Raw genomic sequence first — 121896 nt, forward strand, 5'->3', positions numbered from 1 at the left:
TAGCATCTCCCTCCTTTTTTCCTCAACCCTCTTCCCTGAGTGTCAGTGGCGTAGCCACAGGTGGGCTTGGGTGGGCCAGGGCCCACCCATTTATGGCTCAGGCCCACCCAACAGTAGCACATGTTTAGTGGTAATTGGTGGGGATCCCAAGCTCCGCCAGCTGAAGATTTCCCCCTGATGGTAACGAAAATGCTACTCTCCACAACACTGGCACCTGCGCATGCTCAGTTTTCAGTGCATGCCTGCTGCCAAGGTGGAAAGAAGCGTTTTCCTACCAGCTGAGAAAATGTTTTTTTGGAGGGGGGGGGGGGGGAGAACACTTGGTGCCCACCCAATTCTTGCCTAGGCCCACCCAAAATCTGTTGTCTGGCTACGCCCCTGCTAAGTGTACCTTCTTTTTTGGGGTTTTCCAAAAGTTAGCGGCAGCAGCGATTCCCATTCGCTGCCCTGCCACCGGCACCAGTTTCTTTTACTGCGGCCTGCCTCTCTGACGCAAATTCCTGTTTCCTCAGATGCAGGCCTCAGTACAAAGAGGAAGCCACTGCCTTTTAGAAAAGAAAAAAAAAAAGAAGGTACACTCAGTGAAGGGGGTTGAGAAAGGAAGGGGGTGGGGGGTAGAAAGGAGCGAGATGCCGCTCCAGGAAGGGTGCCACCTGAGGGTCCTGCATCAGTTGGCCTACTGGTAGGGTCGGCCACTGCATGTTCCTTTCTCTGGCCTGGCTCTCATACAGTGGCGTACCAAGGGCGGTGGGGGTGGTCCGCCCCGGGTGCACACTGCAAGGGGGGTGCAGGGAGCAGCTGCATGGCTGTCAGCTCCGCCGGTTCCCTGCTCCCTCTGAGTTACTTCCTGTTCCGGGACAGGGAACCGGCAGAGCCGACAGCCGCACGACTGCTCCCTGCACCCCCAGGAGATGATGCCCCAGGGTGGGGGTTGCGCAGTGGTGATCTGCCCCGGGTGGCAGCTGACTTAGGAATGCCACTGCTCTCATATTCTCCTGCAGGCATGCCTGGAACTGGACACCAACCCTCTTCTCTCTCCTTCCTCTCAACTTCTCTTCCGGATGGGAGAATGGGACGACTTCTGCTCAGGGGAGATATAATAGACGTGTATAAAATAATGAGTGGAGTGGAACGGGTAGATGTGAAGCGTATGCTTTCCAAAAATACTAGGACTAGGAGGCATGCAATGAAGCTACATAGTAGTAAATTTAAAACGAATTGGAGAAAATATTTCTTCACTCAACGTGTAATTAGACTCTGGAATGTGTTGCCGGAGAATGTGGTAACGGTGCTTAGCTTAGCAGGGTTTTAAAAAGGTTTGGACGGCTTCCTAAAGGAAAAGTCCATAGTCCATTATTAAAATGGACTTGGGGAATATCCACTGCTTATTTCTGGGATAAGCAGCATAAAATGTTTTGTACTTTTTGGGGATCTTGCCAGGTATTTGTGACCTGGATTGGCCACTGTTGGAAACAGGATCCTGGACTTGATGGACCTTTGGTCTGTCCTAGTACGGCAATACTTAAGTACTTATGTACACTCTCTGTCTCTGCACATGTGAGCTTACTGTGTGATGGTGGTCAAAAGAAAGCAAACAGAATGCTAGAAATTATTAGGAAAGAAATAGAGAATAAATATAAATGCATTCATTAAATTATGCTTTGGAACAGCTGGGAGTTCATCTCTATAGTTATGCAGATGGTATTACAGCTATGGTTCTTATCACGTCTTCAGTTTCATCTCATCTAGAGCTGCTTCAAAGCGCTCTCAGTACGTTAGAATTTTGTATGAAAAAGCACAAGCTTAAATTAAATTCAGAAAAAAAAGGAAATTTCTGTTAATTAGCCGTTTCACAGATATGGATGAAAAGAGTATTATGATAAATAAGACATTATATCAGTTTTCTTTATCTACAAGGGAATCAGGGGTTTGGTTAGATAATAAACTAGAGGGTAAAATTAAGGGCCATTTTTACTAAGCCACGCTAGCTAAATGCTATGGGCAACTTAGCGTTTAGTGCGTGCTAATTATTAGCTTACGCACCCTTAGCACTGCTTAGTGTTCTGGAATATTCTGGCCTTTTCTTTTGGGTCTGCTTATTTCTGTTTGTGTTTCTGTGAGTTTCCACTGATAGTGGCAAGACAGGAATTTCTGGCTGACCACAAACTGACAAGACCATTGTCATGACAACCCAACCAACTGTCTTATTACAAACAAACTGACCAGACCCCCCCCCCCGCCCCCCGTTGTCATGATATAGTAACATAGTAGATGACGGCAGAAAAAGACCTGCATGGTCCATCCAGTCTGCCCAAGACAAACTCATATGTGTATACCTTACCTTGAATTTGTACCTGTCCTTTTCAGGGCACAGACCATATAAGTCTGCCCAGCAGTATTTCCCGCTTCCCATCACCGGGTCTGGTACAGACCGTATAAATCTGCCCTCCCCTATCCTCGCCTCCCAACCACCACCCCCTCTTCCCCCCACCTGCTCCGCCACCCAATTTCAGCTAAGCTTCTGAGGATCCATTCCTTCTGCACAGGATTCCTCTATGCATATCCCACGCATGTTTGAACTCCGTTACCGTTTTCATCTCCACCACCTCCCGCGGGAGGGCATTCCAAGTGTCCACCACCCTCTCCGTGAAAAAAATACTTCCTGACATCTTTCCTGAGTCTGCCCCCCTTCAATCTCATTTCATGTCCTCTCGTTCTACCGCCTTCCCATCTCCGGAAAAGATTCGTTTGCGGATTAATACCTTTCAAATATTTGAACGTCTGTATCATATCACCCTGTTCCTCCTTTCCTCCAGGGTGTACATGTTCAGGTCAGCAAGCCTCTCTTCATACGTCTTGGAACGTAAATCCCATACCATCCTCGTAGCTTTTCTTTGCACCGCTTCCATTTTTTTAACATCCTTCGCAAGGTACGGCCTCCAAAACTGAACACAATACTCCAGGTGGGGCCTCACCAACGACTTGTACAGGGGCATCAACACTTCCTTTCTTCTGCTGATCACACCTCTCTCTATACAGCCTAGCAATCTTCTAGCTACTGCCACCGCCTTGTCGCACTGTTTCATCGCCTTCTGGTCCTCAGATAGTATCACCCCAAAATCCCTCTCTCCCTGACATCCCAACTGTTTGTTACTGAGCAGAGGTGTGGCAAGGGCACTAAGGCCCTATCACAGGTCTCCTATGTACTTACAGGATTGCTGATTGGGTGATATATGAGGTGGTCCTTTGTGAGGGGAAGGGTATATAAGTAACTGCTCATCTAAGACAATGTTGCCAGGTGGGCAGTTTTACCGCCCAATTGGGCGGGTTTTCGCCAGTGGCGGCGGGAAAATTTCGCCGGCCGTGGGATGCAGTTTTTTGGGCGGTTTTCCCGTCGCCGCTGTGCGAGTTCGGCGGTTTTTTCCGGGGCTTCTGTTGGTCCAATTTGGTCCAATAGAAGCTTTTCCGGGGCTTCTATTGGTCCAAATTGGACCAATAGAAGCCTTTCAGGGGCGGGGTTGATGTCAGGGATGATGTAAGGGGCGGGGCTAATGACATGAGAGGCGGGGTTAGTAACGTGGGAGGCGGGGTTAGTGATGCAGGGGCGGGGTTCGGTGACGCGGGAGACGGGGATTGGCTACGGGCGGTTTTTGGGCGGGTTTACGGCTTGTTAGGGGCTGGGAAAATTTTTCCCAGCTGGCAACCCTGATCTAAGAGTCTCTGAAATAGTCTGGATGGCAGGAGAGTTTCATTCCTTGTCACAGTCTATTTCCAGGGGGGGTACTCTTCCCCCCCTTGATAGAAACTAATTCTCTATAGCTATGAATCTTTCTTTCATTCATTCATTCTTTCTTTCTTTCTCTGCCTTCTCTCTGTTTTGTGACCTTTGTATGAGGAACAAACTTTCTTCTTCCTTTCTCTCTTCTTTATATAATTAGTCTAATTACTTATAATTACCAGAGATACTGATGTTAGATTGTTGAAACTTGAAACTGATGTCTGATGCTCTGCTGGTGGCTCTGAAATAGTCCGGATGGCAGGAGAGTTTCATATCCTTGTCACAGCCTATTTCCGGGGGGGGGGGGGGGGGGGGGTAGGGTTACCATTCGTCCGGATTTCCCCGGACATGTCCTCTTTTTGAGGGAATGTCCGGGGCGTCCGGCGGATTTTGCCCGCGCCCACGTTTGTCCGGATTTCTGGACAAACGTGGGTGCGGGCAGGCGCGTGCGTGCGGTGGGCGTGTGGGCGGGCGATCGGTGCCGTGGGTCTGGTCTCCCGTCCCCTCCCCTTCCTTACCATGTTCCCTGGTGGTCTAGTGACGTCTTCGGGTGGTAAATTTCCAGCATTAAGGGCCGCACAGGGCAGCCATGAGACAGAGCCGGGCCCGGGGCAGGGCCGCAGCAGCCCCCCCTCAATTGAAGTGCCGCCTCCCCTCCTCTTATCCTGTGTCTGCTCCTCCCTCGGTCTGTCACTCTTCTGCTCCTGTGTGCCAGGACCCGGGTTATCACGTTAACGCAATCACCCGGGTCCTGTTTATAATTCGCGTGTTCCCCCACCTATTCTGACCTCATCCTCTCCCAGACTGCTCTTACACAGTCCAGGAATTAACAGACTCCATAATCAGAAGGACTCGCTGGGATAAAAGAAGATAGTTTATTTCAATCTTACCAATGGCAATACAGGCAAATCAGGTATTCGTATGGTTTGAACAGCAGTTCACGACACGTCCTCTCTCTGTCTGACCTTCTGGAGTCTTCTGATCTAATACCCTTCTGACTCCATTTTTATACTATTTTCACCCTATTCATTTCAATGGACCCTAGCTTTGTCACCAGGGTTCTTGGACCTTATCAGTTGATCAGAATGACTTCACATACTTTCAAGCTCTAAGTATAAACAAGATATGCTCAGAGCGCATCTTATTAGATGACTTTGCATTTTCCCCAAACTCTCCCTTAGCCCCCTCCTTTGGATGTTCTCACCCGGGGTGCAGCTGACCCAGTACTATCTCTATATAACTATAGCAACTCTTGCTCATGAGGTCTTGTAGGTGCCAGTCTCAGGATTGTTTATAGAGTAGATTGCCCCCACCCTCTGTCAGTTCTCAATTACCTAATTTCAGCACTTGCCACAGTAAAATGTAACTGTGTCAAAGGTGATCTCTGATTTTTACAGGCTAGCTCTCTTTTGTATCAGAGATGATTCTGATTTTAAGAAGCCTAGCTCTTATTATGAGTCATTGGCCTGTATTTTACTGAGAGCAAGGGGTAGCATAACTCTTCATTCCCGAGACAGACCCCGGCGCCGGACCCCCCTTGGAGCAATGGCGTAGCTATGGGTGGGCCTGGGTGGGCACAGGACCACCCATTCTTGCCTCAGGCCCACCCAGTCTAGTGTCCCCCAAAACACCTCACTGGCAATACCTCACTCCTCTCTCTCTGTCTTTCTCTTCTCTACTGGTGGCATGACATCTGCTTGTCTCTCTCTGCCCCCCCCCCCCCCACCATCCTCCCCAGTCTACCTTCATGCTGTTCCTTGCAGCAACAACCTGTGCCGGCCCTGCAGGCTTCCCTCTACCACGCTGTGCCCACGATTACATCACTTCCTGTTTCTTCACTGGCGGGGACATGGTAAAGGGAAGCCTGCTAGGCTGGCGCATGTTGCCTACAGGAATCGCTGTAGGCGACGGCTTGGAGGTAGCCCAGGGAGAGGGGTTCTCATAGAGAGACGGACAGATGCTGGGTGGGGGTGGGGGGGGGGGCAGGAGCAGATACCGGGCTGCGGATGGAGGGAGAGAAAGATGATGATATGTGAGTAGGGGGGATGGATGGGAAGAAAGAGGGAGAGATGGGGCAGGAGCAGAGGAAAAGGTTAAAGAAAAACTATATGTAACCTAACATAGTAAGTGACGGCAGATAAAGACCTGAACGGTCCATCCAGTCTGCCCAACAAGGTGGACTCATTTTACATTGTATGTGATACTTTATATGTATACCCGAGTTTGATTTGTCCTTGCCATGTATGTACGGGGTTGGGAAGGGCCCACCCAGGTTAACTTTGGGCCCATCCGAAATAGCAGGTCTGGCTATGCTCCTGCCTTGGAGGCCGGGGGAATCTTGCCCCCCACCCCCCTCTCGGCAGCCCTGGGGCAGCATTTGCTTCTGCGTTGTTCTCTGAGCATTGCGCGGGAATATGAAATGTCCTCGTTAACATTCTGCGCACATTAATGTAATTGCCTCTACCGGTGGCATTAGGTTTTGAGCATCACCCCTCCTTGCCTGGGGAGAGGATCCTGAGTGGCAGACGATAGCACTGTCTGGGACAGTCTCAGTCAAAGGATAAATGGCTGATTTACAGAGAAAGGATGGAAAAACACAGCCCAATTAAGGACAGCACGTAAAGTACAGCGAGATGGAAGACCAGCTCCCAAAAGCGCCTGAGAAAGCAGAAATGTCACAAGCTGAAAGGGATGGAGAGATGGATGGGGCGGGAGGGACGGGGGACTGCTGCTGAACACAGTTAGGATAGATTTGTGTGATGAACAAGAAAGACAGGAAAATAGAGGAAGCAGCAAATGGGCAGGAGCTACGTTAAAGGAGGATCTCAGTCCTGGAATAGCAGACGGTGCTGCAGGACCGGAGTCAGGTGCATTGACAGGAACGTGTGCGCATGTGTATGTGTTGTGGGTGGTCTCAATCCTGGAATAGCAATTGGCACTGCAGGACAGGAATGAGGTACATTGCAAGGATCTGTGTCAGTAGAAAGCATCTCAGTCCTGCAATAGCAGGGTGTGCTGCAAGGCAGAAATGAGGTGCATTCACAGAAATTTGTGTGTATGTGTTTTGGGTGGTCTCAGCCCAGGAATAGCAGGCGGTGCTGCAGGACCGGAGTCAGGTGCATTGACAGGAACATGTGCGCATGTGTATGTGTTGTGGGTGGTCTCAATCCTGGAATAGAATTGCCACTGCAGGACAGGAATGAGGTACATTGCAAGGATCTGTGTCAGTAGGAAGCATCTCAGTCCTGCAATAGCAGGGTGTACTGCAAGGCAGAAACGAGGTGCATTGTCAGGGTTGTGTGTGTAGTGGGGGGGGAGGGTTTGGGATCTCAACCTTAGAATAACAGTGACACTGCATGGCAGGAATGAGGTACATTGCAAGGATCTGTGTCAGTAGGAAGCATCTCAGTCCTGCAATAGCAGGGTGTACTGCAAGGCAGAAACGAGGTGCATTGTCAGGGTTGTGTGTGTAGTGGGGGGGGGGGGGGGAGTTGGGATCTCAACCTTAGAATAACAGTGACACTGCATGGCAGGAAAGAAGTGCATTGCAAGGTTCTGTGCTGGTGGCAGGGCCCCAATCCTGGAATAGCAGGGTATGCTGCAGGGCAGGAATGAAGTTCATTAGAAGGATTGATGTTGGGGGGGTGGGGGGGGAGTTCAGTCCAGGAATAGCAAATTGTGCTGCAGAGCAGGAGTGAGGTCCATCTATGTCAGTTTTCTCAGTAGTAGAAGATCGAGTAATACTGTAGGGCAGGATCGAGGTGTGTTGTCAGGGTTGTGTCTGGGTCTGTGGAGGGTCTCATTACTGGAATAGCAGGCGTGAAATGCACAGCCAGAGCTATGTGTGTTGGTGGGGGAGGGGTCCCAATCATGGAATAGGAGGATGTGTTACAGGGCAGGAATGAGGTGTAGAGGCAAAACTGTGTTTTGGTGGGTGTTTCACTATAGGAGAGGAATAGGGTGCATTGGTAGGGTCACGGCACCCCCCCCCCCCCAGTCACAGGGGGTCTCCCTTTCCCCGCACCCCCTCCTCTCACACCAGCACACCTCTGCCTGCCCTAAATCCAGCATCGCTCGCTACCTTCCTTCCTGCAGGTCCAGGATCGCTGCCACTTCCTTCTCCTTCCCCTGCTGTCGCTGCAGTGCTTGCAGCTTCCATTTTCGGGCCATCCGCAATTCACACAGGCACTCCAGGGCCTTCCCAGTCTGCCGTGTCCGGCCCTCTCTGATACAACTTCCTGTTGCGAGGACCGAACACTGCAGAGGGAAGTCCCCACAGTGCCTGTGTGAATTGCGGACGGCCCGAAAATGGAAGCTGCAAGCAGGAAGTGGCAGATGCTGGACCTGCAGGAGGGGAAAATAAGGGGTGATGCGCTACGGCACCCCTGAGAGTTCACTGCAGCGCAGGGCCGCCGAGAGGGGGGGCAGGGGGGGACAAAATTCCCCGGGCCCAGGCCTCCAAGGGGGGCCCGATGCCGGGGTCTCTCTCCTTATCCTACTCCCAGGCCGCCGGCGCTGCAGTCCCCGGTCTCACCTGCCTGCCCTCAGCTCCATCGACAGCCCCCCTCTGTCCACCACCGGGCCCCCTGCATTCAAATCGGCAGCGCCTCACCTCCATGTGAAAGTAGCAAATGGCCTCCCTTCAGGCCTTCTCTCACTGTGTCCCGCCCTCGTCTGATGTAACTTCCTGTTTCCGCGAGGGTGGGACACAGGCAGGGAGGGCCTGAAGGGAGGCGATCTGCTGCTTTCACTCGGTGGTGAGGCGCTGCCGATTTGAATGCAGGGGGCCCGGTGGCGGACGGAGGGGGGCTTAGTCTCTCGGCGGCCCTGGGAACCACTGGCTTAGAGGCTTGCACAGGCTTCCTCCCGCTTCAAAACAAAACTGGCAGTTTAAAGTGAAACATCCAGAATAAATTGTCTTTTCAAAACCTTCAACGCCACCTCCAAGCTGGTGGTAAGTTTCCCTTCCTCTGCCCCCCCAGGGGTCCAGCAAGTGTTCCTCTCTCTTCCCTCGACATCCACCATCCATCTTCTCTCTGCCTCCCTATCTATCTGATCCAGCATCACCCCCCTCTCTTTCTCTTCCTTCCCTCCTATCTTCCTCTCTCCAGGCTAGCTTCTCTTCCTCTCTCTTACTACTACTACTACTTAGCATTTCTATAGCGCTGCCAGGGTTACGCAGCACTGTACAAGTTTAAACATGGGGAAGGACAGTCCCTTCTCAAGAGAGCTTACAATCTAAAGGTAAAAACTATGTAGTCAGTGTAGGTATCAGGAATGGGAAGGTGGTTAGGCACCAAAAGCAAGGGAGATGGGCCTTGAGTAAGGTCTTGAAAATGGGCAGGGAGGGCGCATGGCTTATGGGCTCAGGAAGTCTGTTCCAGGCATAAGGTGATGCGAGGCAGAAGGGGCGGAGTCTGGAGTTAGCGGTGGTGGAGAAGGGTACAGAAAGGAGTGATTTGTCCTGAGAGCAGAGGTTACAGGTGGGAACATATGGGGAGAGGAGGGTAGAGAGGTAATGGGGGGCTGCAGATTGTGTGCACTTGAAGGTCAATAGGAGAAGCTTGAACTGTATACGGTAGCGGATCGGGAGCCAGTGAAGCGACTTGAGGAGAGGGGTGATATGAGAGTATTGGTTCACGCGGTAGATAAGATGTGCGGCGGAATTTTGGACAGATTGAAGGGGGGATAGGTGGCTAAGCGGGAGGCCAGCGAGGAGAAGGTTGCAATAGTCAAGACGAGAGGTAACGAGCGAGTGGACGAGGGTTCAGGTGGTCTGTTCAGAGAGGAATGGGCGAATTTTGCTAATATTATAGAGGAAGAAGCGACAGGTCTTAGCTGTCTGCTGGATATGGGCAGAGAAGGAGAGGGAGGAGTCAAAAATGACTCCGAGATTGCGGGCTGAAGAGACGGGGAGGATGAGGGCATTGTCAACAGAGACAGAAAGTGGGGGAAGAGGAGAAGAGGGTTTGGGTGGAAAGACAAGGAGCTCAGTCTTTGCCATGTTCAGTTTCAGATGCCGGTTGGACATCCAGGCAGCGATGTCTGAAAGGCAGGCCGAAACTTTGACCTGGGTTTCAACTGTGATGTCGGGAGTGGAGAGGTAAAGCTGGGTATCATCAGCATAGAGATGGTACTGGAAACCATGTGATGAGATCAACGAGCCTAGGGAAGAGGTGTATATTGAGAAAAAAAGCGGTCCAAGGACAGATCCTTGAGGGACCCCAACAGAGTGTGGGGGGGGGGGGGTGGAAGAAGAGCCATTAGAAAATACTCTGAAGGTGCGTTGGGAAAGATACGAAGAGAACCAGGAGAGGACGGAGCCCTGGAGCCCGAATGAGGACAGTGTGTCAAGAAGTAAATTATGATTGACGGTGTCAAAGGCGGCAGATAGGTCGAGGAGGATGAGGATGGAATAGTGACCTTTGGATTTGGCAAGGAACAGGTCATTGCAGATTTTAGAGAGTGCTGTTTCTGTTGAGTGTAGTGGGCGAAAGCCGGATTGAAGCGGGTCGAGGACGGCCTGAGAGGAGAGGAAGTCAAGGCAGCGGCTGTGGACAGCACGTTCAAGTAATTTGCCCCCCGCAAGTGTTCCTCTCTCTTCCCTCGCCATCCACTATCCATCTTCTCTCTGCCTCCCTATCTATCTGATCCAGCATCACCCCCCCCCCCTCTCTCTTTCTCTTCCTTCCCTCCTATCTTCCTCTCTCCAGGCCAGCTTCTCTCCCTCTCTCTTCCCTTCCTCTGCCCCCCCAGGGGTCCAGCAAGTGTTCCTCTCTCTTCCCTCGCCATCCACCATCCATCTTCTCTCTGCCTCCCTATCTATCTGATCCAGCATCACCCCCCTCTCTCTCTCTCTCTCTCTTCCTTCCCTCCTATCTTCCTCTCTCCAGGCTAGCTTCTCTCCCTCTCTCTTCCCTTCCTCTGTCCCCCCCAGGGGTCCAGCAAGTGTTCCTCTCTCTTCCCTCGCCATCCACCATCCATCTTCTCTCTGCCTCCCTATCTATCTGATCCAGCATCACCCCCCCCCCTCTCTCTTTCTCTTCCTTCCCTCCTATCTTCCTCTCTCCAGGCCAGCTTCTCTCCCTCTCTCTTCCCTTCCTCTGCCCCCCCAGGGGTCCAGCAAGTGTTCCTCTCTCTTCCCTCGCCATCCACTATCCATCTTCTCTCTGCCTCCCTAGCTATCTGATCCAGCATCACCCCCCCCTCTCTCTTTCTCTTCCTTCCCTCCTATCTTCCTCTCTCCAGGCCAGCTTCTCTCCCTCTCTCTTCCCTTCCTCTGCCCCCCCAGGGGTCCAGCAAGTGTTCCTCTCTCTTCCCTCGCCATCCACCATCCATCTTCTCTCTGCCTCCCTATCTATCTGATCCAGCATCACCCCCCCCTCTCTCTCTCTCTCTCTCTCTTCCTTCCCTCCTATCTTCCTCTCTCCAGGCCAGCTTCTCTCCCTCTCTCTTCCCTTCCTCTGCCCCCCCAGGGGTCCAGCAAGTGTTCCTCTCTCTTCCCTCGCCATCCACCATCCATCTTCTCTCTGCCTCCCTATCTATCTGATCCAGCATCACCCCCCTCTCTCTCTCTCTCTCTCTTCCTTCCCTCCTATCTTCCTCTCTCCAGGCTAGCTTCTCTCCCTCTCTCTTCCCTTCCTCTGTCCCCCCCAGGGGTCCAGCAAGTGTTCCTCTCTCTTCCCTCGCTCCTGTTCTGTCTCCCCTGTGCAGGACCAGCACCTCTCCCTCTTTCTTCTTTCCCCACAGGTCCTGGCACCTTTCTCTTTCCTTGTTCTTTACCCTCCCCCAAAGTCCAGCACCTCTTGCCCTCTTTCTTCCTCACCCCCCTCTCTCTCTCTCTCTCTCTCTCTCTCTTCCTTCCCTCCTATCTTCCTCTCTCCAGGCCAGCTTCTCTCCCTCTCTCTTCCCTTCCTCTGCCCCCCCAGGGGTCCAGCAAGTGTTCCTCTCTCTTCCCTCGCCATCCACCATCCATCTTCTCTCTGCCTCCCTATCTATCTGATCCAGCATCACCCCCCTCTCTCTCTCTCTCTCTCTTCCTTCCCTCCTATCTTCCTCTCTCCAGGCTAGCTTCTCTCCCTCTCTCTTCCCTTCCTCTGCCCCCCCAGGGGTCCAGCAAGTGTTCCTCTCTCTTCCCTCGCCATCCACTATCCATCTTCTCTCTGCCTCCCTATCTATCTGATCCAGCATCACCCCCCCCCCCCTCTCTCTTTCTCTTCCTTCCCTCCTATCTTCCTCTCTCCAGGCCAGCTTCTCTCCCTCTCTCTTCCCTTCCTCTGTCCCCCCCAGGGGTCCAGCAAGTGTTCCTCTCTCTTCCCTCGCCATCCACCATCCATCTTCTCTCTGCCTCCCTATCTATCTGATCCAGCATCACCCCCCTCTCTCTCTCTCTCTCTCTCTCTTCCTTCCCTCCTATCTTCCTCTCTCCAGGCTAGCTTCTCTCCCTCTCTCTTCTCTTCCTCTGTCCCCCCCCAGGGGTCCAGCAAGTGTTCCTCTCTCTTCCCTCGCTCCTGTTCTGTCTCCCCTGTGCAGGACCAGCACCTCTCCCTCTTTCTTCTTTCCCCACAGGTCCTGGCACCTTTCTCTTTCCTTGTTCTTTACCCTCCCCCAAAGTCCAGCACCTCTTGCCCTCTTTCTTCCTCACCCCCCTCTCTCTCTCTCTCTCTCTTCCTTCCCTCCTATCTTCCTCTCTCCAGGCCAGCTTCTCTCCCTCTCTCTTCCCTTCCTCTGCCCCCCCAGGGGTCCAGCAAGTGTTCCTCTCTCTTCCCTCGTCATCCACCATCCATCTTCTCTCTGCCTCCCTATCTATCTGATCCAGCATCACCCCCCTCTCTCTCTCTCTCTCTCTTCCTTCCCTCCTATCTTCCTCTCTCCAGGCTAGCTTCTCTCCCTCTCTCTTCCCTTCCTCTGTCCCCCCCAGGGGTCCAGCAAGTGTTCCTCTCTCTTCCCTCGCTCCTGTTCTGTCTCCCCTGTGCAGGACCAGCACCTCTCCCTCTTTCTTCTTTCCCCACAGGTCCTGGCACCTTTCTCTTTCCTTGTTCTTTACCCTCCCCCAAAGTCCAGCACCTCTTGCCCTCTTTCTTCCTCACCCCCTCACTGAATCTCTCTCTTCCATACCTGACCTCCTGTCCAGCACCTTTATTTATTTTTATTTATTTATTGCATTTGTATCCCACATTTCCCCACTTATTTGCGGGCTCAGTGTGGCTTACAATACATTGTGAATGATGGAAATATAGTTTGTTACAGTATGATTATGGGTTACATTGTGAAGAGTTATGGGAAGACAAAGTCAAAGTCAAAATATCATTAGGGGAATAGAACAATGGAATGTAACAATGGGGAAATGATAAGGTGATAGAACATTCGGGTATAACAATTTTATCTGTGGGTAGAGTTTTAAGTGTGGTGAAAATACGGGGGAAGAGAATTCAGAAGAGAGTGTATTGATGCATTTCTATTAGTGTGTATGGACTTCATGTGTTTTGATCCTTGCGATAAGTTTTCTCAAAGAGATGAGTCTTCAATAGTTTGCGGAAGTCTCTTCCTCCTTGTCCCCCACTTTCCAATGCAGCACCACTCTTCCTACATAAGTAAATAAGTATTGCCACACTGGGACAGACCAAAGGTCCATCAAGCCCAGCATCCTGTTTCCAACAGTGGACAATCCAGGTCACAAATACCTGGCAAGATCCCAAAAAAGTACAAAACATTTTATACTGTTTCCCAGAAATGGTGGATTTTCCCCAAGTCCATTTAATAATGGTCTATGGACTTTTCCTTTAGGAAGCCGTCCAAACCTTTTTTTAAACTCCGCTAAGCTAATCGCATTTACCACATTCTCTGGCAATGAATTCCAGAGTTTAATTACACGTTGAGTGAAGAAAACTTTTATCCAATTCGTTTTAAATTTACTACTTGTCCCCTCTTCCCAATGCAGCACCTCTCTTCCTCCTTGTCCCCCCCCCTTCCCGATGCAGCATCTCTCTTCCTCCTTGCTCACGTCGATGCAGCACCTCTTCTCTTCCTCCTTGCCCCCCATGCAGCACCTCTCTTCCTCCTTGTCCCCCCCCTACCCGAGCAGCACTTCTCTTCCTCCTTGCCCACTGTAATGCATTACCTCTCTCCCTCCTTGCCCCCCTCAATGCATCTTTCTTGCTGAGTTTGATTCCCACTGCAGCTCCTTGTGACTCTGGGCAAGTCACTTAACCCTCCATTGCCCCAGGTACAAATAAGTATCTGTATATACTATGTAAACCACAGAAAGGCGGTATATCAAGTCCCATTTCCCTTTCCCCTTGCTCCCGCCTGATGCAGTACCTCTCTCCCTCCTTGCCTCCCCCCTTTGATGCAGCACCTCTGTACTTCTTTGACCTCCCTCCCCCGACCTCCCGCAATTCTGTACCTCTCTTTCTGCTGCAACCAATCCCGGAGGCCTTCCTTCAGCGACGTCCCACTCTTTCTGAATTAACTGTTTCCTTTGAGAGCTTACGCTGGTTCTGGAGAGAGCCAATGCGTGAGTTCGGACCCCTTAAGCGTGGAGCTGGAGAAGGGGCCTGAATGCGTGTGTCTTGGCATGTCTATGTTAGTCCAATACTTAGAATCCTGAAAAAAATCCAGTTTGCAACAGGGGCGTAGCCAGACACCCAGTTTTGGGTGGGCCTAGGCCCACGATGGGTGGGCAGAAGCACTCCGCTTTGTCCCACAAGTGATTTGGTCTCTCCCTCTCTTGCCTGCATGCCATATGGTCTCTCAAACATCCCCCCTCCCCTGCATACCTTTTAAATAGCTGATTTTCACTGGAAGCGAGCAGTAACTAATACACACTGCTCATGTTGGCCCCACAGCCTTCCCTCTGATGCAAATTCCTGTTTCCGCATAGGCAGGAATACATCAGAGGGAAGGCTGTGGGGTCGGTGCAAGCAGTATGTATCAGTCACTGCTCGCTGCAGGCGAAGATCTACTATTTACAAGGTATACAGAAGGGACAGTTTTGGGGGGTTTTTGGCTGGTGGGGCTTGGTGATCCCTGTCAGTCACATCATAGGTGTGCTGCTACTGGGTGGGCCTGAGCCCAAGGTGGGTGGGCCTGGGCCCATCCAAGCCCACCCTTGGCTACGCCACTGGTTTGCTCCAAGACTAAAACAGAAATTATAAAGAGAGTGGCTTAATACCCTATGGCCTACTGGGATCAGAACTTTGTGGTCCTGGTCTTGGGTGAATGACCTGAGAGCTTATCCAGTGCCCAGAACTTGTGCGGGAGACCAGGGTTACACAAGCAAAGTGCGTACAAATTTAAAGTATATCACTCTCCCTCCCCAAAACATACATGTACATCCAAACTGCTGGACAGCAATCCCCCCCCCCCCCCCCCCCGCCCTCCCCGTTAATTCTCTGTTACCTTACAATCAATGAAAATGAACCAGGAACCAGTCATGTGTTGGTTCATCTCCACGACTACGTCCTTGCTTTCAATTCCCTGCCCCCCCCCATCCCCACTTCCACCCCCTCAGTCTACTTCCCAACCCTCCCACTCCTTTGGCTCATTGCAAACTACACATTTAATCACAGGCTTCTTGCTCGCGTTGTGGCATTTGTTGCCATAGCAACGCCCAAACTTGTTGAAAGTTCCTCCAAACTGTAATGAGCTTCGTAAAGCATCCAGTTAAGTTTCAGAAGCTTATATATTTCATTCTTCCACTGATGGGCCAATTCTCTCAGAACCAAACGCTGGCCCTAGAGATCGTTAGCGCCAGACTAGCACCCGCTCAGAGGCTCTAGTGTGGGAGATAACTTGCCCCAAACAGTAGCAGGGTGGGCCTGGGGGAGGACTGGGTGGGCATGACCCATGTATTTCCTCTCTGTCCACTCCCCCCCCCCCCAAAATAACTTGGCTGGTGGGGATGTCTGGGCCCCGACAGCTGAAGAATCTTCTGGAGTCCCCCAAGGCCCAAGAAGTCTCATCCCTACGCCAGTCACCAGCGCCAACACCAGCACTGCCCCTTCCGCATATGCTCAGTTCAACCAGCATTCCCATGCATGCATGCGAGGTGGTGCCAATTGAACTGAGCATGCACAAGGGGGGAGGGGGCAGTGTCGGCTGGAAATATGCTGCTGACCGCGTGAGGTGGTGGAGATGAAAACGGTAATGGAATTCAAATATGCATGTGATAAACACCAAGGAATCCTGTTGAGAAGGAATGGTTCCACTTCTTCCCCCTTTCTCTATCTCTGTTAATGGCTCTCACATCCTCCCTATCTCCTCGGCTCATAACCTTGGAGTCATCTTTGATTCCTCTCTTTCCTTCTCTGCCCATATTCAACAGATCGCCAAAACCTGTCGCTTCTTTATCTACAATATTAGCAAAATTTGCCCCTTCCTTTCTGGGAAAAGACCAAGGGTCCATCGAGCCCAGCATCCTGTCCACGACAGCAGCCAATCCAGGCCAAGGGCACCTGGCGAGCTTCCCAAACGTACAAACATTCTATACATGTTATTCCTGGAATTGTGGATTTTTCCCAAGTCCATTTAGTAGTGGTTTATGGACTTGTCCTTTAGGAAACTGTCTAACCCCTTTTTAAACTCTGCTAAGCTAACCGCCTTCACCACATTCTCCGGCAACGAATTCCAGAGTTTAATTACGCGTTGAAGAAATATTTTCTCTGATTTCTTTTAAATTTACTACACTGTAGTTTCATCGCATGCCCCCTAGTCCTAGTATTTTTGGAAAGCGTGAACAGACGCTTCACATCCACCTGTTCCACTCCACTCATTATTTTATATACCTCTATCATGTCTCCCCTCAGCCGTCTCTTCTCCAAGCTGAAAAGCCCTAGCCTCCTTAGTCTTTCTTCATAGGGAAGTCGTCGCATCCCCGCTATCATTTTGACTGCCAGACCCTCGACCATTCTTCTAACGTTTGGAGATCCCTTCTCATAGTTTCTACTTCCTCCAGGGTATCCACTCTATTAGCTATTTTCGTGTCATCTATTTATTTATTTATTTATTTATTTATTGCATTTGTATCCCACATTTTCCCACCTATTTGCGGGCTCAGTGTGGCTTACAATACATTGTAATTAATGGAAATACAATTTGTTACAGATCAGTTATGGATTACATTGTAAGAAGTTAAGCGAAGACAAAGTCAAAGTATCGTTAGGGAATAGGACAAGGAAAAGAACAATGGGACAGTGGAAAGAGACAACGGGAAATTGATTGGGTAATAGAACATTAGCAAAAGAACATTCGGTATAACATTTTCCGTAAGTTAAGGTATAAATGTGATAAAATTACAGGGGATGGGAGTTCAGAAGAAAGTGTATTGGTGTATTTCTGAAATAGTGAGTGTGGACTTCATGTGTATTAATCCTTACAATAAATTTTCTTAAAGAGATGAGTTTTCAGTAGTTTGCAGAAGTTGGTTAGTTCGTGGATCGTTTTCAAGTTGCGTGGTAGTATATTCCAGAATTGCATGCTTATGTATGAAAAGGTTGATGCGTGCAGTGCCTTGTATTTTATGCCTTTGCAATTAGGGAAGTGGAGGTTAAGGAAAGTTCGAGATGATCTTTTAGCGTTTCTGGGTGGTAGGTCTATTATGTCAGACATGTAAGCTGGAGCTTCACCGTGGATAATTTTGTGGACTAATGTGCATACTTTAAAAGTAATACGTTCCTTAAGTGGGAGCCAGTGTAGTTTCTCTCGTAAGGGTTTTGCACTTTCGTATTTTGGTTTTCCGAAGATGAGTCTGGCTGCTGTGTTCTGGGCTGTTTGAAGTTTCCTCAGTATTTGCTCTTTACAACCTGCGTATAGTGAATTGCAGTAATCCAGATGGCTGAGTACGAGGGATTGTACTAGGTTGCGGAAGACGGATCTTGGGAAAAATGGTCTTATTCTTTTCAGTTTCCACATGCAGTAGAACATCTTCTTGGTTGTGTTGTTTGCATGGGTTTCAAGTGTTAGATGGCGATCAATAGTGACTCCAAGGATTTTTAAAGTTTCTGAGATTGGAAGATTTAGTTTTGGTGTGTTTAAGGCGGTAAATTCATTCATGTTGTATTGGGAGGTGAGTATTAGGCATTGAGTTTTTTCCGCGTTTAGTTTCAATCGAAATGCATCTGCCCAGGTGTTCATGATGTGTAGACTTTGGTTAATTTCATTGGATATTTCTTTGATGTCTTGTTTGAAAGGGATGTATATTGTTACATCGTCGGCGTATATATATGGGTTGAGGTTATGATTTGATAGGAGTTTTGCCAATGGGATCATCATTATGTTGCAATTGGTTGGTGAGAGGGGTGACCCTTGCGGTACTCCACATTCAGGTGTCCATGAAGCGGACGTAGTTGAGTTTGATGTGACTTGATATGAACGCAGGGTTAGGAACCCCTTGAACCAGTTTAGGACATTTCCTCCGATGCCGAAATATTCAAGTATGTGCAATAGAATTCCGTGGTCAACCATATCAAAAAGGCATCTGCAAAAAGGCACACCTTTCCTCCAACCCTTCAGCAATATCTCCCACAAATATATTAAACAGAATAGGCCCTAGCACTGACCCCTTGGGAACTCCACTGCTCACCTTCCTTTCCTCCGAGCGGATTCCATTTACCACCTCCCTCTGCCACTTGTCGGTCAACCAGTTTCTTATCCAGTTCACCACTTTTGGTCCTAAGTTCAACCCTTTCAGCTTATTCACGAGTCTTCTGTGGGGGATCGTATCAAAGGCTTTGCTGAAGTATCAAAACTCCCCTCTCTGTCACCCCCTCCCCCACTCTAGCATCTCCCCTGTCTCTGATAGTCCCCCCACCCCCCTCAAAAGTTCCTTTCTCCGTACAGGTGTACTGGCATAGAGTGTCTGTCGCTGACCGGATCCTTCTCTCTGCCATGTCCCACTTTTGCGGAAGCAGGAAGTTACATCAGAAAGAGGCAGGCCAAGGCAGACAGGAACTGTCCTTGGGCCTGGCACTCCCCCTCTCTCTCACCCCCTCCCCCGCTCCAGCATCTCCCCTTCTTTTGAGGCAGTGGGCAAAGAATAATTCTGAGAAATCATATGAAGGGTTAATTCTGTTAAAAGCTTGGTATTTGAATTGAATTCTTATTTCAAATTTCAACTCTTTACTCTGCAAGTAGTGAAGGAATGCAGGCTGGAGTTAATTACTAGAACTCTAGCTGTCGAGCAAAAGGGTTAAAAAGGTCAGAGACAGGAATTTCTTTCACCCTGGTGAATGATGAAAGCTGGCTCAACATCTGTACATTATTAGGCATACTGAATAGTTTTGTAAGCAGGCAGTTTGTTTAGGATTAAATAGAAAAATGCTTAGATAGAAAATACTATTTAGAGAGAGAGGCAATAGATTAGAATTTAGAAGTTCTTGCTTATAAGGAATACTGATTCTGTGTATTTTAGAATATGTTTTATTCTCTGTAATTTCTATGTAGGATGTTTGTTCAACTCTGTGTTACTTTTAAAATGATCCTTTGTCTGCTGTTTAAGACTGCAGTTGAGGAGATCAGCATATGGTTTGACTTAGCCATAGTTCTGGCTGGTTCAATGTATAAGCTGATAGGTGAAGAGGTCCGGACTAGTCAGCTCTCTTCTCCTTGATTAATTATAGGTAAAATGTAGAAATGGTCTTGAAAGTGATAACCTGATATGTATGCTATTAAGTAAGACTGGCCTTTGACCCCTTTAATGAATGCCAGAGTTTAGTTAGCAGTTAGTACTAGGAATATGAGAAATCAATCATAATAACATGTAAGAGACTGGAGTCCAAATGTCTGGTGTAAGGGGCCCCAGGTCACAGGTCAGTTTAGGATGTCTGGAACCTATGTAACTGATATTTCAAAAGTAATGATTGGTTGAGGCAAAGTGACCAATCTATTCCTTAACCAATTGGAGAGTAAGGGGGGGCAAGGCTAGGAGGGGGATAGAACAGTATTTAAGTGGGAGAAGAAGCAGTTTACGTCAGAAGGAGCTCAGAAGGAAGAGAAGGACAGAAGGAACAGACAGAAGAAGGAGAAGACAGCATAAGAAGAGAGCTGAGACAGAGAGCTGAGAGAAAGACCCAGAGAGCTGAGAGAGAGAGAAGAGAGCTAGAACTGATGTCCTGCTTTGTTTGCTGGCAAATAAAGAAGATTACTCTCTCATTCTGGTGTGTGCTGTCTGACTCCTGAAGTATCACAAATTCCTATCTCAATTCCTGCAACAATTCTTGGTGGCAGCGGTGGGATGAATCCTGCATTAATCCCAGCACCCAACTGACTGGAGAACATTCGCCGGGTATGTATTCTGTATTTTGTATTGTAATTCTAGCTAGAAAATTGTAAACCAGCCCCTCAAAGAAAATTGAGGAAGGAGAGCCTGATCAACTCTCAGCGAAGGCCCTAGTACCTTCTAGTCGCGGGGACTAGAAGCGAAAACGCTTGAGCTTATCTGTATTTGAGAAATCTGAAATTGTTGGGTGGGATTTTCTGTATGGAATGTGTGATGCGTGAATGATTATTGAGTGCGGACTTCTTATAGCTGCATTTCCAATTAACGCGAGTTCAATTGGTCAGCAACGGAAGGAAGCGATTGCTGTCTGTCTACCTAGTGTCTCGAGAGTGCAGACCCCTTACTGCACTTTCAAAAAAAAAAAAATTCCCTCCCTTTTTGTGTGTTGTAACTGTAAGCATTATGGGTGGGACATCATCTAGACAAATTGCTACCCCCCTAGATTGTATGCTTAAGAACTTTAAAAAAGGATTTTTAATTAATGACTATGGACAGACTTTAAGCTCAAGTACTTAAGAACCTTGTGTGAAGTTGAGTGGCCATCTATGGGAGTGGGGTGGCCCCCTAGTGGCAGCTTAGATATTGAAGTAATCCGGAAGGTCTACAGCATAGTTGTAGGAGAACCAGAATATTCTGAACAACTCCCTTATATAGATTCCTGGGATAGCCTTGTGACTGACCCTCCCTCTTGGTTGAAAACTTATATGGGATCCCCAGTAAAATTCATGTTAGGCCGTGTTCAAAGAAAGATTAGAAAATCTAAACTAGAAGAGGGAAAGAGCCCTAGGAAGCCTACCACCCAATCGGTGGCTTCCGCCCCTACCCTGTCCGAGAAACCCATACTCTCTGATGACCCCTCAGACCTTGAGCCACCACCTTATGGCCCATTGTTGGGGTTCCGTGCCACCCCCAGAGATCCACGCCGCCCAGCCCAAGCTTCTCCAGCACAGGCTTCTCCGGATAGTTCTTCCCCTCCTGTGCCAAACCTGCCACACCCTAGGTTGGACTTTTCACCCGGCCTCTACCCTTCTGTGCCACATCCTCTCCTGTTAACCTCTGAAGACCCGTTTTGGGTTCCACTCCCTGACTCCTCAACTCCCGACAGCCCAGCCTCTCCTTCTAATACCCCTACCCACTCATCAGGGGCCCGGCATCCCTTTCAATGGACTGACTCACCTGTGACCACCTCTCAGTCTATGAGTACCCCTCCCCATCCCTCAGGGGTTCAACACACCTCCACTGAATGGGTTAGACCTGCTGCAATCACCTTTGAGCATGATAGGAGGGTAGCTCCTAGCTCTACCTCAGGTTCCATTCCCACCTCCTCGAGAGTTCTGCCACTCCGACAGGTAACCATCACTCGACCGGATCCTAATAATGAGGGTCAGGTTATACAGGCACAGGCCTATCAGTATGTACCCTTCACAACCACTGATCTCCTGAATTGGAAGACGCATTACCCCTCTTATACTGAAAAGCCTCAGGCAGTGGTGGACCTAGTGACTAGCATTATGGCCACCCATAACCCAACCTGGACTGATTGTCAACAACTTCTCCTGACCCTCTTCACAACTGAGGAGAGGCGGAAGATTTTGCAAAATGCTGAGGCCATCACGCGAGAGCGTGTCCCCGGGGGGACACAGGATCCAGAGGGATGGGTTAGAGCTTGGTTTCCTCGCGCAGCTCCAGCTTGGGATCCAAATGATGGGCAGCACTATGAACTGTTGTCTGGCTATTGCCGGGACTTACTGGAAGGTATGAGGAAAGGCATAAAGAGGCCCATTAATCTAGCAAAGGTCTCTGAAATTCTCCAAGGGGCAACTGAATCCCCTGGGGCCTTTCTAGAGCGACTAATTGAAGCCTACAGAACATACACCCCATTTGACCCTGAAGCCCAAGAAAACCAGAGAATGGTGAATAGCGCATTGGTGGCCCAGAGTATGCCAGATATCCGGAAGAAGTTGCAGCGTCAGGAGGGATTCGCAGGGATGAATACCACCCAGCTAATTGAGATCGCAACCAAGGTTTTCATTAATAGAGATCAGGAGGTGCGCCGAGAGGCTGACCGGAAGATGCAGAAGAAGGCCGACCTTTTAGCGGCAGCCATTACTAATTCCACCCTTAACCGAGGTCGACCTCTAGCTAATGGGAAGCCAAAGTGGGATCCCGGACCACCAGCCAGGCCCCGAGATTCCTTCAATCAATCCCGGCCAAGGGGGGAGAATCCCAGACCAAGATTGGAGAGGGACCAGTGTGCCTACTGTAAGGAAAGAGGGCACTGGAAAGATGAATGCCCCCAGAGGCGCCAGGGACTGAGAAGGGGACCAGGAGATCGAGGAAGCCGAGGCCGAGTTCGAGAGGGAAGATATGAGCCTCCTGAATCTGACATCATCGGGATAGCCGAGATGGCAGAATGGGACGAATAGGACAGACCGGGTTCCTACAAACTGGGCTCCCAGGAACCTATGGTCAAGCTAACTATAGGGAGCCGCTCAATTCCATTCATGATTGATACAGGAGCTGAACATTCTGTTGTAACGGAGCGATTAGCGCCTGTGTCTGGAAAAACTGTCCGAGTGGTGGGAGCCACGGGGGTGCAGAACCGGAGGCCCTTCCTGACGACCCGTAGATGCCAATTAGGCTCACACATAGTCACTCATGAATTCCTGTATATGCCAGACTGTCCAATCCCTTTGTTAGGTCGAGACCTGCTGTCCAAGCTTAGGGCCCAAATTTCCTTTGACTCTGATGGCCAGACTTCAGTCTCCTTTCGGCCCCCGACATCCAGCCCTAAGGGTATATTGAGTTTCTGCTGCCCTCTTGAAGAAGAATGGCGGCTGCATCAGTCGCAGGGCCAAGTTGACCTACCCCTGGCAGACAGCTTTCAGGTCAGTGGGGTATGGGCAGAAGATAATCCCCCAGGGTTGGCCCGAAATATTCCTCCTGTACATGTAGATTTACTTCCAAGTGCCCGGCCAATCCATCTTCGCCAATACCCAATTCCCAGAAAGGCTCTGGAAGGGATTCAAGCACATCTGAATCGTTTGTTATCCCATGGAATTATTCGTCCTTGCCAGTCTCCATGGAATACGCCACTATTGCCAGTTCAGAAGCCAGGGACTGAGGACTACCGGCCAGTCCAAGACTTACGAGTGGTTAACAAATCCACTATTTCATTACACCCTGTAGTGCCTAATCCATATGTCCTGCTAGGATTGATACCTTCTGGAGCTACCCATTTCACGACACTAGACCTAAAAGATGCCTTCTTTTGTATTCGGGTGGCCCCCGCCAGTCAATTGCTTTTTGCCTTTCAATGGGAAAACCCAGTAACAGGAAGGAAGCTTCAGTATACATGGACCCGCCTGCCACAGGGGTTCAAGAACTCCCCCACTATTTTTGGGACAGCCCTAGGGCAAGACCTTAAGACTTTTAAATCTGAGCCTTCCAGGCGAGTTTTACTCCAGTATGTAGATGACCTCCTGATTGCAGCAGTGACTCAGGAAGAGTGTTTTGAGGCTACTAGAGAATTGCTGGAGCTACTCTTGGATGCAGGCTATAAGGTCTCACGCTCAAAGGCCCAACTTTGTCAGTCAGAAGTGAAGTATCTGGGCTTTTGTATTTCCCAGGGAAGTCGGAGACTGGATGCTAGTAGGAAGCAAGCAGTTGCTGCAATTCCCCAACCCAAGTCCAGAAGGGAAGTTAGGGAATTCCTGGGAGCAGCCGGATTCTGCAGAATTTGGATTCCAAATTTTGCATTGATGGCGAAACCCCTTTACCAGGCCACAAAGGGGGGTGAAAAGGAACCATTTGAATGGGGACCTACTGCTCAACAATCCTTCATTGCCATAAAGAAAGCCCTACTCCAAGCCCCTGCGTTAGGCCTTCCTGATGTGGAGAAACCTTTCTCATTGTATGTCCACGAGCGACAGGGGGTTGCTCTGGGTGTGCTGACCCAGATGATGGGATCCTGGCAGAGGCCTGTTGCATACCTGTCTAAACAGCTGGATGGAGTGGCTAAAGGATGGCCAGCCTGCATGAGGGCCATTGCAGCAACAGCCTTACTGGTCCAGGAAGCTGATAAGTTGACCTTGGGGCAAGAACTGGTTGTTAAAGTCCCCCATGCAGTTCTCACCCTCATGGAGTATAAGGGCAACCACTGGTTTACAAATAACCGCATGGTTAAGTACCAAGCTAGTTTGTGTGAGAATCCACGGATACACCTGGAAACAGTGGCTACATTTAATCCTGCCACTCTTTTGCCAGCATCTGAGGGACCACCGGATCATGACTGTATCCAAACCATGGATGAAGTGTATTCCAGTCGACCAGATCTTAAAGATGTTCCGTGGAGGGACCCAGATGTAATTTATTTTACAGATGGAAGCAGTTATGTGGAGAACTCCAAGCGATTGGCAGGCTATGCTGTGGTGACAGAGGACAAGGTGATAGAAGCAAGAGCCCTGCCCCAAGGAACTTCAGCCCAGAAAGCAGAACTTGTGGCCCTCATACGAGCTCTGGAGTTAGCAGCAGGACTGGTGACCAACATTTATACTGATTCCAAGTATGCTTTTACAACTCTACATGCTCATGGAGCTTTGTATAAGGAAAAGGGACTCATAAATGCTGCAGGCCAACCTGTTAAGTATGGACCTGAAATACTTCAGCTGCTAGAGGCTGTGTGGGCCCCTAAGAAGGTAGCTGTCATTCACTGCAGGGGACACCAAAGGGTAGATACTCCAGTGGCCCGAGGGAACCGCCATGCTGATCGGGTGGCCAAGGAAGCTGCTCGAGGACCCCCAGCAAGTACTGTGACCCCCCTGTTCCAAATCCGATTGCAAGAATGGACGCCTATGTATACCCAAATGGAAGAGAAATGGGCTCAAGAGGAAGGTGCAGTAAGGAGACCTGATGGCTGGTTACATCTCCCTGATACCAGAGTTCTGGTGCCACGCCACCTAGCTTGGCCTGTAGTGTCTCAAGCTCATGACCTATCACACTTAGGGAAAACAGCACTAGCCCGCCTACTCAATCGAGTAGTGGTGCTGGAAGGATTGGATAGTCTGGTTGCCACTGCCTCTGCCCGATGTACTCTCTGTGCCCAGAATAATGTTCGTCAGGGACCCCGTATTCCACCAGGAGTTCAGTCTAGAGGACTAACACCCTTTGAGTCCCTAGTTATAGACTTCACAGAAATGCCCAGGAGCGGTAGGCTCTGATATCTCTTAGTTATGGTCTGTACCTTTTCTGGGTGGGTGGAAGCATATCCTACAGTCACTGAGAAAGCCACAGAAGTAGCTCGAGCCCTCCTTAGGGATGTCATCCCCAGGTATGGACTGCCCCTTGCCATAGGTTCAGATAATGGTCCCGCCTTTGTTGAAGCTACACTTCAGGCCCTGTCCCGCGCATTGCGCATTACCTGGAAATTGCATTGTGCCTACCGTCCCCAGAGTTCAGGGCAGGTTGAGCGGGCAAACAGAACCTTGAAAAATAGCCTAGCAAAGATTTGTCAGGAAACCCAATTGAAATGGCCACAGGCATTGCCACTAGCCCTCTTTCGCCTCCGATGCACCCCAACTAAAGGAACAGCCCTCTCTCCCTTTGAAATTGTGTATGGGAAGCCCCCAGCCATTTTACAGGGAATTAAGGGAGACATAGGGATTTTAGGGTCTGCCCAGGTGCAGGAGCAGGTAGCCCTCCTGGGTAAGATAATTTCTGAGCTTCAGTCTTATGTGAGAGAAATAAACCCTGTCCCCTTCCAGGCTCAGGTACATTCCTTCCTGCCAGGGGATAGAGTTTGGGTGAAAGATTGGAGGCTTCAGCCTTTGGGGCCCCGATGGAAAGGACCTTTTACTGTTTTGCTTTCTACTCCTGCAGCTGTGAAGGTCGCAGGGATTACTCCATGGGTCCATTGGTCTCGAATTAAGTCTGCTGACCAGACTGAGCCCAGCACGGATCAGACGGAGCCTAGACAGTGGAGAGCAGAAAGAGATCCAGCGGAGCCATTGAAGTTGCGCCTGACCCGAACCAAAGAATCTACTAGCTGAAAAGAAGGGTCAACTGTATACTGCAGGAGCGGCTGAACTTCGGCTTCACACTGAGACTCTTTCTTGCCTGATTCTGGCTTTCTTGGAATTTGAAAGCTTGATCCTTGTCAGTTGAGGGTCTATCCCAACTGGTATAAGAACTCAAAGACTGAGAACATTATATGAGAGTAATCTGTGATTAGCACAGACTGTTGAAATATTATTGCTTAATTAGTTTGCTGTATTTGTTTTAGATTAGGAAGAAAGAAAATGTTAGTAGTTTGGATGCTTTTGTTGTTTTCTACTCCTTGCCTCCTTGTTCCTAAAACCCCAACTCGCTCCAACCTTTGGTTACACTCAGTCCAGGAACTAATTAGCCAGGCAAAGATTACTTCTCCTTGTATTGTGTGTTCCCGATTTTCTCCTTATACCACAGATGTCCCAGCTGTTCCTGTTCCTGTGCAACTCCCAGCTCTTATACCTCCCTATTTTTCGAGTTCAGGCCCTTGGAGCCAGGATTATACTTGGTGGTCCTTTTATAATGCTACCTCCCCCTCTGAATCTTCTCTAAGGCCAGTTTTTACGTCTCCCTATCCAGCCTCTGGAGTGTTTTGTTTAACAAGAAACATCTCAACTGTTCTTCCCATTCCCTGTAACTATACTAATGTTCTCCCAGAAAAAGGAGAATCTGTGTGGGTAGTTTCTCCAGGTACTCCTATGTGCCCTACTACCGTACCTGCAGATTATGACCCAGGTGATTATCTGGCTCCTAAGCGTACCACTGAGAAGACTATAGTGTCCAAGCTTATTTTCTATTTTCATAAGTCCCCGGGGTATGAAGAGTTACTAATAAATGAGCAGCCTGTCACAATTGGGGATTGGCGCCTATGGTGTGCAAAGTCTCCATTTCGTCTTCGTTCCCCCTGGGATAGGGGCTCGCATTATGGGCACCCTAAGTACCCTGTCCAGCCTGAGCCAACATTTATTGGGAACTTTCCTCACCCTCTCCTTGGTCATTACTGGCTCTGTGATAATGTCCTCCACATGGTTCTTCCCTCCACATATGATTTTTGTGTATTGGTAACCTTGAATTATTTTCCTAAAGTTATTCCTCTCAAGCCACTATCCCCGCACCGCTCTAAGCGAGAGGCTTTGTCCTTACCCTCCTCCGTTGCCACAGAGGATGAGGCGATTGAATTAGCCCTCCAGTATATCAACTCTACTTATCCTCTGACTAAAAAGAGACTTGTAGCCCTTTCTGCCACGGCCTGGATTCCAATTGGAGGCCCGGTAGCGGGTATTACTGAACTAGGTATGGCTACCCGGAGACTTCAGTCCCTACTCCATGTTTTAGTTCATGAGCTGAATGTGGTAGTCAATGCATTGCAGGATCAAATTAATGAATTAAGTATAGTTTCTCGGTATAACCGTATGGGTCTTGATTATCTCTTTGCAGCCCAGGGTGGCCTCTGCACAGTGTTAAATTCTTCAGAGTGCTGTACTATTGTCATAAATAGGACGCATGTAGTTAGGCATGCCATGGATAAAGTCCTACAGTTGGCTAGCCTTAATGTGGAGGATTACCGAGGAGGATTAGACCTTACCTCCTGGTGGTGGTCATTGACCTCCTGGATACGTCCCTTGTTTATTTCCCTAATAGTCTTAGTTTTAGCAGGGTTTTTGTTTTGTTTCCTGGCCTCATGTGCTTCGGCAGTATGCCGTCGGACCTTAACAAGTAGGGTAATGGTGATTCACAAGTCTATTCCTAGTTAGGATCACTATAATCTCCAGAGTTTGAGATGTGAGACTTATCTCTGCATAAGCTGATTTTAGTCTCAAAGGGGGGAATGAGGCAGTGGGCAAAGAATAATTCTGAGAAATCATATGAAGGGTTAATTCTGTTAAAAGCTTGGTATTTGAATTGAATTCTTATTTCAAATTTCAACTCTTTACTCTGCAAGTAGTGAAGGAATGCAGGCTGGAGTTAATTACTAGAACTCTAGCTGTCGAGCAAAAGGGTTAAAAAGGTCAGAGACAGGAATTTCTTTCACCCTGGTGAATGATGAAAGCTGGCTCAACATCTGTACATTATTAGGCATACTGAATAGTTTTGTAAGCAGGCAGTTTGTTTAGGATTAAATAGAAAAATGCTTAGATAGAAAATACTATTTAGAGAGAGAGGCAATAGATTAGAATTTAGAAGTTCTTGCTTATAAGGAATACTGATTCTGTGTATTTTAGAATATGTTTTATTCTCTGTAATTTCTATGTAGGATGTTTGTTCAACTCTGTGTTACTTTTAAAATGATCCTTTGTCTGCTGTTTAAGACTGCAGTTGAGGAGATCAGCATATGGTTTGACTTAGCCATAGTTCTGGCTGGTTCAATGTATAAGCTGATAGGTGAAGAGGTCAGGACTAGTCAGCTCTCTTCTCCTTGATTAATTATAGGTAAAATGTAGAAATGGTCTTGAAAGTGATAACCTGATATGTATGCTATTAAGTAAGACTGGCCTTTGACCCCTTTAATGAATGCCAGAGTTTAGTTAGCAGTTAGTACTAGGAATATGAGAAATCAATCATAATAACATGTAAGAGACTGGAGCCCAAATGTCTGGTGTAAGGGGCCCCAGGTCACAGGTCAGTTTAGGATGTCTGGAACCTATGTAACTGATATTTCAAAAGTAATGATTGGTTGAGGCAAAGTGACCAATCTATTCCTTAACCAATTGGAGAGTAAGGGGGGGCAAGGCTAGGAGGGGGATAGAACAGTATTTAAGTGGGAGAAGAAGCAGTTTACGTCAGAAGGAGCTCAGAAGGAAGAGAAGGACAGAAGGAACAGACAGAAGAAGGAGAAGACAGCATAAGAAGAGAGCTGAGACAGAGAGCTGAGAGAAAGACCCAGAGAGCTGAGAGAGAAGAGAGCTAGAACTGATGTCCTGCTTTGTTTGCTGGCAAATAAAGAAGATTACTCTCTCATTCTGGTGTGTGCTGTCTGACTCCTGAAGTATCACAAATTCCTATCTCAATTCCTGCAACAATTCGACACCTCCCACCCCCTCAAAAGTTCTTTTCTCCATACAGGGTCCCAGCATACTGTCTGCTGCTGACCGGATCTTTCTCTCTGCCACAGCCTACCTCTTTCTGATGTAACTTCCTGCTTCCGCAAAGGTGAACCACGGCAGAGAGAAGGCTCCTGTCAGCGGCAGACAGCCTATGCTGGTACCCTGTATAGAGAAAGGAACTTCTGTGGTAAACGTGGAGGGGGGGGGAAGAGGAGAGAGGAGGAGATGTTGGCCCGGGAGGCAGAGAGATTTTGGACATGGGGAAGGGAGGGAGGGAAGGAGGAAGGCAAAGATGTTGGACCCGGCAGAGATGTGGGGGGACAGGCAGAGATAGTGGAGCTGAAGAGGGAGGGGCAGAGACAGTGGTGTGCTGGTAAATGTTTAACAACAGGCTCTCTCCCCGGTCCCCCTCTGCGCCCCCCCCACCCCCAATTGCAGAGCTGGCTATAGCCGGGGAGAGAGCCTGGGGGGGGGGGGGGCAATGCATTACTCCAGGAAAAAAAAATTTAAATGATCCCAGGTTCCAATCTAATTCATGTTTAATGTGCGATAAAATGCCATAAATAAGTAAAAAAATATAAACTTTTCCTGAAAAAAATCCAGTTTGCAACAGGGGTGTAGCCAGACACCCAGTTTTGGGTGGACCTGGGCCCACGATGGGTGGGCAGAAGCAATCCGCCTTGTCCCACAAGTTATGATTTTTTTCTACCTTTGTTGTCTGGTGACTGTTTTTCTGTCATGCTGGCCCAGTATCCGATTCTGCTGCTATCTGTCCTCTTAACTCCGTTTCCAGGGCTTCCTTTCCATTTATTTCTATTCTTTCCTTTCCTCCTTTCTTCTTCATTTCTGGTCCTCTGCAGACTTGACTGTCCAGTGGATCCAGCTTCTGCCTATTTTCTTCATCCATGTGCAGTTTTTCTCCTCTCTTTCTTTTCCCTCATCTCATCTCCTTCCTCACTCTTCCCTCCCCTCCATCCATGTCCAGCATTTCTTCTCTCTCCCCTGCCCTCCATTCACCCATGTCCAGCGACCCTTCTCTCCTCCTGCCCTCCATCCACCTATGTCCAGTGACCCTCCTCTCCCCTGCCCTGCATGCACCCATACCCAGTGACCCTCCTCTCCCCTGCCCTTCATGCACCCATACCCAGCGACCCTCCTCTCCCCTGCCCTGCATGCACCCATACCCAGTGACCCTCCTCTCCCCTGCCCTGCATGCACCCATACCCAGCGACCCTCCTCTCCCCTGCCTTGCCCTCCATGCACCCATACCCAGCGACCCTCCTCTCCCCTGTCCTCCCCATCCACCTATGTCCAGCGACCCTCCTCTCCCCTGCCCTGCATGCACCCATACCCAGCGACCCTTCTCTTCCCTCCATCCACCCATGCCCAGCAACTCCCTTCTCTCCCCTGCCACCCCCTCCCAAGTTGTTCCGTGAATTCTCCTCCCTCCCTCCCTCTGGATCCGGTCTCTCCCCGACCTGACTCTGAGTCACCCTGCCTTGTCCTTCGAATTCTTCGGGGCAGGCAATCTTGCCTGCCAGCTGCCAGCGCTGACTCTCCCCCACTGCCGGATCGTGCTTCAAAATGGCTGCCGAGACTTAACAAGGGCGGCCTCCAAGACTTCAGCAGAAGTCTCGCGAGGCCGCCTCTGGAAGTCTCGGCGGACATTTTTAAAGTGCGAACCGGCAGCGGGGGAGAGTCAGTGCTGGCAGCGGGCAGGCAAGACTACCTGCCCCAAAGAATTAGAAGGACAAGGAGTCGGTGAGGAACCGGATCCGGAGGGAGGGAGGAGGGAGGGAGCGAGCCGGCTCGCGCTTATTAACAACCGGCTTGCAAGTCGGAAGAAAATTTAACAACCGGCTCTTGCGAGCTGGTGCGAGCCGGCTCCAGCACACCACTGGGCAGAGATGTTACATCTGGGGGGGAAGAGAGAGGGGAAGAAAGATGTTCAATCTGGAGAGGGGGAGGGGAGATGTAGGACCCGGAGGGAGGGGAGCCAATGACCCTTATTGCCCAGGGGCCCAGATCCCTGTCAGTCTGTCCCTGCCGGTACCACTATCAGGGGGATGAGAGGGGATCAACCACTGAGGAATAAAGGGCGTGACCTCCTCTAATCCCTCCAGTGACGCTCTGGTTGATAGGAGCACTTTTCTGAAACACAGAAGGTGTAAATCCCGAGGTCAATCTTTTTGGACACAGACGTGCATTTCCCTTCTGAAATGGGGAATACATGTTTTTTTTTGTTTTTCAGACCCAACCAAAATATGCTTGGATCGTGTCTCCTTGCCACATTCACGTTTCTGTATTTTAGACCGGTAGATCCCGACTTTGTATGTAAAATCGGGATTTAATCGTACATGCAATTCTAAATACTGATTTATGAAGGTCTAAAATTCAAATGACGCTTCTAGAAGAAGCACCTTAGTTGACAGCAGTGACTGACACATACTTAATAGTCAGCGCCTGCATTTTCAAATGACCAGCCTTCCGCGGCCCTATGTGTCCACTCTGTCCCTTTACATACCCCGAGGCTTCTCCAAGAGCTCACTTTATTGTGTAAAATTGCTCTTCTGCTGCCCAGGCCCTTTTTTTAATTGAGTTTAATGTGGCATTTAAAATTCCCCCTTTGATGTTTCAAATGTATATTGCATTGTTAGTTAACCTTGAACCTGCTATCTGTGACCACTCCTCCATCTCTGGCTCGAAAAAGCTGGTCTCTAATTTGATTTCCAGCCAATATGATCAACATTACGGCTCCCTCGTTGTTCCCTGGCGAACTTCCAGAGGCTCCTTCCAGCTTAAACAAATCAGAGGCAAAGAGCAGATTAATTTCGCCTTCCAACTGTGAGCAAAATTAATACAGGGTTTATTACTCTGTCATAGTCCTTTTTCAAACTCCATACCAAGGGTGCCCTTCCCCCCCCCCCCCCCCCCCTTCCATTTGCTCCCTCGAGAAAATTCTCTTTAGCCTCCCTTCTCTTATCAGCAATGTTTTAGGCTGGTCGCTTTTTTTGTCTATTCCTCTTGCTCCCTTTGCGTTACAAGACGTACGAGAATGGTAAGGGATTTGCATTACAAGACGTATGAGGAGAGACTTGATGACCTGAACATGTATACTCTGGAAGAAAGGAGAAACAGGGGTGATATGATACAGACGTTCAAATATTTGAAAAGTATTAATCCGCAAACGAACCTTTTCCGGAGGTGCGAAGGCAGTAGAACGAGAGGACATGAAATGAGATTGAAGGGGGGCAGACTCAAGAAAAATGTCAGGAAGTATTTTTTCACGGAGAGAGTAGTGGATGCTTGGAATGCCCTCCCGCGGGAGGTGGTGGAAATGAAAACGGTAACAGAATTCAAACACGCGTGGGATAAACATAAAGGAATCCTATTCAGAAGAAATGGATCCTAAGGAGCTTAGCCGAGATTGGGTGGGAGAGCCAGCCGGTGGTGGGAGGCGAGGATAGTGCTGGGCAGACTTATATGGTCTGTGCCAGAGCCAGTGGTGGGAGGCGGGGCTGGTGGTTGGGAGGCGGGGATAGTGCTGGACAGACTTATACGGTCTGTGCCCTGAAGAGGACAGGTACAAATCAAAGTAGGGTATACACAAAAAGTAGCACATATAGTTTGTCTTGTTGGGCAGACTGGATGGACCATACAGGTCTTTTTCTGCCGTCATTTACTATGTTACTATGTTACTTCTAATCAAGCCTCTCATCTGTCAATCTTTAAGGGGCCCGATGAACAAAGCTTACCGTGCTTACATTTAGCAGCACACCACTGGGTAGCCAGGGGCGTAGCCAGACCTCGAGGTGTGAGAGGGCCAGAGCCCAAGGTGGGGGGGGGGGCACATTTTGGTCTGCCTCCCCGCCGCCACCCCCACCACTGCCGCTGCTCTCCACCCACCTCCACCGCCGCACATACCTTGGTCCCCAACCCCCCACCAGCTGAAGCAAAATGTCACATATGCTCAGGGGAAGAGAAAGCAGGGCAGGCAATGCGGCGGAGACCAGTGCTAGGCAAACGCTTCAGCTGGTGGGGGTTGGGGACCCCTGCCAGCCAAACCAGGGGCCCAGATCCAATTTGGAGGGGGGGGCAGGCCCCCATGGTCCCCCGTAGCTACACCACTGGGGTAGACGTGAAGATTTCATAGCATGGAGGCAAGATATTACACCTTGGTCATCTAACAGTTTACGAGATTGGGGATGTTACTTATAAAGAAAGGAAGAGTGTGGGTAGCTGAAAAATGTTCCTGTACACCCCATCCCCATTCATGCCATGGTAACAATTACTCAGGGTCAGCCCTAACACTAGATGAACTAGGCATCTGCCCAGGGTAGCAATATTGTGGGGGCAGCAGTTCGGCTGTAGAGCAGTATCTCATTCCCCCCTCCTTTGCTTTCCCCTGCTGCTCTTGTCACCCTATCTCTTCAGGGCTTCTTCAAAGGTATGCAGCATCCCTCCCTCTCCCCAGTAGGAAATGTATTAGGAGAGGGCGGTCAAAGTCAAGGAGTAGGGGTGGACCAAGGAATCTCGTCAGCCGGTGGTTGATTGAAGTAACTGTGAACAGCAGAAGAAAAAAGGTTTTAATACCCCTGTATAAGACGTTGGTGAGGCCCCACCTGGAGTACTGTGTTCAGTTTTGGAGGCTGTATCTTGCGAAGGATGTTAAAAAAATAGAAGCGGTGCAAAGAATAGCTACGAGGATGGTATGGGATTTGCGTTGCAAGACGTATGAGGAGAGACTTGTTGACCTGAACATGTATACCCTGGAGGAAAGGAGAAACAGGGGTGATATGATACAGACGTTCAAATATTTGAAAGGTATGAATCCACAAACGAACCTTTTCCGGAGATGGGAAGGCGGTAGAATGAGAGGACATGAAATGAGATTGAAGGGGGGCAGACTCAAGAAAAATGTCAGGAAGTATTTTTTCACGGAGAGAGTGGTGGATGCTTGGAATGCCCTCCCGCGGAGGTGGTGGAGAGGAAAACGGTAACGGAATTCAAACATGCATGGGATAAACATAAAGGAATCCTGCTCAGAAGGAAGGGATCCCCAGAAGCTTAGCCGGTGGTGGAAGGCGAGGCTGGTTGTTGGGAGGCGGGGATAGTGCTGGGCAGACTTATACAGTCTGTGCCCTGAAAAAGACAGTTACAAATCAAGGTAAGGTATACACAAAAAATGGCACATGTGAGTTTATCTTGTTGGGCAGACTGGGTGGACCGTGCAGGTCTTTTTCTGCCGTCATCTACTATGTTACTATGTTAACTGATGAGATTCCTTGGTCCACCCCTGTCAAGCCTCTTAAAACTTGTTAACTGTAAAGTCTCAATATCTTGAAGTATAACCTTGGCACACCAGCACACACCTGAAGTCTCTTTATTTTCTGAAGTTTCCTTTATTGAATAAACGCAGATAATGTACTCACAGTCAGATGTTCAGAAGTGTTGCCCCAGGGCACAGAGACTCCGTAATTCTGAGAGCTGTATCAGTGGTTGGAGGTAGAAATCTAAAGAGAAGCAGCTTTATTGCAGAGGTGAGAAAATAGTTGAACAGGTAGAAGTAGCTCAGAGCTGGGTGACTGGAGAATGCAATATCTCATTAGGAAGATATAGTCAAGGTAAAAAACCAAGTTCATTCCAGGGAAGTTAGCAGGAGAAGTGCTGTCTGAAGTAAGATGGAGAATGCCTCATGGAGAGAGAGGCCAAGAAGGGCTCACACAGGCCCAGGGAGGAGGGGGTAAAGAGACCAATGGAGACAGAGCCTGCCATCAGGTAGCAAGGGATGGTCCTAGAGGACGGCTCTTGATTGGAGGGAAAGGTCATGCCTGGTTGACCTCTCAGGACAGAGATAGTAAGAATGACCAGGAAATGATAGCAGGTAGACAAAGGAGCCAAGCTTGGCTGAGAAAAAGAAGAGGTCCAGGCAGCAGCACAAACCAATAGTAACAGTTCTTATACAAACAGGCAAGTGTGGCTGCATTACCTGTGAACTACATTACACACAATGCATTGCTCACATATCTTTGCAGTGAGAACTGCAGCAGTGAAAATCCTTAGAAGTGAGAATAACAGTAAAGGCATTAAACACATTTTAGGGTCACACTATAAACTAGTGCAAGGCTGTCAAAGGACAGAACAACCCCTACTCCTTGGCTTTGACTGTTGATATATATGAGGGGGTTTCTTTACCCTGACCTGTTGGTTGCTGTTCTGATGTACTTAGGAGAGAGTGGGACATGGCAACACAAACACAGGCCTCTACTGAAAGGTCTCACAGTGACGGAGCGGATGGAAAGAGTAGAACAAAAGTACTGGTTGGGAAAAGGGTAGGGTTACCATATGACCGGGTTTCCCCAGACACGTCTTCCTTTTGAGGGCACTGTCAAGAGTCTGGGCGGTTTTCTTAATTTTTATTGTTCTTCTGGGTTTCTAGCAAACCAACGTGCAGTTGCAGACACACATGTACACAGCAGTAGAGGTCACGGTCACCCGATCTACTGACACGTGCACATGAATGAGTCGGCTCATGCAGCAAAGATCCTCCTGCAGCCGCAGTCAAGGACCCAGAGAGGAGGTCGTCATTGTGTTGGACTCCAACCGGGACTCGTTGGGACACAGGAGGGTCAGTTATCAGAAGTCTTCCTGCTGCTCTGTCGCTCATCACTTCCTGCAACTGTCACTGGACTGGATCTGCCCCCCCCCCCCCCCCAGTGACACACACAGCAAAGGTACCAACCATTTTGTATTCTTTTGTCCTCTTTTTTTGTCTCTGCAAATATGGTAACTCTAGGAAATGGAAGAGGGGGAGATGCTGGACAAAGAGTCAGGGTAGGGAAGAGGAGATGAGATTCTAAACCCGGAGGGGAGGGATAAAGAAGGAAAAAAGGATGATGGTAGGGGAAAGGGATATGCTGGCCACCTGGGGTTTAGAGAGGGAAAGGGGGTGTCATGAAATGCCTAGCCACCTGCCTGGGTGTCCCCAGCACAGCTCAGGTCTGCCTGCACCTGCCACTTGTGCTGTACACTAGCACCCTTCTCCCATTGACTAAGTCCCAACCACCTCTGGGTGAGTCTCCTGATCTCAAATTATCCTAGTGACTTCCAGTGGTCCCACATTTCCTAGATAGCACCCACAGACCCAACACACAAACCACCAGGATTCTTAGTCAGTCCAGACAAGCAGAGACAATAAACTAAAAATGTTTATTGTCATGAAAAATTAGAACAATGAACAGAAAAAATGCAATCAGCAAACAATAACAGGTAACTGAAATATGGATCAATCAGAGCCGTAGCGAGGGGAGCTGACACCCGGGGCAGGTCGCCGCTGCGCACCCCCCCCCCCCCCGGGTGCAGCACAGCGCACCCTCCTCCCGCTGGAGCGCACCCCCCCCAGAGCGCATACCCCCCCGGATTACATACCTGCGGCGAGGGACGGGCAGGAGGGCCGATCCGCCCCGACTGCACGTTGCTGGGGTGTGTCGGCTCCGCGCTGGTTCACTGCTCTCTCTGTCCCGGAACAGGAAGTAACCGCCCCCCTTCCTACGCCACTGGGATCAATTATAACACTAAACATTTGTTTACTATCTAAATAGTACCTAGGGAGTTCAGGAGATATACCTGCTCACAGGTTATCAAATATAACTGTTCACGGGGCCTCAACAAAAAGATCTTTCTCTCTTTTCTCCCTGGCTAAGACTGGAGAAAAAGCCAGATCATCCTAGCTGAGTTTGAGCTCCTGGGCCAATCAGAGCCCAGAACAAAATTTTTTAAAAGTTGTTGGCCACATCACTGCAACATCTGTCCAATCATATACTCTTTGCTATTTAAAGAGCTAAGTTATCAATTAGGCTAGAGAAAACTGGAAAAACTAGAAAAAAACTTTCCAGTCTACTCTTGTATTGAGCCCCACAGGACTCAAAGTTTGCAATCTATGTATCCATCTTTGTTCTTTGCGGATCAGTGTCTTGTCCCTATCTCCGCCTCGGCTAGACATAGGGACATGATCTATCGCTATGCATTTGTAGTCCTCAAATTTATGGGTCTTATCTATACTGTGTCTAACTAAAGGGGCTTCCATACGTGACACCTTTAGATTATGTTTATGATCAGTTAACCGCTGTTTAAGTTGGCGGGTAGTTTTTCCTACGTACAATTTAGGACAAGTGCCCCTCTTTCCTGCCCTGAGCGCTGCCCTGCATGCATCCTTCCTGTTGCTGATCTTGGCGCCCATTCAAAATGGCCGCCGAGAGTTGAAATGACTTCACGAGACTTCAACTCTCAGCGACCATTTTGAATCGGCGCCGAGATCAGCAACAGGAAGGATGCATGCAGGGCGAATAGAATGTTGGGTGTTATTAGGAAGGGTATGGAGTCCAGGTGTGCGGATGTTATAATGCCGTTGTATCGCTCCATGGTGCGACCGCACCTGGAGTATTGTGTTCAGTACTGGTCTCCGTATCTCAAAAAAGATATAGTAGAATTGGAAAAGGTACAGCGAAGGGCGACGAAAATGATAGTGGGGATGGGACGACTTTCCTATGAAGAGAGGCTGAGAAGGCTAGGGCTTTTCAGCTTGGAGAAGAGACGGCTGAGGGGAGATATGATAGAAGTGTATAAATAATGAGTGGAATGGATCGGGTGGATGTGAAGCGACTGTTCACGCTATCCAAAAATACTAGGACTAGAGGGCATGAGTTGAAGCTACAGTGTGGTAAATTTAAAACGAATCGGAGAAAATTTTTCTTCACCCAACGTGTAATTAGACTCTGGAATTCGTTGCCGGAGAACGTGGTACGGGCGGTTAGCTTGACGGAGTTTAAAAAGGGGTTAGATAGATTCCTAAAGGACAAGTCCATAGACCGCTATTAAATGGACTTGGAAAAATTCCGCATTTTAGGTATAACTTGTCTGGAATGTTTTTACGTTTGGGGAGCGTGCCAGGTGCCCTTGACCTGGATTGGCCACTGTCGGTGACAGGATGCTGGGCTAGATGGACCTTTGGTCTTTCCCAGTATGGCACTACTTATGTACTTATGTACTTATGTACTTATGCATGCAGGGCAGTGCTCAGGGCAGGAAAGAGGGGCTGACGGGAAGGGGGGGTGACGGGGTGTGTGACAGGGAGGAGGGGAAATGTGACAGGGGGCGGAGCGAGGGCATGAAAGGGGGCAGGGCAGGGTGTATGGATGACAGGGAAGGGCTAGAGAGGTGTGTATCGGGTGGGGGGGGGGGGGTGATATTACACAGTAACCTGATACATTAGCATTAGGATGTTTTTTCTATAAAGTTGAAATGTCCGCTTGGGTATATAAGAGGATAAATTCTTATACAGACCATCTGCTCCCCACCCTTCGCCTCGGCTCTTTTGCTTTTCAATCAAATGCTTTATTATTTTAGTGTTCAGGACAGAAGCGTTCAGCAGACGGAAAGGAAAGAGTCGACAGCATGACAGTGACAGACTGCAGTGCTCACTTTCTTCTGCAGGGTTGTATATCCTTGCTGTCTTCCACCGAGCTTTGTCTAATCCACTTGGCTCGTTGAAGCACTGGCTCCCTTCTCTTTCTGCTGATTGTATACAAAACAGGCCTTTAACAAGGCCCAAGTGTACTATAAAAGCAGAAAATGAGAAATAAAGACGCACACACACATAAAAAAAACTAGCCAGACATTAGCTCTGATGCAAAGTCATGGAGCATGGTTTGTAGTTTCAGCCAGTTTCCTCCTCTCCTTCCCCTCCAAGTTTCCTTTAGCTGTTTTGGGACCCTCTGGTACTGCATCAGAGCAATATTCACTCTCCTGTTCCATGTGCCCAGCTTTTAATATACAGTAAGCGCAGAGCCGGAATCTTCAGCCATGTGTCCCATCCCACCCCCAGGGGTGACTCAAAGCTCTATTCTTCCCCCCCCCCCTCCCCCCCCCCGTCCAGCATCTCCTCTCCCCTCCAAGTGGCCAGTAAACCCCTGTGGCGAAATGATGAATTTTCCAGCATATGAATTACAAGAATATTTCATGAAGTGTATTTCTCTAGTTTGGTCAGCAGGTGGTGCATGCTTATGTTTAAAGCTGTTATAGAGAAATGACTGTTTCTTCTTTAGTTTAACACAGAGAACAATTTAACCTGCAGTGATGTGGCCAACAACTTTTAAAAAATGTTGTTCTGGGCTCTGATTGGCCCAGGAGCTCAAACTCAGCTAGGATGATCTGGCTTTTTCTCCAGTCTTAGCCAGGGAGAAAAGAGAGAAAGATCTTTTTGTTGAGGCCCCGTGAACAGTTATATTTGATAACCTGTGAGCAGGTATATCTCCTGAACTCCCTAGGTACTATTTAGATAGTAAACAAATGTTTAGTGTTATAATTGATCCCAGTGGCGTAGGAAGGGGGGCGGGGGGGGCGGTCCGCCCCGGGTGCACGCCGCTGGGGGGGTGTCGGCTCCGTGCTGGTGCACTGCCCTCTCTGCCCTGGAACAGGTTACTTCCTGTTCCGGGACAGAGAGAGCAGTGAACCAGCGCGGAGCCGACACACCCCAGCAACGTGCAGTCGGGACGGATCGGCCCTCCTGCCCATCCCTCGCCGCAGGTATGTGCTCCGGGGGGGGGGTAAGCGCTCTGGGGGGGGGTGCGCTCCAGCGGGAGGAGGGTGCGCTGTGCTGCACCCGGGGGGGGTGCGCAGCGGCGACCTGCCCCGGGTGTCAGCTCCCCTCGCTACGGCTCTGATTGATCCATATTTCAGTTACCTGTTATTGTTTGCATTTTTTCTGTTCATTGTTCTAATTTTTCATGACAATAAACATTTTTAGTTTATTGTCTCTGCTTGTCTGGACTGACTAAGAATCCTGGTGGTTTGTGTGTTGGGTCTGTGGGTGCTATCTAGGAAATGTGGGACCACTGGAAGTCACTAGGATAATTTGAGATCAGGAGACTCACCCACAGGCGGTTGGGACTTAGTCAATGGGAGAAGGGTGCTTGTGTACAGCACAAGTGGCAGGTGCAGGCAGACCTGAGCTGTGCTGGGGACACCCAGGCAGGTGGCTAGGCATTTCATGACACCCCCTTTCCCTCTCTAAACCCCAGGTGGCCAGCATATCCCTTTCCCCTACCATCATCCTTTTTTCCTTCTTTATCCCTCCCCTCCGGGTTTAGAATCTCATCTCCTCTTCCCTACCCTGACTCTTTGTCCAGCATCTTCCCCTCTTCCATTTCCTAGAGTTACCATATTTGCGGAGACAAAAAAAGAGGACAAAAGAATACAAAATGGTTGGTACCTTTGCTGTGTGTGTCACTGGGGGGGGGGGGGCTAAAATGTGCCCCCTCACCTCGGGCTCTGGACCCCCCTCCCGCCGAAGTCAGTGTGCACTAATTTTTAGCCTTTGTAAACAGGGCCCTAAGGGGGTCAAGCATTTGATATATACTGCCTTTCTGTAGGACAAGTGGTTTCCATATTACATTCAAGTACTTTCTCTGTCCTTTACCTTAAATTTCAGCAGCATATTTTAGCCTCAAATGAACAAATGCTGAATAAATTGTTGATTTGTTACTGTGTGCTCTTGATAAAAATGAAATACACACACACACTACTACTACTACTAATAATAGCATTTATATAGCGCTACCAGATGCATGCAGCGTTGAACATTTGACATAGACAGTCTCTGCTCAAAGAGCTTACAATCTAGGTAAAACAGACAGACAAGACATTACGGGCAAGGGAAATACAGGGTAAAGAGGAACAGGGGAGGAAGAGGGCAAATGAGTAGCGGTTAGGAGCCAAAGCCAGTAGTGAAAAGGTGAGCTTTCAGCGTAGATTTAAAAATAGGTAGAGATGGAGCTAGACGTATGCGTTCGGGAAGACGGTTCCAGGCATAAGGTGCCGCGAGAGAAAAGGAACGAAGTCTGGAGTTAGCGGTGGAGGAGAAGGGGGACGACAAGAGAGATTTGTCCAGTGAGCGGAGGGTTTTCAGCATAGATTTGAAGACAGGTAGAGATGGAGCTAGACGTATAGGTCCAGGAAGTCTATTCCAGGCATAAGGTGCCGCGAGAGAAAAGGAACAAAGTCTGGAGTTAGCACTGGAGGAGAAGGGGGACGACAAGAGAGATTTGTCCAGTGAGCGGAGTTCACAGGGAGGAATGTAGGGAGAAATGAGAGAGGAGAGGTAGTGAGGGGTCAAAGAGTGGATGCATTTAAAGGTCAGTAAGAGGAGTTTGAACTGTATATGGAAGCGGACAGGGAGCCAGTGAAGTGACTTGAGGAGTGGGCTAGTGTGGGCATAACGATTCGGGCAGAAAATAAGTCGAGCTGCAGAATTCTGGACAGATTGGACAGGAGAAAGATGATTGAGTGGAAGACCTGTAAATTGCAATAGTCCAAGCGAGAAGTAACAAGGGTATGAATAAGGGTTTTGGTGGCGTGTTCAGAAAGGAAGGGGCGAATTTTACTAATGTTGAAGATAAAGAAGCGACAGGTTTTGGCGATTTGTTGAATATGAGCAGAGAATGAGAGAGAGGAGTCGAAGATGACTCCAAGGTTACTAGCCGAGGAGACAGGGAGGATATGAGAGCCATTAACAGAGATAGTGAAAGGGGGAAGAGGGGAGGAGGGTTTAGGGGGAAAAATTAGAAGTTCAGTTTTAGCCATGTTTAATTTGAGATGGCGATGAGACATGCAGGCAGCAATGTCAGACAAGCAGGCAGAGATTTTGTCTAACATGAAATCAACATCAATGGCAAAATGATGATTTGCCTGATAATTTTCTTTCCTTTAATCCTACCAGACCAATGGAGAGGTGCCAGCAGTATAGAAGACGTGACATTGAAGGAGGGGCTGGCTGTGTTCACATCAGGCACCTGCAACTCTGATTGAATAATACACTTTTTGTTTATTTACAACTCAAACTTTTACAGGTTTCTGCTCAGCCTCATTTTTACTTCGAACTTCTTTCATTAATTTTTTTCTGGAGAAAGGAAACTTTTATCTTCCCTTCATATTACAAACAACTCTCCTCGATTGGACCATCCAAGGATATCAGAACCAGAAAATAGAAAGTCAATAACAACAAATCTGTGAGTTGAAGTTTTATTTTAACTACGTAACTAGTTCTGAGATTCTGAATCCGTCGCATCCTGTTAAAACTGAAGTCCACCATCATCCTCTGCATTAAGTCTCCAAAGAATTTCTCTTATTACTGGGATCCTTTGATCTCCCAGGCCTGGTCTGGATTTACAACTTTAAAAATGTCTGTTCTCTTAGATTTCGTAAAGCCTTTAATCCTGCTTTGCCAACTGGTAAGACTGCTGATTCACCCAGTGGACTGCAGTATTTCAGGAAGCAGGTGAAAGCTTGGCTCTTCAACCAGGCCTTTAAAGGAAGAAGTAAATGTTTATCCCAGTGGCGTAGCTACGTGGGCCCACGGGGGTCTGGCCCCCCCTCCAAATTTCCTCCGGGCCCCTGGTTTTGCTGGCGGGGGTCCCCAACCCCTGGCAGCTGAAGCCTTGACAAGTGCCGGTCTGCGGCTCCGCCGAGCTGCCTGCGCTACTGTCTCTGCCCCCCTCACGTCCTGCACGCTCCTTTTAGTGAAATTGAGCGAGGCAGGCAGTGCTGGAGAAGCCTTCAGCTGGAACCCCCGACAGACAAGGTATTTGCTGCAGCTTGCAGTAAGCAATTGGGGGAGCGGCAAGGCGGCAGACCAAAATGTGCCTCCTCAGCTCGGGCTCTGGCCCCCTCCCACAGCAAGGTCTGGCTACGCCCCTGGTTTATCCACTCCTACTGTAGGGGGGGGGGGGCAGCTTGACTGTTTTGCTGAAACTGGAGTCAGTTTATACTAGAGTTAGATTTTGCTGTAAAGGACACTCTATTGTGCTTAGCTAAAAGAAGCTGTAACTTGTAACATGGCAGCCATTAACTTTGCTTTTTCTGTGAAATACATTTTCTCTCCGTCTGTGCCTTTTCTGAAATGTAAGGCTTGCAAGCTGACAGTTAGCTCAGAGGAAGCAGCTGTAACCAGATAGCAGAAACCAGCTGGAACTTGTGCTGCTTATCAGTATATTGCCTTATATGGTATATCTTGATTAATACTCAAAATGGAGCTTGCTCACACTTTTCACCAAAATAGCATCAAAAAGCAAGACAATTTCCCTCTATTTTCTTTTTACAGAGGAAAAGGCTTCAGACGCTCATAACACTGCTGCACGCCCCTCTGCAATTTATCGTGACCCGATGCAGGTGCTTTGCGCTGAAACATGGACTGTGTCAGGTCCTTTCTAGAAGTGTTTCATCAACCTATATGATTAAAGGTTCTGACCCCCTCTTTTTGAAGGCCCTTGGTGCTTTTTTGTTCTTGTGCCTAACACATGGGCATCCTCGACTGATAATGGAAAAAAGAAGGGCATCCCTGACGAGCACTTGGGCGACTTTACTTGGTCCATTTTTTCTTACGACCAAGCCTCAAAAAGGTGCCCGAACTGACCAGATGACCACCGGAGGGAATCGGGAATGACCTGCCCTTACTCCCCCAGGTGCCTCCTTCACCCCCTTAGGGCTATGGTAGTGGTGTACAGTTGTGGGGAGTGGGGTTGGGAGGCTCCGCACACAAGGTAAGGGAGCTATGCACCTGGGAGCAATTTCTGAAGTCTACTGCAGTGCCCCCTAGGGTGCCCGGTTGGTGTCTTGGCATGTCAGGTGGACCAGTGCACTACGAATGCTGGCTCCTCCCATGACCAAAGGGCTTGCATTGGGTTGTTTCTGAGATGGGCGTCCTCTGTTTCCATTATCACCGAAAATCGGGGATGACCATCTCTAAGGTCGACCTAAATTTCGCGATTTCGGCGTCCCCAACCGTATTATCGAAACAAAAGATGGACACCCATCTTGTTTCGATAATACGGGTTTCCCCACCCCTTCGCCGGGACGTCCTGCAAGGACGTCCTCAGGAAAACTTGGGCGCCCCTTTCAATTATGCCCTTCCACGTTACTATCTATATGCTCCATCTTTGCTTACACCCTAGGCTGTCTATTCAAATGTTTTATTCTGAATTGTGCTGTTGTTTGAATATTTTTACTGCTGTAATTATGTTTGACCCATTCTTGCTATACACTGCCTTGAGTGAATTCCTCCAAAAAGGCGGTAAATAAACCTTAATGGCCGATACAAATCAAGGTCAGGTATACACATAAAGTAGCAGATATGAGTTTATCTTGTTGGGCAGATTGGATGGACCGTACAGGTCTTTCTCTGCCGTCACTTATTATGTTACTATCAGGCTTATTTTTGAAAGAGTGGAGGAGTAGCCTAGTGGTTAGTGCAGTGGACTTTGATCCTGGGGAACTGAGTTCGATTCCCACTGCAGCTCCTTGTGACTGGGCAAGTCACTTAACCCTCCATTGCCCAGGTACAAATAAGTACCTCTATATACTATGTAAACCAAGGAGGTTTCATTCTCCCCAATGCAGCAGCAGGTACCAAATAAATAGCTGTATACGATGCATAAACCACTTTGATTGTAACTACAGACAGGCGATATATCAAGTCCCATCTTCTCCATTTCCTTCAAATCAAACTTTCAGAGGAAAGCCGTCACCATGAGAGCATCTAGATAATACACAATTCTGTTTCTAAGGTCGCAAAGATAATCGGTTGTGTTGCCATCGCACTACAGAACCGGTTATGTGCCGGCTTTAAATGTGTCGATATTAAATACATTTTATTTTTGTACAACGGTTGTTTATGCTGCATGAATCTGGTGTATAAATATCCATTGCTCCTGTATTTTACAGCAGGCTGTAGGTCAGGTCAATGATCCTGTTCTAAAATACTGATGAAACTTGCCGCACGCTGATCCTGCCCATTTCAATTCCTACTTCTATGACCCGTTTCAAACGGGGATGACGACCGAGGCACAATGAAGGAGCTTCCTCAATACTGGAGGTGTTGAGCACCGATTGACAACCACGGAGCTGGCTCCCGAGACTCAGTGGCGGACCGAGGGTGGTCTGGGCCCCCTACCGCTGCAGCCGACGCCCCTGAAGGACCCTGGTGGTCTCTGCGGGGTGGGGGAGCACGTTCTTTCCTGCCCACTGTCCTGCCGCTAGTTCCCCCCGCCTGCTGGCACCGCTGTGTTTTCAAAATGGTGGCTGACATTTCCCGCGGTAGTCTCGGCCGCCATTTTTTAAGTATAACTGTGCTGGGCAGGAGGAACAGCAGCAGCACAGTGGGCAGAAAAGAACATGTTCCTCACCCCCTACCCCCCCCCCCCCCGCAGAGGCCACTAGATCATCAGCGGCGCACCTTTAAAGGTAGGACCAGGGAGGAATGTAGTGTGTGGCGGGCATCCGGGCAGAGCCTCTGGGCCCCTAGGCAATGCCCGGTTCGCAAATGGTCAGTCCGCCCGTGTTGAGAGTCCCTACAATTGTCTGCTCCACTCCTAACCATTATCTGCTGAGTGGAGTAAAACGGGTAATTATGAATCGATTGTTTATTAAAAAATGTACCAAAGACTAGGGGACACTCCATAAAGTTACATGGTTTTAAAATAAATAGAAGATAATGTTTTACTCCACAAATACCTAAGCTCTGGAATTCTTTGCCTGAGAATGTGGTAACAGCAGTTAGCGTTTTGGGTTTAAAAAAAAGATTTGGACAAGTTCCTGGAGGAAAAGTCCATAATCTGCCATTGAGAAAGACAAGAGGAAAGTCACTGCTTATCCCGGGTATTGATAGCATGGGATCTTGCTACTCTTTGAGGATTCTGCCAAGTACTTGTGACCTGGACTGGCCACAATATGGCTGTGTTGGAAGCAGGACACGGGGCTAGGTGGACCCTTGGTCTGACCCAATATGGCTGTGCTTATGTTTTTAATATTTCCAGTCAAGACCGTTTCTTTGTAAACCTTAGATTATTTTTTATTTACAGGGCACAAAATGTACAGTACAGCTGCCTCGTACAAAATACACTGAATTTTTACAAATAACCAACCCAAAAAGGATTTGATTTTCTCCAGAACCAATATACTTATGAGAACTCAATAAGCGTGTTGAACACTACCATCAGACCGCTGGCCTCTAGGGTCATCCTCCCCATTAGTTGTCCCAAGTCGTCCAGGCAGGTGCCCTCCTACCTCCCACAATGCAACACTAGTGTGTCATCACAGGTCACTTTCCTGATTAAAATATTCTGAGTCAAGCCACACGGGCTCCCTTTCTCACTCCACGTGTGCTCTTTTTGGGAGATAAAAAGGAAGGTTAGGAGTTAAAGTCAGAGTCGACCCTACATTTCATCTGAAGTCTTGAAGAACACTGAGGAAGTGGGGGCAAGGGAAGAGCCGGTAGGAGTGCCCCTTGCGTCAATACCTTGAAAAAAATGTATCATCACGCTACGGAGACCAATTAAATTATACTGTTAAGACACGAGTGGTTATACACATATGTATACATGAGTTGCCATGAAATGACATTTCAGCAGTGCACAAAACCACCTGTGTCCCTTAGAGCTACCAAGGCCAGGAGCAGATATGGGTCATCGGCCTCATGGTGGGCTTCACTTGGAAAGTCTTTTCAATCGAGCTGGCGACACCCAAAATAAATGGGACTATTTCTGGTATCTTTCTGCTACATTTTCTTGGTTGCCGACTGCGCCTCTTTCTACTTAAGGATCTTCCGTCTCTCCCTACCCGATGTTGACACAGCTATCATCAATATCACTCTTGTGGGTTTCTCGTTCTTCGCTATATCTGGTTTTCTGGCATCTAACCTTTTATTGGTCAGAATAAGAAAGAACCCAGGTGATCACAACTTCTTCATTCTCCACAATTCTGTCAGGGTCACGATCCCCCAGTTTTCTGTCACACAACAACGTTAAAGTTGCTCAAACAGCTTCCAGTAGATAAGACGTGTTGTTATTGTTTTTTTTTTAAAATTATACAGGTCCTCTGACATCAGCACATCAGTGGCGTAGCCACAGGTGGGCCTGGGTGGGCCAGGGCCCACCCACTTAGGGCTCAGGCCCACCCAACAGTAGCACACGTTTAGTGGTAGCTGTGGGATCCCAAGTTCGGCCAGGTGAAGACTTCCTCCAGATGGTAACGAAAACGCTGCTCTCCATGATACTGGCACCTGTGTATGTTCAGTTTTCAGCACATGTCTGCTGCAAACTGCCGAGGTGGAAAGAAGCGTTTTCCCATCAGCTGAGATATTTTTTGGGTGGTGGTTGGGGGGGGGGGGGGGGGGGAGGGAGAAAAATTGGTGCCCACCTACTTCTTCCCTAGGCCCACCCAAAATCTGTTGTCTGGCTACGCCCCTGCAGCACATCACACCCAGCAAGATAATGTGTGACTCCAGTTCTCTTTTACAAATCTGCACTTGTCTTGAACTAGTTTCTTCTGTGCTTGGGGTCAGCCATCTCGCTCCTAGCCCTATCCTGTGCTGCAATTATCATCACTCTCTTATCTTTACTTTTAAGTTCTCCTCTTAAGCATTCACGTGTCAGGTTTTCATTCATTCATTCCACACTCATTCATTCATTCCACACTCGTCCTTCCCTACACCCCTTCCCGTGCACTCCGCTCCATGGATAAATCCTTCTTATCTGTTCCCTTCTCCACTACTGCCAACTCCAGACTTCGCGCCTTCTGTCTCGCTGCACCCTACGCCTGGAATAAACTTCCTGAGCCCCTACATCTTGCCCCTTCCTTGGCCACCTTTAAATCTAGACTGAAAGCCCACCTCTTTAACATTGCTTTTGACTCGTAACCACTTGTAACCACTCGCCTCCACCTACCCTCCTCTCTTCCTTCCCCTTCACATTAATTGATTTGATTTGCTTACTTTATTTATTTTTTTTGTCTATTAGATTGTAAGCTCTTTGAGCAGGGACTGTCTTTCTTCTATGTTTGTGCAGCGCTGCGTATGCCTTGTAGCGCTATAGAAATGCTAAGTAGTAGTAGTAGTAGTAAGATAATTTATGTATTTATCACTGTACTTCTGCAATCGCTATTTGTTTTCCAAAGTCTGTTGCTTCTTTCCCTTACTCTTTGACATGCTTACCCAAGTTTATGGACTGAGAGGGTTTGTGGCGTTTTACTTCCATACATCATCACTCTTTGTTATTTGGGTCGATTGATGCTGTTAAGTAGGCTTGGAGGCCTATGACATTTATTCTGTATGAATAATATATTTTTAGAAGACCCCTACTGCCTTTACTCTTGGGATATATATTCTCAGCCTACACTGACTCTTACAGATTAGCTGGTGGGCATGGAGGAGTTTTCTAGCTATTTCTGGTGTCAGTCTAGAGCTGCAGGAGATCATTGAACCATTGTATATTGTCCTGTGCTTTTGAAAAAAAACACACTTGCACCACTAGTCTGAGTCTGTCCTCTCTCAGTATCTTGAAACGTCTTTTCCTTGTGCATAATGATCCCTATTCTCTAAACCTCTCAGCTCTCTTCTGTATGGACAGTCTGGTGCCTCATTAGACTGGACTTGCGGCTAAAGCTTTTCTGGCACTCATTGCATGTGAAGGGCTTTTCCCCAGAGTGGGTGCTCTGATGCACTTTTAGACTCGATTTCCGGCTGAAGTTTTTCCCGCACTCAGTGCAGATGAATTTGTGCTCCCCCGTGTGAATCCGCTGGTGTACCCTCAAATTGGACGTCCTGCTGAAGCTCTTCCCACACTCCGTGCAGATGAAGATGTTCTCTCCCGTATGAATCCTCTGATGCTCCCTGAGGTTGGATTTCCGGCTGAAGCTTTTGTCACACACCGTGCAGGTCAGCGTGATTTCTCCCTTGTGGCTCCTCTCATGCACGCGGAGGTTGGATTTCTGACCAAAACATTTACCGCATTCGGGACATTTGAAGGGTTTCGGCTCCATGTTGACCGTTTGGTGTACTACCAGATGTAATTCATGATGGACGCTTCCATTAGTCTCTGTGTAGGTGAAGTATCCTTCTCCTGTGTGAGTTGTTTCATGGGATAGTAAGTTTTCATTCTCTATGAGAACCTCTGCTTTTTTGCTGGACCCTTCTCCACCTTCAGTGTAGTGGCTGGTCTGTGGTACAGAGGACTCTGTCCAGTCTGGGGTCCGATGGTGCTGTATCGGGCTCTTCCTTTCTTGATTTGATCGAGACTCGTTCTCAACTATTGGCGCATGGGCAAACATTTTTTTGTCTTCATCTGGAAACATGTCATGAAGTTCCTTCATTCTAGAAAGTTCTTTAGAGCAGATCTTGTTTTCATTCTTGATTATTCCATGACCTGCTGGATAAAAGGCAAAGTTCAGAAATTAGTTTGTAAGCTTATGAGAGGCCAAGCCCAACATTTAACAGATCATCACTTAAAATGTAGTGACAGCCCCTAGACTACCCATGGATACCCTCGTTCGATGTTGAAGGATACCCCCTATGTTCTCTGGAGACCTTCGTGAAGGGGCCAATGCAGAAAGCTACTGTGAGCCTAACCACACAGTTACTGCAGGATGTTATTGGTCGAGAAATCAAGAGAAGGGTTGAGGATGGGTTTTAGCTTGCATGGAAGACATGGACGCATAGTGCATTCAAATGAGTGCTAATTAAGTATTCCTCCGCAATGTACAACCCCCCCCCCCCCCCCACGGGATTCTGACACGTGTACAATGCAAGAAAATTTTCACCAGGTCCAGGACAGCATAGTCTGACCCGACCCCCCCCCCCCCCCCCCCCCCCCATCCTGGTAGCTTTCTGCACCTGGCACACCCCCTCCAGTCCAACCCAGCCCCCTCCCTCCCAGTATTTAAAAAAAAACATTCCCTGGTGTCTAATGCAGAGGGGTACCCTAGAAAGAGTGAAGTGAATAAATAATAACAAAAATAAAATCTATATTAAATTGAAATTGTGGAAATTCATCAGTCAGGGCATGCCACCTTGAACTGTTCTGCAGAAGAGGCCATGGCTGTTGAACGGAAGATGCCGTAGTCTGTTCGAGGGAAGGCCCCGCTCCTGATGAAGACACCGAAACGGAGGCTCTGTTGAGCAGTCTCCTTGTTTTATTTTTCCGATGCTTTCCTTTATGCCTGATATACAGTGTGCGTCTACTTCATGAACTTTTACATTTACTAACGTGATGGTTCTCGTCTGGCCATGATACTGCTCATTTGAATATTTCATTGTGGACCGTTTCTGAGTTTTGAAAAGTTACACCGACACCTCATGCATGTCAGAGAAAGTGAATGAAATCTCTGTAAACCTGGAGGATGTAATGGGGCAATTTGACAAATTGAAGAGTAGCAAATCTCCGGATGATATTCATCCCAGAGTATTGATACAATTGAAAAATGAACTTGCAGAACTTTAGAAATATGTATTTTATCCTTAAAATCGAGTGTGGTACCGGAAGATTGGAGGGTGGCCAATGTAACGCCGATTTTTTAAAAAGGCTCCAGAGGAGATCCAGGAAATTATAGACCGGTGAGTCTGACATCGGTGCCGGACAAAATAGTAGAGATTATTATTAAGAACAAAATTACAGAGCATATTCAAAAGCATGGATTAATGAGACAAAGTCAACATGGATTTAGTGAAGGGAAATCTTGCCTCACCAATCTACTACATTTCTTTGAAGGGGTGAACAAACATGTGGATAAAGGGGAGCCGGTTGATATTGTGTATCTGGATTTTCAAAAGGTGTTTGACAAAGTACCTCATGAAAGACTCCAGAGGAAATTGGAGAGTCATGGGATAGGAGGTAGTGTTTTATTGTGGATTAAAAACTGGTTAAAAGATAGAAAACAGAGAGTAAGGTTAAATGGTCAGTATTCTCAATGGAGAAGGGTAGTTAGTGGGGTTCCCCAGGGGTCTGTGCTGGGACTGCTGCTTTTAAATATATTTATAAATGATCTAGAGATGGGAGTAACTAGTGAGGTAATTAAATTTGCTGATGACACAAAGTTATTCAAAGTCGTTAAATCACGGGAGGATTGTGAAAAATTACAAGCGGACCTTACGAAACTGGGAGACTGGGTGTCTAAATGGCAGATGTTTAATGTGGGCAAGTGCAAAGTGATGCATGTGGGAAAGAGGAACCTGAATTATAGCTAAGTCATGCAAGGTTCCACGTTAGGAGTCACTGACCAAGAAAGGGATCTAGGCGTCATCATTGATGATATGTTGAAACCTTCTGCTCAGTGTGCTGCTGCGGCTAAGAAAGCAAATAGAATGTTAGGAATTATTAGGAAAGGAATGGAAAACAAAAATGAGGATGTTATACTGCCTTTGTATCGCTCCATGGTGCGACCGCACCTCAAATATTGTGTTCAATTCTGGTCGCCGCATCTCAAAAAAGACATAGTGGAATTAGAAAAGGTGCAGAGAAGGGCGACGAAAATGATAAAAGGGATGGGACGACTTCCCTATGAGGAAAGGCTAAAGCGGCTAGGGCTCTTCAGCTTGGAGAAAAGGCGGCTGAGGGGAAATATGATACAGGTCTATAAAATAATGAGTTGAGTGGAATGGGTAGATGTGAAATTCAGAATTATCGCCCGGCTCACGTGTCAGCTGGGTGGTAGTGTCAATTTGGTGCATGCTGCACGCATGTAAGCCCTTATGCAGCTTACTAAAAGGACCCCTTTTAACAGGCAGTGGAAGGCCTATTTTTTTTTTTTGGTCACTGTTGGGGTTGGGATCTCCCAGGGGTTGATAGTTGACTGGTCTGGGGCATTGGCCTAGCCACGAGGGGCCTGGGGCCCACTCGCTCTGGGTTCCGGCCTTCCCAAACTGCAGTTCCCTGAATGGCTGGGGAGATGCCCAAGCCCTGCCAACTGAAGAGCTCCACTGCCCGAGCAATTCGGCGGCGTGCTTTCCAGCCATCAATGCCGACAGTCCTCAAGCATGCTCAATTCGCACGTATGAACTGAGTATGTGTGAGGAGAACTGGTATCGGCACACCGCCGACTCCTTCGCACTGGGGGAGGTTCGGGTCACAGAGCTCTTGCTTCAAGAGATGCCCAAGCTGAGAGACCAGAGAGAAATGCTCCCTCTCCCCTTGGTCTGGGGAACCGATGGATTATAGTATTTTATCTCTCGTTCTCTATCCTCCTTATTTTCAAAGGAGAAGGGCGCTCGTCTCCTAAAGGCGGCCAAATCGGCATAATCGAAAGCAGATTTTGGCCGCCCTCAACTGCAGTCCGTCGAAGGAGCGACGAAAGATTAAGGGGGCTGTCAGAGGCGTAGCGAAGGCGGGATGGGGGCGCCCTCGGTCAATAATGGAAAAAAGAAGGGCGGCCCTGATGAGCATTTGGCCAACTTTACTTGGTCCATTTATTTTCAGGACCAAGCCTCAAAAAGGTGCCCAAACTGACCACATGACCACCAGAGGGAATCGGGGATGACCTCCCCTTACTCCCCCAGTGGTCACCAACTCCCTCCCACCCTAAAAAATAAAATTAAAAACATTTTTTTCCAGCCTCTATGCCAGCCTCAAATGTCATACCCAGCTCCATCACAGCAGTCTGCAGGTCCCTGGAGCAGTTTTTAGTGGGTGCAGTGCACTTCATACAGGCGGACCCAGGCCCATCCCCCCCTACCTGTTACACTTGTGGTGGTAAATGTGAGCCCTCCAAAACCCACCCGAAATCCACTATACCCACATGTAGGTGCCCTCCTTCACCCATAAGGGCTATGGTAGTGGTGTACAGTTGTGGGGAGTGGGTTTTGGGGGGGATTTGGGGGGCTCAGCACACAAGGAAAGGAAGCTATGTACCTGGGAGCAATTAATGAAGTCCACTGCAGTGCCCCCTAGGGTGCCCGGTTGGTGTCCTGGCATGTGAGGGGGACCAGTGCACTACAAATGCTGGCTCCTCCCACGACCAAATGGCTTGGATTTGACCGGTTTTGAGATGGCCGGCCTCGGTTTCCATTATCGGCGAAAACCGAGGCCAGCCATCTCTAAGTCCGGCGATCTCAACATTTAGGTCGACCATCTCTAAGGTTGACCTAAATGTTGAGATTTGGCCGGCCCCGACCGTATTATCGAAACGAAAGATGGACGGCCATCTTGTTCGAGAATGCGGTTGGCTCCGCCCCTTCCCGGGGCCAGCCCCGGCGATGGGCGCCCCCGTTCGATTATGCCCCTCTATGCGAGCGTTGTTTTGTCTAATTTATGGAGTTCTTTTTCTAAACACTGCTGCACTACAGCAAGCTTCAAACACTCTAACCGGAACCGAAGGAATGGGTAGACACAGATGAGAAACGTCGAGAATTAATTTATCGTGGATCAAAACACCACCTCAATGAAAGCAGCCGACGTGGCTTTACTGGTGTAGGGTTAGGTGAGAGAACACACCCAGGTAGACCGTGTCTTCTTCTGTCGGGCAACATTACGGACTGACGAGGATAACGGGCATTGGTGTTAAACAAAAAAAAGCACAGTCACTCACGTTTACTTGCGCATTTTAGGCTCCTTGTTCAATCGTTAATTCTGTCAAGACTCGATAACGAAGAGTAAAAACAAATAGGAGGAAATATTTTTTCACTCAACAGATCAGTTAGCTCTGGAACTCGTTACTGGAGGATGTAGTTTGGACAAGCTCCTGGAGGAAAAGTCCATAATCTGCTATTGAGACATAGTAACATAGTAGATGACGGCAGAAAAAGACCTGCACGGTCCATCCAGTCTGCCCAACAAGATAACTCATATGTGCTACTTTTGGTGTATACCATACTTTGATTTGTACCTGTCCTCTTCAGGGCACAGACCGTATAAGTCTGCCCAGCACTATCCCCATGGGGAAGCCGCTGTTTGCTCTGGGATTGGTAGCGTGGAATGTTGCAATTATTTGGTATTCTGGAATCTTGCTACTCTTAGGGGTTCTGGAACTATTTGAGATTCTATATGGAGTGTTGCAATTATTTGGGATTCCGGAATCTTGCTACTCTTAGGGGTTCTGGAACTATTTGAGATTCTATATGGAGTGTTGCTATTATTTGGGATTCCGGAATCTTGCTACTCTTAGGGGTTCTGGAACTATTTGAGATTCTATATGGAGTGTTGCAATTATTTGGGATTCTGGAATCTTGCTACTCTTAGGGGTTCTGGAACTATTTGAGATTCTATATGGAATGTTGCTGAATTAAGCTGACAGGGGGCCAGAATCTGTTCTCAAAACAGATTCCGGCCCCCTGTCAGCTTAATTCATGTCAGATAGGTTTCTGATTTTTAGAGGCCTAGCTCTTAGCTGTAAGCCTAGCTCTTAGCTGTAAGCCTGAGCCCTTGGCCTGTACTTCACTGAAAGCAAGTGACAGCATATTTCTACAGATTCTATATGGAATGTTACTATTATTTGGGATTCTGGAATCTTCCTACTCTTGGGGGTTCTGGAACTATTTCAGATTCTATATGGAATGCTGCTATTATTTGAGATTCTGGAATCTTCCTACGCTTAGGTGTTCTGGAACTATTTGAGATTCTATATGGAATGTTGCTATTATTTGGGATTCCGGAATCTTCCTACTCTTAGAGGTTCTGGAATGTTGCTACTAATTGGGTTTCTGCCAGGTACCTGTGACCTGGATTGGCCACCGTTAGAAGCAGGATACGGGGCTAGATGGACTATTGATCTGACCCAGTATGGCTACTCTTATGTTCTTATGGACTATTGTAACTCCCAGATGTAATGATCTGGTATCTTGGCTCTGTGATCCGCCTCAAACTGTTTACGTGTTGGCGGGATATACGTTTTACTTGTAATGTAATAAGATTATTTTCTCCTTTTATGAAGGAGAGAAGCCGACAGCGATACAGGCAGACTCGACCGGTTAACAAGGATCTTGCCGAGTGTTCTGTTTCCAGCACACAGATTCCATCTGGTCTGCACCGGGGTGAAAAGCTGTTCAGAGCTGTGCGTGGGTGGAAAACACACTGTCTGGGAATGCGTTTCCATGATTATGCACAATATGTCATTCGTATGGTAATTTATGCGCTGTGCTTCTTACAAGAAAGAATTAACACTTGAGATCAGAAGGAAGCTGTGTGACTGCCTCCTGGAAGTGCAGATGAAAACCGGGGATCCCTCGGGCAGGGGCTGTAGCATTGTACCAGACGAGTTTTACAGCCCTTATCCAGGGCCAGATTCTGGGATTCTCCGTTTCCTCGGTCTATCCGCTTTCATCCTTCTAGGCGGCTTTACGTCCGGGGGGGCTTATCAGTCTTTCTGGGGCTGTGATCACAGCCAAATAAATTGCACGACCCTCCCTCACAGAGGTGCAGAATAATGATGCATCTATGGACAGCCCACCCAGGCCGTGATCCCCAAAGCAGGTGGCCGGCCCAGTTTAGGAAGCCCTCCTCTAAAACTTCCTGTACATTCTGTACCAGTGTGCCCCTCCGTCAGGGCTGCCGGCTAAGGTCCCTGGGATCAGGAGTCATAATCAAGCAAGCTGGGAGCAGGCCGGGGCTGGGCTAAATCCTGGCAGGCCAAAGGGTAATCCCTCTCTGGGTACGCTTAAGTCTACTCTCATGCAAAAAATAACCAGCGGTCGTTGCATTAAATTTCAACTGGAAACCAGTTGAAAACCACAAATTGATACGTACAGTCAAGGTCAGCTCCAGTCACTGAACATCCCAGCTCAGGATTTCCCTCCGAATACCCACTGAATGACCCGCCAGGCTTCCTCACTCCCACTTCTCCTACTCGGGGTATCTTTTCTCCTGGGCACTCCTCATTCCCAACAAGGGAACATCCCCCGCAGGAACCCTCGTCCACTGGATATTACTGAAGTCCTCCCTCTCGCATCCATGACTTCCCCCTCAGTGTTTGGGTCTCGGCGGGGGTGGGCAACCAAAGACCACGCTCTCCTCACCACCATTCCTTTTATCAACCCCTGGCCCTGACTCCGTCCTCTCCCATATCCACCCTCCAGGCTGACAATCCAAGTCCTTCTTGAATTAGTGACCTCTCTGAAAATCCTCCCTCCCACTGCCCTAGAACAGAGGCATTTTTCGGGGGGGGGGGGGGGGGTTCATACTCGGGTTTCTCAACCCTCTGAATGCACATTATATCTCATGCATATTCATTGTGGATATCTTGAAAACCAGCCTGGCTTGGGGTTCCCTGAGGACCTTCTTGAAACCTTTGAGATCATCTCTATCATAACCTCGCCCCCTCCCCATTCCCTCCTGCACTGCTGCTACTCTCTCTCCATCCATGTAGAGATACGGCTTCCAGAACCGAACGTAGTACTCTAGGTGAAATTGTACCATCGAGCAGAACAGGGGCATTTATCACCTGCTTTTTCTTTATAGCTCATGCCTCCATAGAACCCAAAATCCGACTGGTTTTGGCCAATCCAGGTCACAAATACCTGGCAAGATCCCCAAAAAGTACACAACATTCTATATTGCTTATCCCAGAAATAGCAGCGGATTTTCCCCAAGTCAATTTAATTAATAGTCTATGGACTTTTCCTTTAGGAAGCCATCCTGACCTTTTTTTTCAAACCCCGCTAAGCTAACCACCTTTACCACATTCTCTGGCAATGAATTCCAGAGTTTAATTACACGTTGAGTGAAGAAAAATTGTTTACGATTCGTATTAAATTTACTGCTTTGTACCTTCATCGCATAGTATAATTGACCTGGATTGGCCACTGTTGGAAACAGGATGCTGGGCTTGATGGACCTTTGGTCTGTCCCAGTATGGCAATACGTATATACTTATGTACTTTACCGAGTGAAAATTTACTTCAGGATTCAGCAACCTGCAGCACCTCCCTTACATGGCAGCCTGAGCCCTACTGTAGTAACATAGTAGATGACGGCAGAAAAAGACCTGCACGGTCCATCCAGTCTGCCCAACAAGACAAACTCATATGTGTATACCTTACCTTCATTTGTACCCGCCTTATTCAGGACACAGACCGTACAAGTCTGCCCAGCAGTACCTCCCAACCACCAGTCCCGCCTCCCATCACTGGCTCTGGACAGACCGTATAAGTCTGCCCTCCCCTATCCTAGCCTCCCAACCACCAACCCCTCTTCCCCCCACCTGCTCCGCCACCCAATTTCAGCTAAGCTTCTGAGGATCCATTCCTTCTGCACAGGATTCCTTTATGTTTATCCCACGCATGTTTGAATTCCGTTACCGTTTTCATCTCCACCACCTCCCGCGGGAGGGCATTCCAAGCGTTCACCACCCTCTCTGTGAAGAAATACTTCCTGACATCTTTCCTGAGGCTGCCCCCCTTCAACCTCATTTCATGTCCTCTCGTTCTACCGCCTTCCCATCTCCGGAAAAGATTTGTTTGCAGATTAATACCTTTCAAATATTTGAACATCTGTATCATATCACCCCTGTTCCTCCTTTCCTCCAGGGTGCTCACCTCTGTTACTTGTAAATGAAGCTCACGGCATCAGAACCCAAGAGGCTGGTCCCAAGGAGCAGGAGGACACTGCTAGGTCCAACCCGCTCTCCCCAAACAAATCCCCATTCCTGTGATATAAGTACATAAAGTACATAAGTATTGCCATACTGGGACAGACCAAAGGTCCATCAAGCCCAGCATCCTGTTAACAACAGTGGCCAATCCAGGTCACAAATACCTGGCAAGATCCCCAAAATGTACAAAAACATTTTATACGGCTTATCCCAGAAATAGTTGGATTTTCCCCAAGTCCATTTAATAATGGTCTATGGACTTTTGCTTTAGGAAGCTGTGTAGACCTTTTTTAAACCCCACTAAGCTAACCGCCTTTACCATATTCTCTGGAAACAAGAATCGCATTCCTAGAATATCCACAAATATCGGTGGGAGTGGGAGAAAAACCTAGTCCTTCCTCTGCTACCCATCATCCACTTCCCTCCTCTCTCTGTCCTCCCTTTTTCTTCCCTCTCTTCTGCTTCTTACAGTTATCCCACCTACCCCCGTCTCCCTCTTTCAGGCTTTCTGAAGCTCCGCTTCAAATAATTTTAACTCTGTGGGTGCTGGGGCTATGCAGGATGTGGGTCAGTTATCAGAGAGGAGGGGGCAATGAGACTGTGCTGATGGATTAACCCTGTGAGTGCTGAGATTGTGCAGGATGATGGCCAGTGATGGGAAGGAGGGGACAGGGCAAGCTTTTCTAGGAAAAGTGACAGCCAAGAAATTATGGAAGGGCCTTTTGGGACAAACGAAAGAGCCAGCACACTTGTACAATTGATCGCTGTAACAGACAGAGCACAGAACACAACTAGTGTTAAAATAAATAATGTTTCACACAGGAATAACAAGGTGCCATTCACACAGCATGAGGGAGCACTGGTATCACTTGCCATGCCATTCCCAATGAGCCAATGCAAAGGACACCAATCTGGACCATCTGGATCAAGGGTTTCCTAACAACATATCAAGTAAAATCAAACTCAAACATATCATCACTGTAGAAAGCAGACTGCGGAGTACCACAAGGGTCACCGCTATCCCCGATCCTCTTCAACCTAATGATGACCCCACTAGCCAAGTCCTCAGCCAACCAAGGCCTTAATCCTTTCATCTATGCAGACGATGTCACAATATTCATTCCTTACAAAACTAAACTGACAGAAATCACCAACGAAATCAAGATCAGCTTGAACATCGTGGACTCTTGGGCAAATGCATTTCAACTAAAACTAAACAAAGAAAAAACACACTGTCTCATCCTCTCATCCCTACACAGCACGGATAACCCCACAATTATCAACACCCCAGATTACACCCTCCCTATCTCAGACAGCCTGAAAATCCTCGGTGTTACAATGGACCGTAACCTTACACTTGAGAGCCAAGTTAACTCTATAATCAAGAAAATGTTCCACTCAATGTGGAAACTCAAACGCGTGAAACAATTCTTCCCGAGGGGAACATTTCGCAACCTGATACAATCAATGGTACTAAGCCACGCTGACTACTGCAATGGAATTTATGCGGGATGCAAAGAACAAACGTTTAAGAAACTTCAGCCCGCTCAAAACACGGCAGCTAGGCTTATGTTCGGAAAAACGTGATTTGAAAGCGCAAAACCCCTCAGCGAAAAACTACACTGGCTCCCAATCAAAGAACGCATTGCTTTCAAAATCTGGTTCACAAAATTATCTACGGTGAAGCTCCAGGATACATGAAAGTCTTGATCGACCTACTAACTAGAAACACATCCGAATCAACACGAACGTACCTAAATCTGCACTACCCAAGCTGCAAAGGACTCAAAAACAAATCAACTTACGCGTCTAGTTTGTCTTACATCAGCACACAACTATGGAACGCATTACCAAAAGCCTTGAAAACTACGAACGACCACCTAAACTTCCGGAAAACACTAAAAACTATTTAAAAAGGCATACCCTGCCGATCCAACATAAATGCCTGATCTTTGCAACACAACAAAACTAAAGAATGTAATGGACATAACACAACTCTTCCATTGTACGATTGCTTAGTGTGGCTGGGCCACATGAACTTTATCTTACCACAATATCACTTTGTATTTGTTCACACCGGAGTCTGCGAACGCCTCTCCGGTATTATGTAAGCCACATTGAGCCTACAAATAGGTGGGAAATTGTGGGATACAAATGTAACAAATAGAGCAGCCCTGGAGGGAAGGAAATGAGAGGAATGTAAGAGAAAGCACATTTCCACAGAAAATGGCAATTCGTGTCACGCCACAGACAAGCCACAGGTAGTAAAGGGAGAGCTCTGGCAGTGTGTCGTTCCCCCCCCCCCCCCCCCTGTCTACGTGGAAATGGGAAATCAGTGTCACACAAGAGATAGGCTGCAGAGAGAGAAAGGGGCCGTGTCATTGTGCGTCTTAGTGTTTATGTGGAAATGGGAAACCAGTGTCACGTAGGAGACGGGAGCGAGAGGGGCTGTGTCTTCGAGTGTCTCTGGGATCTGTGTGGAAATAGAAAACAGTGTCACGCATGAGATAGGCCACAGGGAACAAGAGGGGTTGTGTTGTGCGTCTCTGGGGTCTATTGGGAAACCAGTGTCAGTCAGGAAACAGGCTTCAGGAAGTGAGAGGGTCCGTGTCATCGTGTGGATCTGGGGCAGGGCTGGTGTTGGACATTCAGGGGCCCAAAAGGTATTTCAGCCTATGCCTCCTTCAGCCCGAGGCATGTATAGGGCCGCAGGGCAGTTGCCCTGTTTGCCACCCCTAACGCCAGCCCCGCTCTGGGGTATATGTAGAACTGGGAAAGCAGTGTCACGCAGGAGACAGTCCGCAGGGAACGAGAGGGGCCATGTCAGTGTGGAAATGGAAAACCTATATCACACAGGAGGATGGATACGTCAGCCCAGAGTCTCAGATCTGGGGAAAATTCTCTTCGCCTCCAGAGTTTATCCTGTCACAGTCGTAAGGATGCGAAACACTGTCTCGCTCACACCTTCAGACCTTAGAGGTAAGGGACTAGGACACATCCTACCCAGCGACGTCGGGGTCTCATAATTCTCCTTCATCGTCTCTCTGTAGAGATCCTTCTTCCACTCTTCCGTATCCTCCCACTCCACCTGACGGAAGTACACCGCGATTTCCTCGAAAGCTATCGGCGCCTGCAACACAAACCGGCAGCAGGTCAGTGCCCAGGGCTACGAGCTTCAAAGAGGGGCTATAAGATAAATACACTGCACACCTGTGGGGAGCAGTGAACCACATCCTGCACAATCCCAGCACTCACAGGGTTAATCCATCAACACAGCCTGGCTGCCCCGTCCCTCCCCAGTGAACACTGACCCACATCCTGCATAGCCCCAGCACCCACATGGTTAATAAACCCTGTTTCCTCCTTCCCCGGGATCACTGACCTAGCACTCACAAGGAAGCATAGCTCTCCACCCCCCCCCCCCCCCCCCAGCACTGACCCAAATTCTGCACAGCCCTAGCATAGTTAATCTGGCAGCACAGCCCTGCTCTCCCCTTTAGCCCTGTAATCCCCTTCCCCCAATCACTGACCCAGCAGTCACAGGGTTAGCTGGGCAGCATAAACCTGTCCTCCCTCCCTTCCAATCACTGACCTACATCCTGCTCTGCCCCAGCAACTGCAGGGTTAATCCAGCAGCCCAGTACTGTTTCCCCCTTTCCCTGGAATCACTGACCCACATTCTTCACAGAACCAGCACCCATAGGGTTAATCCGGCAGCACAGCCTGCTCCCCTCCATCCTTCACAGACCCAACACCTGTAGAGTTAATCCATTCACCCAGTCCTGCTCCCCTCCCTCCTCCTCCCCCCCCCCATCAGCACCCGTAGGGTTGACCCAGCACCCATAGGGTTAATCCAGCAACCCAGTCCTGCTCCCCCTGCCGCCCCTCCCCCTCCTACATAGACCCAGCAGCACCAGCAGGGTTAATCCAGCAGCCCAATCCTGCTCCTCCTCCCTCCTGACAGACCCAGCACCCGCAGGGTTAATCCATCTGACCAGTCCTGCTCCCCCTCCCCCATCCTGCACAGAACCAGCAGCATCCGCAGGGTTAATTCAGCAGCGCAGCCTGCTCCCCTTCCTCCCCTGCAGCACCCGTAGGGTTAACCCAGTCCTGCTCCCCCCCACCCTGCATAGACCCGCCAGCAGCAGCACTAGCAGGGTTAATCCCGTAGCTCGATCTGCTTAGAAATGGCTCACAGCAGCACCGGATCCTGTAAACTGCAAACAGAGGCTTAGGCGACAGCCCTGGGGGTGGGGGCTCAAGTTCCTTCCTTGTGTCCAGGGAGGGGTGAATTCTATTGAGTTTGGCACCCCCCAATCTTCTTCATTTTGAAATGTTGGTGCCTATAAACAGGGGATCTTGGGGCTCAAGCCAGTCCTGCCCCCCTCCTTCCTGCAAACTGCATTAAGAAGAGGCCTGAGCCCTGACATGTGCCCAGGTAGCAGCAGATCCCCCGCCCCCTCCCAGGCTGTTTACCCGCACAGCAGCAGCAGCTTTCTCCGCCATATTCCCTCTCTCATTCCTGGGCCGGGGGTATCTCTGGAGCCCACCGCCTCTCTCAGGACAGCTGGATGCTGCTTCTGTAACAGCAGCAAACAGGAAGAGAAGCCCGGAGCAGGAGGAAGCCCTCCCTTCCCCGGCTACACCCCCCACCCCCACCTCCAATATCCATTCCTGGGTTTACCCCACTGCATGCATGAACTTGAAGTTCTGATTTCAAGCAGGGCACAGGGTAAAACCAGGCTGGAGAAAGCCCTCCCTTCCCCAGCCACACAACCCCCCTCCTAATCCAGTTCTGGGTTTACCCCAATGCATGCACGGACGTGTGGCTCTGATTTCAAGCAGGGCACAGGGTAAAATCAGGTTTGGCACTGCTAGGAGAGAGTTGGGGAGGTGGCAGATATTTGGGGGCTGGCATGATGGAACTCAGCTCTCCAGTGCCCCTGGGGATGCAGGGGAGAACCCCCCCCCCCCCCTGTATGTACCCCCTTTGCACTGCATCTGCATGCATTTGACACTCTCAGCCCACAAGACTGTTTTTTTTAATTGAATATTTATAACAAACAAATTACAACTCCACTCCATTCTTTCCAAGTGCCACTGACTCTCAGGAAAAAAAAACATGCCATCTGGTCTTTGGTGAACCGCGGCATGGAGTACTCTCTGGCTGCCCTGGCACCAACGGTCTCACCCAAGACCTGGCCGGGATTTCAGCTGAACATTACACAGTGACAGGAAAAAGGTACAAACAAGCCCCAATTAATTCCACCTTAATTAAGATGCCTAGAGCCACCAGCTCTCATTCCCTAGGAATAAAATGGTCTTTCTTAGGCCAGTCCCGGGCTTCCCTCTAGCCAGTCTGGTTTTCAGGCCATCCACAATGAATATGCATGAGAGAGATTTGCATGGGCTGCCTCCTGATAGTCACTCACTTCCCATCACTCCCCTGTGCTGTGTTTGCTTTCCTCCTTAGGTCACTTGATCTCAGTTAGGCACTTTCATAAGCTCTCAGGGGAAGGAACCCAGAGCTGTCCAGTCAGTTCCAGCAGGAAGATTTGAGGACAGTCCTGGCTTTCTGAAAAGTCTATCTTGCTGCATTATGGAACCTAGAATGGCTAGAATCAGGGACTGCAAATCCCAAATTGCTCTGGGATACAAAGTCAAAGCCAGGACTGACAAAAAGTCTCCCAAGGCAGGCAAAGGGGGAGGGGAGGGGGAGAGATTAAAACAGTGGAGGCGTGGCCTAGTGGTTAGGGTGGTGGACTCTGGTCCTGAGGAACTGAGTTCAATTCCCACTTCAGGCACAAGCAGCTCCTTGTGACTCTGGGCAAGTCACTTAACCCTCCATTACCCCAGGTACAAATAAGTACCTAAGCCACATTGAGCCTGCCATGAGTGGGAAAGTGCAGGGTACAAATTTAAAAAAAAACAATCCTAGGGGGAGTAAGGTTTGCTGGTGTTTAGCCTAATAAAAACCTATTTTAATCCGTTTTACTTCAGTGCAGAGCTGCCAAAGTACCCAGGTCCAGGCTAGAGATTTTGGGCAGTCCTGGATTTGTGACCAACCCATCCTGGTGCATTATGGGACCTAAAGCACTGATTTCAATGGGCAGATCGGGCACTACAAATCCCACAATGCTTTGGTATATAAGTTCAAAACTCAGACAGGTGAAAAAAAATCTCCACCTAGAATTGAGGAACTTGACATCTCCGCAGTGGTGAATTCTCCCCACCCCCACCCCCACCCCCTCCCCATATTTATTAATTAAAATCTTAAAATCAGAAGCCCTAATTTTGTCATATTTTACCCCCGATTTAAATGTGCCGTGGTTTAAAGCTGACTACAGTCCCTAACCCACCTCTAGGCCAGTTGTGCCCTAACCTGTGTGTGGCCGGTTTTCAGGACATTATCTATGCTGAATATGCATGAGAGAGAGCCTGTGATGAATATGCATGAGAGATTAGCATATAAGAGAGACAGTGCATGAAAATTTACCTCATGCATATTTATTGTGGATGTAACAGGCCTCCAGAATGTTCGCTCTGTGTTGAAAATTCGGGAGCCTACTCCGAGCTGGCGTCTGATGAAAATTACTACTACTACTACTTATCATTTCTAAAGCGCTAATAGACGTACGCAGTGCTGTACTGAACATGAAGAGACAGTCCCTGCTCCACAGAGCTTACAATCTAATTAAGTGCAGAGTAGTCATCCCCGAAAGGGACAGGTGATTCCCTCAGATGAGCCCGGCCCGAGAGAAGGAGTTGGAGAGACTCAGAGACCCCAGAGAAGCTCTAGACCAGGCAGGGTTGGATTTATGAACAAGAGGATCTACAGCACTGGACATCCTGTTGCACTAAAAAAAGAATTACGGGGGGGTCCTTTCACATTGGCCTTTGCACGCCCTCACGGGGGTCTTTCCTGTGTGCTAAGGCCATTATGCACTAATGTTCAAATCAAAAATCAACACAAATTCAGCAAAACAACATTTTCTTATGAACAACCTATAAAACTGAAACAAACTATCACTGTTGCCATTTTTTTAAATGTATTTATTTATTTTCAGCGCTTGATATACCGCAAGGGATCCCCGAGGCGACTCTGTGGTTTACAGTTTTATTACATAGTAACATAACATAGTAGATGACGGCACAAAAAGACCTGCACGGTCCATCTAGTCTGCCCAACAAGATAAACTCATATGTGCTACTTCTTGTTTATACCTTACCTTGATTTGTATCTGCCATTTTCAGCACACAGACCGTAGAAGTCTTGCCCAGAACTAGCCCCACCACCCAAGCACCAGCCCCGCCTCCCAATCTCGGCTAAGCTTCTGAGGATCCATTCCTTCTGCACAGGATTCCTTTATGTTTATCCCATGCATGCTTGAATTCTGCTACCGTTTTCATCTCCACCACCTCCCGCGGGAGGGCATTCCAAGTATCTACCACTCTCTCTGTGAAAAAATACATCCTGACATTTTTCTTCAGTCTGCCCCCCTTCACTCTCATATCATGTCCTCTCGTTCTACCGCCCTCCCATCTCCAGAAAAGGTTCATTTGCGGATTAATACCTTTCAAATATTTGAACGTCTATATCATATCACCCCTCTTTTTCCTTTCCTCCAGGGTATACATAGCAGTGTCCCTAATGGGCTCATATTATAACTCCTCCCCCTTTTACAAAGCTGCGCATTAATGGGCTGTGTCAGCATTACCGCACGGCTTTGTAAAAGGGGGGGTAAGTTATATATTTTATCTGGGGCAATGGAAGGCTAAGCACTTACCCCTGGATTCTATCTAGTGTGCCTAGAGATCCGCGTCAAAATCCAGGCATATTCTATAACAGTGCGCGTAACTTAATTGGCTTAACAAGCTAATCAGCTTTGATAACAGTTAATTAGCAATAAGCACTAATTGGTAATAATTAGAATTTACGTGCACAATTTGCTAAGCGTATTCTGGAATGTACTGCGCCTAAATTCTAACACGTGCAGTTCAAAAGGGGCGTGGCTATGGGCAGAGAACTGGGCATTGCGTGGGCATTCCAAAATTTACGTGCGCAGTTATAGACTACGGCCCAGTGCATGTAAATCTACGTTCCGGGATTTACGCCACGTTTCCATTGGTGCAAATGGAGATGCGTAGTTTTAGGCACTGGGATATCAACTAAACATATTCTATATACCACGCCTAAATCTAAGCGCGGCTCATAGAATAAGCTCAGGCAGAAATCTTTACCGCGCAGCTTTTTTGGGCGTCTTATATAGAATCTGGTCCTTACCGCCATCTATTGGTAGGGGGCTCTCAGTGTTGTTCAAACTTCAAAGTACTAGGTTAAAGTATTTAAGTAAAAGTGCAATGAAGAACACATTTTACTTAAGTAAAAGAAAACAGTTACTGCCTAATATAATATTTTTTTTGAGTATAAAGTGTGATTAAATTCTGGAATTCATTGCCAGAGAATGTGGTAAAGGCGGTTAGCTTAGCAGGGTTTAAAAAAGGTTTGGGCGCCTTCCTAAAGGAAAAGTCCATAGATCATTATTAAATTGACTTGGGGAAAATCCACTGCTTATTTCTAGGATAAGCAGCATAAAATGTATTGTACTTTTTGGGGATCTTGCCAGGTATTTGTGACCTGGATTGGCCACTGTTAGAATCAAGATGCCGGGATTGATGGACCTTTGGAGGGGCATAATTGAACGAAAACGCCTATCTCCATGGGCGTTTATCTCCAAGAACGGGTCCGTGAAGGGGCGGACCGAACCGTATTTTGGGAAAAAATAGACGCCCATGTTTTATTCAACAATGTGTGAGCTGGGCGTTTTTGTTTTTCAGCGATAATAGAAAATGAAAGCGCCCAGCTCAAAAACGAATAAATCCAAGACATTTATTCGTGGGAGGGGCCAGGATTCGTAGTGCACTGGTCCCCCTCACATGCCAGGACATCAACCGGGCACCCTAGGGGGCACTTTTACAAAACCAAACAAAAAGGTAAAAGAGCTCCCAGGTGCATAGCACCCTTCCCTTGTGTGTTGAGCCCCCCAAATCCCCCTCAAAACCCACTGCCCACAAGTCTACACCATTACTATAGCCCTAAGGGGTGAAGGGGGGCACCTACATGTGGGTACAGTGGGTTTGGGGGGGTTGGACGACTAATAAGCATTAAGCAGCACAATTGTAACAGGTAGGGGGGATGGGCCTGGGTCCACCTGCCTGAAGTCCACTGCACCCCCTAACAACTGCTCCAGTGACCTGCATACTGCTGTCAGGGAGCTGGGTATGACATTTGAGGGTGAAAATAAAAAGTTGAGAAACTTCATTTTTTGTGGTGGGAGGGGGTTAGTGACCACTGGGGGAGTCAGGGGAGGTCATCCCCGATTCCCTCCAGTGGTCATCTGGTCATTTAGGGCACTTTTTGGGGCCTTATTCGTGAAAAAACAGGGTCCAGGAAAAGTGTCCTAAATTCTAGCTAAAAACGCATACTTTTTTCCCATTATCAGTGAAATGCGCCCATCTTTGTTCGGCAGATAACCACGCCCCAGTTCCGCCTTCGCCACACCTCTGACACGCCCCCATAAACTTTGTCCGCATCCGCGACGGAGTGCAGTTGAAAACGTCCAAAAATCGGCTTTCGATTATACCGCTTTATTCGTTTTTGTGAGATAAACGTCCATCTCCCGATTTAGGTCGGAACTTGGGCGTTTTTCTCGTTCAATTATAAGCAGGATAGTCTGTCCTAGTGTGGCAATACTTACGTAGTTATGTACCTTAACTACAATGAATGCAACTATTGTTAACATTTTTATCCAAACAATGTTACTGCTCTGCAATTCAATCAACTTTGCTTTTAGTAAAACTACATTTTGAAAATGACGTGAGTGCACTAGTGAGTCTTTAATTCAACACAGCTAAGAAGCGTTCAACCACCGCACTATCAGGAGGATAGTTCAGTCTGATAAAAAGTTGCCTTTTAACTGGGTCTGCAGGTAGCAATCAAAGGAATCTCTCTCTGAAACACTTTATCAATCCACCCCTTTCTTTCCGAGCACTCTACCAAAACCCTCATCCATACCCTTGTCACCTCTCGTTTAGACTACTGCAATCTGCTTCTTGCTGGCCTCCCACTTAGTCACCTCTCCCCTCTCCAGTCGGTTCAAAACTCTGCTGCCCGTCTCATCTTCCGCCAGGGTCGCTTTACTCATACTACCCCTCTCCTCAAGTCGCTTCACTGGCTCCCTATCCGTTTTCGCATCCTGTTCAAACTTCTTCTGCTAACCTATAAATGTACTCACTCTGCTGCTCCCCAGTATCTCTCTACACTCGTCCTTCCCTACACCCCTTCCCGTGCACTCTGCTCCATGGATAAATCCTTCTTATCTGTTCCCTTCTCCACTACTGCCAACTCCAGACTTTGTGCCTTCTGTCTCGCTGCACCCTACGCCTGGAATAAACTTCCTGAGCCCCTACGTCTTGCCCCATCCTTGGCCACCTTTAAATCTAGACTGAAAGCCCACCTCTTTAACATTGCTTTTGACTCGTAACCACTCACCTCCACCTACCCTCCTCTCCTCCTTCCCGTTCACATTAATTGATTTGATTTGCTTACTTTATTTATTTTTTGTCTATTAGATTGTAAGTTCTTTGAGCAGGGACTGTCTTTCTTCTATGTTTGTGCAGCGCTGCGTATGCCTTGTAGCGCTATAGAAATGCTAAATAGTAGTAGTAGTAGTAGTGTTACGTCGGAGAAATTGTGGGGTGTTATCTGGCTATAGGTCGGGCGTAAGGGTTTTCTGCTCATGTGACACTGTAAGATCAAACCTGAGATGCCTTCATAACTGTAGGCCAAGGATTATCATGTCAACCGTTACTTCGTTCTAAATTGTTAAATAAAGTTTAGTTGATTTTGTTGACTCTCCTGACTACCGTGTGGTTCTTGGAGTGTAGACAACTCACTTCAGGTTTCTTGGAGGGAACCTGAAGTGAGTTGTCTACACCAAGTCTCCCGAACCCCAAGGTCAGCCCTCGGAGAAGACCAGAGAACCTAACCCAGCTAAGTGAGAGGAATGGGTTACAGGATTGATTCAAAAGCTGGACTGGATCAACTTCTTTGATCGACACTGAGTCTACTGGCAACCCCACTATGCATGATTACTAACAGAAGGGCTTTCCACTGATTCAAAAGATATTGGTTCCTTTCCCCCTGGTATCGACGATCCTCACACCACAGCATCCTCTGAATCCATAAGGTAGAGTTAATGCATCCCGCTGGTGGACAATGTGCCCTATATAAGGCTGTGATCCTCTGGTAACGTGTCTGCTGAAATATTAAAACCAACGGTTGGACGGTTTCCTAAAGGACAAGTCCATAGACCGCTACTAAATTGACTTGGGAAAAATCCACAATTTCGGGAATAACGTATAAAATGTTTATACGTTTGGGTAGCTTGCCAGGTGCTCTTGACCTGGATTGGCTGCTGTCGGGGACAGGATGCTGGGCTCGATGGACCTTTGGTCTTTTCCCAGTATGGCATTACTTATGTACTTATGTTAGCTTATGCTTGGAGTACTGCAGAGAGAACACAGCATGCTATGCTGAGAATGAGTTCTTTAAGGCAATTAGTGGCCATGTTTAATTAATAAGTAGCTCAACAGAACACATTCTGAGCTTGGTATGCTGTTTTTCGCTGGGCACATACAGGATATAGGACGATCTGAGTTATGCCCAAAAGGGAAATGTAAAAGTTACCAGTTGTTTCAGACGTTGAAAATCTGGCCAAGATTCTGTTCATTACTTCCTTCACCTGCAACATTCAGCAACCATCTCTCTGGAGGCCAATCACACACAGGGTTCAAGAAGACAAAATTTTATTACAATAAAACCTTCAGGAGTCCAAGCCGGAACCCAGGTTTTACTGTTTCCTGTCCTACGTTCAGGAAGGAATTCTTCCTGGGTCATGCAGTAGCCCTGTGAAGTTATTTTAGGTTCCCCCTCCCATACACAAATCATGGCCTTCAAATCCACACCCAGAGGAAATGGGAAACCCTGAGTTTTTTATGTTCCAAAAGGCAAAACTGCACCCGTGCACCCAAGCCACCTCCAACCCTGCCTCTGGAAAACAAAATGGCGGCAGGAACACAGGACCTTAAAAATGGTCCAGTTCGCAGCTGAGGGCCCAGCTTTCAACAAGGACCTCCGTAAGGGCACTGTCCCCGTCAAAAGGGGATAATTGGGCTCATGCTGAGCTGCTGTGAAGGGTGATGTGTGTAAGGCTTCGGGATGAGGGAAAGAGGTCTACCATGCATACAACGGGACGGCCCCGTGAAGGGGCAGAACCAACCGTATTATCGAACAAGATGGGCGCCCATCTTTCATTTCGATAATACGGTCCGGACCACCCAGATCCCAACATTTAGGCCGACCTTAGAGATGGACAAACCGAGGGCGCCCATCTCAAAAATAACCAAATCCAAGGCATTTGGTCATGGGAGGAGCCAGCATTCATAATGCACTGGTCCCCCTCACATGCCAGGACACCAACCGGGCACCCTAGGGGGTACTGCAGTGGACTTCATAAATTGCTCCCAGGTACATAGCTCCTTTATCTTGTGTGCTGAGCCCCCCCAAATCCCACTCCCCACCACTGTACACCACTACCATAGCCCTCAGGGATGAAGGGGGGCACCTACATGTGGGTACAATGGGTTTGGGGGGGGGGGTTGGAGGGCTCACATTTACCACCACAAGTGTAACAGGTGGGGGGGATGGGCCTGGGTCCGCCTGCCTGAAGTGCACTGCACCCACTAAAAACTGCTCCAGGGACTTGCATACTGCTGTCAGGGAGCTGGGTATGACATTTGAGGCTGGCATAGAGGCTGGAAAAATGTTTTTTAATATTTTTTTTTGGGTGGGAGGGGGTTGGTGACCACTGGGAGAGTAAGGGGAGGTGATCCCCCATTCCCTCTGGTGGTCATCTGGTCAGTTGGGACACCTTTTTGAGGATTGGTCGTGAAAAAAAATGGACCAAGTAAAGTCGGCCAAATGCTCGTCAGGGACGCCCTTCTTTTTTACATTATCGGCCAAGGACACCTATCTCTTAACCATGCCCCTGTCCCGCCTTCGGTATGCTGCCGACACGCCCCTGTGAACTTTGGCCGGCCCCGCGATGGAAAGCAGTTGAGGGCGGCCAAAATCTGCTTTCGATTATGCTGATTTGGGCACCTCTGAGACTGAGAGAAGGGCGGCCATCTCCCGATTTGTGTCGAAAGATGGGCGCCCTTCTCTTTCGAAAATAAGCTGGATAGTGAAGTCTGCACTGGGCACATTGGGATATATTTCTGTATCTTTTCTGCCACATTTTTCTTGGTCCTCTCCACATGATTCACAGAATAATCCACTTGGCATCACCTCCATGGCCGGTTTTCTTATATCAGGCTTTTTACTGACAGGAATGGGAAATACCCAGGTGATCACAACCTCTTCATTCTCTGCAATTCTCTCTGGTGTGACTTTTCTCGTGTGCCGATAGGTGTGAGCTGCGTGTAAAGCTTTTTCTACAATCCTTGCACGCATACGGTCTCTCTCCTGTGTGAATGAGCCGGTGCCGGAGAAGACTGGAACTGTCTCCAAATCTCTTCTCACACTGGCTGCACACGAATGGTTTTTCCCTCGTGTGGGTTCTCTGGTGCCGCACGAGGTACGATTTCTGAACAAAACTCTTCCCACATTCTGTACAGGTGTGCTTTCTTTCCCCCATGTGTATCCTACGGTGCGTGGTAAGATTTGCCTTACGGCCAAAACTCTTGCCGCAGTCAGTACAGGTGTAGGGTTTCTCCCCGGTGTGGGTTCTCTGGTGCGATATCAGACTGGAGCTGTCACTGAATCGTTTCCTGCATTCAGGACACTCATACGGTTTCTCCCCCGTATGGGTCCTCCGGTGGATGATGAGGTTCGAACAATCGCTGAAGTTTTTCCCACATTCTGTGCAGACAAACGGTCTCTCCCCAGTATGAATTTTCTGATGCCGGATCAGATAGGAGCTCTGGCTAAAGCTCTTCCCACATTCGGTACACTTGTACCATTTCTCTCGTGTGTGAACCCGGCAGTGCGTTGTGAGATTTGAGTTATGCGCAAAACACTTTCCACATTCTGCGCACATGTAGGGTTTCTCTCCCGTATGGATTCTTTGGTGCTTGACGAGACTTGAGCTGTTATTAAATCTGTTGCCACACTCACGGCACGTGTACCTCCTCTCTCCGGTGTGGGTTCTCTCGTGAATCGTAAGCGACCCCTTGTGGCTGAAGCTTTTCCCACATTCAGCACACGTATATGGTTTTTCCCCAGTGTGGGTTCGCAAGTGAATGATTAGATTTGAGCTGTCTCTGAACCCTTTCCCACATTCCTTACACAAAAACGGTCTCTCCCCTGTGTGGATTCTCTGGTGCGTGACGAGGGAGTCCTTTTGACTGAAGCTTTTCCCACATTTTGGACACTCGTATGGTCTCTCTCTGGTATGTGTTCTCTGGTGTTTAACAACATGCCTCCTTTGCCTGAAACTTTTCCCACACTCTGTACATTTATAAGGTCTCTCGCCCGTGTGTATACTTTGATGTGCTGTCAGACTTCCCTTCTGCCGGAAGCCTTTCCCACATTCAGGACACATAAATGGTCTTTCTTTTGCATCTTTCGCTATGGAGTTTCCACTGTTAGTGGCTCCATATTGTTTCCCACCTGTCTGAGGTTCTGTGTTCCCCAAGATGGTATTTTCAGTAACAACGCTTGGATTGAATCTCTCCAGCATGTTCCCTGGGAGACTTTTCTTACTGTCAGTACATGAAAATAGTCTCTGTCCTGTTTCCCCCTGGAGAGGTTGTCTCACCGTCAAGGCATGGAAACAGTCTCTCTCCCATGTCTCCTGGGAATGGTCTCTCTTCCATGTTTCCTACAGTGGTTCTCTCATTGCTGATATGTTTTGCAATGCTGGGGAAAGTCTCCGTTCTTTTTGGATGCAACTTCCGGAGGTTCTGTGCATCCTCCATTCATGGATTCACCACCTGCTTGGTAAGAAAAAGAGACAGCAAGTTTTAGCTACAAGCTATTGACAGATGAGCATGACTGAAGGCCTTAGATGGCCGACTTTGTACAGATTATAACAAATACAGAAGAAACCTGTCTTCGCAAAAAACAGTAACCAAAAAACAGCGAAGATGACACAGATGAGCAAAATAAAAACGAAAAAGGAAAAATAAAAACAGTGAAATAGGAAAAAGGAAAATGACAAAATATGTATTAAAAAAGGAAAACTCAAAAAATACATATTTTGTCATTTTCCTTTTTCCTATTTCACTGTTTTTATTTTTCCTTTTTCGTTTTTATTTTGCTCATCTGTGTCATCTTCGCTGTTTTTTGGCGACTTTGTACAGAGCCACAGCTGCTCGCTGCCCCCTAGTGGAGAATTTGATAAGGGGTAACAGCAGCAGGCTGCAAACCAGAGAGCGAAGTTTCCCCACTAATCCTCGTTATGACCTGATTTGTAAATCACCTTCCATTCTCATTTGAAAAGGAAACAGGGGCGGAATGAGGGTGGTCTGGGCCCCCCACCCGGCCGCTGCCCAACACCCCCCCTGCTGCTGCAGCCAATGTCCCCGCTGGCCCAGTCCTACCTGAGGGTCCTGGTAGTCTGTTGGCCTCTGCGGAGGGGCATGTTCTTTCCTGCCTTGCTGCGCTTCCGCTATTCCCCCGCCTGCCGGCACCGCCGTCTTTTCAAAATGGCGTCCGAGACTTCCCGTGGTAGTCTCGCAGGTCTCAACAGTCTCGGCCACCGTTCTTAAAATACAGTGGTGCCGGGCAGAGAGAAATAGCGACAGCCCTCCCCCCTCACCCCCCCCCCCCCCCCCCCCCCCCCCCCCCCCCCCCGCTGAGGCCACTAGATCACAAGCGGCATGCCAGGGCCTATGTGCCCCCTACAGCCTTCGGGCCCTTGGGCGCTGCCCGGTTGCCCGAATGGTCAATCTGCCCTGGTGAGTAATTAAATCTAAGCCTCTATTTTCTAACAGGGTCGATATTCAAAGCCATTTCACCGGGCAAATCCTGCCTGGTTAAATCGCCTGTGCGTGGCAATCCAGAGACGTTCAGCGACCGTTAACCGGATGGTGCCACTGAATGTCTCTTGTAACCGCCCAAGCCGAAACCAGCTTTGTTGTGGGCAGTCAGGGGGAGGAGTGGAAGCAGAGTCGACAATCATGCAAGTTAAGTGCCGAGATATTCAAAACGTTACTCATAATATATAATCCTTTCTTTGTCCAGTTTCCCGTAACAGAATCAGTACAGTGCTAATTTCCCTAGAAAGGGTTCACTGTGGTGTACAAAAATGATTAAAAATGCAAAACATACTTCAATACATACAACAGAGTCATAGACCATTAATACAACTTAAGATTGCTCAAATAACAAGGTTTTAACTCAGTTCTAATCTATAGAGGAAAAGAATTTCAAAGAGAAACCCCCTTGCATGAGAAAATTGTGCTAACACCTCCACGGAAACGCACACTTAAACAGCATGACAATCTTAGATGAGTAATGGCAGCTAGCGGGCTTATTTTCGAAAGAGAAGGACGTCCATCTTTCGACATAAATCGGAAGATGGACGTCCAAATCGGTATAATCGAAATCCGATTTGGACATCTCCAACTGCAGACCGTCGCAAGGACTTCCAGATTTCAAGGGGGCATGTCGGAAGCGTAGTGAAGGCGGGACTTGGACGTTCTTGACCCATAATTGAAAAAAACAAGGACATCCCTGATGAGCACTTGGACGTTTTCACCCGGACCTGTTTTTCTTATGACTAAGGCACAAAAAGGTGCCCGAAATGACTACATGATCACCAGAGGGAATCAGGGATGACCTCCCCTTACTCCCCCAGTGGTCACTAACCCCCTCCCACCCTCAAAAAACATCTTTAAAAATATTTTGTTCCAGCCTCAGATGTCATACTTAGGTCCATCACAGCAGTATGCAGCTCCCTGGAGCAGTTTTAGTGGGTGCAGTGCACTTCAGGCAGGCGGACCCAGGCCCCCCCCCCCACCTGTTACATTTGTGGAGGAAACAGCGAGCCCTCTAAAACCCACCACAAACCCACTGTACCCATATATAGGTGCCCCCCTTCGCCCGTAAGGGCTATGGTAGTGGTGTACAGTTGGGGGTAGTGGGTTTTGGGGGTCTCAGCACACAAGGTAAGGGAGCTATGTTCCTGGAAGCATTTTATGAAGCCCACTGCAGTGCCCCCTAGGGTGCCCGGTTGGTGTCCTGGCATGTCAGGGGGACCAGTACAGTATGAATGCTGGCTCCTCCCACGACCAAAGGGCTTGCATTTGGTCGTTTTTGACATGGATGTCTTTGGTTTCGAAAATCGCCAAAAATCAGAAATGTCCATGTCTAAGGATGTCCAAATCTAGGGACGGCGAAATTTAAGGATTTGGACATCCCTGACAGTATTTTCGAAACAAAAGATGAATGGCCATCTTGTTTCGAAAATACGGGTTTCCCCGCCCCTGGATCGGGCCTTTTTGCAAGGACATCCAAATCGAAATTTGGACGTCCCTTTCGAAAATGCCCCTCTATTTGTATCGACAATTCAGATGTGCCTCTGTACAATATTTGAAAAAAAACCCCAACTACTACTACTACTACTACTTATCACTTCTATGGCGCTACTAGACGTACGCAGCGCTGTACACTTGAACATGAAGAGACAGTCCCTGCTCGACAGAGCTTACAATCTAATTAGGACAGACAAACAGGACAAACAAGAGACAAGGGAATATTAAAGTCAGGATGATAAAATAAGGGTTCTGAACAAGTGAATAAGGGTTAGGAGTTAAAAGCAGCATCAAAAAGGTGGGCTTTTAGCCTAGATTTGAAGATGGCCAGAGATGGAGCTTGACATACCGGCTCTGGAAGTCTATTCCAGGCATAAGGTGCAGCAAGATAAAAGGAACGGAGTCTGGAGTTAGCAGTGGAGGAGAAGGGTGCAGATAAGAGAGATTTACCCAGTGAACGGAGTTCCCGGGGAGGAATGTAGCAAGAGATGAGAGTGGAGAGGTATTGAGGAGCTGCAGAGTGAATATTTGAAAAACAAAAAACACAGGAAGGGGTCCTTTTAAAAAGGCACGCTAAAAAATGGCTTGCGGTAGTGTAGGCGCAAGTTTTGGCCGTGTGCCAATCCATTTTTCAGCGCACCTGTAAAAAAATGCCTTTTTAGTATTTTTGCCAAAAATAGACGTGTGGCAAAATGAAAATTGCCTCGTGTTATTTTGGGCCTGAGACCTTACCGCCAGCCACTGACCTAGTGGTAAAGACTCACGCGGTATCCGTGCGGTAATGACCTATGCACGCCAAATGCCACTTGGCGCGCGTCCAATACATGTGCCTGAAAATAAAAAATATCGGACGCACGCCAAAAATGAAATTATTGCAAGAGCCATGTGATAGTCGGGTGGTAACTCCATTTTGGCACGCGTTGGTCCCGCATAGACGCTTACGCAGCTCAGTAAAAGGGCCCCGAAATTTGGGTGCGATGTTAGATCATGATTTAAGCATGCAAACACAGATAAATCGTGCAGTGGCCGCATTGCTGATCTGCAAGGGCAGGCTTCTAAATGGAATGTTGCTAGTGGAAGAGTGGCCTAGTGATTAGAGCACCGGTCTTGCAATCCAGAGGTGGCCAGTTCAAATCCCGTTGCTGCTCCTTGTGATCTTGGCTAAGTCACTTAACCCTCCATTGCCTCACAAACTTAGATTGTGAGCCCTCCTAGGACAGAGAAATATCCAATGTACCTGAATGTAACTCACCAGCAGAGATTGGGTTGCAGCACCGGTGGTTGGGAGGTGGGGCTAGTGGTTGGGAGGCAGGGCTAGTGGTTGGGAGGCAGGGCTAATGCTGGGCAGACGTCTACAGTCTGTACCCTGAAAATGGCAGATACAAATCAAGGTCAGGTATGCACTTAAAGTAGCACGTATGAGTTTATCTTGTTGGGCAGCCTGGATGGACCGTACAGGTATTTCTCTGTCGTCATCTACAATGTTACTAGATCTTCTGCAGTGTTCACAATTCCCAGGGTTTGCAGAGAGACATTACAGTCATCGAGCAATGGCGACATCTGCTGGTCAGATTTGGAGCTGTGGAACATGGCTCCCAATCTCAGGACTGTTGTTGCAATGATTGAACTGGGAGTTGGGGAGAAAGGGGCATCCTTTTAAAATGTCACATTCTGCCACTTGGGATATTTTTGCCAGCATGCGCTTGCGGGTCAGTGGTAGCAAAGTGACTCATGCACTATTCTGTAAATTTCACAGTGTGGCTAGATTCAGATATTGTAGGGAAGGGAGCAGGGGCCAGGTGGGATGGGAAGCATGCACCAGCCCTGTCTGCAAAAAGAAGAAATGCAAAGTCCGCCGGGACATTTATAGCCAAAGACCTTGCAGAAGCTGGGAAAGTCCCCGTGGACTTCAAAACTACCCACCTTGCTGAAAACTGCCCCATCATTTCTTTCTCCTGACATTAACTGGGTGTTTTAGGACAAAATTGTCAATTTCGCCATCTAGCAAGAGGCTGCAGTCTGAGACCACAAAACAAGGGTTATGAGAATCTCTGCTCTAAAATTCAGGAGAGAACAGCTCGTAGATCTGGCCCTGGCTGCTTTGCAGCCCCTTACAATACACCCCCAAACACCAATTCCTAGGTACTTTCCTCTCTGTACATCTAGCCCAGGGTTCTCAACCCGGTCCTCTGGACACAGCCAGCCAGTCAGCTTTTCAGGGTATCCACCATGAAAATGCACGAGATAAATTTGCATTCGTTACCTCCATTGGAGTGGAGGAGTGGCCTAGTGGTTAGAGAACAGGTCTTGACATCCAGAGGTAGTCAGTTCAAATCCCACTGCTGCTCCTTGTGATCTTGGGCAAGTCACTTAACCCTCCATTGCCTCAGGTACAAACTTAGATTGTGAGCCCTCCTGGGACAGAGAAATATCCAGAGTACCTGAATGTAACTCACCTTGAGCTACTACTGAAAAAGGTGTGAGCAAAATCTAAATAAATAAATAAAATAAATTGTATGCAAATATATTCATGCATTTTCATTGTGGGCATCCTGAAAACCTAACTGGCTTGCTGTGTCCCGAGGACTGGGTTGAGAACCTGTGATCTAGCCCATGGTTCTGAGGCTCCACAAGATACAACACTTCACACATCTGACCCTGGGTGCCTGCCCCCCCCCCCCCCCCCCCCCCACGAAACATATCAACTCAAACAGATGACCCTTGATGTCCACCCCTCCCAGACACACTCCCTCATACTAAATCCTAGGTACATGGTCTCCCAGAACACTTCACCGCCTCATACACCCAATGCCTATTGCATGCCCCTCCCCCAACACACACACACACTCTCATGTTGATCCTGGGTGCTTAAGACCCACAGACACACTCCTTCATATATCACATTTTGGGTACACAGCTCCTCTCCGATAAACACCTGGTGTACCAGATTCCGCCAGAACCGATATACTCATATCACCCCTCTCCTCAGGTCACTTCACTGGCTTCCGATCAGATACCGCATTCAATTCAAGCTTCTCCTTCTTACCTACAAATGCACTCAGTCTGCTGCCCCTCACTATCTTTCTACCACCATCTCCCCTTACGTTCCCGCCCGTAACCTCCGTTCACAGGATAAATCCCTCCTCTCAGTACCCTTCTCCACCACCGCCAACTCCAGGCTCCGCTCATTCTGCCTCGCCTCACCCTATGCTTGGAACAACCTTCCTGAACCCTTACGCCAAGCCCCCTCCCTGCCCGTCTTCAAGTCTTTGCTTAAAGCCCACCTCTTCAATGCTGCATTCGGCACCTAACCCTTACCGTTCAGTGAATCCAGACTGCCCCAATTTGATTGCCCCTATCGGACCGACCGTTCACTTGTCTATTAGATTGTAAGCTCTTTGAGCAGGGACTGTCTCTCTTTGTTAAATTGTACAGCGCTGCGTAACCCTAGTAGTGCTCTAGAAATGTTAAGTAGTAGTAGTATCCCCCATCCCCCCAGATATATCCCCTCATACACCAGATACTGGAAACATAGCCCCCTGATACCCCTCCCCCTCCTTATACCAGATCTTGGATGTATGCCCCCTCCTCATACACCAACGGAATTTATGCGGGATGCCAGTGGCGTAGCAAGGGCGGGGCGGTGGGGGCGGTCCGCCCCGGGTGCACGCCGCTGGGGCGGTGTCGGCTCCGCTGGTTCCCTGCTCCCTCTGCCCCGGAACAGGTTACTTCCTGTTCCGGGGCAGAGGGAGCAGGGAACCAGTGGAACCGACACCCCCCCCAGCGGCGTGCACACGGCAGGCAAGAATGCACTCGGGGAAGGGGCTTGGGTGATGCGCCGAGGGGGGTTATCATGCTGCACAAGGGGGGGGGGGTGCACAGCGGCAAACCGCCCCAGGTGGCAGCCACCCTCGCTACGCCACTGCGGGATGCAAAGAACAAATTATAAAGAAACTTGAGACTGCTCAAAACACGGCAACCAGGCTTATATTTGGAAAAACGCGATTCGAAAGCGCCAAACCCCTCTGAGAAAAACTGCACTGGCTCCCAATCAAAGAACGTATTGCTTTCAAAATCTGCACCCTGGTTCATAAAATAATCAACGGCGAAGCCCTGGGATACATGACAGACCTCATAGACCTACCAACCAGCAACACAACAGGATCAACACGAACAAACCTAAATCTCCACTACCCAAGCTGCAAAGGACTCAAATACAAATCAACCTATGCATCCAGCTTTTCCTACATAAGCACACAACTATGGAACACATTACCAAAAGCCGTGAAAACAACTTATGAGCCACCTAAACTTCCGGAAATCACTAAAAACTAACCTGTTAAAAAAAAAAAGTATACCCTACCGACCCTACTTAAATGCCTGAACCCTGCAACACAATCGAAACCAAAGAGCGTAATGGACTCAACACAACTCTTCATCTCTACGATTCCCTATTATGTCTGTTACACATGAACCTTATTCTACCACTACATCACTTTGTAATTGTTCATACCGGAATTGGTGATCGCCTTTACGGTACTATGTAAGCCGCATTGAGCCTGCAAATAGGTGGGGAAATGTGGGATACAAATGTAACTAATACATAAATAAAAGAAAATCCATGATGCCTCTCCCCCCAATCCACCAGGTCCTCTTATATACAAATAACCATCCCTGACTGCCCCCCCCCCCCCCACCTAGCTAGCACTTGGTGCATGCAGGCTCTTGCTCCGTATGCACTCGGCTCAGAGACACCTCCATGCACCTGTGCTCTTGATCCCCTCATGCCTCCAGTGTTCCTAGATGATATCCTGCCTGCAGATAGAAACATGCATTCCTCTGATACTCAATGCATCCTCCTCCCCCATTACCTGTGCCGGGATCACTGCCTGCTCTCCAGCTTTTCTGCAGCCCTGAAAGAAGGGGAGTCACAGGCCAGCAGGATCAGGGGGCTACCTTGGGACCCTTCCCCTGCAGAGGACTAGCAAGCCCTTTCCAGCTGTGTGGTACTTTCTACTGGGTGCACATATGAACTTGTCTGAGCTGTGCCAGTCCATCCCTTTGTCTGTCTGACACACTCTCCTTCTGTCTCCAGAATGAATGGACCCTGCTGTGAGCAGGAATGCCGGGTAATCCTAGCAAAAAGAGAGGGAGGGGAGAGCCTGGACACACCCACCACAGGAGGAGAATGCAGGGAGTTCTTGATGGATTCAGTCCTGCGTTTTCCCCTCTCACCAACTTCCTTCAGAGAAGCAGAGCCGTGAATCCTTGCATGCGATGTGGCAAAACCAGGGTTAGATCCAGAGCTGCCACCTTACCCAGTTCCAGGAGGGAGATTTTAATCCACTTCTGTTATTTATGACAACCCTATCCTGGTAACATTATGGGACCTGAAGTGCTCATTCCAATTGGTAGTTATCAGGCACTACAAGTCCCACACTGCTTTGCAACGTCCACGGTCTCAATCAGTGATGGCTGTATACAAACATCTATATACAAGAAACCCACAGACAGATGCAGCTACCTCCACAACTCCAGCTTCCATCCTTCACATACAAAAAGATCCATCATTTACAGCCAAGCCACAAGATACCACCGTATCTGCTCTGACCCAGGGGACAGAGACAGACACCTTAAAACCCTGACTGAATCTTTCAAACAGAAGGGCTACAACCCCAAAATAATCTCCAAGAATATTGCCTCCTCCCTCAAAACACCCAGGGAGAATCTGCTACAGTACAAGGAGAAAAAATCCACAGACAGAATCCCCCTTGTAGTGACATACAATCCAGAGCTGGAAAAACTGAGGAAAATCATAAGAGATCTACAACCTATACTCCAGGAGGATGAATTACTGAAAGAGATATTCCCATCCCCACCAGTACTGGCCTTCCGACAGCCACCCAATTTAAAACACAAGCTAATCAGAAGTAAACTTCCTTCACAGACTGAAAAGGAACAGAAGGGCACACTTCCCTGTAATTTATCCAGTTGCAAACTATGCCAAAATATTTCACAGGACCCCAAAGTCATCCACAAAGGAAAGATATTCAACATAAAGGGCTCTTTCACTTGCTCATCTTCCAATGTGGTATATATCATTCAGTGTAAAAAATGTAACGAAGGGATGCTATATTGGAGAAACAGGCCAGATGCTTAAGACAAGATTCAATTTACATGAACAATGCTGGTGCCAGTAGGGCTCCCACCCCTGTTGGTCAGCATTTTACAGGACCAGGACACTGTACCAGTGACTTCACAGTGAGAATCCTGAAAGGTAACTTTAAAACCATACAAGAACGTAAGACCTTTGAAGTCAGAATGATTGAATATTTTAACACCCAACAGAAAGGACTTAACAAGGATCTGGGGTTCCTAGCCCATTATAAACCATAAAGCTGTATGTCTCTGTTGATCACCCCACCCCTCACCTATCCACACCCACCCTGTTAGAATATCAATGATATGCTTTGATGTCCCCATGCATACCTCCTACCCACCCCCATCCTCCCACCCTGTCAGACTGTCATAGTAATGCTTGAATGTTTTCACTTATATACACTGTCAGCTAGCACATTTGCTTATTTCCGATCTGACGAAGAAGGGCAACCTTCGAAAGCTAATCAAGAAATGTATTAAGTTATGTCCAATAAAAAAGGTATCATCTTATTTTCTTTTCCATGTTTTATTTTGTTTGATTTCTGTTGACAACGTAAGTTCAAAACTAGGACTGGCCAAAAAGCCTTCCGCCTGGAACTGAGCTACTTGGCAGTTCTGTAGATCAGCTGGTTTTTGATCAACCTAGCTAGGAGTTTGATCCCAGGAGGGGGAGCCTTTTTATCCAGTTATGGTTTCCAACTTAGATCCCCAAAGCATTGTGGGATTTATAGTCCCTGATTCTACCCAAGGAAATCAGAGCTGTAGGTCCCATAATGCAGCAGGATGAGGTTGTCAGAAATCCTCCAGGAACAGGTCATTTAGAAGCTTTGCTAAGGTGACTTGGTACCCTGGTGCCTGGGGGAAGATCAATTTGAGAGGGGAGGAGGAGGAGGAGAAAGTCTCAGCTAAGGAGGTTGGAGAAAGAACAGGAGCCGGCATAGTAACATAGTAGATGACGGCAGAAAAAGACCTGTATGGTCCATCCAGTCTGCCCAAGACAAACTCATATGTGTATACCTTACCTTGAATTTGTACCCGTCCTTTTCAGGGCACAGACCATATAAGTCTGCCCAGCAGTATTTCCCGCCTCCCAACCACCAGTCCCGCCTCCCATCACCGGCTCTGGTACAGACCGTATAAGACCGCCCTCCCCTATCCTCGCCTTCCAACCACCACCCCCTCTTCCCCCCACCTGCTCCGCCACCCAATTTCAGCTAAGCTTCTGAGGATCCATTCCTTCTGCACAGGATTCCTCTATGCATATCCCACGCATGTTTGAACTCCGTTACCGTTTTCATCTCCACCACCTCCCGCGGGAGGGCATTCCAAGCGTCTACCACCCTCTCTGTGAAAAAATACTTCCTGACATCTTTCCTGAGTCTGCCCCCCTTCAATCTCATTTCATGTCCTCTCGTTCTACCGCCTTCCCATCTCCGGAAAAGATTCGTTTGCGGATTAATACCTTTCAAATATTTGAACGTCTGTATCATATCACCCCTGTTCCTCCTTTCCTCCAGGGTGTACATGTTCAGGTCAGCAAGCCTCTCTTCATACATCTTGGAACGCAACTCCCATACCATCCTCGATGCATGAGCATATCTGGCCCATTATGTGGGCTGAAGCCAGTAAGCGGAGCTTGTCACCCTATCAATTACATTGTTTTAGGTGTACCAAAATGGCAGCAGCTGTATCAGGAAGAATGAAAATCTGGGGTGAATCAGCTTCAGCTTTCTGACATCATGCTGTCTCCTGTTCTTTCTCCAACCTACTTCTGTGGGACATGGGAAGTCCCTGGCACAGAGATTGTAAACCCAGTTCTCAGCACACACCAAGCCTGACCAGTTTTCAAGATACCCAGCTAATAAATAGAAATAAAACAACACATAGAAAAGAAAATAAGATGGTACCTTTCAAAGGTAACCCTTCTTCAGATCAGAAGTGAGCAAATGTTGACAAACATCAGAATATATTTCTATTTATTACTTTCAAAAGTGGACTAACAAGGCTCCCACACCACTTTACTCATGATATCCAGAACGAATATGCCTCAGATAAATATGCATATCCTGTCTCTATTGTATGCAAACCTATGTTATGCATATTCATTGTGGGTATCTTGAAAACCTGACTGGCTGAGAGAATCCCCAGGACTTGCTTGAGAACACCTGTATTACTGGACTCTATTTCCCACCAGTCCTAGTTTCCCTGTATCCTGAAGGACTACAATTCCCTGCATCCACTTAAAGCAGAGTCCCTGTGACATCACTGCCTCCTGGATGGGGGCGGGGTTTTGCTGAGATCCTGAAGCACTAAAAGTGAGCCAGCAAAGTGAGTCCAAAGCAGCCTCCAGGGAGGGAGGGAGGGAGGGAGCCAGCGCTGGAGCCGGTGGTGTGGAGATTGGAAGGAGACTGCTGAGCAGGTGGGAGACTGGCAGGAGGTGGGCAGCAGGGGATGCAGTGCCAGGCAATGCCACACACACAAGAAGAAATGAGCCTGGCACTGCTCAGGCTCTTCTTCCTCATTCTCCTCCCCTCACACTGGCAGGAGGTGGGCAGCAGGGAATGCAGTGCCAGGCAATGCCACAGCAGGAGGTGGGCAGCAGGGGATACAGTGCCAGGCAATGCCACACACACACAAGAAGAAATGAGCCTGGCACTGCTCAATCCATTCCCTGCTGTAGCCCCTCAGGCTCTTCTTCCTCATTCTCCTCCCCTCACACAGCAGCTGCTCCTCCTGGTTTACTACTACTACTATTAAGCATTTTGTACGCAGCGCTGCACAAACATAGAAGAAAGGCAGTCCCTGCTCAAAGAGCTTACAATCTAAAAGACAAAAAATAAAGTAAGCAAGTCAAATCAGACTCATTTTCTGCTTTACCTTCTCCTTCCTCTCTCCCTCCTGTGTGCACTTTGTTTTGAATGAAACTCTAGCAAATAAGAAATTAAATTTAAAAAATACATGGGAGTGGCCTAGTGGTTAGGGTGGTGGACTTTGGTCTTGGGGAACTGAGGAACTGAGTTCGATTCCCACTTCAGGCACAGGCAGCTCCTTGTGACTCTGGGCAAGTCACCTAACCCTCCATTGCCCCATGTAAGCTGCATTGAGCCTGCCATGAGTGGGAAAGCAGATTTCGCCCTGGACCCCCCTACTGCCGCCATGGGTACCTTTGCTGGCGGGGGACCCCAACCCCCACCAGCCGAAGCCAGAGTGAGGGGGCACATTATAGCCCCCCCCTCCGCCATTTCCGACCCCCCCCCCCCCCCCCCCCGCTGCCGTGGGTACCTTTGCTGGTGGGGGTCCCCCACCAGCCGAGGTCCGCTTCCTCCTGCCGCTGCGAGGTTTTTTAAGTTCTTCATCGGGATTTGTCCTCCGTCACTCTGTGCTGCTGTTCAAAGAAGCTGCTAGCTGAATGCAGTTTCGGACTGAGTCTGATGTCACTGCTGCAAGTTGTACATGAGTCTGACGTCCTGCACGTACAACGTGCAGCAGCAACGTCAGACTCAGTCCGAAACTGCATTCAGCTAGCAGCTTCTTTGAACAGCAGCACAGAGTGACGGAGGACGAATCCCGATGAAGAACTTAAAAAACCTCGCAGCGGCAGGAGGAAGCGGACCTCAGCTGGTGGGGGTTGGGGTCCCCCACCAGCAAAGGTACCCAGGGCGGCAGGGGGGGTCGGAAATGGCTGGGGGGGGCTATAATGTGCCCCCTCACTCTGGCTTCGGCCCCCGCTACCGCCGACTTTCAGATACGTCCCTGGTTGCTACTATTGGAGATTCTACATGTTGCTATTCCACTAGCTATTCCAATAGCTATTCCACTGAGACCAGACTCAGACAGGTGTAGAAAGAACTCAAGCAAGGTCTGTATAAGACAAGAGGCAGGATCTAGGGCCTTGCTGTCACACCAGACGGCAAACCTCTTCCATGAAAAAGAATAACACCTCTTTGTGAAATCTTTTCTGGAAGCAAGCAAGAGTCAGGAGACACTCTGGAAAACTCAACGAAACCCACACTCTCAACATCCAGACCGTGTGAGCCAGAGATTGGAGGTTGGGATGTAGAAGTGCCCCCTCGTTCTGCGTAATGAGAGCTGGAAAACATTCCAACTCAAGAAGAAGAGGGAATCCTATCTGACGCAGCTAGAAAGGAGCAATCAGAATCATGGCTCCACAATCTTGCTTGAGAATCAGCAAAGTCTTTTCCATCAGATGTATGGGAGGATACGCATACAGAAAACCTGTCCCCCAAAGAAGGAGAAAGGCATCCGATGGTAGCCTGCCGTGAACCTGCAGCCTGGAACAGAACTGAGGGACTTTGCGATTGGACTAAGTAGCAAAAAGATCCACTGAGGGGGTATCTCACTTCCGGAAGATCTTTCGAACTATAGGCATGCTCAACAACCATGACTGTAGCATTATCCTGCTCAGCCTGTCGGCCAGACTGCTGTTTATGTCAATTAGATAAGTGGCTTGGAGAAAACATGCCGCGTTGCGGGCCCACCGCTACATCTGCATGGCATCCTGACTCAGAGGGCAAGATCCAGTACTCCTTTGTTATCGAGTACATCACAACCCGATTGTTTGGTTGAATTAAAATAATTTGGTTGGATAGCCAGGAGGGATGCAACCTTCGTCAGCAGCTTTTGACTGAGTAAGGTGGACGGGACGCCTCAGAATCAAAATGGAGAGAATTAACCACCTCTGAGGGGAATTCCGAAGACTGGCGAACAGTTGGGTTACATCCTCTAGATACCCTAAACTTGATACCACTGGGAAGCTAGGATGCACTGAGCGGATGTCATGTGTAAATGTGCAATGGGAGTTACGCGAACTGTGGAAGCCATGTGCCTAGAAGTCTCAATATTTACTGTGCTGTAATCTGTTGAGACGAGCAATCATCGTGTTAAGGGAACACATGCACTCCCAGTCCATGAAGATACGCTGCAACAACAGCTAGGCACTAGGAAAAACATACTCTGGTCCTGTAAGTCCAGAGAGCATAACCAATCGTTTTCCTGAAGTATGGGAAGAAGGATGCCCAGGGAAAGCATCCTGAACCAAAATCTGTTTAGGCCCCTTATGGCTATGATGGGACGCAACCCACAAGGAAGGACCTGGAATAGAATCTCAACCCTTCTTGCCCTGGTGGAACGGGCTCGACTGCATTGGCGCTGAGAAAGGCAGAGAGTTCCTCTGCAAGTACTCACTTTTGATGGAAGCTAAAGGATTAAGCTCCCAATGAACAATGTGGAGGGTTTGATTCCAGATTGAGAATGTATCCTAACCGGACTATTTGAAAAAACCCACCGGTTGGAGGATAAAAGAAGTCACCTTTGGTGGAGAAAATTTAAACTTCCCCCCCGATAGGCAGATTGGCCGGTACGGACATTTTTTTTTTTTTATATAGTGGCTATGCTGAATTGGAGCCAGTCAAAAACCCCTCTCTGGTTCCTGCGGAATAGCTGCAGGGGCCTGATTAGGTGCACGCCGCTGACTAGAACGAGCGTGCTGAGGCATAGCCTGAACCGGCTGTCGAGAAGTAGGAGTATAGGTACGACCCCTTAAGGCACAAGGAAAACTACTCTTCTCTCTAAAGAACTTCCGAGATGAGGAAGTGTATGCACAGCATATCTACAATTTTCTGCTGAGTCTCCTCCTCCAGGTGAGAGGCACACAGTCATGAGAGTCTGCGCATCACCATACCTAGAGCAGAAATCTAGGTGTTACATTACAAGTGTCGAAAATGCCCTTGGACAGGAACCTGCGACACACCGTGTGCTACCTGACCACCTGGTGAAAAGGTTCAGCCTGCTCCGGAGGGAATGCTCGTAAAGATCTGGCAGGACTTGATTGTGGACGCGATCATGCCAGCCTGGTACGCCATTCTCCAAAAGAGGCTAAGGATGTATGCTCTTGCCCCGGGGGCGCCGAAGCAAGTTCTTAGAACTCCTATCTGTTCTGAGTGGCAGAAGACTCAGGTGAAGATGGTAGTCCAGGACCTCGAGCATCTGGGCATTGGGCTGATTCACAATCTCCACTGTAATGTCAAGACAGATAGAAGATCTAGAGGATTCTCAGCAGAGAAAACCCCATGACCTTCATGTTCATCAGATGAACCATCATTGAACTGAGCTAACTACTCAAACAGAGCAGCTTAGATCCAAACGCGTCCGATATGGAGGCGCGGTAAGTTCTACGACGGGGTCGAGAAGTTGCCCCAGTAGGCCGCGAACACCCCTACCAGAGGCAGCATCGGTGAAGGAGACCAGGTGAAAAGCTAGATGCCGCAGGAGGCGGTAGCACCCATGGCATCCAATGGTATCCATGGTCCCGAAGCCAAGGACAAAATCTGGAAATGCAAGGGAATCGAAACCAGACTGCCAGATGACTTCCATAACAGAGATGTGACCGATGGTACCGATAGTACCCATGGCATCGACGGTACCGATGATACACATGGTACCGATGACCCCCGGTACCAATGGTACCCATGGTACTTGGTACCGATGATAGTCATGATATCTGGTATTGATGGTACCCATGATACCTGGTACCGATGGTACCCATGACATGTGGTACCGATGGTACCCATGATATCCGGCACCAACAGCACCAACGGTACCGATGGTACACATGGTACCGACGGTGCTCATGACACCTGGTACCAATGGCACCCATGCACTGATGGTACCTGGTCATGATATCTGGTATCGATGGTACTCATGTACCGACGGTATCCATGATACCTGATACCCATGGTATCCATGGTACCGACGATACCCGATACCGATGGTACCCATGGTACTCGGTACCGATGGGCGATGATACCTGGTACCGATGGTCGATGGTGCCCATGATACCTGGTGCCGACGGTGCCCATGATACCTGGCACCGACGGCACCCATGCCCCGATGACATTCGGTACCGACGGTACTCATGGTACCGATGATACCCGGTGCCGACGGGACCCATGGTACCGATGATACCCGGTACCGACGGGACCCATGGCACCGACCATGGTACCAATGTTCCTGGTACCGATACTCCTCGGTACCGACGCACCGATGATATTCGGCACCGACGGTACCCATGGCACCGATGGTACTCGGTACCGACGGCACCCATGGTACCGATGATACTCGGTACCGACGGTACCCATGACACCCGGTACCGATGGCACCGATGATACCCGGTACCGATGGCACCGTTGATACCTGGTACCGGTGTATCGACGTCCAATGCCAGGATACCTCCATAACAGAGGGAGCAACACTCTCGGCACCGACTGATGTCTGAAGCCCGGATACCTCCATAACAGAGAGAGCAAAGCTCTGGGCACCGATGGTACTGACACCCGCTGATGCGCCCGAATGACCTGCCAAGCAGGAGGCGCCGAGGCAGGTGGAGACCTACTCGATGCATAACTATACCCAGCGTGCATCGGTCTCTGTCGGACTCCAGAATTGATCTCCTTCGGGCATCCCTGACAAGTAGCATACGTCTCGTCTTTGAGACACTACTTGCGCTTCACAGGGAGATGATCCGGCCCAAGACACATCCGCCGATGCGCCCGAATGACCTGCAGAGCAGGAGACGCCGAGGCGGGTGGAGACTCACTTCAAAGGTTACACCACTGATTTTGTGTCACCAGGTTGCCCATTCAGTGGTTGACCAGGGTTGCACCTGCTTAGGCTCCTGCTTTTCTCCTGTGACATACACCTTCACCACTTGTGAGGGTTAAAGTGGTGTGCTGAAGCAGGCTCTCACAGCTCTCGAGAGCCATTTGTTAAGTTTTAATAAATGGATCCTAAAAATGTGGGCTTGTTTTATTTGCTGGCGAGAGAGAGCCCACAGATAACAATATACCAGCACTTTTATAAGAAAAAAGAGAAGCTTAAATGCTTTGTTTTCATTTCAGGCACAGCCCCTTGTGACTCTGGCAATTACTTAACTTTTCCTTGCCTCAGGTACTAAAAGTACCTGTATATATAAGCCACAATGAGCCTGCCATGAAAAAGTACAAATGAAAAAATAAAAAAAGAGATATTACTCCGAGGACCTGAAGAAAACACGAAGCACTAACGAACTCCGTGTCTCCTCAGACGCGGAAAAAGAAAAACTGAGGGGCGTGTCCGCACAGCGAGCGGGAAGAGGTGTGCGCGCGCGCGCATGCGCAGTGCGATCGCTCGCGCGACGGAACGCCGTAAAAGAGATTTTTAGATTTTGCTTTAAAATCCTCCGGGGCCGACGTGGCGTCACCCACTTGTGAGAATATGCAGCCTGCTTGTCTTTGGAGAAAGTTCTGTATCACCGATTAGTGAAAGTGCTGAGTGCATTAAAAAAAAAAAGGATTTGTGAATTCTAAACACAGTGATAGAAACAAAAACAAACTGATATTATTTATAATATTAAATCAACAGTTAATTTTGATATAGTATCAGAATCAGAAAGCATTTAAAGAGTGTGAGTGCTAAGGGGTGGGAATATCTGGTACCAATTTTGAATACCACTGGCAGCCACGTGAGACACAGACATTCAGAGCCAACCGTTATCCGGATACCACCGGGTATAAACACCCAGAGGAGCCAGTATTTAAAATCAAACACTCACCGTCACGGCTGAATTTTGTTGAGTTCGATTTTCACTCACAAATTCTAAAATAAATTCCAAAGTTAATACTTTCTGTTGGACAAGGAAAATGTATATCTTGAGATGTCCGTTCACTGGGTAAATCTCTCTTATCTGCACCCTTCTCCTCCACCGCTAACTCCAGACTCCGTTCCTTTTATCTTGCTGCACCATATGCCTGGAATAGACTTCCTGAGCCGGTACGTCAAGCTCCATTTCTGGCCGTCTTCAAATCTAAGCTAAAAGCCCACCTTTTTGATGCTGCTTTTAACTCCTAATCCTTGTTCACTTGTTCAGAACCCTTATTCTATCATCCTCACTTTAATATTCCCATATCTCTTATTTGTCCTGTTTGTCTGTCCTAATTAGATTGTAAGCTCTGTGGAGCAGGGACTGTCTCTTCATGTTCAAGTGTACAGCGCTGCGTACGTCTAATAGCGCTTTAGAAATAATAAGTAGTAGTAGCAGTAGTACTGTAGTGAAGCTTCTTCAGGTGCCCTTTAGGCTAGGGAAGTGAAAGTTGAAGCATAGGCCTGGAAGTTTAGAAACCTATGGTTAATTTTATTTTTATTAGTGAGTTGGGCCACAGCATTGCGTTCCATTCAGGGGCGTAGCCAGACTACAGATTTTGGGTGGGCCTAGGCAAGAAGTGGGTGGGCACCAAGTGCTCTCTTCCCCTCCCCCCCCCCCCCCCCCCCACCAAAAAAATATCTCAGCAGGTAAGAAAACGCTAATTTCTACCTTTTCAGTCTGCAGCAGGCATGTGCAGAAAACTGAGCAGGTGCCGGTATCGTTGAGAGTACTGTTTTCGTCACCATCAAGGGGAAGTCTTCAGCTGGCTGAGCTTGGGATCCCCACCAGCTACCACCGAACGTGTGCTACTGTTGGGTGGGCCTGAGCCCTAAGTGGGTGGGCCCCGGCCCATCCAGGCCCACCTGTGGCTACGCCACTGGTTCCATTAACGACACTTATTTAGAATTTATGAACAGGCAGGAAGGCAGGCTTTTCCTTCCTCATTTATTTTTAAGTAAGAGAGGTGTAGGAAGAAGAAACAAGATTCCTGAGGCGATGTCGCCAGCGTCAAAGAGGGAAAAAAAATCAACCTTGGGCGTGAGAAGAAAAGAAAAATTTCAACCACAGCTAAGAAAAAAATATATAATAAATAAATAACAATCAATGAAATAACCATCTTTCGCAAAGCCCCGAAGACATACTTCTTCAACAAAGCCTACAACGAGAACCTTTAACCAATAACCTCTTTAATCTACCTCACCAACCTATTCAGTTATGAAGACCTACCCTCTGTAACTACCCTAATCACTCCCTTCCCTACTTAATCTCGGCGCAAGACTAACTGTATCTGATACCCTGAAATGACAATGTTAATAAAACCATGTAAGCCACATTGAGCCTGCAAATAGGTGGGATAATGTGGGATACAAATGCAAGAAATAATAACTGGAGAATTTACCTGAATTCCTTTGGTGTGAGTTTGCCAAAGGAATTCTGTGAAATAAAATATAAATGCAAAGCATCAACTACTTGATAGATTCTGAAGTTTTATCAGATTAGAGAAAGAATTCATATGGTTTTTTTTTAGTATTGAGTGTTAATACTTATCTGAAGGTAGTAGTAGTTTGCCTGTGATTCTATCTAAAACAAACGTGTATTAAAGTTTAGATTTTTCTTATTAGTCCACTGATGTTTCTGTTAATTTAGAATTTTCCTACTCTATTTTAGAAATAGAAGTACGGGGTTAGTGTACTAATTGTGTATCTTTTCTCCTCTTTTTGGCTTAAACTCATCTGAGGTAATTTATCAGGTATAGTAGGGTGAGTTTAAACTACTGAGAGTGAGGTCATATTAAGAAAGAGGAGAGAACGCTATTTTAGGGCCGTAAAGCAAGGGATAGATGAAAACCAAAAGGTATTCTGCTTTGCCTTCCAGCCCTGTAGCAATCTTACTGAGCTCCAAAAGTAAGAGTTTATGGATTAGCAGAATAGGCATCTTGAAAACGAAATGTTTTGAAATCGGTTTTAAACCGATCAAGAGATTGGGAATGTCTCAAATAATTTGGCAGATAACTCCAAAGTTTCAGGGGCCTGTACTGAAATCATGGTGGATCTCACTGACTTGAAGTTGTACAGATCTGAGGGCTCTAGCTGGGGGTATATGGGACTAAATATCGTGCTAGACAGACGGGTTCGTCAGAAATACAAATTTTAAGTACTAATAACATCCCTCTCCCCACTCAAGACTTGCTGTCTCTCTCCTCCTCTGCATCCACAGGCGCCCAGTATAAGAGGCTTGGACAGGCTAAGCCTCCCCTGCTGTGCTCTGAGGGGTTTAAATTGTTGATTTACCTCCATCCTCACAGCACGAGCTGCAGTGAAAGCCCTCTAGCCTTTTGTAAGCAGTTGTAGAAATTGGTTTATGGTTTGTTTACCTTACTACTGGGAGAGCAGGGGGGGTTGGCTGGAGGTGTCCTGTGTTGCCAGGGAGATATTTAAGGAGGATGACTTCCTGACCTGCACTGAGGACAGATAGCAACAGAATCGGATACTGGGCCAGCATGATCAGAAAAAGTCAACAGTGTTTGGAATATGTCCACTTTGAGAATCAGGTGCTCAACATTAAAAGTTTATATTTATTTATTTACTTATTTATGGCATTTTATCCCACATTAAACATGAATTAGGGTGTTTTGTGGCTCTTAATGAGAATTGTGATGATATGATCCCTTGTTTCATATTGTTGACAGTCTGCATTTTCCGTATGGGTGGTATATGGGTGGTCAGCTAGCACATTTGCTTATTTCCGATCTGACGAAGAAGGGCAACCTTCGAAAGCTAATCAAGAAATGTATTAAGTTATGTCCAATAAAAAAGGTATCATCTTATTTTCTTTTCCATGTTTTATTTTGTTTGATTTCTATTGCTAACCTTAAGAGTGGACTAACACGGCTACCGCACTCCTCTAGTATTTTTCGGAATTTAGTTATGTCGTGTATTGTTTTTGTTGCTTTTGGTAGTGCATTCCACAGTTGCGTGCCTATGTAGGAGCTCAACCTTATGATGATTCCTCTGGCCAAATCCCTATCCAAATCCGGCCTTAACCCCTTCATCTACGCTGATGACGTCACAATATTCATCCCTTTCCAATCCAACCTTACAGAAATCTCGGATAAAATAATCACTGCCATGAACATCCTAACATCCTGGGCCAACACTTTCAAGATGAAAATGAACAAAGAAAAAACCCAATGCCTAATCCTTTCATCACAACACGCTACTCTGCTCCCAACCACCCCCGACGTTACAATCCCAATATCTGACAATCTAAAAATCCTAGGAATAACATTAGACAACCACCTAACTTTGGAAACTCATGTAAAAGCCACGACGAAGAAGATGTTCAACATGATGTGGGTACTGAAAAGAGTAAAACCATTCCTCCCACAGAAAACTTTCCGCAATCTAGTACAATCCACAGTACTCACCCATGCCGACTACTGCAACAGCATCTTCATCGGTTGCAAAGCCCAAATCATGAAAAAAATCCAAACCGCCCAAAACATAGCAGCAAGACTCATTTTTGGCAAATCACGATTTGAAAGTGCAACACCACTTCGTGAAAAACTTCACTGGCTCCCTATCAGGGAACGCATAAACTTCAAAGCCCACACAATGATCCAACTTGATCGACCTTCCAGCCAGGAATGGGTCCAAATCCTCTCGAACATATCTCAATCTTTATCTTCCCAATTGCAAAGGCCTCAAATACAAAACCTACTATGCATCCAACTTCTCCGTTATAGGCAGCCAACTCTGGAACGCAATACCTCGACACATCCGAACAACCGATGAACACCTACCCTTCTGAAAGCTGCTGAAAACTTACCTCTTCAAACAAGCCTACCCTAACAACCCAACTTAACTCATGAACCTAATCCACACCACTAGCACTACCCATACTCCAATCCTCTCCCCCACGTCTCTTCCTATTGTCCTACCCTATATAACTGGGTTATCTCTGTGATACTTTGTACCATACTTTGTGTCATCTCTGTTATACTTTGAACCATACCTTGTAAGCCGCACTGAACCTGCTATAGAGCAGGAAAGAGCGGGGTATAAATGCTATAAAATAAATAAATATGTTGATTTATATTTTAGACCTTTGCAGCTGGAGTAGTGGAGATTCAGGAATGTACGTGCTGATCTTTTGGTGTTCCTGGTTGGTAAGTCTATGAGGTCTGACATGTAGACCGGGGCCTCACCGTGAATGATTTTATGAACCAAAGTGCAGATTTTGAACGTAATACGTTCTTTCAATGGGAGCCAGTGTAATTTTTCTCTTAGGGGTTTGGCGCTTTCGTATTTCGTTTTTCCAAATATGAGTCTGGCTGTTGTGTTTTGGGCAGTTTGGAGTTTCTTGATGATGTGTTCTTTACATCCAGCATAGATTGCATTGCAGTAATCTAGCTGACTTAGCACCATTGATTGTACCAGGCTGTGGAATATTTCCCTTGGGAAGAAAGGTTTTACTCTTTTGAGTTTCCACATTGACTGGAACATTTTCTTTGTTGTATTTTTCACATGGCTTTCTAGTGCGAATAGAGGGCAAATGATTGAAAAGTTAAGAAGATTTGCATATACATGACAGACCTCATAGACCTACCAACCAGAAACACAACTGGATCAACACGAACATACCTAAATCTCCACCACCCAAGCTGCAAAGGACTCACATACAAATCAACTTATGCATCCAGCTTTTCCTACATAAGCACACAACTATGGAACGCATTACCAAAAGCCGTGAAAACAACTTATGATCACCTAAACTTCCGGAAATCATTAAAAACTAACCTGTTCAAAAAGGCATACCCTACCGACCCAACTTAAATGCCTGTACCCTGTAACACAATGAAACCAAAGCTCGTAATAGACATATAATAACTGTTCCTCTCTACGATTCCCTAATGTGTCTGTACACACAAACTTTATTCTACCACAATATTACTGTTCATACTGGAATTGGCGAACGCCTTTACGGTACTATGTAAGGCACATTGAGCCTGCAAATAGGTGGGAAAATGTGGGATACAAATGTAACAAATAAATAAATATACCAGAAGTTTTTTTTTATGCCTGAAGGGAATCCGATCACTGTTCTCTGTAGGCTGAGGGGGAGTCCTCCACTTAACAGTCCTGCCAGCTGGGGGTGCTGTTTCAATAGTGAAGGACAGGCAAGCTTTGCATGACTCTCAGAAACCTGCCTGTCCCCGTAGTGATTGAAAACCCAGTATTGGGTTTGCAATGCAATTGGAGGACTCCCGTTCAGCTTAGAGAGAACAGTGAATCTGATAACCTTTTATTTTGACATCGTTCTCCGATGCCCTTTAAAATTTAAATCTGTAAATTAAAAGATTACATTTCCAAATGTATAAAAAGTTTATATTTTAATGTTAGTGGAGGAGTGGCCTAGTGGTTAGGGTGGTGGACTTTGGTCCTGAGTTCGATTCCCAGCACAGGCAACTCCTTGTGATTCTGCCGCATTGAGAGTGGGAAAGCGCGGGGTACAAATGTAACAAAATAAATAAATCAATGTAAAATAAAATACATTTACTATGTTTATGTGAAACCTGTCATTCCCTTCCAAATGTTTATTTTATTTTATTTATTTATCATTTTACTTAATTACATTCACATTTATCACATAAACGTAAGGAAATACAGAAATTAATATAAAAAGGAAAACATTTTCTTCCTTCCAAATGTTTCTGGGTGGGTTTTTTTTTTTTGCACACCACGACTGTAATGAAGCTCGCTCCTGAGTCAGGGTATCCCAGTCTCTCAAATGTACTGCCAATGCTCACCCTAGAAGTTGCGCTTCCTTCTGTCGATCATGAAATGTTACATGTATAGATGACTTCTCCAGGTATACTTCAAAATTCCTTTGTTGATTATTAAAAAAAAACAAAAAGCAACACAATCCTCAAATATTGATAGAGCTTATAGTACATGTTTGCACAAGCACGCTCCGTAAAAGTGAGAAATATAGGGATCCTTTTACTAAGGTACGCTGAAAAAAAGCCTTCTGTAATGTAGGCATGGGTTTTGGGCGCACGCAGGTCCATTTTTCGGCGCGCCTGTAAAAAGACCTTTTTTAAAATTTTGCTGAAAATGGACATGCAACAAAATCAGTGTCGGTTAATCTGGAAAGGGGGAATGGGAAATCTAGTTACACTGGTGTGATATACAGGTCAACCTCATCGAAGAAATGGACACAGATTTAATTGAAGACATTTACAAGATAGCTAAGGAACAGGAAGTACTACAAATTGGTGATTTTAATATGTCAGATGTTGACTGAGGCGTCCCTGTTGCGGGGTCAACTAGAAGCAAAGAGATCTTGGATTCACTACCAGTGGCGTTCCTAGGGTGGCTGACACCCGGGGCGGGTCGCCGATGCGCCCCCCTCCCCCGGGTGCAGTGCGCCCCCCCATCCCCGGCAAAAGGACACCATCACCCCCCCCCCCCCCCCCCCCGGGTGCATTTTACCTGCTCCCTCTGCCCCGGAACAGGAAGTAATCTGTTCTGAGGCAGAGGGAGTAGAGAACGAGCGGAGCCGACAGGCGTGCAGCACCCCTCAAGCGGTGTGCACCCGGGGCGGACCGCCCCCCCTTGGTACGCCACTGTTCACTATAGCAGTTGGTAACAGGGCCGCCGAGAGGGGGGGCAGGGGGGACAAATTTCCCCGGGCCCAGGCCTCCAAGGGGGGCCTGACACTGGGGTCAGGCCGCCGGCGCTGCAGTTCCCGGTCTCACCTGCCTGCCTCTTCAGCTCCGGGCCCCCTGCATTCAAAGCGGCAGTGACAGATCACTTCCCTTCTGGCCTTCCCTCCCTGTGTCCTGCCCTCACGGAAACCGTAAGTTACATCAGACGAGGGCGGGACACAGAGAGGGAAGGCCAGAAGAGAGGCGATCTGCGACTTCCGCCTTGAATGCAGGGGGCCCGGAGCCGTGGAGGCAGGCAGATGAGAGCACGGACTGCAGCGGCGGGGGGAGTGACGGGGGGTGGGGTGGTGGTGGAAGCAGGGCGGCCTTGCCCCAAGCCCGGCCTAGTCTCTCGGCAGCCCTGGTTGGTAATGGGCCCACGCGAGACAGTGTTTCTAATGTTACAGTGGGTGATCATTTGGCATCCAGTGATCACTGAATGGTGTGGTTCAATATTAATATACAGGAGGAGAGGGTTTATTCAAGATTGAAGGTTCTAGACTATTAAAGAACTAACTTTGTCAAGATGGGGGATGACCTTGAGTTGTTAGTTGGATGGGAACAGCTGAGGGAAGTAGACAAGCAGTAGGCAAAACTGAAAGGAGCCATTTTAAAGGAGTGGAGGAGTGGCCTAGTGGTTACAACACCGGTCTTGACATCCAGAGGTGGCTGATTCAAATCCCACTGCTGCTCCTTGTGATCTTGGGCAAGTCACCAACCCCCCATTGCCTCAGGTACAAAAATAGATTGTGAGCTCTCCAGGGACAGAGACATAATCAGTGTACCTGAATGTAACTCACCTTGAGCTACTACTGAAAAGGGTGTAAGCAAAATTTAAATAAATAAATTTATACTAAGAAAGTACGTAAAAGTAAGAGGAAAAGAAGGCCGTTTTGGTTATCAAATGTAGTAGGTGAAAAGGTAAGGGAATAGAGGTTGGAATCATAATTTACAACACATCACAGAAAGAGGAAGACAGGCAAAAAAATCTGGAAAGCTAAGAGGAGCTGGAAAAGTTGTCAGGAAAGCAAAGATGCAAATGGAAGAAGAGAGAGCCAATATGGTAAAATTGGGGGACAAGACATTTTTTAGATATGTGATAGGAGGAAATGCCAAAATGGCATCATGAGGCTGAAGGGTAGAAATATGTAGAATCTGTTGACCTGTTTATCAAATACTAGTAAGAAATGCCCGTTTCTGGCAAAAATGAAACGGGCGCTAGCAGGGTAATCCCCCCCCCCCCCCCGTCCTCCCTCCCTCCCTCCCGAGTTGCAGACACCCCCTCCGTGCCTCCGTTCCGAGTTGCACACCTCTCCTCTTCGTCCCTTCGTCCCTCAGTGACGTGGTTGCGAGGGCCGCCCCGCCCTCAACGTCATCGCGTTTTGACGCGAGGGCCGCCCCGCCCTCAACATCATCGTGTTTTGACGCGAGGGCGGAGCTACAGTGACTGGAGCCTGCAGGCCAAACCGGATATCTCGGGCGCCTCAAGTTTCCGGCTTGAGGCTTCAAAGTGCCTTTTATATATATAGATTTCTGTTCTGTGTTCACAGATGAAGGGCCAGGACTAGGACTGCAGAAAAAAAAATATTACGGGAATGGATGTGTGCTAGACCAGGACCGACTCGTATAACGGTGTGTTCATGAGGAGCTAGCTAAACTATAAAGTAGACAAAGTGATGTGACTGGTGGGATACATCCGAGGGCAGTCAAGGAACTCGTAGAGCCCTGATGGCGAACCTATGATACGCGTGTCAGCACTGACACATGTAGCCATTTTGGATGACACGCGGCGCCGCCGCAGTGTGGTCCGCCCTCCCTCCTCGCTCCCGGAACTAACCTTAAAGCCTCCTTTCACGTCGCAGCAAGCAGCAGCAGGGCAGGCCACTCCTTCCTTCCGTGTCCTGACCTCGCCTGACGTAACATCTGCGAGGGCGGAGCACAGAAGGAAGGAGGAGAGGTCTGCCCTGCTGCTGCTTGCTGCAACATGAAAGGAGGCTTTAAGGTTAGTTCCGGGCCCGGTAGCGGGTGGAGGGGGGCCCGGTGACCTCGGGTGGGCAGCGATCTCGGGTAGGGGGGGCCCGGGGGGCGTTCCTAGTAGCAGTGATTTTTCTTGAAGTGACACACCACCCGAGTTAGGCTTGGTTTTTTGGTGAATTTTGACACACCAAGCTCAAAAGGTTGCCCATCACTGTCATAGAGGTTCTGGTGGCTCTGCTAGCTGTCTTTTTCAATGCTTCTTTTTGAGTCTACCACTCACTCTCACTCATGCACCACTCACTCTCACTCATAGACCCGCCCTCAGCCACGCCCCTTCCGCACATAATTCACAACCCCAACATTCTAATGAAGCCTCCACAAGTCCCAACGTTCTAATGCATGGTGGTGAAACCAGAATTTGCCCATGAGCGGTTGCCCTGCCCTCGCGTCCAACGTGACGTCGTCGAGGGCGGAGCAAATACAATCAACAAATCGCGACGCCCAAAACGTCACGTCACAAACAACGCGAACGCGAAAAACCTGCAGCACCCAGAGTAGTTACATCGGCCCGCCTCCGCGTCACAAAACAAAAGTGACACTACAGAGAAATCGAAGACGCAAGCCAGCCTGAACGGGACAATGAGGGAGACTGAAATCGAAGACGCAAGCCAGCCTGAACAGGACAATGAGGGAGACTGCGAGCAAGCCTCAACGACAGAGGTAGGGATGGAGGTAGTGCACTCCGCTCCATGGATAAATCCTTCTTATCTGTTCCCTTCTCCACTACTGCCAACTCCAGACTTCGCGCCTTCTGTCTCGCTGCACCCTACTCCTGGAATAAACTTCCTGAGCCCCTACGTCTTGCCCCATCCTTGGCCACCTTTAAATCTAGACTGAAAGCCCACCTCTTTAACATTGCTTTTGACTCGTAACCACTTGTAACCACTCGCCTCCACCTACCCTCCTCTCTTCCTTCCCGTTCTCATTAATCGATTTGATTTGCTTACTTTATTTATTTTTTGTCTATTAGATTGTAAGCTCTTTGAGCAGGGACTGTCTTTCTTCTATGTTTGTGCAGCGCTGCGTATGCCTTGTAGCGCTATAGAAATGCTAAATAGTAGTAGTAGTAGTAGTAGGTAGGCAGTGTGCACGACGGAGGGAGAGAGGCAGGCAGCTTCAACGTGGCAGAGGGAGGCAGGGAGCCGGGAACCTTGCTAGTGCCCATTTCATTGCTCTCAGAAACGGGCCTTCTTTACTAGTAACATAATATCACTGTGTATTTGTCATACCGGAAAGGCGATCTCCTCACGGTACTATGTAAGCTACATTGAGCCTGCAAATAGGTGGGAAAATGTGGGATACAAATGCAATAAATAAATAAATAAATACATATTTTAGCAAAGTCTTTGACACAGTTCTGCATAAGCAACTGATGAATAAACCGATTGCCCTCAGTTTAGGCTCCAAAGTGACTGACTGGCTTAAAAACTGGTAAAATGGAAGGAGACAGAGAGAAGTGGTAAATGGAGTTTGCCCCAAGGAAATGGATGTTGTCAGTGGTGTACCGCTGGGATCGGTCCTTGCACTGGCTCTTTTTAACATACCGTGTTTCCCCGAAAATAAGACACTGTCTTATATTAATTTTTGCCCCCAAAAATGAGCTAGGTCTTATTTTCAGGGACTGTCTTATTTTTCGGGGAAACATCAGGGTTGGATCGGGGTTGGCCTGCCTGCCCTCCGTCGCTCCGGGAAGTAACCTTAAACGCCTCCTTTCACCTTCGCAGCAAGGAGCAGCAGGGCAGGCCACTCCTTCCTTCCGTGTCCCGCCCTCGTCTGACGTAACATCCGTGAGGGCGTGGCATGGCAAGAAGGAGAGGTCTGTCCTTCTGTTGCTTGCTGCGAAGGTGAAAGGAGGCGTTTAAGGTTAGTTCCGGGAGCGACGGTGGGCCCGGCAACCTCGGGTGGTGGGGGGGGGGAGGCGGCCCGGGGGTGGCCTTGTCCGGCTCTCGGCAGCCCTGCTTTCAAACAAAAATTTGCTAGGTCTTACTTTCGGGGGAGGCCTTATATCTACCAATTCAGGAAAACCTCTACTAGGTCTTATTTTCGGGGGATGTCTTACTTTCAGGGAAACAGGGTATTTGTGAGTGATATTGTCGAAGGGCAGTCTGGTAAGGTTTGCCTCTGTGGCTGATACCAAACTCTGTGATAGGGTAGCTACTCCAGAGGCTGTGGACAGCATGAGGAGGGATCTAGCAAAGCTTGGCCTATGAATTGGCAAACTAAGATTCAATACTAAAAATTGCAGGGTCATGCCCTTGGGTTGCAAAAATCCAATGGAATGGTTTAGTATTGGGGGGGAAACTACTTCTGTGTATGAAAGAAGAGCGTGACTTGGAGGTGATCGTATCTGATCATCTTAAGGTGGCCAAACAGGTAGAAAAGGCGATGGTCAAAGCCAGAAGGATGCTCGGGTGTACGGGGACAGGAATGGCCAAGCAGGAACAAAGAGGTGATAGTGCCCTTGTATAAGTCTCTGGTGAGGCCCCATTTAGAGTACTGCATGCAATTCTGGAGACCAAACCTTCCAAAAGATATAAACAGGATGGAGTCAGTCGTCTTTGTCATAAAGCGTATGGGGACAGACATATAGACCTCAATATGTATACTCTGGAAGAAAGGCAGGTGAGAGGGGATACGATAGAGACATTTAAATATCTCTGTGTTATTAATGTATAGGAAGTGAGTCTATTTCAAATGAAGGAAAACTCCAGAATATGAGGGCCTAGGATGAAGTTAAGAGGTTGTAGGCTCAGGAGTAATCTAATGAAACCCTTTTCTTTAATGGAAAGGGTGGTGGATGCATGGAACAGCCCTCCTGGTGGAGACAAAAACTGTGTCTAAATTCAAGAAATCGTGGGACAAGCACGTGGGATCTCTTAGGGGCAGTGGCGTAGCAAGGGGGGGGGCGGGAGGGGCGGTCCGCCCCAGGTGTCAGCTCGGGGGGGGGGTGTGCTCCCTGCCAGCTCCTCCCCCCTCGGCGCATCGACACCCCCCCCAGTGCCCACCCTCCTCTGTCCAACCAGCTCCCTACCTTTAAAAAAATATCGAATCCGAAGCGAGGCGCAACGCCTCGCACCTGCACGTAAAAGAAATGTGCACCGTCTCATCGGGCCTTCTCTCGCTCTGTCTGTCCCGCCCTTGCAGAAATAGGAAGTTGCGTCAGCGGAGGGCGGGACAAACAGAGCGAGGGAAGGCCCGATGAGACGGTGCACATTTCTTTTATGTGCAGGCGCGAGGCGCTGCACCTCGCTTCGCATTCCAATATTTTTTTAAAGGTAGGGAGCTGGTTGGATGGAAGAGGGTGGGCACTGGGTCGGGGGGGTGTCGATGCACCAAGGGGGGGGTATGTCATCGTGCTGCACCCGGGGGGGGGGTGTAACGGCGAACCGCCCCGCCCCGGGTGGCAGCCCCCCTCGCTACGCCACTGCTTAGGGGAGAAGAGATAGTGGATGCTGTGGATGGGACATTTGGTCTTTATTGCCGTCGTGTTTTTATGTTTCTGTGTTTATGATCAATGCCGTTCTGGCGTTTCTCTTTTACCACTATTCCTGTTTTCCTCACTCCAGCATTTTATCAGTCAGATTTGGGATGTCCCATGCATAACCACTTCATTCTCTTAGGGTCATTATCTCAGTGCTTTTCCTGTACAATGAGTTTCTAATATTTACGAAGTTTCCAATGGATGGAATGTGCCATCTTGTTATGCCTTTCTGCACAGAAATTTTCTGCCAGAATCTACAGGTTTTTTTCGATGCTTGCTTTAACCACATCAACCGTAATCCCCCGTCCTGGGCTGCAACTGTCAATCGCTCATCCTTAAGGTTTCAACTTGCCTCTGCTTAACCATTCATGGATCTGGATTTATGTTTCCTGCTGTAGTTATGCATTTCCTCACTTGCTGATCTAATTCCTTGAAGAGATTTTTTATCTTCTCTCACAAAATCTGCTGCTCCTTCCTTATTGTTACCTGTGGCTTCTCACGCATTCCTTCAATTCATCAGAATGCTTATCCAAGTTTAACGATGGAGATGGATTCTGGACATTTTCTTTCATCGTTCAATATCTTTTGCGAATTTGAATCTAATGATGCTATCAAGTAATCCTGCAGGTATAAATTATTTTTCTATGAGCCCATTCCTCATTCAGCTCGGGCAACGTACAGTTTTGGCATACACCAATGCACCAAACACCTGGTTGGCGTGGAGGAGTTTGCTCATTCGTACATCCAGTTTTTCAAACTATCTAAGAGGCCAGTCTACAATTCCAAAGCTGTAAATGTCTTGATGCTTAAGTATGTTTGATTTCACAGTAAAATGGGAGAGGGGAAGCAAAAAGCTGTGGAGGCAGTCAAAGAACATGGTCTGAAGAAAAGCTACGAGAATGGTATGGGATTTGCGTAACAAGACGTATGAGGAGAGACTTGCTGACCTGAACATGTATACCCTGGAGGAAAGGAGAAACAGGGGTGATATGATACAGACGTTCAAATATTTGAAAGGTATTAATCCGCAAACAAACCTTTTCCGGAGATACGAAGGCGGTAGAACGAGAGGACATGAAATGAGATTGAAGGGGGGTAGACTCAAGAAAAATGTCAGGAAGTATTTCTTCACGGAGAGAGTGGTGGATGCTTGGAATGCCCTCCCGCGGGAGGTGGTGGAGAGGAAAATGGTAACGGAATTCAAACATGCGTGGGATAAACATAAAGGAATCCTGTTCAGAAGGAAAGGATCCTCAGGAGCTTAACCGAGATTGGATAGCAGAGCCGGTAGTGGGAGGCGGGGCTGGAGGTTGGGAGGCGGGGATAGTGCGGGGCAGACTTATACGGTCTGTGCCAGAGCCAGTGGTGGGAGGCGGGACTGGAGGTTTGGAGGCAGGGATAGCGCTGGGCAGACTTATACGGTCTGTGCCAGAGCCGGTGGTGGGAGGCGGGGATAGTGCTGGGCAGACTTATACGGTCTATGCCAGAGCCGGTGGTTGGGAGGCGGGGCTAGTGCTGGGCAGACTTACATACACAAAAGTAGCACACATGAGTTGTCTTGTAGGGCAGACTGGATGGACCGTGCAGGTCTTTTTCTGCTGTCATCTACTATGTTACTATGTTACTATGAATTGGAATTAACTTGAGTTTGAAAAGAGAAAGTAGGAATTGCCAGCTGGCTTGTAACTTATTCCTTGATGTTAATGCATTCTTCACTATCAATTTGTACTCTCTTTTAATATTTTTAACTTATCTTTTCTATAAGTGATTTATGTTTGATTATTGCTTCTTTCTCCACGCCTAGATATTTATGTACAGTCATCACTCCGTCTTCCCAAGTGGATAATTTTGTGCCTTTTCAGATATGATGACAAACAGAAACTTTTACCGCACTCAGTACATGTAAAAGGTTTGATTCCACTATGGATCATTTGATGCCTTTTCAGATTTGCCTGATTCATGAAACTTTTACCACACTCGGTACACGTAAACATTTTCTTCCCGCTGTGGATTATGCTGTGCCTTTGCAGATCTGTTGGCCTACTGAAACTTTTGTTGCACTCACTACATATGAAAGATTTCTTTCTACTGTGGAACCTTTGGTGGATTTTCAGATTCGATGACCGAGTGAAACTTTTATTACACTCAGTACATATAAAAGGTCTCTTTCCGCTGTGGATCATTTGATGACTTTTCAGATGTGCCAGTTGAATGAAACTTTTATTACACTCAGTACATGTAAAAGGTTTCTTTCCGCTGTGGATCATTTGATGATTTTTTAGATGTGCCTGCTGAATGAAACACTTACCACACTCAGTACATATAAAAGGTTTCTTTCCACTGTGAATCCTTTGATGATTTTTTAGATGTGACAGCTGAATGAAACTTTTATTGCATTCAGTACATGTAAAAGGTTTCTTTCCACTGTGAATTGTTCTGTGGACTTTCAGATAGGATGAACTAGTGAAACTTTTATTGCACTCATTACATGTGAAAGATTTCTTTCCGCTGTGGATTGCTTTATGCCTTTGCAGATGTGCCTGCTGAATGAAACTTTTACCACACTCAGGACACGTAAAAGGTTTCTTTCCACTATGGATCATTTGATGTCTTTTTAGATGGGCCTGCTGAATGAAACTTTTACCACACTCAGGACATGTAAAAGGTTTCTTTCCACTATGGATTATATTGTGTCTTTCCAGATCTGTTGGCCATCTGAAACTTTTATTGCACTCTGTACATATGAAAGGCTTCTTTCCAGTGTGGAACCTTTGGTGGATTTTCAGATACGATGAATTAGTGAAACTTTTATTACACTCAGTACATGTAAAAGGTTTCTTTCCACTGTGGATTATTTTGTGCCTTTCCAGAACTGACCACCAACTGAAACTTTTATTGCACTCAGTGCATGTAAAAGGTTTATTTCTGATGTGAGTTATTTGGTGCATTTTTAGGTACGATGAACTACTGAACCTTTTATTACACTCAATACATATAAAAAGTTTCTCTCCGCTGTGGCTTATTTGGTGCATTTTCAGACTCGATGACCGAGTGAAACTTTTATTACACTCAGAACATGGAAACGTTTTCTTTCTGCTGTGGATCATGTTTCCAGTATGTGTCCTTTGGTTTCTAAATAAGGATTCCTTACGACAGAAACTTTTGTTACAGTCAATACACGGAGATGGTTTAAATTCAGAACGAATTCTCTGGTTTAATTTCAGCTTTATCTTCTGTTTCAAACTCTTTTCACACTGAGAACATGAAAAGTGTATCTCCCTAGTGTCAGTTCTCTTATCCAGTAAGAAATGATAATTCATATTACATATTATTCCACAGATGGAACACAGAAAGGATCCGTTTCCTTTCCTCTCTCCTTGGGGGAGTTTAGAAGGCTGTTGATCAATGTTACTATTTTGGAAGTGACTCTCTGCTTTCAAGTGTCTCTGGTGCTCAGGGATGTTTGGGGGCTCCCTGTCACTTCTCTGACACTCAGTGACACCGTCTGGTGAGTCTCCTGAAGGGTTGCTGTGGTCCTTCTCCGATTCTTTCTGATGTGTCCTTGTGTTTCTCCTCTCAGTCCCCTGGGAAATATTCTCACAGACATTTCCCGATTGTCGTGGGATTTGTTCCATTTCGACAGGCGTTTCTTCTCGATTCTGTTGTCGCTTCAGCTCCTGTACGGCCTCATGATCTGCTGGATATGAAAAGACCATCATTAATGAAAGAGTAAAATTACATAAGATGTTGGTATGAACAAATAGCTAAATCAATGAAAGAGTAAAAAATGTTTGCAATTATGTAGACGATCCATGAAGAGCCAATGGCGGGTCAAGGGTTGAGAGCATTCGGGTCTCTTGACTTATGAATCGCCGCCGCACTCATTGTGCTGCTGAGGTCCGTGGTTGCAAATTTTAATCTATTTATATAAAGCACTAAAAATATACAACAAAAGAAGAACGAATGAAGAAAAGACTGTTGACATATCTACTATAATAAAACTCACCCTCAACGTTCTGAGGACACTGACGTCAGTGAAGCCAAGCCCTAACTTCCTTCAAAAAGGTTTGAAGGTTCGTGGTGGTGAAGCCACCAAAATCGTTTCGGGCCCCGCCTTCGAGGGCGGAGCAATGGCAGAACAACAAAGGGGTTGGCAGGGAGGGAGGCAGGGAGGCGGGGGGTGTGGGAAATTGCTCCAGACCCCGCCCTCGAGGGCGGAGCAATGGCAAGACAACAAAGGGGTTGGCAGGGAGGGAGGCAGGGGGTGTGGGAAATCCATCCGGGCCCCGCCCTCGAGGGTGGAGCAATGGCAGAACAACTAAGGGGTTGGCAGGGAGGCGGGGGGGGGGAAATCGCTCCGGGCCCCGCCCTCGAGGGCGGAGCAATGGCAGAACAACAAAGGGGTTGGCAGGGAGGGAGGCGTGGGAAATCGCTCCGGGCCCCGCCCTCGCGTCAAACGTCATGACGTTGGGGGCGGAGCAATGGCAGAACAACGAAGGGGTTGGCCAGGGAGGGAGGGAAGGGGGGGTGTTGGCGACGAAAACCTTGCTAGCGCCCATTTCATTTGCTCAGAAACGGGCCTCTTTTACTAGTGTAATGATCTTTTACTAGTGTAATGATATTGGATGACATTAGAAAAGATGTTACATTGTTAAGAGGGTAGGTGCTATGTAGTTGGATATGAAAAGAAGCCATTAATCATGCATTACTTTTACGGAAAGCTAATTCTGATCAAGGAACAGAATTTTCTGGGCTCACTGGGAGGGCAATTCAACATCTTGGTACCAAATGCATCACTCTACAAGATCTGGCACCAAAACCGACCCGAAATTCGGGTTCAGGTACATCTGAAAATGACTCTGCCCCAGCCACCAAACCCCCCACTCCCCCTACCCACCTTCTAAAGGCCCTGGTAGTCTAGTGTTTCTTGTCCCTTGCTTATGCTATTCCCATTTCCAAAACGTCAGCCGTGGCCTCGTGCAGCACTCTCGCGAGGCTGCCGTGGGAAGTCCAGGCCACCATTCTGGAGTACGGAGACACCGAGGACAGGAGCAACACAGGATGGACACTAGAGCACCAGGGCCTTTAGAAGGTAGGCCCAGGGAGGACGGGATGGGTCGGGTTTGGTGTCACGGTTGTAGATGTATTTTCAGTTTCAGTTCTGGTTCTGGCTGAAACCAAGCAGTGGATTTCCACCGTGGATTTGGTTTCGGTCAAAACCAAAACCACCAGTTTCGGTCAGCCTCTACTGTGAGTGGAGCACGAACGGGCTATGGGAGAGGTCTCCAGCTTACTCATTAATTTTTTTTTTTTTTTTTAATTCTTTATTTATGATTTTGAATTATATACATTCAAGGATACACCTTGTACAGAAATTCAGGTAGAAGTCAAAAACGTATTATCCCAAAGGGTTCACATAAACTAGTTTTCAATGAAAATTATTTGAAGAATGGAATAATTAAAGAAAATAATACACTTAAGATAATTACAACCTTTCTTAGACCCCAATTATAGGAAAAGAGGGAGAAAAGAGTTAGAGAAGATTATATACAAGCAATTTTTAAGATAGTAATTCAGGCTACGTTTTCCTCCAGTAACTTTACTTCACTTGTTTCATCTCTACAAACGATTTTAGTTGTTCCGGTGTAAAAAAGATGTACTTAGTTTGACCCAGTCTCACCACACACTTGCATGGGTAAGCAAGGAAAAAAGAAGCCCCTATATCTATAGTCTTTTGTTTTAATGTCAGGAATAATTTCCTTTTTTGTTGTGTAGCCTTGGTGATGTCTGGATAAATCCATATTTTAGAACCATAGAATTGAGCATTCATATTTCTGAAGTAAAGCTTTAAAATAGCATTATAGTCTTGCTCAAATACCAAAGATATAATCATTGTGACTCTGTTAGTTATAATGTCTGAGGATTGTTCCAATATATCAGAAATATTTTGTAAGTTTAGGTTATCTTCTTCAGGGCCTTGCATTCCTTCTCTATTCTTAGGAATATAATATATTTTGTTTAGTGGGGGTACACCCTCTGAAGGAAAATGAAGAGTCTCTATCAGGTATTTTTTAAAGGTATCAACCAGAGATACCCCCGCTATCAATGGAAAATTTAAAAGTCGGAGATTAAGGCGCCGGTTAAAATTTTCAATTTGCTCAATTTTTTGCCTCATGTTTGTAGAGTCCTTCACTATCGTAATTTTAAAGGCATTCAGGGCTTCAACCTCCTTCTGTACCGATTTAACTTGTGTAGTTATATCATCTTTAACAGAGTCTACTGTCTTTTTTAAAGTCCTCGAACTTAGTATTCAATGTTAGTACATCACCTGAAGTCTTCTGGAGTGTAGTGGTGATCTGGTCTAACATCACCTTTAGCGTTTGCAGCGTCACCTCCGAAGTCTGTGCCATAAGGGAAGAATTCCCCCTGGCTCCCCGAGTCGTTGCCTGTGCCTCTGGGTCCTCACTAGAAACTCCTTTCGGCACGCCTTCCGGGTCGTCGGGGTTTCCCACCAGGGCCGCTTTCGACATCGGGCTGGGAGGGATCAGTGAAAGCGATGGTGGCGATAGGGAGATTTCCTCTCCCAGTGGGGCTTCCGCTTCTCCGGACCTCCCCACAGCGGGATCCTCTCCCCGAATCCTGGGAGCACCGGGGAAGAAACGCTCCAGCGATGTTTGACCCGAAGAGGGAGTTGAGGTAGGTGGAGGCACTACCCTCAAAACTCCCTTACGTTTATGGGGCATTTCAACGGAGGAAAAAGGAACTGTTCAGCTCAAGTCTCACAGAGCGTTTTCATGTCCACCCGGTGCGGCAGCCATCTTGGAGCTTACTCATTAATTAATTGAGATGCACTTGTATCTCGAGATCACGTCCAAGTTTGAGTGTGAAAAATGAATCGCCCTAGAATAGAGGCTGGGGGTTACTGACGTGTTTGGCGCACTTTCTTGGATTTACCCCTAGGTGTTTACATGTGTGTTTTATAACATGTGCACTTTCATAGAAACTCCAGCCCTGGAACAGCTACATACATTTCATGTAAAAGCAGCTACAGCACATTCTCAATTATCCGACTTTTGCTAATCCAACCATCCAACATATCTGACAGACACCTCAGAAAAGTCATCGCGTTCCCGTTACGTAGCGCACAGGTTCTCTTCCTGTTTTCCAGCTTCACACACTGCGAGGAAGCCATGTTTGATGTGACACCGTGTTTCCCTGCAAGGGGAACCATGCTTTGCACCCCGATACCTGTTCTTCATACAGAAAGTATGTTTTCCGTATTATCCTACAATGGCTCGGTGCTGTTAACGTCGGAGAATCGAGACTGTACTGCACTGTCCTTTGGTGCACTCACATTTTACATGTGTATATCCAGTGCAGTTTTATGAGCTTTGTGCTCTATTTTTTTTTTAAAACATGCACTGCATGCAAAAGAAGCTTTAATGAAATCACCCTCTCCGAGTACTTCACCCCCATCGGTGACCCGTGTGCAACCTGTACCTGTGTAACATGCCAACTGAGAAAAGATGTTCCGCAGGGCAGGGTTAGAACGGGGGTTGCGTTTATATACCACAGTAATCCAGTAAATGACGGCAGATCAAGACCTGCATGGTCCAGGCGAAGCTGCACTCGCCACTCTGTGTAGGTTACACTTCTTCATGACTGAACACTGACATCACAACCATGACAGTTAGGAATATGTGACCATGTCTATCACACGGCACCCAGTCATAAGAGCCCTGACAAAAGAACCCCGACAAAAAAAGCCTTGTAACAAAATAACCTTTGACATTTCACAGCCTAACAAAATAGCCCTTGACCAAATAGCGTCTACACAAAACAGCCCCCTAAGAAAGAAATAACACATCACAAAAAATATAATAAACTACAACTGAAATCTTCACTGATAAAGACTCCCACCATTGTAATAAAAGACTGAGCAATGCAGAATCGCCTGGCCTCGGATTCATAAGGGGGCTCAGTGTCTCTATTTCCCCGGGCGCCATCTTGACGCAATGGGGCGTTCAACCTACTGCGAGTCAGGGACATTTGAGATATTCATTTAAGTGGATTTTTGTTTGATTTATTGTTAGTGATTTGCCATTCCCTGAAGAAGCCACTTTGGTGAAACTTGGATCCGAGTTGGGAAGGTTGATGTATGAGATTTTGATGAATTTGAATTAAGAAGATTTGCAGCCCTGCATCTATTAACGGAAAGGATTCCTAGAATGAGTGAATAAGATCATAATGAGAAGTGCACCAATGTGAAATATCATCACAATATGAGATAATTGGGTTTTTTGTGTTTTTTTTTAACAGTTGGACAAATTGATGTTTGTGAAGAAATAGTGTGTTTTAATCCTGCAAATTATTGGATATTTCACTGTTTTAATTATGTCTGACGTGTACTTCTCCTATTTGGCCAGAAGATGGTGCATGTCTATGCTTAAAGTTGTTCAACAGAGTGTTTTTTCTTTAACACAAGCAGGAAGCAAGCATCAGTATACGTTTCAAACTTGTTGACTGGGCTCCGATTGGTCTGGAGTTTGAAATCACCCAGTAGTGCTGGCTGTTGTTCACCCTTAGCCAGGGCCACAAAAAGGGGGAGGCAGGGGGACAAAATTCCCAGGGCCTGGGCCTCCAAGGGATCCCGGCACCGCAGTCCCCGATCTCAACCACCCTTGGCTCCATCGACCATCCGCCACCAGGCCGGGCCTCCCGCACTGAAATCATCACAGCACCTCACCTGTCACCTACGTGACTTAAAAGTGCAGCAGCAGCAGCAGATTGGATTCGCTTCCCTTCGGGCCTTCCCTCCCTGTGTCCTGCCCTTGTCTGATGTAACTTCCTTGAGGGCGGGACACAGGGAGGGAAGGCCCGAAGGGAGGCAAATCCGATCTGCTGCTGCTGCTGCTGTGCTTTCAGTCACGGAGCAAGGTGACAAGTGAGGCACTGTGATGATTTCAATGCAGGGGGCCCGGCCTGGTGGCAGACAGAGGGGGCGGGTGGGGACTGTGGCACGGAGGGCGCTGCGGCGACGACCTTGGGGGTGACCCTGCCCTTAGCCTGGAAGAAGAAAGAGACAGATCTTTTTACTAAGGCTCTGTGAACAATTATATGTCCTGATCTTCCCAGGTACTGTTTCGAAAGTATGCAAATGTTTTAGTTAGTTTTCTAATTGATCCGTTTTTCAGATACTTCTTACTGTTTGCCAATTACTTGTATTTGTCCACGGTTCCAAGTTCTGAGAATAAACACATTTGTTTGTTCATTCTGCCTGTCTGGACTGATAAAGAATCCTGGTGGTTTGTGTTGGGTCTGTGAGTGCTTTCTTGGAACTGTGAGACCACTGGGAGTGTGGCCCCAGTAACCCAGAAATCACAGGGGATAATTTGAGCACGGCAGACTTGCTCAGAGGTGGTTGTGACCCAGTTGGTGGGAGGAAGGTGTTAGTGTAGAGCTAAAGCAGCAGGTACAGGCAGACCTGAGTGGTGCTGGGGATAGACCCTCTAAATAGCTGTGGGGTAACCCCAGGCAGGTGGCTAGGCATTTTGTCACAACATTTATTTATATGTTTGCACTCAACCTTTGTGAATATTGTGGATATCATTGGGACATGAAATAAAGAAGGGAAAGCCTGGTGTGCAATGATAGATGACACTGGCTGGAGATGTGTTTATCACATTAATACTAGTCATGTATTATTTTTTTGAACACACCACATCCACAAACATTTTTTTATTGAGTTACTTTGTGTTTATATAAAGGTTTTCCTGGTTTTTGTTCTAATTCATATCGTCATACCAGGAGGAGTATTTATTTATTGCATTTTTATCATAGTAACATAGTAGATGACGGCAGAAAAAGACCTGCACGGTCCATCCAGTCTGCCCAACAAGACAACTCATGTGTGCTACTTTTGTGTATACCCTACTTTGATTTGTACCTGTGCTCTTCAGGGCACAGACCGTATAAGTCTGCCCAGCACTATCCCCGCCTCCCAACCTCCAGTCCCGCCTCCCACCACTGGCTCTGGCACAGACCGTATAAGTCTGCCCAGCACTATCCCCGCCTCCCAACCTCCAGTCCCGCCTCCCACCACTGGCTCTGGCACAGACCGTATAAGTCTGCCCCGCACTATCCCCGCCTCCCAACCTCCAGCCCCGCCTCCCACTACCGGCTCTGCTATCCAATCTCGGTTAAGCTCCTGAGGATCCTTTCCTTCTGAACATGTGGCTTACAATAAATCATGGATAGTGGAAATGAGAGGAGAATTGACATTTAGTGTTACAGAAGCAATTTGGGTAGCACGGTAATGGAAAACAAGATAGTAACATGACATAAGGCATTCTTAACATTGCTAGGTATGTGTGGGGATTTCACTAGTTTTGGTCTTTGTGGTATATCTTGTCGAAGAGATGGGTCTTCAGTTGTTTGCGGAAGTTGGTCAGTTCATAGGTCGCTTTAGGTTCCGTGGCAGTGCGTTCCAGAATTGCGTGCTCATATAGGAAAAGGTTGATGCGTGCATTAGTTTATATTTTAGGCCTTTGCAGTTAGAGATACGAAGATTAAGGAATGTGCGAGATGATCTTTTGGCATTCCTGGGTAGTAGGTCAATCAGGTCCGACATGTAGGCTGGGGCCTTGCCGTGGATGATGTGGAGGGGCATAATTGAAGGAAAACGTCTATCTCCATGGGCGTTTATCTCCGAGAACGGGTCCGTGAAGGGGCGGACCGAACCGTATTTTCGAAAAAAATAGACGTCCATGTTTTATTCGACAATTTGTGAGCTGGGCGTTTTTGTTTTTCAGCGATAATGGAAAATGAAAGCGCCCGGCTCAAAAACGAATAAATCCAAGGCATTTGTTCGTGGGAGGGGCCAGGAGTCGTAGTGCACTGGTCCCCCTCACATGCCAGGACACCAACCGGGCACCCTAGGGGGCACTTTTACAAAAACAAAAAAAAGGTAAAAGAGCTCCCAGGTGCATAGCACCCTTCCCTTGTGTGTTGAGCCCCCCAAATCCCCCTCAAAACCCACTGCCCACAAGTCTACACCATTACTATAGCCCTAAGGGGTGAAGGGGGGCACCTACATGTGGGTACAGTGGGTTTGGGGGGGTTGGACGACTAAGCATTAAGCAGCACAATTGTAACAGGTAGGGGGGGGGTGGGCCTGGGTCCACCTGCCTGAAGTCCACTGCACCCCCTAACAACTGCTCCAGGGACCTGCATACTGCTGCCAGGGAGGTGGGTATGACATTTGAGGGTGAAAATAAAAAGTTGTGAAACGGCATATTTTGTGGTGGGAGGGGGTTTGTGACCACTGGGGGAGTCAGGGGAGGTCATCCCCGATTCCCTCCAGTGGTCATCTGGTCATTTAGGGCACTTTTGGGGGCCTTATTCGTGAAAAAAACAGGGTCCAGGAAAAGTGCCCTAAATTCCAGCTACAAATGCATACTTTTTTTCCATTATCGGCGAAAGGCGCCCATCTCTCCTCGGCCGATAACCACGCCCCAGTTCCACCTTCGCCACGCCTCCGACATGCCCCCGTCAACTTTGTACGCTTCCGCGATGGAGTGCAGTTGAAAACGTCCAAAATCGGCTTTCCATTATGCCGATTTATTCGTTTTTGTGAGATAAACGTCTATCTCCTGATTTGGGTCGAAATCTAGGCGTTTTTCTCTTTCGATTATAAGGTGGTTTGTGTACTAGGGTGCATACTTTGAACGTGATGCGTTCTTTGAGTGGTAACCAGTGTAGCTTCTCTCGTATAAGTGGATAGATATTGAATTTAAACTCCCAATAATTTTTTGATAATTATATTATCTGCATTTTGTAATGCTTCCTCTTACTCTGACAGTATTACTACTCACCTGTACTCTGTAATACCTCCTCTTCTTCTGTACAATATTATTACTCACCTGTATCAGACTGAGTATCTTCTCTATGCCTTGTCTCCCGGGGATCCCAGACATATGGTTCTTCCTGTTCTTTAATCCTTGATAATATATCAGGCCTTATCCTTTCATAGCCTGTTTCCAGGAATAAAAAATAATGTTATTTGTGCTTTCCTTATATTCACAGAAAAATAGACAGCAGTAGCTCTCAAGGGAAAAGCATATGATGGATCTGTTACTGCCAAACATTATAAAGCAGAGGGATCTCGGGTTATTATACCTTATTTCAAGTGCTCTGGAAGCTGAACAAGTCACAAGTTATTTATTATAAGAATGTCTTATCACTTAAGAAAGGGAGAGGGGCTGTGAGTGTTTGAAACTGCATACATATATCTATATATATAAAACTCACCCTCAACGTTCTGAAGACAGTGACGTCAGTGAAGCCAAGCCCTGACTTCCTTCAAAAAGGTTCGAAGGTTCGTGGTGGTGAAGCCACATCGCTCCGGGCCCCGCCCTCGAGGGCGGAGCAATGGCAGAACAACGAAGGGGTTGGCAGGGAGGGAGGCGGGGGGGGGGGGGGGGGGAAATCACTACAGCCCCGCCCTCGAGGGCGGAGCAATGGCTGAACAACGAAGGGGTTGGCAGGGAGGGAGGCAGGGAGGCGGGGGGTGGGAAATTGCTACGGGCCCCGCCCTCGCGTCAAACGTCATGACGTTGGGGGCGGAGCAATGCCAGAACAATGAAGGGGTTGGCCAGGGAGGGAGGGAGGGGGGTGTTGCCTACGAAAACCTTACTAGCGCCCGTTTCATTTGCTCAGAAACGGGCCTCTTTTACTAGTTTTCAATAAGCTGGCACATTATGAAATCCCTTAGCATTACGAAGTGTTTTAGGGGACTGTAGTGAGTTATCTTTAGCCCTTCAGCTACCTCTCCTCTCAAATTTGGATCAACATTTCTACACACCCATTCTTTCTATCAAGAGTATAATATTATATGAGAATTAAAGAGGAGAAACTCTTGCTGATGAAAGGGAAGAAGTGGTTTAGGGAGGGGAAAGGCCAGTGACGATCCTAGGTCGGCTGCCACCTGGGGCGGATCGCCGATGCGCACCTCCCCTCAGGCGCAGCACGACACCCCCCCCCCCCCCCCGCCGGGTGCATTCTTAGCTGCTGAGAGCAGCTGCGCGGCTCTCGGCTCCGCTGGCTCCCTGCGCTCCGGAATAGGAACCAGTTCCGGGGCAGAGGGAGCAGGGAATCAGCGGAGCCGACGGGCGCGCGGCTGCTCTCTGCACCCCTCCAGCAGAGTGCACCCGGGGCGGACCGCCCCCTCCCTTGGTACGCCGCTGGGAAAGGCTCATATGCCACTTCCCCTACTGACAGTCCGGAAGCTAGGTAAGACACTATAAGAGCAATTCTGTAACTGCGCCCGTGGTCACGCACCGCTTACACATGTAAATGCAGAGAAATTAGTACTTACTCATGTAAGCACATTAAGTACTATTCCATAATATCACGTAATTATAAGATGGCATAATGGGCAGGGCAAAGGCTGGGCCCCCAGTTATGTGTTTAATTTACAAAATGCTCTAAGTTATGAATGTTTCAGTCACACTTAGGCACCTGCCAAGTCCATGACTGCTGTAACCGCGGCAGCGTAAATGTTAGATGTACTGATGTCAGGTTACATTACTATTCTATAATGACACCTGGATGCGCTGGTATCCTTAGAGGATATGCTCCTATCTTGCGTTTTCAAGGTGCTTTTCAAAAGGGCAAACTCCACCACTGATGTTAACAGCAAAACGGAGATCCTTATTATTTATTTATTACATTTGTACCCCGCTCTTTGCCACATACAGCAGGTCCTGTGCGGCTTACATAGTAAAAGAAAGCATCTTACATGGTAAAGAATACAGTAAAAACAAGGAAATGTAGAAACAGTATTATAAATTGTGATGATCATAACTACTTACTTATACGGTCTGTGCCCTGAAAAAGACAGGTACAAATCAAGGTAAAATATACACATATGAGTTTATCTTGTTGGCCAGACTGGGTGGACCGTGCAGGTCTTTTTCTGCCGTCATCTACTATGTTACATTATGAAAGACGTTACAAAGGACATGTGAAAAGAACGTAATGATAATAAACACAGAAAGATAAAAACAATACAACACTGCACCAAGAGGACTACATAAGTACTATAAATGTATTCACTCTGCTGCTCCCCAGTATCTCTCCACACTCGTCCTTCCCTACACCCCTTCCCGTGCACTCCGCTCCATGGATAAATCCTTCTTATCTGTTCCCTTCTCCACTACTGCCAACTCCAGACTTCGCGCCTTCTGTCTCGCTGCACCCTACGCCTGGAATAAACTTCCTGAGCCCCTACGTCTTGCCCCATCCTTGGCCACCTTAAAATCTAGACTGAAAGCCCACCTCTTTAATATTGCTTTTGACTCGTAACCACTCACCTCCACCTACCCTCCTCTCCTCCTTCCCGTTCACATTAATTGATTTGATTACTTTATTTATTTTTGTCTATTAGATTGTAAGCTCTTTGAGCAGGGACTGTCTTTCTTCTATGTTTGTGCAGCACTGCGTATGCCTTGTAGCGCTATAGAAATGCTAAATAGTAGTAGTAGTAGTAGTCATACTGGGACAGACCGAAAGTCCATCAAGCCCAGCATCCTGTTTCCAACAGTGGCCAACCCAGGTCACAGAATACCTGGCAAGATCCCAAAACAGTACAATACATTTTATGCTGCTTATCCCAGAAATAAGCAGTGGATATTCCCCAAGGCCATTTTAATAATGGTCTATGGACTTTTCCTTTAGGAAGCTGTCCAACCCTTTTTTTTTAAACCCTGCTAAGCTAACCGCCTTTATCACATTCTCTGGCCTACTGTGATGAATAGACTTGACCCGGGTTTGTGTTTTGGTAGAAACACCTGCATCTGGAGGGTCTCTAAAAAGAGTGCCGTAATAATTGCCTCAATCGGGATAACAGAGTGTTTGGGGCTCATTTTCAAAACAGAAAAACGTAAGAAAAGTGTCACAAAGCCGTATGTGAACATTTTTCTTGCCAAAATGTTCAAATCGGTATTTTTGAAACTCACTATTTAAATGTTTTGATATGCAGTTCGCCAGCAATATGTCCAGATCACAAAGGGGCCTATGTCAAGGGCGGGATCTGAGCGTTGCTAACACTGGGATGTTTTTCCGCCCGTAATGGAACAAAACAAAAATGTCAGGGTGTACAATCTAAACGTTTTGGCCTAGACCTGTTTTTGGAACGAATAAGGCACATAAAGGTGTCCTAAATCACCAGATGACCACGGGGGGGATGAAGGCATTACCCCCCCCCCCCTTTCACTCCTCCAGTGGTCAATGATCCCTCCCACCCCCCAAAGATATGAAAAAAACTGTACATATCAGCCTCTATGACAGCCTCAGCTGTTATAGCCAGTCCTATAAGAACAGCAAGCAGGTCCCTGGAGCAGCCTAGTGGTCTGTGCAGCACACTGTAGAAAAGGGGATACAGGCCCACATCCCACTCTACCTGTTACACTTGTGCTGGAAAGCGTGAGCCCTCCACGTTTCGCCACAAACCTATTGTACCCACACGTAGGTGACCTCTGCAGCCATAAGGGGTATTGTAGTGGTCTAAAGTTGGGGATAGTATATTATTGGTGGGTTTTCGTGAGCATAAGGGGGTAACGGTGAGATGTGTACCTGGGAGCTTTTATGCCCCACTGCTCTGCTGGGATGTCTGTGTAGCTAGTGTACTAAAAGTCAGGGGTGGCCCGACCATTAGGCCACCTTAGGCGGGGTCTGAGGTGGCATTCTTCAGGAGGGCATCTCTCCCTCTGCAGTGTTTTACCTCGTCACGGCGATGTTCCAAACTCGGCAGCGATTCCCGATACGCTGCCCTGCCACTGCCGGCACCCGCCTCTTCCCTTTATTGCAGCTGCCTCTCTGATGTAACTTCCTGTTTTGTCACAGGCTCAGGCAGCCGCAGTAAAGGAAAGAGGTGGGTGCCGGAGGAGGCAGCGTATGGGAATCACTGCCGGGTTTGGAACATCACCGTGACGAGGTAAAACGCCCAAGGGGGGGGGGCAGCATCTCAGTCCGGGGGAGGGGGGGCATGTTAGCTCCGCCTCAGGTGGCATCTTGCCTTGAGCCGGCCCTGCTAAGAATGCTGGCTCCTCCTCCTACATCCCAATGGATTGATTTTGTGCATTTTTCACTTGGACTTTTTCTTTTTTTTTTTTCAAAAATGGACCAAAAACATAAAAACACATTGAGCACAAAACATCTGGCAAATGGCCATTTTCGAAACAAAAAGAAAAGATGTTCTGCTGTTTCAAAAATGGCTAAGTTTCTTATTCGAAATTGGGATGTTTAAAGCAAAATGTCCAAAGTCGGATTTAAACTTCATATCGAAAATACCCCCTCCATGCAGTGGTGTAGGAAAGGGGGGGGGGGGGGGCGGTGGGGCGGTCCGCCCCGGGTGCACGCCGCTGGGGGGTGTCGGCGCCTCGCTGGTTCCTTGCTCTCTCAGGAACCAGCGAGGCGCCGACACCCCCCCCCAGCGGCGTGCTCTGGGCGGATTGGCCCTCCCACCCGCCCCTCACCGCCTTCCAGGTATGTTCTCGCGGGCGGGGGGGGGGGGGGTTGCGCTACAGAGGGGGGAGGGTGCGTCGCGCTGCACCCGGGGGGGGTGCGCAGCGGCGACCCGCCCCGGGTGTCAGCTGCCCTCGCGACGCCACTGCCTCCATGTGTCTTAATATTAATGAACGTATTCTACTCGAGGCACGTGCTCATTGCAGAGACCCTCCAGACGTTATGACTCCTGAAGCAGGTGAGTTTCTGCCCAAAACAGGGACCCGTGTTGAGTCTATTCATCACAATAAACCTCTTGGTGCAGTGTTCTGCTGTTTTTATATTTCAGGTTTTTTATATAATAAAGGAAACTTTTTCTTAGTGTCTTGCAGCAGTTTTTCTGAGTTAGAAAAGCCGAGGATCCACCCCTACGTCATTGCTGTTTTGTGGGCTATTTACATTATTATTATTAGCATTTGTATAGTGCTACCACACGCACGCAGCGCTGAACACCTGACAGAGAGAGACAGTCCCTGCTCAATAGAGCTTACAATCTAAAAATACAGACAAGACAGTTACGGGTGAGGGAAGTAATGGGTGAGAAGGGAGGAAGGGACAAGGGGAGGGCAATTGAGTAGTGGGTAGGAGCCAAAAGCAGTAGTGAAAAGGTGGGTTTTCAGCATATAGATTTGAAAACAGGTAGAGACGGAGCTAGACGTATAGGTCCAGGAAGTCTATTCCAGGCATAAGGTGCCGCGAGGGAAAAGGAACGAAGCCTGGAGTTAGCAGTGGAGGAGAAGGGGGAACGACAAGAGAGATTTGTCCAGTGAGCGGAGTTCATGGGGAGGAATGTAGGGAGAGATGAGAGCGGAGAGGTAATGGGGGGGCTGCAGAGTGGATGCATTTAAAGGTCAGTACAAGAAGTTTAAACTTTATGCGGAATCGGACAGGGAGCCAGTGAAGTCACATAAAACATGATTTACATAAGGGTTGTTCCTTTTTTCTCTTTGTCTCAAGTCTTAAGCACAGCCCAGGTTCCTGTGGTACCTTGAAGGATGGATTCTGAGGCAGTTTCTGAAATTATGGGCCAACTATGTACAGCGTTAGCACAGTTAAAATGCATGGACAGTGCTGCTGGCTGCAGGAGAATGAGCTGTTCTGGCCACTGAAGTACCTCTTTCAGTTGGCGGGACTTGGGGGCCACCTACAGCCATAACAAAGGTCCTAGAATTTTGGGTGGGCCTGACTTCAAACTGGGAGGGCCCAGGCCCACCCGTGGCTATGCCACTGCTCAGTCCTGCTCTCACACTGTCATCTTAAGACAGAGAGCAGGGATAGATCCCAATCAGACCTGGAAGTTTCAGGAGTAGAGGAGGTAAAGAAAATGTCTCAAATTACTTTTAATAAGTCAGACACTGCTTCTGCTAAGAAAATGCAGATAAAGCAACTCTTACCGAGGGCGATCAGGGTCTCATAATTCTCTTTCATCACCTCCCTGTAAAGCTCCTTCTGCCCTGCATCTAAATATTCCCACTCCTCCTGGGAGAAAGAGACAGCGATGTCCTCAAACGTCACCCGCATCTGAAAGACAAACCAGAAACACACTCAGGGACATGGGGAGGTGCTCAGAAGCCATTAGGTTTCAGCTGGTTTTATTCCCCTAACATTTTGGAGCTGGATTTAGAATGTACGTACCCTGTGCATGGATAAGACGCCAAATTAAAAGTGTAAATTACCATACAAGGATAACTAATGATTTTAAGCAAGATGGCTACTTATATGGAAACGGCCACAAAAGGACATATTAAAGAGGCAGGTTCTGGGTGTGGTCTGGGAGATGGGAAGGTGGTAGAACGAGAGGACATGAAATGAGATTGAAGGGGGGCAGACTCAAGAAAAATGTCAGGAAGTATTTTTTCACGGAGAGAGTAGTGGATGCTTGGAATGCCCTCCCGCGGGAGGTGGTGGAAATGAAAACGGTAACGGAATTCAAACATGCGTGGGATAAGCATAAAGGAATCCTGTGCCGAAGGAATGGATCCTCAGGAGCTTAGTCAAGATCGGGAGGCGGGGCTGGTGGTTGGGAGGCGGGGATTGTGCTGGACAGACTTGTACGGTCTGTACCAGAGCCGGTGGTTGGGAGGCAGGGCTGGTGGTTGGGAGGCGGGGATAGTGCTGGGCAGACTTATACGGTCTGTGCCAGAGCCGGTGGTTGGGAGGAGGGGCAGGTGGTTGGGAGGCGGGGATAGTGCTGGGCAGACTTATACGGTCTGTGCCAGAGCCGGTGGTTGGGAGGCGGGGATAGTGCTGGGCAGACTTATACGGTCTGTGCCCTGAAGAGGACAGGTACAAATCAAAGTAGGGTATACACAAAAAGCAGCAAATATGAGTTATCTTGTTGGGCAGACTGGATGGACCGTGCAGGTCTTTTTCTGCCGTCATCTACTATGTTACTATGTGATCCTTCAACGTATGCTGTTATTATTGTACATTGCCTTCTAATCTCTCTTGAGGAAAGGGGATGGGACAACTCCCCTATGAGGAAAGGCTAAAGCGGCTAGGGCTCTTCAGCTTGGAGAAAAGGCGGCTGAGGGGAGATATGACAGAGGTCTATAAAATAATGAGTGGAGTTGAACGGGTAGATGTGAAGCGCCTGTTTACGCTTTCCAAAAATACTAGGACTAGGGGGCATGTGATAAAGCTACAATGTAGTAAATTTAAAATGAATCGGAGAAACGTTTTCTTCACTCAACGTGTAATTGGGCTCTGGAATTCCTTGCCAGAGAATGTGGTAGGGGCGGTTAGCTTAGTGGAGTTTTAAAAAGGTTTGGACGGTCCCCTCCCCTATTTTTCTCACATCACAGTTTCTTTTGTTCCCCTTCATAAATATGATGTCTTATTGAGGAACATCAGCATAGTCATCATAGGGAATGACTAATTCCCCCTTCTTTACCCTAATAGAGAACGTGGTAAAAGCAGTTAGCTTAGCAGGGTTTAAAAAGGTTTGGATAATTTCCTAAAAGAAAGTCCATACGCCATTATTAAGATGGACTGAGGGCCACCCACTTTTTATTTCTAGGATAAGCAGCATAAAATCTTTTTACTGTTTGGGATCTTGCCAGGTACTTGTGACCAGGGCTGGCCACTGTTGGCTATTCTTTTGTTCATTT

General features: G+C 47.9%; 1 protein-coding gene across 1 annotated transcript; it reads right to left on the reverse strand.

Annotated features, from left to right (window-relative positions):
• Nucleotides 1-48041: 48041 nt before the first annotated feature.
• LOC115463214 (zinc finger protein 585A-like) lies at nucleotides 48042-120333 on the reverse strand. Its single transcript, XM_030193528.1, has 6 exons — nucleotides 120181-120333; nucleotides 114145-114255; nucleotides 104321-105917; nucleotides 71337-72145; nucleotides 71039-71270; nucleotides 48042-49001 (listed from the first exon to the last, which is right to left on the reverse strand). The coding sequence occupies exons 1-6, from the start codon at nucleotides 120305-120307 to the stop codon at nucleotides 48575-48577; spliced, it is 3303 nt and encodes a 1100-aa protein (XP_030049388.1). The 5' UTR covers nucleotides 120308-120333; the 3' UTR covers nucleotides 48042-48574.
• Between the last annotated feature and the right edge of the window lie 1563 nt (nucleotides 120334-121896).

This window comes from Microcaecilia unicolor, chromosome 1, assembly GCF_901765095.1.
Source record: "Microcaecilia unicolor chromosome 1, aMicUni1.1, whole genome shotgun sequence".
NCBI lineage: Eukaryota > Metazoa > Chordata > Amphibia > Gymnophiona > Siphonopidae > Microcaecilia > Microcaecilia unicolor.

Coding starts and splice junctions, on each gene's coding strand:
- LOC115463214 (XM_030193528.1), bottom strand. CDS start 120,307: ATGCGGGTGACGTTTGAGGACATCGCTGTCTCTTTCTCCCAGGAGGAG. Junction 105,918..114,144: donor AGATACTCAGTCTGATACAG/GTGAGTAATAAT, acceptor CATATCCAGCAG/ATCATGAGGCCGTACAGGAG. Junction 72,146..104,320: donor AATCTGAAAATCCACCAAAG/GTTCCACAGTAG, acceptor AGCACATCAAAG/TATACACACGGGCGAGAGAC.